The sequence below is a fragment of the Crinia signifera genome, chromosome 3 (genome assembly GCF_055691185.1).
Source record: "Crinia signifera chromosome 3, ASM5569118v1, whole genome shotgun sequence".
NCBI classification, from domain to species: domain Eukaryota; kingdom Metazoa; phylum Chordata; class Amphibia; order Anura; family Myobatrachidae; genus Crinia; species Crinia signifera.
In genome coordinates, this window is record NC_139219.1 from 169684849 (window position 1) to 169808530 (window position 123682).

The following is a 123682-nucleotide window of genomic DNA, read 5'->3' on the forward strand; positions in this document are numbered from 1 at the left end:
ACAGGAAGTAGGTGCCTGGGGTGGTAACTGGGGGGGGGGAGGTCTAAGAAAAATGCAGGCGTGCCAGAAAAAAATATGTCTGGGAAAATGCTTCATTTGTCTCAGTTTAAGTTGTAGGGGAGGATGTTTCATGTCAGTTGCAGGCCATCGCATCGCTGAGCAAGTCCAGGGCTACACAGCGCATGTGATGACTTGTGCGCAGTGCAAAAATCATTCAATGTTGAGCCTGGACATATTCGCTCGGCTGCAAATGGATGTCTAGCCATACACATACATCTCTAATATTGGAGTCTTCCTAAATGAGGTCTGGAGTTACTACACAGATCATTATCATTGACTAAGGAGATCTTTTTATGCAAAAAAAGTAATATAGTGAGTAAACAATGGTGAAAGAAAGAGCAATTAGGAAACTATTGGTTATTTAATGAATATTGCTGGAAGCATTTTCCAAAGAAGAAATACGCTACAGTATAACAATCTCAGAATCATTAGGAGCTTTCTCTCCAGATTAAAAGCAGATGGGACCTAGAATAACCTCTTGATACACTCTTGAAAATGACTGCAAATAAATGACTTTATTGTGCACGCCCCTTATCAGTGTTTGTGACATATTTAGTACAAACTCATAAATCACTATGATTTGGTTCTGATTACGCATCATAGTATCTTAGATAACAATCACTGAAGAGTATGTGAGTTCCATTTAGCCCAACTAATTAGATACTTTGTTTCCTGTATATATTATATGTTCCAGGCTATTAATGGTTGTAGTATATACCAATGGTTCCCAAACTTTCTCGAATCATGGCACCCTAGAAGTAAATGAAGAAAATTTCAAGAGCCTGTAGCGTCCATGGTAACTAGGCACACAGTTTAAAAACCACTGGTATATTGGATTTAGAAGTAAATCCCAGAGAAGATTGTAATTATTCTGCAGCAAATAACTGTTACCATTAAACAATACCTACAGTACTGTTGATAATATACTGTATCTCTGTACTTGTACACAATACAGCATAAGGAGATTAGGTTGTCCATACCTCCCAACTGTCCGCTTTCCGTGGAAACGTACCATTTTTTGGGGACGTTCCATTGTCCTTCCCGGGGCCAACAGTGTCCCACTGTGGGGGGAAGGGGGGGCAGTTGGGAGTCCCCGCTGTCATCAGTGAATAGACGTTGCATGTGCACAGCATCTTTACCTGCAGGCAGAGGGGCAGCAGCATCAAAACAGGGGCATGGTCTCACATAAGTGATGCAGTTTGAAGGGCACACCCCTCATCACAAGGCCAAACCCTTGGCACGTGGCTTTGGTGTGCACAAAGGTCCCACTGCAGCAACATACAAAGTTGAGATGTATGGGTGTCTGGGTAGCTAAAAGAACAGATATCTTTGTATAATTTTTGTCTGAATTAGAACACAGTTAAGATTAGCAACTAAAAATCATAGGTAGATCACAATAGAGGGAAAAGAGGCTTCAGATTACTCAAATTCTTATTCTGCACTTTTACTGTTCAAGTTGTAACTAGCTAACACGGACAACCCTATACTCTGCTCAGGGATTTGTGAAGACACATTTTGTTATTCAGCCTTAGAGTTCTTATTTTTGGGGGTGACACCACTACTTCTTTTCTTTAACATTGTTAAATATTGGATTTCAGGTTACAAGATATTTTGTTTTCAAGTTTAAGAAATATTTCCTTTCTTAAACTTTCTTCCCCTTGACCACCTTAAGTAGATGTTGTAGTACTATCTTGACTGGCAAAAGCCACAGCACTAGTACTGGGTTGCTGCTCCTGCTCTTCTATTGACTGATCCTTATTGACTTACAGCACTATTAGTAACCTTAACAGTGGCACTTACTGAACATTTTTTTTTCAAATTAATTTTATTTAGGATTGAGCGTCATAGTATTACAATCAACAAAATATATTTGTGTTTATTACAGCAAAAACATATAATATAAATTGGATTACAGTAAAATACATAATCATTTCTATTCTTTCTTTTATCATGCAAACAGATAATCTGAAAAACCCAATACAATAACAACGTTCCACACCAAAGGGGGAATAGAAACATTCCACCAATTGTGCTGTATTGCCTCTTGCAGCTGAAAAACAAAACGGTGCCCCTTATGTGTATTTTATGCTTTACTGCTGTGAGGAAAAAATGCCTACATGATCTACTGTACAAGAAGAACAACATCTGATGGTTCTGTGGTTGGAACAACCAATTTTACCCCGTGGCACCTGCGCATTATTATCCTTAAAGTAAACCTGGTTCCAGCACAACTTACACTCTGCAATCTTGTCAAAGATGTAGTGTGTCAAAGGATCAGGAGATGTCATTGAAATGTATACACTGTGAAATGCCTATGTGCATGGCTCATTGTGCTATATTGTGTTCCGACGGTCTGTGATTCTTTACTATTACCCCTCTAAATTACATTTTTTTTAAATGTGTTGGTTAGGAATGAAAGCACCACATGTTTAACAATATGTGGTGCACACATTCCTAACCATCACATTTTACAGATGTAAAGGTGGCCTGAATACAGGTACATGAGTTTTGGTAGATATTATGGACAGGATTGGCCAACCCTGGTCTAAATAGTTGGGCCTCTCAGACCTATGATTAGCAATTCATTTTTTTTTTAGGTTGGTATTCCAGGTTTCATAGTTCCGATAAACACATTAATAAATATATTTACTTATCTAGGTGACGTCAGTGCTGTCCTCGATCAGCCTGATTCTGACGCAGAGTTGTGGAGTGGTCAGAGTTACTAACTTTTGCACAGACTCGGAAAAGCATTAGATGTAGAGTGAATTGCATATTGATTTGTAGATAATAGCGGATAGCTATTCCCAATTCTCAGATTTGCACAGGGTGGGGTTTCTTTCTGTCCGGACAGCTGCTGTCTACTCGCAGTCACCTGCAACTCTGAATCAGGCCTAATACGTACTGGTTTGCATCATTGTAGCTCCACCCCCTGCTCTTTGCAATGCTGTTAATGTGTACATTGTGTAGCAGGGGATTGGTCTGTAATGACACAATTGCATCTTCACCCCCGGATTCTGAGCCTAAAACTTATAAGAGGGGCAATTTATCCATCATAGAATGGGACCTCTCTAAACATGTATCACCATATAGACTGTAAGGTCTCACAAGCCGGTACCCCTGAACATTATGTCTAGTGCTGTCACCCCATGAATACCCATTTGCACACTGTCTATCCTGTGAGTCATGTTTAAATGCATGATTGTTACATTATTGGTATAATTTTGCAGTACATGCTCTTAACTGTTCTATTATACTTGCACTGAGAAGTTACACACACACACACACACACACACATACTCTCCTGGTGCACAACTGTTATTACATGACCTTTACGTTTATGTCTCTTTTGTTTTATGTTCTTCATTTAGTTTAATTGTGTTTTTGCCTGATCAGCCTGCAGAACATATGGCGCCTATAAATATATTTCTATGATAATAAAGAAGAAATATAGGCTACCATATGTTCCCTTATGTATCCTTTAATCTGCTTTGCAAGATTGCTTGTAAAATTAATAGTGTATAATACATATTGGGGGCTCATCTGGATTTGGTAACAAAGCATAAAATAGCAAGTAACTTTTGGGGGTTATTCAGACCTAATTGCATGGCTGGGATTCCACAGGCCAGGCGATAAATGAAAGACTGCACGTGTGTATGGCTCCTGGTACACATATGTGCAAGCCATGTAAGCAATGAGCAGCCTTGCACAAGGTGGGATTTTACTCTGGCTGGGCAGTGTACATCTGATCGCAGGGCTCTGCAAGTTAGCAAGGTCTGAATAACCCCCTTTGTACTTTGGCAAAACCTTCCTGAACTGTAGGTGGGGCAGATTTATAATGTGCACAGAGTTTTAGAGGGCAATGTATAAAGCAAGCTTATACTCAACAGAAGTGTAGTGAGAAGCCATAGCAACCGGAGCAAGCTTGTGTCACGGCACCCCATCCCCTCTGGTGCCCTCTCCCATGTCAACTCAAGGTTGCTTATGCTTGTAAACCCCAAATTGTGCCACTTATGCTTATAATGCCCCCAGTGGTGCCACTCAGACATTATGCCCCCAGTAGTGCCACTTGCACATAATGCCCCCAGTAGTGCCAATGTTTGGAAATGTGAGGAATATGTTTCTGCTGCTCTCTCTCTCTGGATGGGGAGGGGGATAGAGGAGATGCTGCTTCCGCTCTGGCCTGGTGGAATATCGCTATAATATATAAAATAATTACGAGTGAAAGATTGAAACAGGTCTATGTGAAGTGTGTGTAAGGGCACGGTCCCTAAATTGTACACCAATCAAACACACTTTGACTTTGCATTGCATTATTTCAAACTTGGGAGGAATCCAACAGTGGGGTTCACTAAGGGCCTTATTTTGGTTCATTCTTTCTGACAAAATCCTTCTTAGATGGACAAAACCATGTGCACTGCAGGGGGGGGCAGATGTAACATGTGCAGAGAGAATTAGATTTGGGTGAGTAATTTTGTTTCTGTGCAGGGAAAATACTGACTGCTTTATTTTTACACTGCAATATAGATCTCACTTTGAAGTAAAACCCCACCCAAATCTAATTCTCTCTGCACATGTTACATCTGCCCCACCTGCAGTGCACATGGTTTTGCCCTTCTAAGAAGGATTTTGTCAGAAAGAATGAACCAAAATAAGGCCCTAAGTGAGGATATTTATCCTTTTTAAATTCATGTTGTTATATGTTGGTATGTTTGGTTTTTATTTCGCAACTATTTTAAAAATATCCCAATAAATTTTAAGTTTTATTAGTCAAGTTCTTTCTTCAGGTGCACCAGCCCCAGACACTCTCTTTCTATACCCTGATATCATGCTAACATGCATTTACCAGGCTGCTCCCTCCCAGAATAGGGGGCAGCAAAGTAGGTAACTATGTTAAGGTGCCCATACATTACTATGTATCGCAGCAGTGTATGGGCCACCCTGGACCCTCCGTAGCGGTAGGATCACATGCGATACATCCCATGCTATCCTTTCACGTGCAGTGTATTGCATGCGACCCTGTTCGACCTCCGGTTCAGGTCCGATGCGCACAGGACTGCGCATCGGACCTGAGGAGGACATCAAACACCTCCAATTTGTCCTGATTTTGTGCCGATTCCATCGAGATTGGGTGAAATTGACCCGAATCGGACAAGTGTATGGGCACCTTTACAGTGGCTCAGTAAGTGGGACCATACAATTGCGGGTCCAGAATGGATATTAAGAGACGCTCCTTTGGTTAAGTGATGGAGGTCTATTGTTAAGACCAGCTTTCTATTGGTCTTAACAATAGACCTCCAGTAAGCTGTCGAATGCTGCAGTGGTAAATACCGGTTCATGCTATGAAGCGGTCAGTGATCAGTTGGCGGCAGCAGGTGTTCAGGATATGTTTGGATATGTTTCCATGGAATGCACTATCAGGGTCACAATGTCCACAGGGTATGAAATGGGTCTGAGTAGTCTCTCGCTAATTTATTTATTTACAGTTTCTTATATAGCTCAGCAGATTCCGTTGCGCTTTACAATAGTAGACAGTGATAAAACAAACTGGGTAACAACAACCAGACTTGGAGGTAGGAGAGCCCTGCTGCAAGCTTACAATCTATAGAGTAAATAGCCATATTCTCAGGTCGTAATTTTGGACTGATCACAGCTGGTCCCAGTCCTACATGTTCATTCCGCGGATAGGCAGTGATTGGCATTCTTAGTAAATTACCCCAAGTACTGTAACTCAATTTCTTTTCCCTTTTGTCTGTCATTCCAGGGGGTGGTCACTGAAGACTTTGCTATGGGGCACACAAATTCTAGTTATGCCTCTGGCTGCATTGACATTTTATGTATGACACAAACTTTCTGTGTGACAGACTAATGACAAGTGAATAGCAATGATGCAGTCAGCATACAACAGTCCCGTCCTATAAGCTTAATGGGCCCCATACATCAGCAATCACAATTTATGGATTTTCAGATATTGGGATATTTTGGCCAGATAAATGGATTTTCAGATCTATCCGACTTTGCCCACACATTACAGATTTTTTCAGTGATCGGCAGATTTTTCCATCTAAATATTGCATCTTCATATCTGGAAATTGCCCCAATCGATTGTCATTTCAGCTGTTCATAATGTAAATAGATGAAGAAAACGAATTGGGAATGCCCACACATCTAAAAAAGATCTGCAGATAATACCAGATTATTAAACATGTTTAAAAACCTGATTAAGCAATCGATTGGCGATTGTGATTGGGATTGCCAAAAGGGGGAGCCCACACATCTAAAATTAATTGTGGCAATCATCTCCATATCTGAAAATTGTCACAATTAATTGCTGATGTATGGGGCCCTTAAGGCTCAGGAATTAGTACCCATCACCCCTTTCTTGGTGCCCCTGCCCTATGTACCTCATAATAATGCACTTGATGAAATCTATCAGTTAATGTATCATTGGAAATTTTTTTGGTATGGACTAATAGCGACTAGTATGCACGTATCAAGTACACATGGGACAGTATTTATAAATAAAAATGAACAATTTATTTAGCACAGAGAACAAAGGTAGGATAAAAAGCGGGGGGATTTTATACATAAAAATTATTAAATGACAATATATTGTGCGCAAAGTAAAAGGTGGAAGGATGGTGTTTGTCAGTACAGCAGACTGAACAAACTAAAAATATACAATAAGTGAACTAATATCTGTAGTCTAAAAGCAGGATCACCATAATAGTTCAATATAAGAATATACAAGTATTGCAGTTTAAAAAGAAGAAAAAATGAAAATCAGCTTAACTTCGAGCAGTGTGGTGAGGAGCAGGTGACCGAAGTTATCCCAACATGTTCCGTCCAACAGGACTTCGTCAGGGGTGAATGTATCATGTTAAACAAAACAAATCCAGGGAATTTATGTTTACATGTGTTGTTGGGCAAAATACAGCACCGAGTTTGAGCCGCCAGCTTTCAAGCCATATGCACATATTCAAATTATCTATGTCTCCAGATCAAACAGAATGTGTTTACTAAAATGCAAAATCCACCACAAAACAATAACAGCAATAATTCAGTATCTCCTCTGCTAAAAATGTTTCCAACCTTTAAAAATGTGTATTTTGACATGAACTTTCAGTAGCAGCAGTGGTGGAAGCTTATGTCATTGGGTTGTTCTTTTTTCCTTTTGAGCACTTCATGTGATATATCGTTACGGGTATGGGTCATAGGGTGGAAAATGGTCAAGGGTCAACAAAAGTCAATGTGGAAAAGGTCAGCATAAAAAAAGGTTGACATGAGAGTTTTACTTTTTTGGTGTCTAGGTCGACATGGGCACCGTATAGGGGTACCGCGTCTCCTTGCATGGTTCGCCATGCTTCGGGCATGCTGCCTGGCTGCGCTCGGTACACTATAATATTCCCCCTCCATGTGCACTGGGATGGTAAACCTTTTGAAAAAAAAAAAAAACATGAAAAACTCACCTTTTTGACTGGCATCCAAGCTTTTGACTGGTGACCTAATGGCCTCATTCCTTTGTGACTGTCTGTACCAGCTCAGAACATTGACTCCTTTAGAAGGCAGGGCTTATGAAAATTGCAGCACAGTATTTGAGGTTTTTCCTGAAGCGTTAGCAACATTTTCATTAGTTTAATCATGGGTCTTCAACCTGTGGCCCTCCAGATGTTGTGAAACTACATGTTCCAACATGCATTGCCACATTTTTTTCCTATAAGAGCATGCCAAAAAACCTCAGGGCATGCTGGGATATGTAGTTCCACAACATCTGGAGGGCCACAGGTTGAAGACCTGTGGTTTAAATGGTAACCCTATCTGTTTACTATAGAAAAAGACTAATCAGGTGCTTCATAAAAGAGTTTGCAAAATACACACAGGCTTTTGCCTAACATCGGCCGGTTCCCCATGAAACATATTTATATACCAGGGCAAAAAAAACATATTAAGGTTTATTAACACAATATATCGCCAATGAATGGGTTAAACAATCACACTACAGAAAATGAAAAATAACATATAAAGGATCACCAAGTTCATTATAATAGCAGTCTCTAGGAAGCCACCCGAGGGTAACCATCCAGGGATACTTCAATTCTGAAGAGGCTTCTCTTTCATTAGTCAGGATTCTTCCAATGAAAGTGCCATGACACAGACATGTCAAGGAAATACAGTGCTCCATTGCTCTCAGTAAAGCTGTGCGACAATGAACTGAATTGCTGTATCAGCTGGAGGATGAACTCTGCAGTGGATTATCAGCTACAATAACTTTGCAGTATCAGTGGAGTTTCATCATTGGGGTGATGTGATCTATTACACTGAGCAACTTTGACTGTAGGACATACTGTAACTATTCTATGTGCACCTAATATAGCTGCATTTATTTGCAATTTTAAAAAAATGTAAATTTTCAGTATTAAATTGAGATGTACAACATTCCAGTGTCCTCCCACAATCCCAAAATATACTGGTAGGTTAATTGGCTTCCAACAAAATTAACCCTAGAATGTCTGTGTCTGCATGTGTTAGAGAATATAGATTGTTAGCTCCACTGGGGCAGGGACTGATGTGTATGGCCAAATATTATCTGTAAAGTGCTGCGGGATATGTATGCGCTATACAGGTTGAGTATCCCGTATCCAAAATGCTCGGGACCAGGAGAATTTTGGATAACGGATTATTCCGTATTTCGGAATATTTTAATATTTCAATGATGTATTTTGAAGTATCTTGCATGTATGCTGTATAAACACATAAAATACACACAAATATATTTTATTACCACATAAAATACACACAAATATATTTTATTTGTTCAAAAAACAAGGTTTCAAAACATGAAACAAAATTTGTGTACTATCTCAGATATTGAATTTGAATGCCAAGCAATCATTTTCTTGCACATATATAGTGCCAGTTACATATCATGTCACCAGTAGTGCTGTTACAAATGTCCCCAGTGAGTTTTTAGCAAAAAAAATTTATTTTTTTCACTTTCTGGAATGTATGGTTTTCGGAATAATTCGGATAACGGATACTCGGATACGGGATACTCAACCTGTATAAATATCTGGTAATAAATAAATAAACATTCTGTTTCTTCTTTAGTTATCGCTCTTATTGCTCGGAAGCAGTGGAGACCTTCTTGATTTACTTGCACTTCTGTAGATTCTATCAGAGTTCTGAAAGCCTTACCTAGCTAGTGGCAGCTCGAGGTGTCGCAGAGCGCAGCTGGGTCACGCTTGGTTCCTCCTTGCAGGATTGGCTGACCCAGGCATGAGACAACAGCACTCATGAATTACAGTTAAAACTTCCTATATGCCCAGTTATATGTAAGCCAAATTATGAACAATAAACCACATACATTGGTTTACATATAACATACCTCCCAACATGGCCCACTCTAGGAGCTTTGCCCTGTTTCTGGCAGTTCCCTCTTAATGTATGATTGCCATCACCTGTTCTAAATGGGTAAGAAAGGTATTTCCACACAGGTGATAGCAATCATACATTAAGAGGAAGTCCAGAAACAGAGCATTCTGTCCCTCCAGGAGAGGGTCGTGTTGGGAGGTATGTATAACAGCATAGAGGAAGTCCCACATTATGCTAAACACATATTGTACTCTAGGTTGCATGTATAGTGCTTCACCTTTTCCTCATATTGTTATGTTACACCTTATTCCAAAATGGAATCCATTTTTTTCCCTCTCAAAATTCTACACACAATACCCTATAATGACAATGTGAAAAAGTTTTTTGAAGATCTTTACAAATGTATAAAAAACAAACAAAAAAAAAACAAATCTGCAGAAGGGTACAGACAAAGATCTGCTGCTTTGAAGGTCCCAATCGGCACAGTGGCCATCCATAAAGGGAAGAAGTTCGGACACTCTTCCTAAGCTGTCTGTCTGTCCATACTGAGCAATTGTTGGAGAAGAGCCCTGGTTAGGAAGGTGACCAAGAACCTGATGGTCACTTGGTCAGCTCTATAGCATTCCTCTGTGGAGAGAGAACCTTTCAGAAGGTCAACCATCTCTGCAGCAATCCTCCAATCAGGCCTGTATGGTAGAGTGACCAGACGAAAGCCACTCCTTAGTAAAAAGCACATGGCAGCCCATCTGGAGTTTGCCATAATGCACCTGAAGAGCTCTCAGCCCATGAGAAACAAAATTCTCGGGTCTGATGAGACAAAGATTAAACTCTTTGGTGTGAATGCCAGCTGTCATGTTTGGAGGAAACCAGGCACCGCTAATCTACAGACCAATACATCCCTACAATGAAGCATGGTGGTGGCAGCATCATGCTGTGTGAATGTTTTTTAGTGGCATGCATTGGGAAACTAGTCAGGATAGAGGAAAAGATGAATGTAGCAATGTACAGAGACATCCTGGATGAAAACCTGCTCCACAACGCACTTGACCTCAGACTGGGGCTACTGATCATCTTTCAACAGGACAAGGACCTTAAGCACACAGCCAAGATATAAAAGGAGTGTCTTCAGGACAACTCTGTGAATGACCTTGAGTGGTCCAGCCAGAGCACATCCTTAAATCTAATTGAACATCTCTGGAGAGATCTGAAACTGGTTGTGCCCCGTTGCTTCCCATCCAACCTGATGGAGCTTGAATTTTTGCAAAAATCTCTAAAAACTTTGGGGTATGGTGTCATAATTTTGAGGGAAAAAATTAATTGATTAATTTTGGAATAAGGCTTTAACATAAAATGTGGAAAAAGTGAAGGGCTGTAAATACCTTCTGGATGCACTGTAGCTCAAAGAATGCACTCATACTTTTTGGGGAATACAGCTGCTTGCATCATCCAGCAAATGAAATACATATGCATGCAAATTCCCCTGAGGAAGGGGACAAAAGGTCAATGCATCTCACTTACCGACATTACAAGGGATTCATACATGCATAAAATACGTGAGGATACATATGCAGTAGGTGCAGTACTAATTCGATTCATCCCAGGTCACTTTGTAAATTGTCCTCATCAGAGATTACAATATTGTCTATTAAACAAACAATATTTATACAGCAACAGCATATTACAGTGGGCTTTACAATGATAAGTGTGTATGGTGATTAGTTTGGCAGCTCAGAGAGAAAGAAGCATGCACTGGAAATATCTGCACTGGGGGTGGGGGTGTGTATGGGGGTGGTTAAGGTTTCTTCCACAGATCAACAATGTGAAAATGATATTTCTGTAAGACTGCAATGTCTGGTACTGTGCACCACAGTCAGGTCTGTGAATTACTACATTGCTAACTTATTTTAAGTGGGGTGGGACTTATTTTAAGCATATTCTCTGCATGAGGTGTGGAATCTCAGAAAAAGAATGACAGAATAAGAAGGAACACAGACAATGCTGAGCGTGATTGTAGAGTAGTAATGAAAGGCAGATGAGTTTTCAGAACACTGCTCAGCTCTTGCAAGCAATAAAGCGCCTCTTGTAAGGCCTGTCCGATTCAGATGTGGTTAGAGAGGCCATCGCTGCTGCTTCCTCATAGTGTCGTCTTGTGCCCACAGTCCAGCAAAAGTGCAGTCCAGGCAAACAACGCTTGTTTGGATTTATGGCACATTCTATGTAGGGATCTGTGACCTTCATGTCTCGTGTCATCCCAGCCTTTATTGAGATACACTTCAGCCTTCAGGATGCTACAAGCCTAAAATCTATGTAGAAATTGGCATTAAGGTGAACACTCTGTAATTGGTTTGAAACATACTAGATGTCAAAAGGTTTGTGTACACCTGCATTGAAAACTCATATATGCTTGCTGAACTGCTCATAGAAAAACTACTTATGGGATTCACCTATAGCCAGATAGGCTCTACCATGATCATATCCCATGTGATTCATATTCCTCTGGCCACTCTGCAGCGATATAGAGGTCTGTGATCACAGTATCACTGCCAAATGTGTGCTCCAGAATGCAGCGTAAATGGCATCATAAAATTCATGCACCAGTAACAGAAGAGCAAACTTTCCCTCAGTGCACAAAGGGGGACAGGACTATTGCACTGCACGAGGGGAAGGGGTAATGCCATTCAGTCGTAATCCATTAGCTCTTTGAAGAGGGGTAATGCTAGCATAAAATGTATTGGGAAAGGAAGGGGGTGGGGGAGTTATGATATACACAGGATGGCACAAGGTGTGTGTGGGAGGGTAACAGCAAGTATGGGAACCTATTGACAATGGTGTCATTGTATGCCGTACCAGTTTTTCCTTCGGTATAATGAAGGTGCTCAGGTCAAACAATGACAATCAGATGCAGACCACTTTTGTTCCTCCACCATACTTTGCATAGTGCAATTTATTGAACCAGAGAACAGATTTGCACTGCTTCAATCACATGGAGGTGTGCTGTACAACATTACACTTGGTACTGTAGATAATGATGAGACTTGCATGCAGCATATCATCCATGGAAACCCAATTCATAAACTCCTGATATTGATAAACATACCTTGTGCTGTTGTTTCTTCCAAAGGTCGTTTGGAAGTCAGTAGTGCGTACAACAGAGGACAGGCCTTCAGCACACGGTGCCCCCCCCCCCCCCCCTGTGAGCTTGTGCGGGCTACCACTACGCTCCTTTACCGTTCCTCTTCGCAATAATAGCATTTACTTTGGACTGCAGCTCTAGCAAGGAATAAACATGTCAAATTGACTTGTTGGGAATATATCATCCTGTGACAGTACAACACTTAAAGAAACAGAGCTCATCAGTATGCGAATGCTCGACTATGGAGGATAAATAAGGTATTTTCATGCTTGTATGCATTAGTTATGTCATAGCTGTATATTGCACTACCAAAGCATTTGTCCACAACATGATTCACTCACCTTAGTAATTTAACTCATCAATTAGACTTCTACAGGTGTCAGAGCATTGCCGCAGGTTGAAATGGATACCTAGCCCCGCATAGTGTTGAACCAATTTAACAAGTTACCACATAACCTGCTGGCGAGTGGAGTCTCCTCCCCTGTGCTCATAATGGGCTTCGGCAAGCATACCAAGCTTGGTGATAATTCTGTGCTCCTGCACCATGCAAACCATATGACCTTGCCTTTGAATGAATCTCACATCTATTCCCTGCTAAACAGAGCCGGCCCTAGGCATAGGCAAACTAGACAATTGCCTAGGGCATTTTGAATGCCATGGGGCACCAGCAGCTTCTGCTGATTAAAATGATATGCAGCATGCCTATATTCTGTGTGTGAGTGAGGCTGTATCTGCATATGAAATAGTGGGTGCCGGATGGCTCCCCAACAGTCGGGATTCCGACAGTCATTACTCCGACGTTGGAATCCCGACTGCTCAAGAGGGTTCATTGTTCTCCCCCCGCTGTGCAGTCGGGATTCCGGCGGCGGGCCAATGACTGTCGGAATCCCGACTGTCGGTGTGTTATACCACACCCAAAATAGTGTATTCATGGAAATCACTGTAACATAGCATTCCATATGCAGGTACAGCCACAGTCACACACAGAATATAGGCATGCCACATATCATCATATCATCGGAAGCTCCTTTTGTGTCCTGGTCACATAATGCAAATAAGACAACTTTTCAGCAAAAAAGGCACTCAACGTTAGCAGAACTGGCCCGGAGCTGCATGGCCTATTGAGGCAAGATGTATGAGGAAACATCTGTATCCAAGCAGAGGCAGAGGTCACAGTGTTAGCGGCTGTGCGAGTGCTATCTGCGGATGAGTTTGTTGTGCAATAGTGTTCGGCATATGTGTAAGGGGCATTATGTGTGTCATGTATAAATGCATTAATAATGTGTGACATATGTGTAACAGGCATTGTGTGTGTCATGTATATAAGGGCATTAATAATGTGCAACATATGTGTAAGGGGCATTATGTGTGTCATATGTATTAAGGGCATTAATAAAGGTTGGCATAATGTGTAAGGGACATTATGTTTTTAAGGACATTAATAATGTGTGTCATGTGTAAGGGGCATTACTGTGTAATTTTCTAAGGGTATAATGTGAAGAGTAATGTATATAAGGTAAAGTGGTACTACTGTGTGATCTCATGTGAATAAGGGACACCATCGCATGATATAATGTGAATAAAGTTGCACTACTGTGTGGCATAATTTGAATTGGGGGTACTATTGTGTGGCCATGCCCCTTCCCAGCAAGAGCACACCCCTGTTTGGGCTGTGCACAGAATGTGTGCACTATTTCTATTTAAAATATTGCGGGTAGGAGCACCAAAATGATGACTGCTATGATGAGGGTTTATGGTGCTGGGAAAGGGGAGCAGGGTCAGAGGCGGAACTAGTGGCAGTGCTAGGGAACACCAGCCAAAATCTTGCCTAGGGCGTCATTTAGGCTAGGGCCGGCTCTGCTGCTAAAGCATGTACGTACCCAGCTTGCTGTGAACTTGCTTTGCATCCCTCCTTGCCTTCCTGCTGACACTGTATACAGAATACTGGACTGGCTTTTCAGTCCATCATTTAATTTTCCATGCATTGCTGGGTTGTTCGGACTCCATCGGCTTGAATTCTTGACGAATGTCTCTTCCAAGCTGTGTAACAATTACGGGACAATATATTATAAACCTATAGAGACCTAAATGTACAAGGCAGGAGAGCAAAGGCCTCGGTCTGTAAGATGTGATCCCAATGATTGGCATTCTGTCGGTGGATCACGGAAATTATGCAAAAAATGCCTGATTTAGGTACTGATTAGGGGATTGTGATTTTTAAGTATGTTTAATCATATTGAGACCCAGATGGGACAGTCAGGGATCAGGCCATTGCACCAATCAAATCACTGATACCCTGATAATCAGCTACATTATTAATTGCTCAGCATTTATTTCCATAAGGAGTGCGCCAATACAATAAAAATTCTACATAGTAGTAAAGGCAACAAACCATTATGACTGAATTGGCAGAAAAAATGACAATGGGTGTCCATGTCATTTTATTTATGTAATTTGCCTATCAAAGACAATTTTTACTTATATATTCTTCACACCAAATGCTGCTTTCAGACAAGGTTCGCCAAGAATTTTCTGGGTCTAGGAAGCCAGTAATTTAGTCCTGGGCTGCTTCCTTTTACACTTTCAAAAAATTCAAAGTTGATGTGCAAAAACCCCTGATATCACTTCATGTCTGAAAGAGATCTGATATTTTGCTCAAGGGAATAGTTATAGCTAAATGTTAGAATAAGGATATGGAAAGACTTATGTTCAACTTATTTTGTAACTAAAAATAAATAATTCTTGTAAAAATAAAGGATTTTGCCAGTTCACCTTATGTAGTCAGGTATTCACATTCAGTTACCTTGTTGTAAACTCCTGTAAGCTTGATTGACAATTGTATATGGCAGGTGTTCTCAAGTACGCCCAACAGGCCATGTTTTGTGAAGCTTTGTAATCATGCACAGGTGAGTTAATCCCTAATTATCCCACCTGCTTCCACATTCGTACAATGAGAGGTGGATTCGTTTATGATATTTTCATGCTCTGGTAGTTGTACTAAACTTTTTGCATTGGTAGTTTGCATTATATTCCAGACACCTTAATTTCTAGCTCCTGAGATTTTAATATACCTTTATAAGTGTCTGTGTGTGACATCCCATGCTTTTTCAGAAATGCTGAGGATTACAAACCTTTGTAGACATTTAAATACCCCTTCATCTACATAACACTCATCTCAAATGCCTTCTATGCTTGCCTTTCCTTTAAACAAATATACCTACTAAGAGCTGAATAGAATTAACCCTTCGAGTGCAAAGTGAATTTGTCAAAATAGTGGTGAGGATCGCCAAGCAAACAATTTTATCAGTCGTAATGTCATGTAATGTTTACCTTATATAGGAAATACCATTTTTATTTGCATCTATATAACAAATGTGAGACACGCTGGAATTTTTGGGGATATTTTAAACATCTCCCAGATGTTGAAACTCAAAGGGTTAAGTAGATTTTAAAAAGTGAGCAACATCTTTTAGTGTGTACCAACTAGATCAGGCATATCCAACCTGCAGCCCTCCAGCTGTTGTGAAACTACACATCCCAGCATGCCTTGCCACAGTTTTGCTATTATGGAATGCTAAAGCTATGGTAAGGCATGCTGGATGTGTAGTTTCACATCCTACCATTCCTTGCCATAGACATGATTATTAACACCACATACTCCCGCTGGTCCTTAACGATCCCCCATCACCTAAACATGCAGTCGAAGATACAGTAGTTGTATTTTCAGCTTTATTGACACATTCTGATAGGTAACTGAAGTCCTCTTCCCGTTTGGGCACACATAACTGCTTTTTTCCAAAAAATGTTTTCTTCATATTTTGAACAAGTCAGAATTGTTTTATTAGGCATCTTTTGTACCTTGTAGTTGTGTGAAGAAATAAGTCATAGAAAAGTCAGAGATCCATTATGCTTTATTTACATGCATCACCGTCTGTTTTACAAACTAGATTACAATTTAAAATGGAATACACAAGGCAATACCTAATAACACCACGTGGAGTAAAGCACTGCTTATTCTATTGCAATTGATAAAGGAAAGGTGTCCAAATCGTGGGTGTGGGTAGAAGGTAGTATAGTTGTGGGCTGGTCATCTTCGCTTGACGATTAGTGTACAGGATTTCAAATAAATGCTCCAGGTATTTGCTACACAGGTCTTCTGATAACATGTAAACATCTGACATTCCTTCCATTAACAATGTGATAGTGTTCTGACAATAAACATTAGACATCGGTTTTCACATATCATACATAAATAAATTGGCTGGTGTAATGTATATGGTTATAGCTACATAGACACCAAGTGCTCCTCTGTTCCACAATGGCCGTCAGGACTATAGAAAGCACTGTTGTTGCTTGCGAGTTACTTCTTCATTTTGTATGACTTGAATCTGGTTACAGATTAACCCTATCCTTGCTGTAAATAAGTACTCAACAGGAGATATTTCATGAAGAGGAAAGCACAGCATAATCTTAAAATTGGATGTAATAGAAAAGAGATGACACATTCCACATAAATATTTAGGTCAAATATCACCTGATCTCTGACTTTATAGACAAAACAGGATACACAAGAAGAAAAGAAAAACAAACTATACTTATTTGCAGTAACGCTCTCTAAAACAAGGTGTCCATTTCTACGAAGCCTCCAGACAATGCAGCATTTCTCCCTAGGCACAGCTGCATTTACAATGTTACAGGTTGATTATGAGACGCCAGACTCTTTACATTTATCTTCCTTAAAAACTGTTACAAGGTTCACGCTGTATATCATTTTTTAAAAATCAAAGTCATAACATGGCAAAAAACATAACAGCTTTCCTATACTTAAGCAACTTAAACAAGTGTGGGGTTCTGAAACTGCTCGAGGAGGGGTTCTGAAACAGCTCGAGGAGAGGTTCGTAAGCAAAATACTAGTCTGACTTCAGACCCATACTACACTTCTTTATGGTCAATGTAGGTACGCACTATGCGATATCTTGGCTGACCAACAGATCACAATGACTATTGTAGAGTGTATCCTAAATCATCGCTTGGTGAACTGCACGGTTGCTTTGTTCTATCTGATGTGCTGAACATCAGATGGAACAATGCAACAGACGACGTTGTGTTGTACCAATCTTCGGGCATAATGCTTTATCAACACTGGAGAAATGAAGGTACCGATTGAGGCTTTATTTTCATGTGGTTGCCTGTTATCACTCGATCACAGGCAGGCAATCGTTAAATGGTGGTCTCTTAAGCAGAGAAAGTTCAAAGAGCAAACATGAGAGTTGATGCCAAAGTTATATTAATACACAATACAATTATTTTGCTATCTTCTCACTCTTACTGTATACAGTTGACCCAAACTATCCTCAAGGCACCCTAACAGTCCACATTTTGCATGGGCACAAGTGACCTAATTCGGACCTCAGTCTTTTTATATGACCATCTGTGCTAAGGCATGGATAGCCTTAAAACTTGGACCATTTAGGTGCCTTGAGGACAGTTTGGGAACCACTGTTGTAGACATCCTTGTTAAATAATAAGCTGTCTCTTAAATCATTCCACTCTGCAGATATAAAAACATATCTAAGATGGCCAACAAATGAATTAAATCTTTGGAATATAGACATTATTAGTCAAACTAATAAAAAGGATAGATAAGTGTTTTACACTTTGCATGCATTTGTTCAAATAGCAGGGCATTAGGTCTGGTTTGTAAAGTTAATAAGCTGATCTCCAGTGGTAAAAGAAATGTCACTTTTGACGGGGCTGCTGAGATTTCTAAGTAATAATCCACCTGTAAAACTTGAGGCCAGTGCGGGGCAGCCATTCCCTACGAAGCTAGATTATCTGGACCCTGTGTGGAATACTGCCTGTAGTATGTGTGAATTCCAGTAAAGGAGGAGATTTTAGCACCCCATTACAGCACCATGAAGAATCAAACTCCTTAAGCAGCAGAAATGACAAGCAGCTTCTCCATTCCTGAACACATCTGTTTGTATTCTGTGGCAGAGTATTAATTTACATTGCAGCTGCTCAGGCTTATGCTGCCCATATACTTATGCAACCTCGCAGAGTGATGTCCATCGCATCCAATCGCCTCTTATGGTACATAAAGTTCCCTTTTCAGCACCCGATGTTGCATGCCATCTTGCGACATCGGGTGCAGGAAGAGGCCTAGCAGAGGGCGGCAGAGTAGTGTAGGGCTATGAAGTAGCGCTAGTGGGCTGCGGGGATCAGCGCGGCAGCAGAATTAGAAAAAAAAAAAAGACAACACGGAGTGGCCCTCTGATAGGCTGCCCAGTGTTTTAAACAGTTTTTTCAAATTCTGCCGACACTGCTGACTCCTGCCGCCCATTAGCGCGATTTCATAGCACTAAAGTACCCAGATGGACAGAGGCCCTCTGGCCCCCTCTACCCACACCCAATGCCGCTGAATTGTTCCCTCCGCCTCCCCATCCACGGGTTGCATTTCAGCGATTGCATGTGGTTAAAAACCATGTGATCACTACTGCATTCGATAGATATTATATGCAGCACATATATCTATGGATGCGACATTCGACCAGCAGGCCCGCGAATCGCGTCGCATGGTCCATAATATGTGCATACAATCATTCAATTTACTGGATAGATGTGGTCGAAATCGAATGATTGAATGCCATATCTCACAAGTGTATGGGCAGCATTAGATAAAACCAATGACCTACATGTATGAATAATCAGTCTGCTTAGTACTATTATGGGGGTATTCAATGGCCAAGGACTCGCCTATGCAAATTTGGCTTTTTAAAAGTCGAATCAGCATTGTCAAAAATGTATTGCCAAATCTGTGTCCATTTTCACCAATCGGCCATTTTGGACAATCAACGGTCTTTCCAACTGTCGGAATCTTTAGGACAGTCAGAAAAATAGACATGACATTGAATAGGTCGGATGTAAATTTGACCAATTCCTGTTGAAAATGGCCAATATTTCCGCCTGCTGGAAATATCACCTGGATTGAATACCCCCGCCCCCCCCCCCCCATATATTCTTCTAAATTGCATTGATACAAAATAAGTACATTTCACATAATATAAATACTGACAAATACTACCATGTTCTCCTCCTTTGCCCTTTATCAACTGAATTACTAAAGCTAGCTACACACTGTACATTTATTGGGCAGATTTGCCAATAAATCAAGTGATGGGCCTATTTTAGTGTGTAGGCATGAGTGCTTTTGTCAAAACACCAATAAACTGGTTAAAAAAAAAAAGGACAGAAATGTTATGCTTCAATTACTGACTCAGTCGGTCATGACTTAAGATATTGTTCAGTGTGTATATTTTTGATAATCTGCCCATATTTCCTATGGTTTATCCTGATTACCTCATCCTCATTGTGGGCGGATATATGCAAATTCAGTGTGATGTGGCAGAAAATCAGTAACTTACATTACAATAAAAAAAACCTAAGTGTGTGTTGCCGATAACGGGCTCTTCCACTTGCTAAACAATTACCATGATTGTCTGGATGACCAAAACAAAAAATAAATCAAATAGTATATAGGTAAATTAAGAGAAGAGAACCTGTAATTGGATGAAAGTATTTTACAATTAAAAAAGACTGCAAGCTAAATGCTCTTGAAGCTAAATTTGCTGTTAGATGTTCAATCAAAGCAAAAACAGACCATTTTGGCTAAAGTAATCCTCCCTGTAAACATCACAACATTGCACTAACAAGTGGAAGGCAACACTGCTCGGTAATTGGGCAGACTCCGATTTCAGATTTATCCAATGCATTTATCACATTAGTGGTGATCCCTATGAATTGCTGTGTGAGCCTGAATGAGCAGGATGTGATTATTACACTAGTGATACATGATGTTGTAGCTATGGGTGGCCTAGCGAGAAGTAACATTGCTCTTGCTTGACACCAGCATTTGTCTTATAGGGTGCCATTCCAGGTGTGGTACCCTGCTTCATAGAGTAGCCCAGAGCATCCTTAGGACAGTGCTTGCCTTGGAATATTCTTAGCGTCTTCCTAGTCCCGGAGGAATACTACCCTGTTCCAGCCCTGGTGATGTAGTCAACTCAGGCAAAGCCATGGGAGTTTTTCAGGCACCAGAGTAATAAAGCCCTGTACACATGGTGAGATATTGGCCAATGTCCAATTTTGACTAAGCAATTTTGAGAGAGATTTTGTTTGATGCACTGGAGATTTTGACAAAGCAATTTTGTCTAAAGGCTCATACACACTTACCGATTTTCAGCTGAAAAACGCTCAAAACAGCCGTTTTGAGAGATTTTCATATGAAAATTGCCTAATGTGGGCAGCACGGATGGTGTAATGGTTAGCATTACTGCCTCAGCGCTGAGGTCATGGGTTCAATCCCCAACATGGCTCTAACTGTGCGGAGTTTGTATATTCTGCCCGTGCTTGCGTGGGTTTACTCCGGGTACTCCGGTTTCCTCCCACAATCCAAAAATATACAGATAGGTTAATTGGCTTCCAACAAAATTAACCCTAGGATGACTGTGTGTGTGTGTACATGTGGTAGGGAATATAGATTGTAAGCTCCACTGGGCAGGGACTGATGTGAATGTTCAAATATTCTCTGTAAAGCGCTGCGTAATATGTGTGCGCTATATAAGAAACTGTTAATAAATAATAAATAGTGTGTATGCCCCAGAGATTGGCGACTAGCGATGATGCGCGCTCCCGCATCATCGCTAGTAAGGCGGTTCATCTCCCCCCGTCGCTCACCCTCCTGGTCCGCACAGCGCCGCCCCGCGCATCTCTGGCTTCATCGGGCTGGATGCTGTGCTGCGGCTGGCTTTACACGGGGTCCTGCTCCCCCGCCCGGCAACACACCATACTCACCCCGCCCCTCTTAACACACCTCTGTCCAGCTACACACCCTGCTGCTTACTGGCACCACTCAGCACCAATGACTATTATTATTTAATTAGCCAGTAATATATGCATTGCTGGCATGTGACAGCAATGCATATATCACTGGCAACACTGGGCACCAATGACTATTATTAACCAGGTGCCCCCGCAGTGGAGCCAGGTGAGTGGTGCCCACATGCAACCCCCCATGGATCAGTTCGTCGGCTGCATCCAGCCCCTTCACTCCTCCCGTGCAGCCCCCCCCCCCCCCCCCCCGGCGGCCGCACCCCACCGTGGAGCGACACGGCACCACTGTGGATCCAGGTGAGCTGCAGCAGCACTCCCCTCCACCGTGCAGCGGGTTCAAACCCAGCCCATTATGTAAATAATCTTTTATATGAAAGATTTTCAGCAAAGTCTTTCACCTCCTCAAAATCTCTCACTCTTTGGGAAAATAGCTCAGTGTGTACGCACTACTTTGGTGAAAGATATATCTTTCAGAGTTTTTGGCAAAGTCTTTTGAAATGAAAATCTTCTAGTGTGTATGGGCCTTAAGTAATAATAGTCTATGATCTATATCACAGTGCTCTCTCTCTATGGTTCTGTATGCTGGAACATGTGCACTATATTCCATACTTGACAGCATTTTAATCATCAGCAATGCACAGCATTGTGTGGTGAATGATGATGCAATTTCCTTCTAATGGTCCCACCCACGTCAGGATGCAGGACGGTATGTTAGAGGACTGTGTTTAGCACCTAATAATCATACTAGTGGTTTCAATAGGATATCTAATAAGTCTTTGAGTTGGATTCATAATACTAGATACCTAGATTTGGATATACAGGAGCCCTGAGTCAATGTAAATATGTACTACCTAAGGGTACACATCCACTGGCATTCGAAAAGCAAGTTTTAACGCTACTAAATACATCTCAAAATGCAAGCATGTTTGATAAGCATTAGCGGTGTGTCACATATGCTTTCCAATGTATGGGAATATGGCGAAGGCACAAACATGGAAAAAGTAAAAAAATGCTACCACAACAAAGTGATCACAATTGGAAGTAAAAATGCACATGGTTATAGTAACACAAGGAACCGTGATTTTCAGTACATGTAAAAGATACAATGCAAATACCAAGGACATGTACCCTTAAGGCCCATACACACTTGCCGATTTTCAGCTGAAAATCGCTCAAAACAGCCGTTTTGAGCGATTTTCAACTGAAAATCGCCTAGTGTGTATGCCCCCCAGATTGCCGACTAGCGATGATGCGCGCTCCCGCATCATCGCTAGCAATGTGGTTCATCTGCTGGTTTTACCAGCAGATGCAGCGATGATGGATGGTTTACCATCCATCATCGCTGTGTGTGTACGCTGCGCCGGGCTGAAAGATTAACCACTTTCAGCCCGGCTCCCTCCCCCGGCTCCCGAGTCCCTCCCCCTGCTCGTCACACGGAGACGGAGCAGGGGGAAGAAAACACACTGCCAGCCACACCTCCACTCCACCTGTCAGTGGAGCTGCAGCCGCCCGCTCCGGAGTCCGTCCGTCCGTCCGCCCCCCTTCCTCACCCGCACGCAGCAGCAGCTCACCTGTCAGTGGAGCTGCAGCCGCCCGCTCCGGAGTCCGTCCGTCCGCCCCCCTTCCTCACCCGCACGCAGCAGCAGCTCACCTGTCAGTGGAGCTGCAGCCGCCCGCTCCGGAGTCCGTCCGTCCGTCCGCCCCCCTTCCTCACCCGCTTGCAGCAGCAGTCACCTCACCTGTCACCGGAGATGCATCCAGCCGCACGCTCCCAAGTGCTGCAAATAAAACAATAGCAGCAATTCTCTAAAGTGAGACCACTGCCACCAATGTAAGGCTGCCTAATCAGATTTTATATATATATATATATATATATATATATATATATATATATATATATATATATATATACCTATACAGTGTATGTATGTATGTATGTGTGTGTATATATGTATATATATATATATATATATGTATGTGTGTGTATATATATATATGTACACAGTATATGTGTGTATGTTTATATATATGTGTATACATACACACCTACAGATGGAGTCGGCTCCATCATTGCAGGGGCTGGCGGTGGATTCGCCACATGCCAGCCCCCGCCAGACTTTGCAAGGGGACGCGCGCGCGTATCCTTACAATGGAGCTCCCCTCGCCGCCGGTCCCCGCCACGTTCCCCTACCTCCCCATCTCCCTGAAGCGGAGACAGACAGGGCTCCCGTCCCCCGCTGACGGTAAACTGGGACGCGTGTGCGTGTGGGACGGTCACGCGTCCCAGTCAGATGTAGTGTCCGCTCGACAGCGGGGGCCGGTCTGGTGTGCGCTGGCGCTGGAGGAGCGGCACTACATCTGTGTTTATATGTATATCACCACTGCCCACCAATTTATATTATAGCAGGAATGGCCAGGGCGGCATTTACCTGATCGCTGGGCTCCGAATATACTCAGCCCAGCGATCAGTTCTGAATCAGGCCCCAAGAACAGAAATGCACTGAAATTAAAGGGCCTCTTCTCCCACCCTTGCAATACAAACCCCGCCCATTATGTAAATATCCTTTTATAATGAAAGATTTTCATCAAAGTCTTTGACCGCCTGAAAATCTCTTGCTCTTTGGGGAAAGTAGCTCAGTGTGTACGCACTACTTTGGTGAAAGATATATCTATCAGAGATTTTGGCAAAGTCTTTTGAAATGAAAATCTTCAAGTGTGTATGGGCCTTTAGTCTTTGTGCTCTACCTTGCCGATTATATGCCTCCCATGTAGACAAATAAAAGCAGGAAGGTTCAGTAATCAAAAAAAAGCACCAATCTTTGACCACCTAATAGACTTATGTGGCAGGTAATTTAAGTAATTTATTAAAGCACCTACAGTGTACAGCTCCTGCCTTCTATGAGATCTTCACAGGTATATTATTAATATGATGCTGCTTACACGAAGCTGGCAATGTGCTTCTTATTAAGAATTATCCTGCTACACACAGGGCCATGAGGGATGTGCTGTTCTTTACTTTCTTTTTAAAAGCCATTAATGATGGTAAATCCTTGTTATAGCTATTAACTCTGGATTCTTAATGAAAATATATTATTTGGATTTCTGAACAATTTATGTACGCTTCCCATATTTCTAAACATAAAACACAAATATGCTTCATTCATTTTTTTTCAGCTGAATTATGAAGCGCTCTTCATACAGAAGACTGTATTAGGACATATGTATCTGTCATATGACAGATGTAAAACAAGTGTATGTAAATGATTATTAAAAAATAAAATTATGAATGCTAAAAGATAAAAAAGATGTGTTACCACCTACCAAGAGGTGTTACCACAAAGCTCCTTCCACTAGACTGGGACCAGGGACTTGTCCGTTTCTCAGGATCTTGTTAATTCCTATTGCTGCCTTACAGGAAAACCAATCAAAAGCTTGTGTCTTGTGATTGGTTCTCCTACTCACCCCCCATCCATCCTGAATTTTTAAAGGCGACAAGCTCCAATTGTAGGGTTACATTCAGGGAAGGTGCATAACTTTCCCATAGGTAAAACTGCATTAAGAAAGTCCACTATGCTCAGCAAATACAGAAGAGATTATTAGAGGTCCTTCATTCCTAGTTAGTGACATTGCCATGCCATGCAAAGCATATGAAGAGGCGGAGGATTATGGTTTTAATTTGTAGACAGAGCAACTGGTCAAAGCTCTAGGCCTTTTGTTAAGGTGCAGGATGATAGTCGCCATTGCCTGAAAACATTGTGAGCTCTAGTCAACAAGTAAGGCTCAGCTACAGAGTTGTTATGACAGGGTATGATACTGTACACATATAGTACAATACATTCAGTATAGTAATGACTGACAAAGGACCACAAACATGTGAGGAATACAACACAGATTCCCAGAAGTCTCCCACAACATGGCTTAGGGCTTCTCCACATACTGTATATGCACTTGGGAAATTACATGAAAATTAACAAGCACTTTACATGTGTTTTAGTGATGCATTGTTATCGTGTTTTACATGCACTTTTCATTGTCGCTCTTCTACCAATACAATCTATTGTACGGATAGCATCTTTGTGCCGCATTCTAACATTTTAAACGCGGCAATAACATTTTTTAATGCAGTAAGGGAGATGGTCTTCTTAGAAACCATTAATTAGTTTATCAATGTAGTTTTCGGGTGTTAGCAGCTAAAAAGCGCATTAACAATGAGCAGGTGCCAAAGTCTCAGCAGGGTGGTAAAGGAACAATTACATATTTGTGGATGGCTAAGTGCGTAGTGGGGAAAGATTGATGTTTCCAATGGTATCGTTGCCATGTCACATGAACACATGCACCTAACCTTTCAGAAAATAAAAATGCTAGTTTGCTTCTGTTTCCGAACACCCATGCATAATGATCAATCTCTGTACATAACAAAATATATTTATATATTTATATTCATAATGCCATAATGCAAAGGAAAAAGAAATATCAAGAAGTACAGAGGGTATACCTCAGTAATACACTAGGGTCTGTACTTAATATATCAAGTTGTAATAATGTACCATTGATGTTTGTTCACAGATCATCCCCCCCCCCCCCCCCAAAAAAAAAAACACAAAAAAAAAAACACAATTAGTACAAGAAATAAAAATGAAAACAATATCAGACATGCTGAGGAGTATAATGGCAGGGCCCTTGCAGCACCACTGTGCTTTCTAGATAAGAGTGTAGCCTGAAATCCCTCCCTTAGGCCGCGTCATATTTAGCAAGCACAGGACAGTGTAAATGCCGAATACTTCGATCGTTCCGCTGTCCAGAGCTTCCACGTGCATGACCGATTGTTCCAAGTGAAGTAATGGAAGACCCAAATAGTGCAATGCTTAGTATAAACACCCCGTGTACAGTAATCTGTGTTGTTTTGGTACACATGCATACACAGCATTGCCAAAAGACTGCTATGTTTAACATTTTCATACAGCTTACGGTAATTTGGTGATAAGAGCTTGAAAATAAACCCTTAAAACGAAAATACAGACAATGGAAACATAGCATTAAAAACCAGCTGCACTGATCAGGATATTTACAGCAGTATACAGCGGATTAGGGTGACAGGAAGTAGTACCACGTCAGTAACATATTTATCCCTGAATTGCCTCATCTTAAAAAAAAAGACCCCTAAAAGTAGGTTTCAAAACGGAAACAAAAGTATTGGGTACAGTCACTCCTATGGAAAAATTGTGCCTTTTGGCATAACAGAAGAGGCAGTCACAATTTGTATGACATTGTTAGCTTACATGTATGCTTGAGGTCTAGCAGAGTATTTCTGTATCACACTGCTAACATGATAAAGAAGAAAAGAAAGTGTCACAAACTCAAGGTTGCAAAAAAGAAATGACCCCCAATCCCATAAAATAATTGAACACCTTGATTAAGCAGATCACAGCTGGTAGGGGAGGAAGTGATGCGTGACAGCTAGACCAACTATGACTTTGTTGACAAACACCTCTTCATAACGACACAGTGCTCACAAGGAGCATATTGTACTCTTCCATCTACGGTCTCATCCTGTGCAGAAAACTTTGCATACTGGATCATGAGGGAGGGGATATCCTGGAAGGACCTTTACTTGGGCTGAAGGATTTCTTCTCATAGCCTCCACAAGGTTAGTAAATTGATGCAGGTTTCAGGAAAAGGTCATAAGCTGTAAACAGTATCACTGTCCGCTTGCTGACAGCAGTTTTGGCAAAGGGTTTCTTGTAAAGGGTCTCTTGTCAGTCCCCTGGTCCTATAAAGAAGGGAACAGAGTTAGATGGCAGCAAATAAAACAGAAGATTATGTTGGGTATAGTGGTGTTTGGACAGGTTTAAGGCTACTTAGGTCCAGTCTTTCAGACCATATTAGACTAAACATCTACAGATCACATAAAATAAAGATCAATTAACACATTTTAAATTATCTGCTCCATGCTAATGAAAAGGTCCTGGTTAAGCGTTATGCTGGATACACACTAAAATACAAACTAAAATGATCTGGTAATACATGGGAGCAAAAGGACATTGTGGTTTCCAGTATTTGGGAGCAAATTTTCAATTGTTGTTTTGCTCTCCCATACAGTATCATTTTTACAAAGAATGTGTCAAGTCCTGCACTAAAAAGGACCATTTTAAACTGGATGAGTTTCAAAATAAATATTCTAAGATTTTTTTTTTTAAATATGCAAGGTGTGTCTGAAATATGTATTTTGTGCAGTATACTGAACCAGGTATAGGCATATACAGTAGTATATGCATCTGGTTTACATCGGGATATGTAGAATACACAGTGCGTCATTAGGTTCTGGTACAGAGATGATCCAACACTAATATCATACTTGTATATCCTGTTTTACAGGATTTTTTTCTTTGTACTTAGGTGATTGCTTTGCCATGTTCTGAAGAGATTTTATTGATTATGGACTAAATGCTATATAAAAAGTGTTAATTTTAAATATATTTGGCAGAAATGACAAAAATGCTATCAATAAGTTAAAAAACAAAAATAACTTATGATCTATACCAACTTTACAAAGCTGTTGCACTGCTTATAAAGTTAAGTCTACTGGACTAGTTAATAAACGGCTGACGATAGTTATAATTCCAAGATATTCGAGAATAGCAAATGTAGTTCCAATACACAAATATAATTACTACTTAGACTCAAACAAGGCAGCATATATTTGCTGCTGGGAAATCATGTCAAACAAATCAAATGGATTTTTTTGACTTTGTAAATACAAAGATAGATCAGGATGGATCAGAGATGTGGCTTATCTAAACTATATCAAGTCATTTCACACTATATTCCACAAGAAGTAATTCAGAAACTGTAAATCCTTGGATTTGACTGAAATATAGTACGATGTGTAAAGATTTGTCTGAAAGACAGCTGGTAACCAGTGTAGTGCCATGGGGATCACCCTAGGCCTGTATTCATTAGTGGTATTACTTGTGGTGTAGAGAACAGACAAATATCCTTGTAGATGATGCAACATTTTTAAAAGGGTTGATACCCCAGAATAAAGTTAAATATAGTGATTCAGAAAAAATACAGAGATGGACTAATGTGTAATATGAAATTTATGCTCAGTTAAAAAAACCAATAGATTGCAGCATAGATACAACAAATACAAAATGAATTGTAATTTAATGTGAACAGAAACCAAGAAAAATGATAGTGAATTCATAGTTTCAAATGATATGAAGTAAACAAGCAATGAGAAGAGCCCACCGAATACTTGGGCCAAATTTAATTAGCTGTGGTAAGTAATTACATGTTAATTAGTCTGTTGGGGCTATTCAATTACAGCCCGCAGAATGCACTCAAAGTAGATTTCTGTTTGAATCGGAGGGAGGCTCTGATAGAAATCCGTAGTAGGTGCCCTTATTGCAGGTGCCATGGATGTATTAACCAATAGCTCCGGGGATCTATCCAGGAACCTATGATTTAACACTCGAGCATAAAAGCTCAAGACAAAAAACCCTCTCTCCAAATGGCAAATAACTGCAGCTAACTGAATCCAGCATTTAGTTGTATAGGAACATTTTTTGAACAAACAAGAGTGAGGTACTACCACTTCACATTTTACTAGGAAGACCATTATCACCAAAGAATCTGTCAAAATAGACCCAATTCAAACATCGAAAGCCTTAAAAACAATGTAATAAGGCTGTAATGTTCCAATTGAAGGACTTACAAAGTAAAACTAAACAGACCGCTGGAGAAATAAAAACATCCAAAATCTATGCAAACTAATCCACAATTGAATCCTATATTAAAAAGACATAATTTGATACGGCTCAGACAGGTCTGCAGAATGGAGCCTAAATTAATAACCATACCCGTGCCTAAACACACCCAGATGGATCGGATATAGCAAATGATGTTTAAAAGAAAACATGTCTTAAGCAGATTTCCCAAGACCATCAACCATTGCACTTTCATATTGATGATGCCAAGCAAGCCACGCTAATAAGTCTAGGGGGCGGTCTTCAATCTGTGTGATATTTCCCACAGCGTTGAAGGCTGTCAGTTTTGTTTTTATTAAGACAAAACTGTTTCCATTTTTTGGCAATCCACGGCCATCCCTGATTGAATACACCCCTAAATCAGGTCTAAGTTACACCGGACATTGGCTACATGAAAATTTTTTGGAAAGAAGATGTGACCAGCGATGTAGAAGACAAAGGGACAAATTAAATTTAAATATAATAAAAAATATTAAAGCTGCAACCACGCAAAGGTCATTTTGTTTTTATTAGCTAAAAATTTAAACAAGCACTTATCTGAAAGTCCTCCAAACCCATTACAAAAATCACTCCGGTTGGAAAACAGTTATTGCTGCCAGACAACAAGGATGTCAGTCTAGCCAGTGATAGGCAGCATGATTCACTTGGTCTGCACTATGCCACTTCCTAACCTTCAAAATGGCAGCATGTTACCCGCTAAGCTTATTAGCAAGTTAAATGAATACATCTAATCAATGAAAGCTACACCATCTGTATATGCAAAACTGTTTAATGCATTTGTAAGTTTTAACAAATCTAACAAAGCAGGAAAGAGCTAGAGGCTGTCTGTTGTCGGTCACTGGTGTAAACAGAGCCAAGAGGGGTATACTAAAGTCGTTCTGCTCACATCATGATGCCATGTAACACTGCTTTCTACTGTAGACATTACAAGAACAAATTTGAAAAATTATCCATCATTAATAGAAGTCTAATAAAAACAAATCTAGGGCGACAATAAAAAATACAAAATTGCTTAACATTGAACAAAAACATTCCAATGACAAATATAATTACATTTTTAAGGTTGCAAAATAACTCCACACTCCCCAAAAAAACGTAAATAGCTGAAGAAAGATTAACCATTTAAGCATGAAAACTTTGTAAAGAAAAAGTCCTCTAGAATGAAAACAATGGGGCGAGCAAATTAATTAGTTGATGATGAAACCGACTATACATACACAACAATATAATGACAAACTGCAGTGTATACGGTTTCATATTGCATATTTTGACAAAGTATGTGCAATTTCCTTTTATTGAACTTAACTAACCTGGCAAGCTGGCTCTTCCATGTCTCTCATCAACCTGGTACCCAACTTTGTGATGATGTCTGCTTAGCACCTGTGAAGCTTCCCACAGTTAGGCTGACATTCTGAGCAGAGATGAGTGAATCAAAGTTAAAATCCAGCCCATCTGCATCCATAAGTTCATTGCGAATTATAGTTTCCATGTCGCATTCTAAGCTCCCATTGAAAATATCCAAGTCCAAATCTGTTGGGAACTTTTCATGCACTGGAAGGTTCATGCCTGTGGAGTACAAGGATCCTGAGAGCGTGTCGGAGAGGGCTTGCATAGAATGAGTGACTGAGGACTGTTGCTGGTGTTTGGATGAGTCCAAATTGTTGCTGTCATTTAAACCAATGTTGTTTATGCTGTTTGACAAGGCACGGCTGCCACCGAGAAATGAGTTATGGGACTGATGCTGGTGGTGGAGCAAGTTTTGATTTACCAGACCTCCCCCTTGGTTGGACGGGGCTGCAAAAGACATCATGGGATCATTCCTCAGAATTATATTTCTACGTGAATTCTGAGCAGTAACTGCAGTACTGGCTTGGGACATAAGTGGATCAGACTGAGTCATTAAAACATCACTGTGACTAAGTGTGTCCGTAGCGAGCAGGTCCTGCAGAGACTGGTTGCTGTAAAGATTTAAGGAAGAAAATGTTGCTTGCTTGTTCTCTTGGATGGTTTGCATTGGAGACTGACGTAAAGAGGTCAAAGGAAAATTGAAGCTACTAGTGTTGTTGAAGCTACTGGATGGAGAGGCCAGGCTTGTGCCCTTAGTGCCATAAGTAAAGCTGGAACTTCTCTGCATTCCAACACTAGGAGATGACTGCTGAGAAGGAGTGAGGGAAATGTCATCCAGCAAATCATCCATAAGATTCTCTGTGAGGCCATCATTCAAGTTCAGTGTTCCTGCCATATCCGTAATCCTTGGCAATTCCACTGTGGGTGGTTTACTTAAGGATGGAGACAAACTGCCAGGGCTATACAGCATAGGAGATATAGGAGAGTCATCATCTTGAACATCATCAAGCTCAGTGGTAGCCGGAATAGGAGATAAACGACCACTTATCGTGCTTGCATTAGAGTTAGTACGAGAGCGAAAATCTGTCCATGCATCTAACTCATCACTGCTGCGTGATGTGGGGCTTCCAGGCCACTTAAGCTGAGAAGGGCTGTCATCTGCAGCATCCTGGGCCACCTGTATTGATGCTTTTTTCTTTGCTGCTCTACCCCTGCTCTTGGTGTATTTGTTACTGTTGTCCATCGATACAGCACGTCTTCTGGGTGCCTTTCCACCTTTTCCACCATCTGGATTGATCATCCACCAAGAGCTTTTTCCAGTGCCCTCATTTTGAACTCGAATAAATCTGCTGTGCAGAGACAAATTATGTCGAATTGAATTCTGATGAAAGAAGAAAGAAAGAGCCAGTTATACAGCTAATAAGACAAGCGAATACATAAATAGCCTATAATATCTTTCACAAATTGCATAATCTATTTTCTCTATGCTTGTTATTCCCCTTGGGTGAATGTATTTGTCATAATCTACACTATCTTTGATGGGGGACTGTACTATGTAATCATTATCCCTTCATTCAATAATGACTGTCTTAATCAATCACCTTCAACGCATAAACGTAGAACATTTTCAAAGTCAAGATAAAAAAACACGGACAATGTTACTAGAACTTTTATCCTAGCCTGCTGTATAAATATGGATATGAATGACAACAGGTGTAGATCTAAATGACAACAGGTGTACTGTTTATACAACATTTATTTTAGAATGGTAATTGCGAAAGCATTAAGATTAGGTTATCTTTCTACTTGAGGAAAACGCATCCAAGCAATGAGAAAAGAAGGCAGATGCACAATGTTTCAATATTGATAAAGATTTTGGGACAGACATCAGCCCAGACAGAAACAGGTCACATTCAAACATATATTACGATAGCTTTATCCCTTTATAGCAGTGTTTCGCAACTGCAGTCCTCGGGAGCCCTAATGCTCGGTATACACCTAAAGCTATACCTGCAGATCGATTGCCGCCCAATCCGTTTTGGCTTGATGTCAAAATTAAGCAGATGCATTTATAGATCTATCCCTTGTGCCACCCCCGTCTGTCTGCCCCTTCCCTTTAGAATGTAAGCTCTCACAAGCAGGGCCCTCTCTCCTCATGTGCATTCTTAGAATATATCTCTGCCACCCTGATAATTACGTTGGTGTCCTGTCCCCTGCTGCAACCATCTTTATTTACCATGTACTTGTCCTAATCTGCCTTGTACTGTAATTTGTTACTTTGCTCAAGATAAGCAAAAATAATAATAATAATAATAATAATAATAATAATAATAATAATAATAATAATAAAAAGTGTTGTCAATCACTGCCGGCTTGTGTAGCGAGTGCACAGGCAGTCTGCACATTTAGATATATCAGTCATCGGCTGTGCAACACAGCAGAAGCGATATGTAAGTGAACTATGTCATTCACAGACATAATGCTGGCACTCACTGTCTGACAGACCAGCGATATCAGTCATTCAATTGGTAATACACCGGCAAGGAAATCTGGAAATCATTAGGGGTTCCTGTGGCCTAGATTTGGGAAACACTCCTTTATACAAGATATTAAATATTGAATACTTTGTATAAAAGGAGTCTTTTCCAACTCTAGGCCACAGGAACCCCTAGCAGGCCCTGCTACAGTTTTAGCAAGGCCAATAGTAAGAGTGTAGTTTAACAACAGCTGGAATGTCATGGTTAGCCATCACTCGTCTAGACAGTATACCACCTGCGTTTAACCCTTTGAGTGCCAAGTGAATTTCTAAAAATTGGTGTGAAAATTGCCAAGCAACATTTTTATTCATCATAATGACCTGTAACGTTTACCTTATAGGACACGTTTCATTTGAAGTTTATATAACAAATGTGAGCGACGTTGGCATTTTTAGGTGATATTTTGCATCTCTCTCAGAGCTGTTGGCACTCATTATGTGCATCTCACAGCTGTTGGCATTTTTAGCGGATTTTTTTGCACAGGTCTCAGATGTTGGCACTCAAAGGGTTAATATTGTGCAGCTCCTTTCAGGACAAACTTGTGGCTAGAGGTATTGCCATGTCTTGGCTAGGTGTTCAAATGGTAAGATGAGTCACAGAGGGCCATCAGGGGAGAATACTACTGGAATGGAGGCCACTAACTATATTGTTTTTAAAATCATTCATTGTGTATGCACTTTGTTGGGGAGTTCTAGGCAGTTCAAGTGAAATTGTTAACATTGCATCATTTGTAGTACAGGTTGAGTATCCCTTATCCAAAATGCTCAGGACCAGGAGAATTTTGGATAACGGATGATTCCGTATTTCGGAATATTTTAATATTTCAATGATGTATATGGAGGTATCGTGCATTTATGTTGTACAGTACATATACATCAAACACATGAAATAAACACAAATATATTTTATTTGTGCATAAAACAAGGTTTCAAAACATGAAACAAAGTTTGTGTACAATCTCAGGCACTGAATTTAAATGCCAATCATTGTCTTGCACATTCCCTCAGTAGTGCTGTTACAGATGTCCCCAGTAAGTTTTAGCACAAAAAAAAAATTTTTGTTCACTTTCTGGAATGTATGGTTAACGGATATTCGGATAAGGGATACTCAACCTGTATCATCTAATGTGTACGCAGCTTAAGAGGGATGTTCAACTGCTTTAAGAGGTGCCTTAATGAATGAGCGATTCCATGGTATTCCTTAGTTTGGTACCTAATAGCAGCATGTAGCCTTCTGAGTTGGCGCTCAGAAATATGTGAAGAGTTGGTGTTTAAATGGGTTTGTGTAAAACAGGCATGTCCAAACTGTGGCCCTCCAGCTGTTGTGAAACTACACATCCCAGCATGCCTTGTAATACTTTTGCATTTCCTAGTAGCAAAACTGTGGCAAAGCATGATGGGACTTGTAGTTTCACATCAGCTGGAGGGCCATAGTTTGGACATGCCTGGTGTAAAATAATGCAATAATTCATGAGTGCCCAGTATAAAAAAAAATAAAAAAAAAATGATGTTTTTCCAACCTAGCTTTTTTTGTCCTGGAGTCTCCTCTTCCTGTTAGATACAAGCACAATCATGAGAGTTTGTTTTCATGTCTACATAGTCTAAACCAGCGGTGGCCAAACCTGTCCTCAAGATCTACCAACGGTCCATGTTTTCCAGATCACCTAGCTGGTGCACAGCTGTAGTCAATACTAACGGTCACATTTTCAAACCTGCTGCATTCATTCCTACTATAGATCCACAGGTTGCCTGGAAAACATGCACCGTTGGTAGATCTTGAGGATAGGTTTGGCCACCCCTGGTCTAAACTGTATGTCCCTTTTTTAGGTTTATTCTGCTCTTCCCTATTGTCCAGCGATGCAGATTGTTGTAGTACCTTACAAAATATTATTAATACTACCGGTAATCTACACCATCTGCATTTGTCAGTGTCTCCAGTTATTCCCTGGCATACAGCCAGACATTTTATACAACAGGCCGATTCCATGGCCATGCTCAGAGAGAGATTGGCCACAAAAAATATTTCCCCGCCCCTCCTCCTCTATTAATTTATACTACTGTACCACATATTGACTAAACTGAGCCAATTATTATATTTGCCATATGCACATATACATTTCAAGTAAGCAAACTAGTGCACAAGGCAAGCTAATGCTACAATGTACAAGAATTTCCCACCGTTCCATGTTTATAGAGTACATTACTAAGGCCAACTTCTAGGATCCTGACCATTTGTATGGACACCAAATGTAAGTACATATATTGTTTAGTGTGTACGTACTATGTGGTTAATGATGTATGCTACTGCTGGTCATTACCAGCACCCCCTCACCTGACATGTGGCCACTGAACAATATCGTTTGATGTGTGTGTACACTGTATAGTTTGTCATGGAGAGGATTGTTTGCGGGGTCATCGAATGTGTACCCAGCTATACTTAACATTTACCGAGTGCAATCCCCAGTGATTTATACAAATATACATATATTATTTATTTTTATACTAGGAAAATTACAACTATAACCATAATCCCATATGTGGTAATTCAACTGGTGTTCTGCAAAATAAATAAAAAATGCAGTACATGCTGTGGTCTGGCATGAACGATTTTATTGACACAAAACAGTGTGTTGCAGGATGCACAGTCTATGGATATGCTTAAATTTATTAACACAATGGTCACCTGTCTTTGCCATCTGACTAGATGCACAAAGAACGGCAAATTAGTTCTGCAATCTAACTATACTAACAAGCTCAGTATTGTGGCCATTGTCAACAGTTGTAAAGGTGCCCATACACGTTACAATTATTGTATGCAATATGGACTAGATCGCATCACATACGTTTTGCAATGCAATGAGATGTAATCTAGAACAAGTATGTGCAGCACATACTTTTTTGAGCTGTGCAATGAGATGTGTGCGGCAGTTCGCATCTCATCGCACCCAACAATTGTACCGTGTATAGGCACCTTAAGGTTTTATGTTAAGTGACAAAAGCATCTGTGTAACCCTTATAAGAAAGCGATGGCAAAAGATCATAACTGACTGTTATAGTGTTCATTCTAGCACCCGCTATCTTTGAAAACCCATGCAGTTCCTCTTCCCTGCCTGGGGTGTCGCTGTCTGCTGTAGTGCTACTAGCACAGTGTGGTCTGTATGTCAGCACTGATATGCAAACCAGACCTGTGCTAGAAACACCACAGCAGACAGCGACACCCCAGGCAGGGAAGAGGTACTGCATGGGTTTTCAAATATGGCGGGTTCTAGAATGAAGATTATGTTACCTGTATAGTGTATTTATGTACATTGTTCTCCAAGGCTCACACACAATCTGAACAGCAGCACCAAATTCCTAAGTAGCATTCAGTGGTTATTAAATAAATACCCCAAAGTGCCCTCACTGACCCTCCACGATGGACTGCCTTGCACTAAGGTACAATGTGCCATGCAGCTGAACTTTACACTTTTGATGGAATCTGTACTGAATTAATTGATGTCCATAAACCCTACTAAATCAATTCATTCACTCAGCACAAACTGCTGCAATAGGAAAATACTACCCCTTTTACACAGTCCTTGCAATCCAGGTTAGATTTTGGTGTAAAAGGGCTCTTGTAATCGAGTCTGGATTGAGATTCCCTCCATTTCAACATGGGTAACGTGAAGAGTTTAACATGAGAGCTACCTGGGTTGCAAGGCAGAGTGAATATGTAAAGGGCACTACTACTGTGTGGGCATAAAATGTAAGGAGCATGACTAATGTGCAAACGTGTAAGGGGCACTACTACAGTATGGCTTATTGTGTAAGGGGCACTATTACTGTGTGGCATAGCATAGAAAAAAGGGACAGTACTGTTTAGTGTAACGTAAATAAACAGCACTATTTTGTGGTGTAACGCAACGAGAATAAGGGATACTACTGTGCTGTATAATGTGAATAAGGGGAACTACTATACGGTGTAATGTGATTTTGAAACATTACAGTGTGGCAAAATTTAAATGAGGGTATTATTGTGTGACCACACCCATTCCTCATGAAACCACAAGACCTTTTGGGCACAAACTGTCTAGTTCATGCAATCCATTCACTGATACCAAAGCTGTATTTTATAAGTACTAAAAAGAAAACAAAAATAGTAAAAATCCAGACCATTACTGGGTAAAAATGGAACCAGATGGTAAGTATGGTCAGCCAGACAATATAAAAAGCTTACTTATCCCCAAGTTACACTGCCCATTTTGAAGCATACGCCGTAATTTACAGTAGCAGCGATTACCTATTTTTCATGGCTGTTCCAATAAGCCACTACCCTTACATATGTGCTGGAAATAAATGGTTACAGTGCTGATCAAAAGTGTAAGCATGCCAAAAGCAATGATGGTAAAATGGAAGACTATACAGTATGTTTTTCCATTTAGAGGCCAAATCAATTAGATGCAAGTTCCATCAGAATGGCTTCCAAGAGCTTTGTGAGATTCGTCACAGAGACTGTTCTCTGCTCACAACCGATAAGGATGCAAGCAGGCATCAACCTACCGTAAATATTCGGGACTTGTTTCCTAGCACGGCGCCCATCGCATCGCAGACAATAAGGCATACGATGGTATGCGATGCGATGTTAGCCAATGTTATACAATTTTAAATTGTATACCATCGCATTGTATGCCATATACAATGGTATACGATTTAAAATTGTATAAGCACCCTAATGAGTGTTTTCAATGTTAAATGTGCCCCCTTATAAAGATAATTAACATTCATAGGTGCTTAGTATGTTAAAAGCACCCCCACTATCAACGCCAACCGGAAGCGTTGCGAACCCGCGAGGGGTCGCGGTACGCGTCCTCCGACCTTTTCATACCCTCACTATCCACGTCGTCGTGGAGTTGATTTTATATAGTGTGGCGAGCAAAGCGAGCCCAGGGACGCGGAATACATGTAAAGTAATACACGTGCGCTTGCCACGCTTCGGGCTCGGTGGCTCGCCACACTATATAAGATCAGCTCCACGCCAACGTGGATAGTGGGGGTATGAAAAGGTCGGAGGACGCGTACCGCTGCGCTCGCCATGCTTCGGGTTGGTGTTGATAGTGGGGGTGGCGTGGGGGTGCATTTAACATTGTAAGCACCCATTAGGGTGCTTATACAGTTAAAAATCGTATAGGGGCTTATACAATTTAAAATCGCATGGCATGCGATGCGATGTCGTACGACTTAATATCGTGGGCGCCGTGCTAGGAAACAAGTACCAAATATTCTTATAAGCGTAGAAGTAGCTACCAGCAGAAAGTGTCTAATTAAACCAGCTTTAAAAACCGGGCTGTGGGGGTCCCTGGAAAACAAACGGCGGTTCCCATTTTTGTTAATCCATTGCTTAGTTCTTTGAATGCAGCAATGAATCTTTGGTGCAATAATTATAAGAAAACACAAACAACAAATGTAATGGATTAACAAAAAGGGGAAGAAAATTAGAACTCTTAATACATTTGTCAAAATTAAAGGACAAATAAAATAAAAAAAATAGCTACATAATGGAAAATAGTATATAGTGCTGTTGATGAATAATCCACAATAACAGATATGTCTGGCACTACAGAGCTGAAAGCCCGCTTCACACACACTGCCGGCACCGCTGAGGAAGGAGTGGTGACTGAGTGTCGCCTCAAACTCAGCTCCTGGTGACTGTGAAATCCCACAAGAGGTTGACTGACTTCAGCAGCACCATGGCGGGCGGTGCTCACAGCGACTGTGTAGTGGGTGAAAAAAAAAAAAAAAAAATCAGACACAGCTGAAACATGCTGTACACCAATTTCAGTACCAGCAGCGTGTGTGATTTAGTGGGAGTGTTTGGGGGCTCCGGGACAACCACCTGTCACCCCTCCTCGGATCCGGCCATGCTTATAGATTTTAACAGTACAAATAAATTCTCAGAAATGTGGATTAATGTATACATTAAGGAGATTTTAGTAGTGATTAGTATACTGCATTGTCTAGGTAAAATACCATTCATGCAACAGTCATATTTGAACTAGCATCGCTGTGATTAGTATACTGCATTGTCTAGGTAAAAGTACAAATTTCTTTTTAAAATTAGATAGTGACTTAGAATTGACTAGTGACTTGAACATGGTCTGTAACATCTCACCATTTGCTTATCTCAGTTTTATTGCTCACTTTCTCTAGTGGGAGAGGGGCATTGGGTGCGGTCTTAATTACTGAAGTTAGAAACAGCTTTTACAGACCTACTTATTAGAGTATAGGAGGCTGACTAATGCTGTGTACACACGGGGGCGATAGGGGCTGAAATCACTGGGAATATGGTCACTGAGCGACCATATTGCCAGTGATTGGAGTGTGCACCACCGATAAATCGCCGGGTGCGCGCTCCCGTTTTCAGCCCCTGAATGGTTGCTGTTCGGAGGAACATGCTCCTCCGACCAGCGACATCCCCTGCCTCTTCACCCAGCAGTGTTTACATTTTCATCTGCGACCATCTCTGGTCGCAGATGAAAACGGGACATGGGGCAATATGATTGCTGAGCAATATATTGCCAGCGATCATATTGCCCGTGTGTACGCACCTTAAGCCTTGGCTGGCTATAGAAATCTGGCTTTAGAAATTTTGTCAGAATTCAAAGTAGGAAAATACAACCGCATACTGTCAGCCTAGACTTATGCTGGCCACACATCAGACCAACTTTCCTCCAACCATCCAACTAGTTGGTTGGTTGGACCGAAAATCTGGTACTGTATTAGGGCAAATGCCAATAAGCAATTTGCTCACAAACTCAGGAGAATGGACAAAAACATTCAGTGAAATAGTTTAAATAAGATCGGTCTAACTACAGTACCGTGTCTGAGTGACAGTTGTTTTCCATTTTCAGATTTGAGAAACAAATGACTTAATTACAAATTACATTTGCTCCTATCCAGTTCCAGGTTTTTATTCCATCCAACCAACTAGTTGGTTGGTTGGAGGAAAGTTGGTCTGATGTGTGGCCAGCATAAGCCTGGACTTAAACTGGACAGAAACTGAAGGAAACTACAATCAACATAAGTGCAACCCTTAACTGCTAAAACTTTGAATATTACTCTTCTTGCATATGCACTGTCTGTTTTGAAAATGCACAGCTGTACCTCTAATGACTTCACCTCTCCTGCTCTTCCATTGATAATATGTGTCCCCCAACATTTTATTCTTGGCCCTCTTCTTCTCTATCTCTATACGTCCTCTCTGAGTGAGCTTATTTGCTCACTTAACTTCCACTATCACCTCTATGCTGATAATACTAAAATCTACCGATCCTTTCCTGATCTCTCTCCCTATATCCTCACTCATATCTCCAACTGTCTCTCTGCTGTCTACTCTTGGATGACTTAGCACTTTTTAAGACTTAAAATATTAAAGACTAAGCTGACCTCTTCCCACCCTCCTGCATAAAACCTGACAATCTCTCAACCTAACCTGTTTAAGCTCACTTCTTTCCCTTCTGTGTCACCCCAGTCTGTCTAACCCTCCCCTTTAGAATGTAAGCTCTCACGAGCAGGGCCCTCTCTCCTTATGTGCCTTTCTTAGAATATATAAACCACTGCCACCCTGATGATTGTTTCAGTGTCCTGTCCCCTGGTGCAACTATCCAGATTAACCATGTACTTGTCCTAAACTGTCTTGTACTGTAATTTATGTGTTTTTGATTATAACTATGCTCTGTAAAGTGCCGTGGAATCTGTGTGCGCTATATAAGAAACTGTTAATAAATAAATAATTTACAGAACAGCTAAAAAGGTGTGTTTCCTGTGCACCACTGAACCCTGAAAACTAATGGTGTTTGAATTTAACACTGCTCCAGAGGTAAGCAGGGCCAGCAACAGAAATCTTGGGGCCCAATACACTAATATTTTTGGTGGGCCCCTATCCCTTCAAGCGCTAGTAGTGGTGTGGAGTAGGTAAGAAGGGAGGGTGGGAGTATTCGTGGCAAAGTGGCCCATATAATAGCTGCCCCAGCCCAGACAGCCTTACCTCTGAACTTACAGCTGCAGCCAATTATTATTTTCAATGGGAGTACAACCTTTTGTGAAAACTCGCCCACCACCGTGAGTGTACCTACCCCTTCATCATTACACCTTTCCTAGCGAATGAGAGTGCCCAATTCAACCCCACTCCAGTACGTGGAATAAGTGTACCACATCCCTCGCAAAAAATCTGTCAAAACTACCATCCACCTCGACACACATACTAAAAAATAGAAACATTTTGTGCAGAAAATGTACACTGTAATGCCTACTATACATTATGACACACACCGCAATACCTACAACAGATTATGCCACACACTGTATTGCCCACCACACACACCATAATGTCTATTACATATTTTGCCACGAAGGGCCGCTTACCTACATGCCTAGTGCTAGGGGGCCACACTCTCGTGGTCATGGGGGATTACATGCTCCTTGCCACAGGGGGGGGGGTTTATATGCTGGTTGACACGGGGGGGTTACATGCTTCTTCTATAGATGCTGCAATTTGCCAGGGCGTGGAGTAGGCGACAGAGCCAGTGGCAAGGGCGCATGCGCATTACAAGTGGTGGCCGCTCGGTGGTCTGAACTGCGGACCATCACATACTGTAGAAGGCTGAGCAGGCGGCGTTGTCGCGCAAACAAACCATATTGGTGGGCGGTCGTGGAAGGGCACAGATGGCATACATCACTGCCGCTACAGCCATGCTCTGCCTCTGTGGCCCCTCAGAATAGTCAGGCCCATCACAGAAGTCCGCGTAGGACCCCCGTCGCCGGGCCTGCAGGTTAGGAGCACAGGATGAAAAGGATGTAAGGTATTAAAGATCAGAAGTAGCAAATGGTGCAAAAGTTGGCAGTTGTTGGTGTGTTGGCATATGCAAGTCTGGAAGATTAGTTACACTCTACCTTCAACATGTAAAAAAAAAAAAAAAAAAAAGGTAAATATATTTTTTAGTAACACAGGACCCAAAAAACACAATTTACCATCTTCAGATATTGCTATCCATCGATAAATTTGTGAAACTATTCATCCTTATAATATTAAAAAATCCCAAATATATTTGAGTTAGTGAGGCATACACACTGTTTATTCTGGGGTACTAACAGAACTGGAAATGTCCATAACAACTTCAGCATATATTTACTTGAGATAAAAACACAGCTACATCGATTTTAAACTTCACATTGAAAACACGCTATTGAAAATGTAATGACTTATGATGAAGTTTGTGGGATTTGGCAAAATAAAGTGACTTCCAGTCAGAATCATGGTTTCCAGTTATACTACAGAGAATGTAAACTGACCACAACAGAGATTTTTTCCATGTTAATGTTATTCTTGCACTTCCCAGAGGTCTGTTCTATTCTAAAATTTTAAATACTGCAATACTACAAGTTTATATTTTCCTTTTTCCTCTTAATATTCAGCTAGTACATATACATAAGTATACCAACAGATATATACGATTTCCAGCTACCATTTACAGACTGATAATGATAAAGCATGGTTTGGGAAGGGGGGAGCATTAAAAAGGGTTGGGATCATTTGGTCTATAACATGATGGCCGACTAATTAGGTCGACATGGGTCTAGGTCAAAACGTCATTAGTTTGACAGGTCATTAGTTTGACAATGTCTAGGTCGACAGTTAAAAGGTCGACATGGGGGTTTTCACTTTTTTTAACCTGAATGTCAACACAGTCGACATGGACACAGTGTAAAGTGCACCGCATTTCTTCGCATCGCTCACCACACTATTTTATTCTCCCACCACGCCCTAGTGGATGGTAGGGCACGAAATACCGCTTGCCGGCACATGCCGGCTCAAAAAACAGTGAAAAACACCATGTCAACCTTTTGAATGTCGACCTAGACACTGTCGAACTAATGACCTTTCGACCTAGAACCATGTCGACCTTTTACCTTGTCGACCTAATGACTATAGACCATCATGCTGTAGACCAAATGACCGCATCGCCATTAAAAAGAAGCCTCAAGGAAAACAAATACTGCGTGTGTACCATGCTCTAGACAAGTGGTGTAAACATGAGAAGAGACTGGTAAGACGACTGCATTTCAGAGCCTTAACAGCTGTCTAAGGTCTGTGCCTGCTGGAGAGCTTTTGGGAACATTCCATTCCACACAGTCGCACATTCAATTCTGGCATATACTGCAATCCATTTATAGTTTGTGCATGAGACGTACACATTAAAAGGTCCTGTAGTGTCTGGTGGTATTTAAGGAGCATTCTGTTTTCTGATAAGTAGTCCTACAGTACAGATATATAGAAATATATCTATTACACTTACATATATTCTTATTTATTTTTCTGACAGACCATATGCACACGTCAGATAACATTACCAGGAGATAATAGGGTCAAGGTTGTGACTGAGGGGCAAAATATTTATCAGCACAAAAAAATTTCCATTCAGCAAACCTGTTAAAGTATACTACAGCCAGCCATATATAGGGTGGAATATACTATGCTAGAAATGCGGTAAAAATCTAGATTCCGAGCTTTGACTGCATTGTCTAACGCACTAAAGCCCCTCCATCAGGGCTGTATTGTGGAAGGTAACACCAGCTACAGCTGGCGTTGCCCCCATAGAAGCCTATATGTTTATTTTCGCAACGTTGTGTGAGGGATCCAACGTGCCTCCCTCCCAGCATATGGTTTGGCCGCCAGCGTCACTCTGCGCATGCACAGATGGACTCCCAGGTCACATTTTAGGAAGTCCCGGGGCTGGCGCTGATTGTTAGTACGTAGGTTAGTACAAATGTGATTAGCATCGGCATGATTGGTAGCGGGATGTAGCACAAGTGCTTGGTGCATTCCAGGTATCCTATTAGCAGTGTATTCCCTAGGATCCTATGGGTTTCTGCACAATAAAGGGTCATTCCCCCCCACCCCCACCGAAAAAGGTGGATCGCCCCCCCCCCCCCATTGCGGGCACACTAATTTATTCGGTACTTGTTTAGTTTCACGGCGGCAGCATGGCCGCGCGCTACTTCCGGGTCTGTGTCCCCTTGCGGGGCTCGGTGGCTCGCTACACTATCTAAAATCAACTCCATGCCAACGTGGATAGTTGGGGTATGAACTATCCACGTTGGCATGGAGTTTCTGTTAGAAAGTGTGGCGAGCACAACCTGGGATTAACGCGCGGCCATGCTGCCGCCATGAAACAACAACAAGTACCATTTATTCTCCCTCTACCCTTAGAGGGAGAAAGTGTTGGGATTTCGGCGGTCCGGATTCCGACGTTGGGATTTTGAACGCCGGGATTATAACTGCATCCCCAGAAGACACTATGCTGACATGTAAACAGCAATTGGAAATCCTCTTGGATATTGCATTGCTATTTAAGACACATGCAAAATTTATGCAGATCATTGGAGCATACTGTATGTACCAATGGTTCCACAACACCAAGGAGGAGCTAGTGATTTGATCATCAGAGTTTAATGCATGAAAGGCTCTTTGCCGGACATCATGGACAGCTTATGTGTCCTTCCACACAGTCTGGTCACGGCCCAGCCGCCGGATCTATCCAGCCTGTGGCCCGGACTAGGGATGCCAATCTCGGGGCATTTTTTCAATCCCGGGATTGAAAAATGCTCAATCCCGTGATTGGCTTCGCTAATAATAAAAAATACCCTGGCCGTCCACATATTTATTTACATTTGCAGAGTGGGTGGCTGAGTGGGCGGGTGGGAGGGCTGCTGGCTTGCCGGGTTGGTAGGCAGTCTCCTATGGCGGGGTGGCTGGGAGCCGGGTGGGCAGACGGCTGAGGCGGGATGTGCGGCTTTGCCCTGCGCAATGTGACCTCTGACCTCGTCACGCTGCGTAGTGCTGCACTGCCGGTTAAGGGAGAAGCCGGGCAGCGTCTGAGTTCACAGACGCTGCCCGGCATTAGACTGCGCATGCGCAGTCTAATCCCGGGATTGGAAACTCCAATCCCGGAATCGAAATCCCAGCGGTTTGGGGGCAAAATCCCAGGATTGGCCACCCTAGCCCGGCCTGTCCTAACAGGACTGTGTGCAGAGAGATGGGAGGCCTTTCACACACCCCAGTTTTTTGTGTGTTGTTTCAGCTATCTCCAGCCCCCAACCTGACATCATAGGTAATACCCACCCCTCAAATTCACTGCACCAGCTCACGGAGCACGAGCATGTAAAAGGCACAACTGTCAGGCAAAAACCCGGATAAAGTTTTTCCAACTTTTTGCTGTTCGATTAAAACCGGTGTGTGGGAAATGGCCCTATAGATATCCAAATGCTTTATTTCATTGCCATGATCAGTGAGCATGTGCACCAGACCTACTTCTGGCAGAATTGTGTTTGAAAACAGGCGTAATTACGCAGACACCCACAGTCTCACCAACTTGCTCTTTCTGACCTTCGCTTACAAACTAGATACATTTACAAAACTCTATCAACCTTTTTGCTAAACATTGTGGTGACAAATTTTATTAATAAAAGGAGGATAAACAGTCTACCAAACTTTCTTAGCACAGTTTAAGCCAGTTAGTTACACTAAACAATATATTTTAGTTTAACAAAGTCCTTAATGTGGCCATAAAAAGCAGCAACACATTCTGTATTTTATTAGGGCAAAAAGAAAGAACTCTACATTGGTACTGAATCATGACTAAATACACAGGATTATTCTAACCAACAACACAATACATTTCTATTTCTGGAAGTATGCAGCTTATATTTTTTACCACAACGTAAAATAGTATTAGGTTGTCCATGACTATACAGACCATAAGCAAAGATATTTTTGGATGTACAGCCTGGCACTATTATCCACATAAGGATATTCAGATTGCAGAAAAAGGAGATAAAGTGATCTAGGTTACACAAGATACAATAGGACTTTCACAGCTGCCATGTCTGTCTCTGCTACAAGGGTTTGTAGAGTCCTTGAACTGTGTGGCCAGGGCCGGCGCTACCCACTCAGCAGCTCCTGCAAAGCAGGGAGGCGCCATGCTGAAAAGGCGCTGTCTCCCTCCCTGCTCTGCTAAAGCTGCCTCAGCCCTCACTGTCACTGCCTCCTGCATGCCGCCTGCAGCGCCTGTCTGACAGCGGGGGGGCGGCAGTTTGGAGAGGCTGAGCAGCTCCCTCTTCCTCACGGACACTTGCGCTGAGGCATGTAGCGCTGTCTGTGAATTCCTGGATGACATGTCATGTCCGGATCCGCCCCCTACCCATTGCTCCCTGCGCCTGTCAGCTGTCAATCAAATGACGAACAGGCAGCAGCGCCGCCTCCCCTTCCTTCCCTCTTCTCGGTGTGCTCTGCCAGTGCCGCTGCCAGTCCTCAACACTCCGCCCCCTCTATCTCCTCCCCTCTTCTTCCATCTCCTTCTGCTCTCCCCTTCTTTCCCCCTCAGTCACGAGAGGGGTGTAATGTGCTGCACATACTTTTTGTACTGATTTCGGATCGCATCGCACACACATTGCATGCATGCCGTGTGATGCGATCTAGCCGATAACTATGTGATTCTCGCAGCGTGTATGGGCACCTTTAGTGCCTGCAACATTTTGTGGACACAGCACTGAGATTGTGTATGCATACATGTACATGCACCTGAGATCCTCCATAGGATCGCATGTTGCATACACTCCCACATTCGGGCTGCAGCTTGTTGCAATTGCAATGTGAAAGGGCGCAAAATGTATGGTTTGCAGGAGGGCGCCGGACACCCTAGCACCGGCCCTGTGTGTGGCGGCTAATGTTAATCTAAAGCAGGAACCTAATTTTAATTGGGGCAATCTGTTCAAATAGTATATATGGTAGAGGTGTGCAAGTGCAGGGGTATACTCCTACTTGATTATTCTCCCTTTGAGTGGCAAGTGAATTTGTCAAAATTGGTGTGAAAATTGGCAAGCAAACATTTTTATTTATCATAATGGGCGGGATGTACTAAGCCGAAAATGCGTTAAATCCTGTTTTACCGCATTTTCATATGTACTAAAACCCAGCCACCACATCACCACAGGGTAGTGTATCGCCATCTTTGTGTGGCAATACCCTATAGAAGCCTATGGGCTTCTATCGCCGCCCGCCGTAGCCTCCCTACCCGTCCACCGTGCTGCTGCTCCTCCTCCCGCATGTTACAGCCATCCGGGGGTTGTCCTTCCGGCTGCAGGGGGGGGGGGGGGGAAGCCGGGGACGCTGCATAGCCAAAGAGGTGACGGAGACCACATCACAGGTATCACGGGGGGCCTCAGTTACCGCACCGCGATGCTAGCCGCATAGGTTAGTACATATGTGCTAGCATCGTGGCAGGGGCATGGCAAGGAGCTGCGATGTATGTTAATACATCCCGCCCAATGACCTGTAATGTTTACCTTACATATAAAATATAACCTTTGGCACTTGTGTAGGTTCAGAGCGCCTCTTACGTAGTCAGCGCAGTGTCCCTGTCAGCATCAGCGTTGTGTTCCCATGGCCAGAGTAGTCAGCTTGTGTCTGCGACTGTGTGCACATTCCGCCTAACTGGAGCTTGCGCAGTTAGTGAAGTCAGTCAGTGTTGTGTCAGTGCTTATTACATTGTGTGGGAACCATTGACCATTTTTAACCTGCCTGACATGTGTGAATTTGTTCCTGAAACCTCCCCAATATCCACGTCAGCCCGCAGCGTGGCAAGCGCAGCAAGCCCTGTGAGGGGACACGGTATGCGTCCTTCCGACCTGTAAAAACTTTATAAAGTGAGCCCACAGTGTGGCGAGCGAAGCGAGCCCCGCAAGTGAATGCGTAAAAGGAGTCCGAAGCGTGGAGAGCGCAGCAAGCCCCGCGAGGGGCTGTGGATTACTTGAGGTGTATTCCGTGTGCGCTCGCCATGCTTCAAGCTGGCGTGGATAGTGGGGGTTTGAAATGGAGGCATTTGAAAATATGTAACATGGATCACTGGCAAATGCGTCCTTTATTGTGCATTAGACACACTTGCGCCGCACCCCCTCTTTGTGCACGAGTCGCACGCGCTACCGATCCCCTAACCGTCTCCCTGAAGCGGACACGGGCAGGGCTGCCATTCCCTGCCACATGAATTAATGAGACTTACGTATGAGACGCTTGTGCGTCTCTCAGGCAGATGGAGCGCCTCTCCGACGGGGTCCACCAGTGCAGGGGATCTGGCGGTTACCGGCGCTGTGTGAGGCGCTCATAGGCTTCCCAGCGACAGAGCTGCAGCTCACGGAAACAGTACGGTGATTACGCTGCCTGATGGGGACACTACGCTGACTACGCAGGGCTGCCGTAAGGTGGCGCCATGAAACTACACAAGTACCTAACCTTTATTACACAACATTCTTTCTTTGATTTAACAAATGTGAGCTACCCTGGCATTTTTAGCAGATATCTTGAATATATCTCACAAAGCCGTTTGCACTCATGCATCTCACAGAGATGTTGGCATTTTTAGCAGATATTTTTTGCGCATCTCTCAAAGAGATGTTGGCACTCAAAGGGTTAATGTCTTGGAAGTTCCTCACTTTCTGGTGGCTCTCCTGGACTACCAATCGAGTAAGACCAACTCCCCAAAGTAGAAAGTGGTATGGTGTGTTCATGCAATATCTAGTGTTCTATGCAGGGCTGTGGAGTCGGAGGAAATTTTGAGTACCTGGAGTCGGAGTCGGCAAACAATGCACCGACTCCGAAAATTATAATTAATGACTTCTCTACTGTAAGAATAAAGACCAATGCATGCAGTGCCTCACGTAACCGCAAAACGAACACGTTAAGTGACCGTGAAAAAGCATGCTTTTCATGTGCTTCACTATATGGCACGCAACGCACAATTCGGAGCACCAATACTTATAAATGTATTCTCCCTTGTAGTTTACAACGTTCAATAAGGTTTTCAATACCTCGTTGGTAGAAATCACCTGGTGTAGACTCAAAAAATAAATTCAACCAAGCTATTCCACCATACGCACAACATCTTTTTACGCGGATGAAGATCTTGTTTCATGCGCGGGGTTGTTTTTTACCTTGGCTAAGCCATTCCTTACGCTGGTTCATATTGATGTTCAGGCACCATTTTTCGTCGCCAGTAATGGTTCGGTTATAGATAAGCTTTGTTTTTGTTCCCAAAACAACCAAATAATGTGGTTTTTATTTTTTAACTGGTAAAGTTCTTGTTCCTGATGTTTATGCCTACTGCTATTATCCAGCCATTTAATTAATTAATAAAAAAATGAATAAAACTTTGTTTTCATTGTGTTTGTCCTTTGCTTAAACTGTTCAATACAGTAGCCTGTTGGCTTCCCAGCCTCTAGTTTCTGTAGTAATAATATGTATGTTGCCTTTCTTTCCTTCGAGGAATGTATCAAATACATTCGCATATTAATACAGAGGAGTTGGAGTCAGAAGTATGAGGAGTCCGCGTCGGAACATTTATCTACCGACTCCACAGCCCTTGTTCTATGAAGTCAAATTTTATAACTGTACTTAACTCCATACGAGAGGCACACTATTAATTGACAGATGAAGTGCAAATGATACTCCCGGGTGGTGGGTTGTTGGAACTTATTAGTTAGCCAGAGCTCCATGATGACAAAATAAACACAATTCACATTCACTATTGCTTTACCAAACAAGCTTTTAATTGCAGTGCATTTTGTGCAGTATAGAAAATGTGTGCATAATGCTCACTAGTGTGCCACAAGCCTTAGAAACTGTTTAAATTAAACATTACAAACGCTGCTCACTAAACTTGGGAATTTAATCATTTAGGATGTAGCTCCCAGGTTAAGTGCACAGAACTATGCAAGATGGTTTAGTCGTTGTAAATTGCACCTCCTGAATTAAGTGCCGGACACAATGCTGTTATGCCTGCAGTTTGGAAACCAGAAAGATAAGCTTGAGGCCAGACCTAAATATAGAAACTGAATTTTATTAAGGTGCCCATACACTGAGTGATGTTCTCCATACTTTTTGTACTAGAAAGCATCGCATCTAGGCCCTGATTTTGGTCGACTCGGTAAGCTGAGAAGCTTGCAGCCTACCGAGTCCCAGAGAGCAGAATGGGTAGTGTCATGGTTAGCATTGGTGGCTCACAGTACTAAGGTTACAGCCCACCATGGTGTGGAGTTTGTATATTCTGCCCATAATTGCATTTTCTGCAGGTACTTCCGTTTCCTTCCACATTCTAATAATATAAGGTACTTGTGAGTTATCCGGGCTGCCGATTTCTAAATCGGGTCGGATCGGGCGCATCGCATCGCATGCGACCATCGGATGCGATGCGATGACCCGATTTTTCCATAGGAATCAATGTTAAAATGGACTGAGTCCATTTTAACATGGAATTCAATGGGAAAAAGGGGTCCTTTTCATACCCCTACTATCCAAGTGGGCATGGAGTTGGATATAAACCTGTGGCGAGCGTAGCGAGCCACCGAGCCCGAAGCGTGGCGAGCGTAGCGAGCCCCGCGAGGGGACACAGAATACCGTTCGCTCGCCACGCTTCGGGCTCGCCACGCTTCGGGCTCGGTGGCTCGCTACGCTCGCCACAGGTTTATATCCAGCTCCATGCCCACTTGGATAGTAGGGGTATGAAAAGGACCCCTTTTTCCCATTGAATTCCATGTTAAAATGGACTCAGTCCATTTTAACATTGATTCCTATGGAAAAATCGGGTCATCGCATCCGATGATCGCATGCGATGCGATATCGCATCGCATCGCATCTGATTGTATGCCTTAACTTAAGGCATACAATCAAAAAATCGGCAGCCCAGATAACTCACAAGTACCTAATATAATTCTAGGTTAATTGACTTCCAGTAAAATATCACAAAGATGCAAAATGGAACAATATATTATCCACATTAATGTGTACATCTGATTTGCACACTCCGCCATCATCCGTGTGATAGTCTAGTCTGCCCTGTGGCATGGTCAAACCGAAGACAATAGTTAGCTATGCCATGCTGCCAAATGCAGCATGGCATCTCCCATTGCTTTGTCTTCTCCCTGCATTGGCAAGTGTGTATGCCCTTGGCAATGCAAGGTTCCATTGCCCGCGATGTCGGCGGGGTTCACATTTCTCTAATGTGTACCCAGCTAAAACCACAAACACTATTCTGAGTATGTGGACCTTAAGCATCAAAAAGCAGCAGAAATGCTTTTATTGGGTTTTCTTAGGAAATGGAACAATCCAGAAGCTGCATTCTGTAGGTGGTTATCGCCAGCACCATTTCTTGTCAGCCCTCTTGCAGGGCCAGCTGAGAAAGTCACTAGCAACCCAAGGAAGCACGCATATCATGGATACACACTAGAAACACCCAATCTCTAGCTTCAATCCACAGTATCAGGGGACAGATTGTCTAGTGTGTACTCAGCTTTAAGGCACATTGATGATGGATTCTGAGAACCTCTGAGTTTGGCTAAAGACAACTGAAGTGATAAAACCCAATTAATGTATTAGATTTCAGAAGTACATCTGTATACTACTAAAAGTTACACTCTAGAAAAAAGTACACACTCCCCAGTTATCAGGGGTTTTATTGCATTTTAGTATGCAGGAAAACCCGCATGCCGGGTTTCTGCTGCAGGTGGTATCGCCAGCAAAAGCTGCAGATACCCCATAGAAGCCTATCGGCTTCTTACCGCATCCCCCACTGCCCCCCCTCACCTGATGTCCGGGCCTGATATGGCAGTGCTATACACCAAAACAAATACAAAGGCTGATGTAGAGCTGCCAGCAAGTCAAATACACAGAAACTGTGAAAACTGTGCATTTCTTCACATACGCAGAGCCATCTTCACTGGCGTTTAATTATTCTTACCACTCCATCACCATGATGCTGGCTGCAAATATCAATGAGAAAACTGCCAATGCTGCCATTTTCTGGTGATTTGCGCATGGGTAAGATGACCCCGAGCCCTGCGTATGTGCAGCGGACTGGCACTATGCCAGCGTCTACCGTACTGCTGGAGGGGAGGTAGCCCTATCTGAGCCTGCACACAGGTCCTTTCCATTTAAGCACCTCTGGCCACGCTCATTACTACATGTACAGTACATGCAACAACCACAACATGTGCACCATCTTATATTTGCACCTTTCCCATATGAGGGGGGGGTTGGGATCATTTGGTCTATTGCATTATGGTAGAAAGTCATTAGGTCGAATCCATTAGGTCGACATGCTAAAAGGTCGACATGATTCTAGGTCGACATGGGAAAAGGTCGACATGATTCTAGGTCGAAAGGTCATTAGTTCGACAGGTCATTAGTTCGACAAGGTCATTAGTTCGACATTGTCTATGTCGACATTCACAAGGTCGACATGGGGTTTTTCACTGTTTTTTTACCTGAATGTCAACACAGTCGACATGGACACAGTTTAAAGTGCACTGCATCCCCTCGCATCGCTCGCTGCGCTCGCTATGCGTCGGGCACGGTGCCTCGCTACGCTCGGCACACTATTTTATTCTCCCACCACGCCCTAGTGGATGGTAGGGCATGAAATACCGCCTGTCAGCACATGTTGGCTCAAAAAACAGTGAAAAACTCCATGTCGACCTTGTGAATGTCGACATAGACAATGTCGAACTAATGACCTTGTCGAACTAATGACCTGTCGAACTAATGACCTTTCGAACTAGAATCATGTCGACCTTTTCACATGTCGACCTAGACTCATGTCGACCTTTTAGCATGTCGACCTAATGGATTCGACCTAATGACTTTCTACCATAATGCAGTAGACCAAATGACCGCATCCCATGAGGGGGAAAAAGGCAGTTATTGCCATACAACCCTTTGATGCAAACCTTCTCAATAGTTAAAGTATCTGGTCCATAAGTCAAAAGAACAGTCCCTATAAAAGCTGCTTCCACTTTTAGCTTCAATGTGTCAACAAGTACAGAACGTCTCATTACCATATTCATTTCACAGCCGTTCTCAATGCCATGTGTGCAGCCCTGACTGGGTTAATGTTCAACCTCTGCCCGACTTCTATTACACATTATTCTGTGAAGGATTAGGAACTTGTCAGATATTCACAAGCCAAAAAAAGGCAAAAATTACTTTAGCAGGAAACTCTTATTCTAACAAAGTCAGCAAAATGCTGGAAATCTGTCAGTTTTGGCAGGATGGAGAGATTAAATCACAGAAACATATTACAATCACAAAATAAAGTTTGGCCCAGTATGTAAAATTAACAGAAATGAGAATGTCCATTTTACACATAAAACAATAATAAAAGAAAAAACCCAGATCAATGCTAATCATTTATTTTATGAGCACACAATATTAGTTATTTTCATATAGCACACGTATTCTGAAGCGCTTTACAGAGCATATTTGAACAGACAGATCAGTCCCTGCCCCAGTGGAACTTACAATCCATGTTCCCTTCCACATGTACACGCACACACAGATATTCTAGGGTAAGAATTTGTTGGGAGCCAATTAACCTACCAGTATATTTTTGGAATGTGGGATGAAACCGGAGTACCCAGAGGAAACCCACACAGATAATATACAAACTCCACACAGTTTAAGACAGGGGTAGCCAAACCGGTCCTCAAGATCTACCAACGGTCCACGTTTTCCAGGTTACCTAGCTGGTGCACAGCTGTAGTCATTACCAACTGTCACATTTTAAAACCTGCTGCATTCATTCCTACTATATATCCACTGGTTGCCTGGAAAACATGCACCGTTGGTAGATCTTGAGGACAGGTTTGGCCACCCCTGGTTTAAGACCATGATGGGAACTGAACCCAGGACCTCAGTGCTGTGATGCAGTAATGCTAACCATTACACCATCCGTGCTGCCTAAAACACTTGGGGTCTCATGGAGGATAATGTATGCGGTTAGAATATTAGCAATCCCAAAATTGAAAGTACATTACACTGACCCATATACATTATATTTGCTGTACATTAAACTGCCATTGTATATATATATATATATATGTGTGTGTGTGTATGTATATATATATATATATATATATATATATATATATATATATATATATATATATATATATATATATATATATATATATATATATATTACACACACACACACATATACCTACAGGTAAGGTGGGTAGTGGCACTTGTGGGTCTCTCAAGGGATGAAGAACAACAGACACCTGCGTCTGGCAACGTTTCAGTTTATTACCGTTATCAAGCCTCTTTTGAGGCTTGATAACGGTAATAAACCGAAATGTTGCCAGACGCAGGTGTCTGTTGTTCTTCATCCCTTGAGAGACCAACGAGTGCCACTACCCACCTTACCTGTATTATTTGTGTGGGAGCACATGAGGAGGCACCAGGGCAATTCAACATTGGCTGATTGGCTGGTTAACCAGAGGAGTGCCCTTACGATCCAGACTACATATACCTACATACATACATACACACACACACACACACACACACACACACACACACACACTGTGTATGTTACGGTCCCTGGATGTGGTTATTGATACATGCTGGTGGTCCATATTCCTAAGAGTAAATTCAATGTTTTTTCTCTCGCAGCAACTAGGGGTTGCAAAACTGAACAATTCAATTGCTGCTCCTTTTAGATACCCATTAGCCACAGGGTTATATTTCTTCTCAGTCTCCTGATTTGCAAGAAAATAGGTGGGCAAAGTCCACAGTTTAGGTGCCCAAATTCCCCTGCCAGGACTTTAGACTGTATTAGCAGCTATTTGTGACTAAACAGCTGATTGAGCATGTATCCAAACAAGACTTTTTGCATTGCATCCAGAAATTTAGTCAGGTTTAGTCATATAAGCTGGGTGCAAACAGTGTGCTAAATTTTTTTTTTAGCATAGTCACTTTAGATGTGAAATCCCATGCTGTTGAACAATTGAATATTCATCAGGTCAAAAAACCTGGTAATTAATAACTGGGCGGGTGTGGTTATTCAATGGTGTTGGGCTACAATGGGTAATGGTGCCCAATGCAGCAGTTCCATTGTTTTGCTGATCAAGAAAAAAAAATGCAAAGTTAACGGCTCTGAAGATATGACAGTACTGTATGTACAGTAGTCACAGAAGGAGATGCAAAAGTGCACTGGCTACATATTTGGCAGAATTTTGGGGAGAGTGAGTATCTTATACAAGGAAGTAGCAAATGATGAAGCATTCATATCATGGACTGCACATAAGAGTTGGTTTTGCTCATAATAGCTTTATTGTTGTAGTTCTGTTATTCTTACGCACTGGTACTTTGGCGTCTTACCACAAAACACCTGGATTTTTCTCATCTGCACCCTTTGGCTCCAATTATATCCTTTGGCTGGATGTACCTAGTCCTGGAATCCTGCTAGTATGCACATGACAGTGTCTGCATTCTTACATTTCTCCTGTTAGACATTGAAGTCTCTTAACGACATGTGTTCTACAGTTATACGAGGTACCACACCACTTAGAAAACTTGAAGATTATACTCAAAATACAATAAACCCAAGGTCACACAGATGATTAAATATAGGATACCTGAAAATTATAAGTAGGAGGTGTACATTATATTTTACTTCATCCCAGTTTTATGCTACTGCTATTTTCTTTATCAAAGAGTGCCCCAAAGTGTAACATAACCTGTATTAAATATATTATGTTAGGTGAATTATACAATGTTTAAGAAAGTTGTATTTTAAAATGTATTAAAGTAAGAGCCTTTTGTCTATAGCAATATATTCCCAAGTAGACAGAACTTGTAGACTGTTCAGGCAGTGCAGAATTTTGCTCATGCTGATCAGCAGGGTTGACGACACACCAGCCATGGACTGAGCGTGTGCAAATTTTTAACAGTCAATGGTTTCAAATGGTGCCCATACACAGAGCGATGTTCTCCATACTTTTGCACTAGATCGCATTGCATTGGCTCTGAAACAAGTAAACTTGCACCTTATTGGATCAATCCCTATATTTATATGCATGTATGTCATTTTGAGTTGCAATTTACATTACAAATTCTTGTTGGACCCGGAACAGTTGCACTGTAAAACAAACGCAGGAACAAGGACCATGAAAACATTTTTTTGCAGCTTTGGTTGGTAACCATCATTACGGGGCCTATACATTAGGCAGCTATATTGGAACGATTCTACAGTCATCTGGTGCCTGGTCTGGGGCTTGGAGGAAATCTAATATGTTGGAAATTCTTGGTTTCACAATGACAATAAAAAATAATGGCTCAGAGTCTTTTTTTTTTATATTTTGCTTTTACAGATTCCCACACGGGCCATCGCAAATCGATGTTTGGCCTGCATGAGTACATGGGATCAGCTGAGGAATCAGCCAGAGCACAGATACGTGTACATGTTTGACAACTAGAGAATGTAAAACGGTCTATGAACCTATGAGCAGACCATTTGTTTTAGGTTAGGATTTGCAAACCTCATAGGTAGCAGTTACTCTCACAATAACCATGCTATGCTGTGATGGGTAAAGACTAAGTAATGCTCACTGTATGCACCAAACTTATACCCCTTTCACATCGCACTTTTTAAACGGTATATTGCCGTTTTTTTTCCATTTTAAAACGTTTAAGGCTGCAATGTGAAAGTGCCAGAGTTGATTTACCGGTTAAAGTTAACCGGTTTTCAACACGGTTAAAAAGCAGAGACCTACACGTTTTAAAGCCTTTTTTTGGCAGTTTGAACAGCTCTATTTCAATGGCTTGAAACGTGTCCCTTGGGGGTTAAACGGGTTGAATGTTTAAATGGTATTAAATGATTTTTAAAACTGTTTTCACCTGCAATGTGAAAGGTCTCAAGGCTCAGACCCATTTTAAAGTCCCATTTAAGAATACCGTGTCATTACCCATTTCTGCAATGTGAAAGCAGTATTATGTTCTGCAATGGAGTACCACAGAAAAGGTAAAAAAAATAAAGGCCTTGGTGTAAAATGTGTGTGCTTGCATCTCTTTATCAGGCTGCCCTTTTTGCTATCTGCAAGTATCAGATGCAGACCTGGAAGGAATCCCATCTGTTAATTTTACCAAAATGTACTCTCAGCCAAAGCAAATGTAATACACAGTTACTTTAGCTATGCTGCAACAGAGAATGTCACATTTCCAACACAAATAAAAAACAACTTTAAGTACAAAAAAAATGAGTCAAGTTTTAGTAAAAGATTTTTCTACCAACGTTACTGACTTGTGCATATAGTAAAACTTACTTAACAAATGTATGTAGCAAACATTACTGTAAGTAACCTAATGACAGCAATGTCTGTAGTATGTCACATACATATATACAGGTCTGCAAATCATCCTCATGCAGACTATAAAAAACATTATAATAATAGGAAGTGATCTTTTTTTTTTTTTAAAAGGTAGTTACCAAATGTAAAGAATAGACAGCGCTGTGGGACTATACTGTAAACATATAAAATATTTATTAATTAATAACAATCACACTATATAAAAAACTTTTGTTGTATATGACAAAATATCACCGGCCGGTGTTAAGTGCACATAAAAGATTTTCACTCTTCTTTTGACACACAATGGTTAATTGCTTTAAAGCCGCCGACTATCCAGCAAGGCGGGGAAACGCGTCATCCAGCTACGTCATTACGCACAAGCACTTCCGGCCGGAGACCGGAGCTGAGGACTCCCAGAGGCGGCTATAATATTGGGGAAGCGCCAGCAGCCAGGGACCTGCTCCAGGTAGCGAAAAGGGACTGTGCCATTTGACTGTGCAATACCCAGCAAAGAGCAAGTATACTACAAATTGTTTTCGCTCTACACCGCTTGCACCCCTACATAGGGGACTGCTACTCTATGCATAAGGGAACCACTAATCCATTAACAACTGCTTTTGCCTAAAACGGCTGTCCATTTGCTGCACCTGCAACTACAAAAATCTTATCATTAGTAACCATATAGGCTCTGAGGAGCTGAAAGCTGCTGCTCATGCTGAGCTCTAACAAAGTTACTAACCCAGCTTTATTGCGCAAAGGAACTGTGACTTTTAATCTAGTGTATGCATATTTGTGCAAAATGACCTTGATCTCTTTAAAGCAATTAACCATTGTGTGTCAAAAGAAGAGTGAAAATCTTTTATGTGCACTTAACACCGGCCGGTGATATTTTGTCATATACAACAAAAGTTTTTTATATAGTGTGATTGTTATTAATTAATAAATATTTTATATGTTTACAGTATAGTCCCACAGCGCTGTCTATTCTTTTCTATTTGGCTCTTCCACTTACCAAGGGTTGAGTATCCCTTGGAGATAGCAGCTTGGACTATATTTAAGGTTGTTGCGCTCAGTGCAATTCTATTTGTTTCAGTTACCAAATGTGCCACAGTTGTAACAGATTGAAGCAATTACAAAACAAATACATGCTATTGGATGTAGTAATATTGTCAATCAACATATAGACAGAGTGGCTAGGTCAGCAACCAACATGTAATTAAAGAATACATTGGTGCTAAACCCACTTTCCAGAAGCTCCAAGCTCTCTGCGACCATTTCACTAAGCCCCATCACGACCGCGATAAATGACAAGCAAAGCAGCCATTATACACCTGTCATATGATATGTTGACAATCCTTCATGCAATAAACATCTAAGTGCACTATTAAAAAGAAATTATATATTATATATATATATATATATATATATATATATATATATATATATATATATATATATATAGATATATAGATAGAGAGAGAGCATATATAAAAATATATAGACAAAACATATTCCAAATAATAGAATTTACAAGAAAATATTATAACGATACTCTGACAAGCTACACTACATATGCGCTGCCACTATGTATTAAAAAAAAAAAAAGTATATTAACATTACACAGTATATAACACTATTACAAAATACAGACAAACTTAAATAGCATGTCTGTATTTTGAAACATTGTGATTAAAGACCATTTCTTAATTCTATGAGTAGTGGAGTGATGTTAATTGTGCATAATGTATTTAAAAGTACTCAGACACCCACTCAAGTATTTGCTCAAGAGCCTGTGCCACCCCCCGCAAATATAATATATATATATATATATATATATATATATATATATATATATATATATATATATATATATATATATATATATATATATATATATATATATATATATATATATATATATATATAGTGAGAGAGATAAACTGCACACACAAAATAGTTCAGCCACTGAGTGCCCGGCTCAGGTAAACGGTAGTATATAAAGACAGGACTGAAAGCCAGCAACATCAGATTTTTTTAGGAATAAAGTTTTTATGGCATATTTATTTTAAAGTGCAAAGTGACAAAAAAAGTACAAAAAGAGGAGTCCAGCTGAGATAGCATTTAGATACTTAGCGATAGCAGCATGTTGTAGATAAAAGCCAGTCCTCCTCCACCAAAGACCTCAACACGACGGCCGTTTCGGTGCACACTGGCACCTTAGTCATGTGCTAAGTATCTAAATGCTATCTCAGCTGGACTCCTCTTTTTGTACTTTTTTTGTCACTTTGCACTTTAAAATAAATATGCCATAAAAACTTTATTCCTAAAAAAATCTGATGTTGCTGGCTTTCAGTCCTGTCTATATATATATATATATATATATATATATATATATATATATATATATATATATATATATATATATATATATATATATATATATATATATATACACATACATACATATACACACACACATATATACATATACATATATACACACACATTTATATATACACACACACACACACACACACACACTTATTGATTTCTAAATTAAAAGATAATTCAATATTGAACTACAGGGATCAGTAGACTCTCCATATATGCCTCTCAGAACAGCAATGCATAGAATGGTGGTTGCTCAATTTATTGGCCATCACAGATATAGGAGAGGGATTAACAAAGACAAGAAAGAACACACTCATCACATTGCAATGGACCAGCAAAGGAGTCTTGAACGGAGTACACCGTATACAATAAGCTCCACTGCAGATATTGGCGGTGCTCCTGGATGAATGTATTTGGGCATACGCACTCACTTGGGCCCCGAAGAACATGCAGTCGTTGACTATAATATAGGCAAAACTGTCCTGCAGGATCACACAAAGCCAATGACATAGTGCATATACACAAGACCAGTGGTCTCCAACTTGTACAGTAGCTCACAGAAATAATTTAGGTAGCTTGCCCTATTGCAATCACCTGACGGCATAGACATGAGTGTAAGGCTTTATGACAGAGACCAGACAGCAGCATCCCTGCTCCCCATGAGTCCGGTCTGAACCCAGAGAGAACCAGCACCCATTCAAGTACAGAATTCCTCCTGTCTGGACATCACAGGAGTTGACTTCTGCCCAGCCCAGCTATAGTTATAGATAGCTGCACAAAGGGCCTCTAATGAACATGCACAGTGTGAGCTGGCAGAGAGTATCCTGTTTTCTGGAAAGTTCTAACACTGCATTAAGGTTATCTACCCAAATTTTGAAAAATTTGGAGTGCCAGGCATCTCAATAAAATACCGGTTCTAAACTTTATTCACAAATTGTAACAATATCAATGTATTAATTAAATGCATTGCTTTCCCTTGAAACTTTTTTGGGATTTTCATTAAAAAGTCCTAACATTTTTCGGTTATTAGCCAGATTTCAAATTCAGTGGCTCTTCAGGTGGTTTCATTTTCCCAGAGTAGCTCATACCCCAATTAAGTTTGGAGACCACTAAACTTGACAATATGCTCAATTTATCATTAATAAAATAGTTATCGTGCATATCGTTAATGATTTACATCTTACATAAAAAGTTTATTTTGTTGGCCTATTTCAGTGTGCTGAGGTAATTTGTGTTTTTTACATTTAAACCTGGTAATATTGTATCCTTTTATTATATTCACATATGTATAAAAGAGATTAAATGGCTCTGTGAAGCCTGACAGTTAACAGGGCAGGGGGCAGGGGGAGGTGAGGTGGTACCTGGGCAGTGTGAAGTGCCCGGGGGCTGTGAGTGCACGGACTGGACACTATTGTCTCCCATGCAGCGCCTCTCCTCAGTCACCCGCAGCAACTCCCTAGTCACTGCGATGCACTATGCCCACCCCTGACTGCCCCGCTGCTCTCACTGTGCCCCCCGCCTCAGGATTCCAGACCCCATTATCCAGGGCTCCTGCATTCGCGCTCCGGAGGCTGTCGGTGCTGCTGCGGTCGGAGTGCCGCGGGCAGTCCGCAGTGTCCAAGAAGCGATGAGTAAGCGGACACTGCGGACAGCGGCGGGAGAATTGGAAAATTCAAAAGATAGGTCACGGATTGCCTGAGAGAGAAATCACTCTCAGCCAATCAGCGGCTGGCCTATCTTTTGAATTTTCAAATTCCCCCGCTACTGTCCCCCCACACAGTGCTTCCCGGACACTGCAGACTCCCTGCTCCGACTGCCGCTGCACCCACAGCTCCTGGAGCGCGGATGCAGGAGCCCTGGATGATGCGGGGAAGGAGAGGACAGGGCCTCCAATCAGCTGGGGCTGGTGCGTGAGACTCCGGCTAGCATTGGAGGGCAGGGCGCATCCAGCCCAGGCCCAGGGATGTGACGGGGAGCTGGAGATACAAGACCGGGATTGGGGACACCAAGGGGGTCTGGGATCCTGAGGCGGCAGGTGCAGTGAAAACAGCGGGGCAGTCAGGGGGGGGCATAGTGCATCACAGTGACTGGGGAGTAGCTGCAGGTGACTGAAGAGAGAGGCTCTGCATGGGAGAATATAGTGCCCAGTCCCTGCACCCACAGCCCCCGGGTGCTTCATGCTGCCCAGGTACCTCCATGACCCTGCAGGGGGGGGGGGGGGTCTGTTATATGCATTTTTTTTTATTTCTATATAAGTACATACATATCTATACTTGCCGACAGCTGGATTGATGATGCATTTTTATAGGTATATGTATTCACTATATTATAAATAACCAGTCATGAGAATTATCTTTTATACATACTGTATATGAATATAATAAAAGGCATACGAATTGGTTAATTTGGTGTTGTTTTGTTCATTCATATAAGCCTTGTTTCATTAAAAGTGCAGTGTTTATTAATTGGTTTCTATACCTGTGAACATCATAGGTTTATAAATGTATCCACAGGCATACAAAACACTTTGCTGCTATAAACTAATTATTAGTATAGTAATACATAATTAAGGAATTTAATTGCGCCTGAACACTTCAGTAATATTTTTTTTTCCGATTTTTTTAACATTAAGGGGGGTATTCATTCCTGGTCGACCTCCCGCAGCCATCTCCCGACGGGGGAGATGGCTGCGGGGCCCTATTCAATGCTGTCTTCCCCGACAGCATTGAACAGGGGTTCTCGACAGAACGAGCCCGACATCACAAGCTGTCGGGCTCGTTCTGCCGAGAAAGGCCGGAAAAAGGCGAGCTCCCGGCCAGAGCTCGTCTATTTCTGTCCTTAGCGCGTGGCCACGCCCCCTTCTCGCCGCTCCCAACTACCGAGCTCCGGGCGATCAAATCGAGAACGGGACAGGGGCACGGCTGTCACGCTAGCTTGACAGCCGTGCCCCTGACATTAAATACCCCCCTTAACCTGTCAATATATATTGCCTATATTATGTCCATGTAAACTTTTGAATGTCAACATATAGGGGGTATCCATTCCCCCACCGCTATTTCCGATGGGGGAAATATCGGCATGTGCCTATTCAATGCGGTCTTTCCTGACAGCATTGAAGAGGCATCTCGACAAAACTTTAAAAAGCAGTTGGCTCATTTTGCCAAGAACAGCCGTGGATTGTCACGCTCACGGCCGGATCTCGACTATCCACGGCCATTTCTCACATCCATGCCCCCTTTTCGGTGCTCAGCAGGCTCCATTAAATCCTGACTGCCAATTATCAGTTGAGCAGGCAGAGAACGAGACAGGGTCACGGTTGCCAGGATGTCCAGACAGTTGTGACCCAGGATTGAATATACCCCTATGACTGTTGACATTTAGGTTGTAGTACAGGTTGATATTATGTACAGTTTACACTTCAATACAGGTACCTAGGATTTAAAATTTCAACATGATTGTCTATATCCTCAATGTCGACCCAACTTCGCACACCCTATTGTACATTGATTGTTACTCATCCGCTTTCTTTTCCCAAAAACACAAAGTACAACTCATGCAGGACATTTACTCTATTTCAAGCCATCTATCAAGTTAACGCCCTGTTTGTCTCACAAAAATGTATTATTTTTCTCAAACAATTACAGACAAAGTACAATTCTCGTTTTTCTCTCTCATGGTCCTTCCAGGAATCCAGCCAAATCGTTTGCATCTTTCCAGAACTCTGTTATGCTCCTGTTACTAGATGTTTGTTAGGCAGAGAATGAGCCAGGCATGGTCCCAAGAGACACCACAGAGAAAAAGAACTGCCATGTGGTTTCATTAAAGTAAATAAATCTCTTCCAATAATGAAGACTGTTACACAGAAAGAACAGTTAGTATAAAACTTTAACCATATTTATTTTATTATTTTAATATACAGTTTGGCTCAATTAAAGCCATGATTCTATAAGGATGTGTATCAGAATATTTTTAAATAAATATTGTTCAATGTACTGTATATGGCAAACCGCAATGATTTGTCAGAAACCTTTCTAATGCTACTAAAACATTTTAAATGTTCCAGTTTAGTTTGTAACCAGCTACTAAAACATTTTAAATGTACCAGTTTAGTTTGTAACCAGTGTTTATCATAACTCACTGAACATAGGTGCCTCAAACTGGTATTTACCAGAAAAAGTTAATGCAGATTGTTTATGTGTATTAGCCTCTCATGACCAGACTGGCATATATATGGGAGGTCAATAATACACTGCATTGAACTTCTTCACTCAGCTGTTTGCAGAGCAATGTCTTCCGTGTAACACGTTGCTGAGTTTCAAATCGAATTATGGAAAAATAAAATAAAGTGTACTCCACTGCATGGCTATATACTATCACAAGATCCTGTTTTGTTTGGGTGCCCATGCATATCACGCCCAAAAAAAGATAGTGTTTAGCAGCACAAAATAGCTAAACTCATTTAAGTCCTGCTTTGGTCATCCAAACACAAGGCAGGACTCCAAAGGCCAAATGTAGCGGCTGTGTGGGATACTGTCTGAGGTCAGAGATTTTTTTTGAAGGGGCGGTCATTTACTAGGCATGGTTTTGCCTTGTAAGTGATTGCCCCTTTAAAAAAAACAACTCAGATTTTAGCCGGTGTCGCGCACGGCCACCGGACTCAGTGTCAACTAAGTGCACATGTCTCCTTGCACATCAGGAAGCTGTGATGAAAGTCACCCCCCGCCTAACTGGTGCCTAAATGGAGCAATAATTAAACTGGTGGCTACTGCAGGAGAAAACAATTGAACTGACACCCAAGGCTCTATTGGTTCTTTCATGGTTCAAGTGCCAAAAAAGAATCAGTTCATATAGGCATAGTCACAGACCATAGTTTAAAAAACGGATTCCTCACAGATTTCTGCATGCGACCTGACAAAGTGCTGTGTGAACATTACATCCTATATTTCTGCATGCGACCTGACAAAGTGCTGTGTGAATATTACATCCTATATTTCGCCTCCCCTGTTTTTTTTAGTGGCCTGTTCCCAGAATCTTCCATGAGAACTCAAGGAAACTCTAAAACAGAGCAGGTCTTCCTCCCAAGGATGTGTACCTGCCTGCAAGTAGATGCAAAGTTGGTAATCATTTGATTGGTGAATAGCGAGTTGCCAGGAGTGTGGGGCAGCTCTGCCCATCTCATAACGCAAGTGGATTCATCAAGCTGCGTCCACCTCTTTTCATGCCTCTCCCAGGATGGTTTTTGGTCTATTGTCCTTTGCTCCTATACATTCCAGATTTTTGTTACAACCAGCCAACTAGTTATATTGGCAGCTTACGCTTTAACCCCTTAACCGGCTACTCTTGCCTAAAGTGCCCCATATTATTCAAACACCAAGTAATAAAGCAAATAAGTTTGCAAGTGTCTTTAAAAAGGATGATCAAGTACTTCCCTAGTTTTAATAACCCAAAACAGTCAATGCCAAAGCTGCAACACATAAAAAAAATTCCCAAACACTAGATGGTGTATTCAATGCGTCCGGCGAGGGGTTTCAACGGCGGTGGCCGCCGAAAAAAAGCGATCTTTGCTTTTTAACCCTCGTGCCAGCCAGTCACCCTATTTAACGCGCCGGGGAAATCTGACAGTTAGCCCCAAGCATCGCTGTTTTAGTGGTCACATAGGCCATTTCCCCCTCTCTCCAAAAACCTAGCAAGGGGGAAACGGCATGTGCAGGGGGTCAGTTGAATACTGACCCTGCGAGCTGTAACAGCGAGCAGGCAGCACTGGTCACAGCTCACAGAAAGCATTAAATACACCCCTAGAAAAGAAGGCAACTTACTTGTGCATCGTTGAAGTATAAACTAGTTCATCAATAAAAAAAAAAAAAAAAAAAATGAAAACATGCTTAAAGTATCAAATTAAATACGGCTTATCTGGGGCAGTGTACAATTCAGACCATGGCCCTTATTCTCGTTGACTCGGACGGATGCGTATTTTCGGACGGCCACGAGTGTTCTTAGCCCCGCCTACCGTACTGATCGTTCACACCGTCCGAATGCGGTAAGACGCCGAGCGAGCGGACCGCAAATGGATGTTTCATGTGAACAACTTCCCAATCTGTGGGAACCTCCCCCATCCTCCGGTGGTTGCCGACCATCAAATGATGGACTGAGCAGTCAGACAGCTCCGAGTGTCCAGACCACTCGGAAATTTCTCCATGCAAAAGCAGGGATATGGGCGGGCAGCTGGCATCCGGCTAGGTCAGCTGTCCGAACCACACGTGCGGATTACCATACGTACGCCCAGCATTTTCATGGGAACGCCCATGAAATGCGGGGTGTACACATATGGTAATGAGTCCAAAAAGCCCTTCACGCCCCTCTCTACCCCCTTGTTCGGATTGGTCTGAACGATCATTTTCTGTACGGAATTCACGCCGTATTCGGACATGCGTGGAGTTCGCACATGCGCAGAAACGCCTCTGCACATGCGCAAACACAAAACATCGGCCGTCCCAACACGCAGCCGTCCGACTCAATCAGAATAAGAAGGGCCCATGTCCGAACATCTGTATAGTGAGGAGACAGAAGAGCAAATACAGCCAATATGGGTTATTTAAGCATGGCATATATGCTGGAAGATGAACTTCCAGCAAGCACTGGCAGGCTCCTCTGACATTGCTGTATCCCAAAAGGCCACCAGGTGCTATTGTTGCGTCTTTATAGAGCACTGTTTGCAAGCCCCGTCATCAAGGCACACTAGAGGTGCCCATACAATGGGGCCATTCACATGAGGTAAACTTTCATTTTATGAAGTCCAATGCGATGTGTGGCCCCATGATCATTACATTGGAGCCTGAGGATCGCACTGTCTGCAGATAAAATGTGTAGCATCGCCAGTCAAGCTTGGGATTGCATTTATTTCAAAATGACTGCATGCAGTGTATAGTAAGCGGTCCTGCTGCCTGGGAGGCTCACAAGCAGCTCAAGGGGGAAAATTTGAGAGAAACTGCTCATCCTGGAGAAGTCGCACAAGTATGTATGGCCAGCATAATGGTGGCCATACTTGAGAGCAGGTCACTTAACTAGTACTGCAGTTATTTTGATTTGACATCTGTCCTCAAGCATGAAGAGCCTTAAAACCTGGACTGTATCCCTTGAGGGTCGAGGCTGGAAAACCGTTATAGAACACTAGTTAAAGCCTGTCAAAACTATGGCTTCTAAAACGTACTTTCACTTTGAGCGGTCACAGTTTAACCCACAAGCACTTCACCCCACCCCCTATCTGCTCCTACCTCCAAATGACCCCTAACATTATGAAAAACTTGCAAAGCAGTCAGTCAATTATTTTACATTAACAGGTGTTACTAGACATTTATAGAACAAGGAGATAAATATGAGCTTTTATTAAAACTGTTTTTAAATGTTTTTTTTTCCAAACAAGGTTGTCAAACCGCAATGCTGAACGCCAAAGCTGTAAGAGCTTTAGTGATAAATCTGGTTTATCCAGATGCCCTTTTTGTCTCTTACACTAACACTTTGTCACACAATATTAGGCTGTATATATATTTAAGTTTCAGTCTCACATGACAATTGCTCTTTTACAGGTACCATGATAACTTTTCCCACACCAAACAAGAATCAGTTTTGTTTGCTCAATAGAACAATCTAATGTTAGCATAAAAATAAGGAATTTGGTACTCACCGATAATTCCCTTTCTCCAAGGCAGCAGGGGACACTGCAGAGTCATGACGTATGGGAATAGAGTTGGTGCTGTGGAGTCGGCACTTTAAGATGCTTTTGAAGTGGCTGGCTCCTCCCCCCTCTATCCCCACCAAGCCCCAGTCTTAGTAAAACTGTGACCGAGAGAGGAAGAGAAACAAGTCAAGAAGAACTAGAAGGAGGAGGATATACAACATACAACATGTAATATTTAATCAGATGAACGATCTGAGTTAGTAAGTAAGGTATAGATAACAGAATCATCCAACATAATAACAACATGAATGATATACTCATAGTAACTGAGTCCCCCTGAGGAAGGACCAACCTGTAGGAACATGTAGTAACCTATATAACCTGGTCAGAACACAGCGCTGGGAGGGCGTGCAGTGTCCCCTGCTGCCTTGGAGAAAGGGAATTATCGGTGAGTACCAAATTCCTTATTTCTCCCTCGGCCAGCAGGGGACACTGCAGAGTCATGACGTATGGGAAGAATACCAAAGCACTACTCCCGGGTGGGAGAGCGCTGAGATTCCCCCAGAACAGCCCTGCCAAAGGATGTTTCAGCCTTGGCAAAGGCGTCGAATTTATAGAACCGGGCAAAGGTGTTCGCACTTGCCCAAGTCGCAGCTTTGCACACCTGAGAGAGGGAAACCCCTCTTGCCAGGGCCCATGATGTGCTAACCGATCTTGTTGAATGAGCCGTAATTGTTGAAGGGACATTCCTGTCTGCATGTCTGTAGGCCTCTTTAATGGTGATGCACATCCAACGAGCCAACGTTCTTTTGGACGCAGGCCATCCCCTGCGTTCATGACAATAGAGAATAAAAAGACTATCAGTCTTCCGCAATGCTGACGTTTTCTCCAAGTATATTCGCAATGCCCTTACAGCATCTAGGGAAGCAGAGTCTTCAGTGAAAGCTGGAATGATGATCGGCTGGTTAAGGTGAAAAGAAGAAACCACCTTAGGGAGAAAGGAACTATTAGTCCTTAATTCTGCCCTGTCAGTAAAGAACTGTAGGAAAGGAGCCCGACATGATAAGGCCCCTAGTTCCGAAACACGACGCGCTGAAGCTAATGCAACTAGCATAACAGTCTTCCAGGTGACATATTTTAGATGTACCGAGTCTAACGGTTCAAAAAGGTCTGATTGCAAGTATCGCAAAACCACTGATAAGTCCCAGGGCTCAGTGGGTGATCTGAAGGGAGGTTGAAGCCTCAACACCCCCTTTAAGAACGTTTGTATCTCTGGAATGACCGCTACCCTGCGGTGAAAGAAAACAGATAGCGCCGCTAGTTGCACTTTCAGAGAGGCTAAACGAAGACCTTTGTCCAGTCCTTCCTGGAGAAATTCTAGTAACCTGGGTAGGCTAAACACCGCCTTAGGATAGCCAAGCCTTTCGCACCAGGAAATGTAGGACTTCCAAATCCTGTGGTAATGTGCCGAAGTCACACTCTTCCTAGCATGGAGCATTGTTGGAATAACCCTGGATGGGATACCTCTGCGTTTCAGCAATTCGGCCTCAACAACCATGCCGTTAAATGCAGAAGCCGTAAGTTTTGGAAGGTGAACGGTCCTTGGAGAAGTAAGTCTTCTCTTTGAGGCAGGAACCACGGGTTGTCTATTGACATTAGTCTTAGATCCGAGTACCATGCCCTCCTCGGCCAGTTCGGGGCAATTAAGATGGCTGTTGTTGTTTCCCTTTTCAGTTTCTTCAGAACTCTTGGAAGTAACGGGAAGGGTGGAAAAATGTATACCAGTTGGTAGTGCCAAGGTATTGATAAGGCGTCGACTGCCACCGCTCCTGGATCCAGGGACCTGGCACAGTAGAGAGGGACCCGATGATTCAATCTGGAGGCCATCAGGTCTATGTCGGGGGTCCCCCACCGAAGCGTCAGTTGATGGAAGACCTCCGGGTGAAGGGACCACTCCCCTGGGAGGAACGTTTGGCGGCTTAGATAGTCCGCCTGCCAATTCTCTACTCCCGGAATAAATATTGCTGAAAAGGCCCTGGAGTGGGCTTCTGCCCATTCTAATATGGGACGAACCTCTCGCATGGCTGCCCTGCTCCTGGTGCCCCCTTGTCGGTTTATATATGCGACTGCGGTCACGTTGTCTGATTGTATCCTGATCTGTAGACCTTGAAGCAGGCTGTGAGCCTGTAGTAGAGTTAGTCTAATTGCTCGTAGTTCTAAGATATTGATTGGAAGCTTTGCCTCCTGCAGCGACCAGCGTCCTTGGAACCTGTGGCCTAGGGCGACTGCTCCCCAGCCCTTGAGACTGGCGTCTGTTGTGACCACTGTCCATGTGCAAGGGCTGAAACTGCGTCCTTGAAGCAGGTTTGGGGTGTGAAGCCACCAAAGCAGGGAAGAGCGGACCTTCTGAAACAAGATGATGCGCTTGTGAATTTGAAGGTGTGAGCCCGACCATTGTGATAGTAGATTCTCTTGGAAAGTTCGAGAATGGAAGCGACCGTAAGGGACCGCCTCGAACGCAGCTACCATCAAACCCAAGAGTTGAGTGCACAGATGTGCTGAGAGTCTTTTCTGATGCAGTACCTGTCTGACCTTTGCTTGTAGGGCTATGATCTTGTCTGGTGGAAGAAAGATCCTTTCCTCTACTGTGTCCAATATGAGGCCCAGAAATTGTAGGCGTTGTGATGGGTTGAGTTGTGATTTTTTGAAGTTCACAACCCACCCATTTTTCACTAAAAACTTGCAAGTTGTCATGGCATCTGCCATCAGCTTTTCCCGAGTTGGAGCTTTGAGGAGGAGGTCGTCTAAGTAGGGGATAATAGTTATCCCCTGCAGACGAAGAGCCTTGGTCATACATGCCATTATTTTTGTAAAAACCCGAGGAGCGGAAGAAAGTCCGAAGGGTAGTCCTCGGAACTGGAAATGGCGATCCTGTAGTGCGAATCTCAAGAATCGCTGATGAGGTTCCCAGATTGGGACGTGCAGGTACGCCTCCTTTATATCTAGAGAGAGGAGAAATTCTCCCTTCTCCAGGGATGCAATAACTGACCGAATTGATTCCATCTTGAATCTGTGGTAAATAACAAATTCGTTCAGGGGTTTCAGATTTAAAATGGGTCGGACAGATCCGTCTGGCTTTGGGACCACGAAAATGCTTGAATAGTATCCCGTGCACTGCTGATGGGCAGGCACCGGGATAACTACTCCCGCCTCGAGCAGGGTTTGTATGGCCCCAACTAGGCTCAAACCTGCCTCTACCGATGGAGGTAGGCCTATTGGGAAGAACCTGTTTGGAGGTTGTGTGGCAAATTCCAGTTTGTACCCCTGAGAGATAATCTGGAGAACCCACGCGTCGGTGCAATGAGACCTCCATTCCTCCGCGAACAGTAACAATCTGGCGCCCACCTTGGGATCCCCCAAGTGAGCCGGTAGTCCGTCATGCCACTGGCTTGTCTGTGGTCTTTGGATTGAGAGAGAGATTTGCAGTGGTCTGGGGGGCTCTGGCCCCTCTGCCTCGGCGGCCTCTGAAGGAAGAGAAACCTCCTCTGGCTCTCCCCCTGAAGCCAGCATTACCCCGAAAGGACCGAAAGGAAGGACTTACAAATTGCCTCTTGGGTGCAGGAGCTGAAGAGGGCAAAAATGTCGACTTCCCCCCCGTGGCCTGGGAAATGAGCTTGTCCAATTCTGGTCCGAAAAGCATATCTCCTGAGAAGGGGAGGGCTTCCACCGCTTTTTTAATTTCCGGTTCGGCCTGCCAAGAGCGTAGCCACACAGTGCGTCTAGCCAGGACGGCAGAAGCTGAAACTTTTGCTGCTAATGTGGAAACATCAGAGGCTGCTTCCCCAACATAGGTAGAAGCGTCCCTGATACATTCTGCCAAGGATAGTAATTCCTCCTTTGGAGTATCCTGTTCCAGGCCCCTAATCAAATCAGCGGCCCATGTCTCCATTGCTCTGGCTACCCATGAGGAGGCGAGAGCTGGACGTAATATAACACCTGCGGTAGTGTAAATATTTTTGAGAGCACTATCAAGACGTTTGTCTGGTGCTTCTTTAAGCGATACCGCTCCCGGAATGGGGAGGGTGGTTTTCTTTGATAAACGTGACAATGAGGCGTCTGGAGTGGGGGGAGTCTCCCATTTAGCTCTCGACTCAGCCGAAAATGGGTATAAGGAATGAAATCTTTTCGACATCTGAAACTTCTTATCAGGTGTCTTCCAGACTTTTACTAAGGGGTTATCTAATTCCTCAGAGTCTGGAAAAGTTATTGGCTGTTTCTGAACCCTGCCAAAAATAGATACCTGAGGCGGTATAGGCGAGTCAGCAATATTAAGAGTAGATCTGATCTCTCTTATGAGACCCTCAATGCCCTGAGCATCCTGATCATCTATATCATCAGTAGGTACATACTGGTAAGGTTCGTCTATGTAGTCAGGGTCCGGTTGGTTATCATCATCTGTGACAAAAACCACTGAAGTAGCCTTCCTTTTCCCAGTTCCTGGAGAGGATGGCCTAACCTGTACTGAGGCAGTCACAGACTGCTGCAGGGAATCCACTGTGGAGGAGATTTGAGTCAATTGGGACTGAAAAACCTCCCTGTCCCTTTTTGATGCCGCTAGCTCGGCTGTGAGGTTAGCCAGAATAGCCTGCAAAGCCTCTGGGGACTGTAAGGGGGACTGAGGTAAAGGTGACTGGCTTACACTGTTTCCCTGCTTAGAGGCATAGCATGACTCACAGAGGGATACTCCCTTAACATGCTGAGTGTATTGACCTTTTCAAGTCTTACAGGTGTAAACCTTTTGGGCTGCTTTAGAAGAAGTGGTCCTGTCAGCCATGACAAACAGTGTATAACAAGTAACACACACTCACACAGAAATAGCAAATACAGGACAGCTGAAGGATAGCTGAGGCTTGTGCTTCGATAGGAAGAGAGGAGCCACAACCCTCCCAATAAAGGCTGCCAATATATATATAATGGCGCCCCAAATTCACCCCCTAAGACTCACAGTGTCCCTGTGATCGTCAGGGAGAGCGCTGACAGTCGCAGATGCTGGAAAGCCAGGTGCTGCCGGTCACAATGCACAGCGTGCAGGAGACTTGCTGCTGGTAACAATGGCGCCGCTGGAGAGAAGGAGAGTAAACTCCTCCTCCCTTCTGGCGTGTCCTTCCCGCGCTGAATCAATGGCGCCAATTTTAAAGTTAGCAGTAATGGAGACCGCCGCGAGCACTGTACGCTGCGGCTGTCTCCGTCTCCGTCGCGGCTGACGCGCTCACTACAGCCGGCCCCCTGCTAATGGCGCTCAGCGCCGCTTACCCGTAGGCAGCTCCTGGAGTACGGGGGATAAGCCTTGGACCCGTCCTGCTAAGCTGCGTGCAGCCGCTACGGATCCCCAGAGCGGTGGCTCTGGTGGCCTGGGTACCGGAGGAAACACTGCGTGCAGTGTCGACCGGACCCCTCCAGGTCCCACGTAGCAGGCAGATGCCTGTCCTCAGTAAAAATTAAAAGTTTAAAAGAAAAATTATAAGAAAAAAATTGAGTCTCCCTAAGGAGACTCACACGCAGTGACCGACTCCATCGGGCACTTTTACTAAGACTGGGGCTTGGTGGGGATAGAGGGGGGAGGAGCCAGCCACTTCAAAAGCATCTTAAAGTGCCGACTCCACAGCACCAACTCTATTCCCATACGTCATGACTCTGCAGTGTCCCCTGCTGGCCGAGGGAGAAATATATTCTCTATTTTATAAATAGCAACAAAAGCTAATGCAAGAAAAAAAAAAGCAACTCTGCTTAACTTTCAACTGTCCATAGTAATATATAGAGAACATAGTAATATGTAGAGAATAAGAAATATATGGACTATTTCAGGTAGCCTGACACATAGCAGATTTTTGCACACACCATCAGATGACAATAGTATACTGCACAAGTTCTCCTGGACACACTCCAACTTCCACACAAGTGCTGGCATCCAAACAACAAAGATTATTTATTGAAACAAGCAGACTTCATCTTAATTCTGGCACAGCTGAATAAAGAGTACATACTGGCTGGTAAACAATGAACCAAGTAAAAAAAAAAAAAGTCACAAATTTCCAATGACAACTGCATGCAAAGAAAGCAAGTCTTGAATTTGTGTATACTTCTTTCTCCCTGTACATTAGATGCAGACAAAAGATGTTCTTTATTGCATCCATGCACAAATCTTTCCTCTATGTGGCCATGCATACAACTGTGCTCTAGTTACCCTCTTCCTTGTTGAAACTTGACCTAAAATGCACAAGGGAAGCCAATCAAGCACAAATGCTTAATACAAAAATGAAGAGTTTCAGGGCATCCCATAGGGTGCGGTGCTGAACATTTCTATTCTTTAATAGAAAGCACTAAATCAGTCATTTATACAGGCATCTTCCTCCAACCCACCCCCATCTGTTACCTTTGCTCTACATAAGTAGAATGAAAGTCCACTGAGAAAGCTTTTATTATATGGCAGATATAAAAACACTCATACAGCACACTGTGAACAGCAGCTTTAAGCTATAAAAACAGGACAAAAAGTCCGCTGACTTTTGTTGCAGCCAAGATGTAGCCTGTTAATCCAACTGGAAATGTCCTTTTGCCCATACAGTATAAAACGGCCCAGAGGACACCAATCTGTTGTCACTGTAACAGAGTCATAGTGGTACAGAACAATACTCTAAAATAGCAAAATGTCCGATGTACTTTCAATGTACAGTCAACTTTAAATGCATCGATTATTCCTTCCTTGAAGTTGAATGCACTTTTGAGGCTCAGTAACTACGTTAGTAGTCACTGAGCCACCGAGTCTCACTATAGGTCAGCTAATTATGGTCTGTGCCCGATCCAATCTAGTATATTATTACCTACACTATATACAGTAGGTATCACTTTACACTGGTGTGTGGTCCTGATGAACTGAATATGGAGATTGTGGTCTTTTATTTTATTTATTTTTCAATATATTTTTTATTGTATCGAGGCAATAAAATACAGCTTTACAATAAAAACTAACGTATTACATCAGCATTTCCATCGAGAGTGTATATAACTGTACAATTCTTGAAAGCAATATAGAGATTATTATGCAATCTCATTTACATCTTATAATCAAATATAACAATAAAATATAGAATAAATGGAGCTTCCTACTTCTACCATTGTGGGGTCTGAGTTTCTTAATACATAGGATTATTGTCTTTTTACTGGAATAGTATGAAAGTAGTCTGGAAAGAGGTTTCTTGTCCATGGAAGTGTGTATATGATGTTTGATGTGATTGGAAGGAACAATCAAAAGCCAGTTTGTTTCTTCGGATGATATTAATGTGAAAACCACAAAATCATTTAAACATGGTACCTTACTTGGAAAGGAAAAAATAAGCACAAATAAACCAGTAGGTTCTCTATGTGCAGAAGAAGCTAAACCCATTATGCACATGTAGTTTGCTTACAACCATTGCATAAAAATTATTTTAGTTTCTGTGGCACAATCTTGTAGGGCACAGACATAGGTTGTAAGTATATTTGCGTTACAACTGTTAAGGTGGGCATACATCAAGCCGATTTGGACCGATTTCGGACGATTGCGATCAATCGGCCCGATAAATCGGACCAAATCGGTTCTTCGTGACATGTGGTCGGGTCCGATGCGCGGTCCTGTGCGTATCGGACCCGGCCCCAGGGGTCGGACTGGCGGGACATACGATGTAGGTCAGTCGGACTCGGGCGGTGAGGAGCAGTGGGGGCTGGCGGCTGGGAAGGAAGCAGTAGGACAGCTGAGCAGCACGTTACCAGATCAGTGCTGGGGGCGGGCGGGCGGCGGTGACCATCAGTCTCACTCTCCACTTTCCGTGTCCATCGCTGTAGCGGGCGGGCAGCGGCGGCGGCTACTACATCTTTAAAATAATGTGTCAAATGACTCTCCGGCTTTTGATTGGCTGAGATAGAGCACTCTCAGCCAATCAGCGGCCGCGGAGGAAGGCCACTGATTGGCTGAGAGTGCTCTCTCTCAGCCAATGATTAGTCGGGCAGTCATTTGACACATTATTTTAAAGATGTAATAGCCACGCCCGCCACAGCGCTGGACAGTGGCGAGTGAGACTGATGGTCACCGCCGCCCGCCCCAGCACTGATCTGGTAACACGCTGCTCAGCGGTCCCACTGCTTCCTCCCCAGCCGCCCGCCCCCACTGCTCCTCACCGCCCTGCAGCTCCCTGTTATTTTTTTTACATGTGATAAATCGCATGCGATTTATCACATGTAAAAAATGGCACATCTAGTCCTAAATTGTATGTGAGCCTCCCGGGGAGCTGCCGGGCGGCTCGGAGGAGAATAGGGTCCGACTTGTCCTTAGGACAAGTCGGCTCTATGTATGGGGGACTTCAGGATCAGAGTTTACATATATACACACACACACCCATATGTGAAATTAATTTATAACAGATGGTTGATACACTTCTTATCTGGAAATAAAATCATATGGACTTCCATTTAGAGGACTAAAAATACAACAACGTGTGTACCATGTTTAACAAAGTATACAAGAACATATCCTCAAAATAAAAAATTTAAAAATCATGTGGTGCCCAAACATTTCCTTGAGAGACATAACTAACCAAGAAAACCTGTCTCGACAGGGGGTGTGGATCATTAGGTTGACCACTGAAGGTCAACAGGCCTCAGATCGACACTCAAAATGTCAACATGGCTTTAGGTGGACAGGGTCATTGGGTTGACGCAAGCATTAGGTAGACAATCAAAAGGTTGACATATGGTTTTCACTATTTTGTCCTGAATGTCAACACAGCTGACATGGGCACCATGTCTGCTCCTTGTGATACAGTGTCTTGCTATGCTCGGCACACTTCTATTCTCCCTCCACACCCTAGGGAACAGGAGGGCATGAAATACCCACTGTCGGCACGTCTGCTCAAAAAGTAAAAAAGAAAAAAAATCAGTGAAAGGTACTCTTTACCTAGCACGGCGCCCATCGCAGGCATCACGGCCATCAAATGCACTTAAAAACGGGTGCGACGCGATGCCCGCGATTTCCCATAGGGAACAATGTTAAAAGTGTGATTGGACGCGATTTTACTGTTCAATGCCTCAATTTTTCCATAGGAAACAATGTTAAATGGGCCACAGAGCCCTAATAGTCCCCCTGAAGTGTGAAATGGCCCCCACAATTGTTAACGCCACCCCACTATCAACGTGAACCCGAAGCGTGGCGAGCGCAGCGAGCCCGCGAGGGGCGGCGGTACGCGTCCTCGGACCTTTTCATACCCCCACTATCCACGTCGGCGTGGAGTTGAGAATAGAATAGTGTGGCGAGCGCAGCGAGCCACCGAGCCCGAAGCGTGGCGAGCCCCATGAGGGGACGCGGATACCTTCACAGGTAAACGCGTCCCTTCGCGGGCTTCACAGGTATCCGCTGCGCTCGCCACGCTTCGGGCTCGGTGGCTCGCCAAACTATTCTATTCAGTGGTTTCATACAAACCAAAGCCTTAAACATTCTCCAAGGTGAGCCATAATGCATCTGCTTACCGCAGTATGGAAAAAACTGGAGTTGGAACGAAAAAAAGAAAATGACCCCCAGCACACTGCATTGGACCAGCAAGAGACACACATCCTACATAATAGAAGGATCTCCAACACACATTTAAAAACATATGGTAAGCCAAAGCGTCCCTGCTCTGGTTCTAATGCACTAGAGTAGCACCACTCCAGGTCATACATTCATCGATTCCTTACTTAAGAGCCACCTCACCTGGCTTCACCCCAGGATTCTCCAATATGGTTAGCAATAAGTACCCAGAGCGAGGTTATCATTGGAGGTTGGATGGATGTCTCAGGTTTAAAATACACAAGCAAGTAGTCCTAACCGGTTTTGCCCCTATGGGAGACAGCCATCAAACATGCACCTGTTGCTGAATTTGTAGAAGTCACTCCCCCAAGATCTCTGCTGCTCTATTCTATAGTGTGAAATTCTTCATTGCCGGTTCATAGCAATGTGCTAGGGGAATTTTTTTTAAAACCTAGTCTAAATCAATTTATGGAGCAACCACCATTCTGTGATTCACGTTCTGAGAAGAATGTATGAGTTAATACAATAGTTTATTGTTTTGCAAAGGAACCGAGTTTGCTAAAGTTCCATTCTGAATGCAACTTGCTCTTTTGCACACAGGATTTAGACCCTGCTGTTATCCACAATAAAACCGATAGAAAAGGTCATTGTACTCCATTTCTTTTACTTCACCTGTTTCAGTTTTAGAGCATTTAATGCAGTAAGAATTTTGTTTCAAAGTATCAGGTAATCTTGGCTTTGTGGATCAGGATTGTGATAACTCTATTATGCATTTAGGGGCAGAAGTGACTGGAGACTGAAGGCTTCATCTACCAAGCCTTAGAGGCCAAGTATAAACCATCATTGCTTTCTTCATGCTAGTAATACAACAACACTAGTGAAAACACAAACATCTCAAACGCTTTTTTTTTGGGGGGGGGGGGGGGGGGGGGATGTATGCTTCCACAGCAGATTCCCCAAAAAAACTTGAATACCATTAGCTAGTGCCAGAAGCAGTGGCTGACACAGGGAAGCATGGTTTATAGCTAGGGTAGCCAACCCTAGTCCTCGAGAGCTACCAACAGTGTATGTTTTGCAGGTCTCCTCACAGAATCACAAGTGAGCTAATTAGCTCCATCTGTGGATCTTTTGAAATGTGTCAGTGATTAATGATTGCAGCTGTGCAGCAGCTAGGTTGTCTGGAAAATGTGCACTGTTGGTAGCTCTCGAGGGCTAGGGTTGGCTACCACTGGTTTATAGCATCAGACTAGTATGTGTTTTACTAGCATTATGAGAAAAACCACAAGCAATAAAAAGCAAACTAGCGATGAGAGGTTTTTTTGGGAATTCTGGATTTTCATACATCTTGTATCTGGGGGTACCTTTATTAGTTCCATCTTTTTAAATCTTGTCAGATTTGCTCTAGTCACAAATTAATACAGGTCCATTCATATGGAAACTATTGCATGCCACACCAATAAAACATTTCTCTTTACAATTTGAATCCTTGCAATCAAGTTTTTAACAATGTTGCAATTATCAAGTAATTCAAATGTATGCTGGCACTTTATGTACTAAATTGCATTAATAAAGTTCCGAATAAGGGGTTTTTTTAGCAAAAAGGAAGAAAAATGTTTGAGTTCTCAAAAAAGGAGATGGTAAATGAAAGAAAAAACAACTTTGGAAAGTCTACACAATTTTACCAGTGACTAAAAGAAATAAAATAAATACATTTACAGATAAAGGCCAGGATTTCCAAGCGGTTACTCAGTAGCCTTGCGTTTTATGGGTTCATTGCTCCACTCAGAACTGTAATCTGAGCTCAACTCGGTGGCCAAGTGTATCAATATGTCCAAAGTGAAGTAACCGAAAGACGGCAGAAATTTTCCTACCAAATGTTGGCAAGAGGCATCCCATCCCTATCATATAAAGTCTAGCTTAATATTCTCTCGCATTCTAGGATTCTGCTATTAGACGTAACATACAACCTGCCAAGTTATGGATATCAAAGTATTGTAAATATTTGTGCACCAATTTAATAAATAAACAAAAATGTCTAGTACCACCGACTAATCTAACGACATCTGTGATGTATGTATGGTTTGAAATGGTTTACCTTTGTTGCATGAGTCTCAAACTTATTTCAAACGTACAGAAGGTTGTACAGTGCTCTATAGAGCAGCAATTCCATTCTCGGCCATGACATCACTGTGCTGTCCAGCTGCTCACAACAACTCTTATGGGATGCAAGGAAAACTGAGAGAAGAGTCACAGCCACAGACTGCCATTATAAATGGTCCAGAGGCACTTAAAAGTGGCAAGAATTTAAAAAGGCAAAACCATGTTGTTCTTGCTTTTTAAATAATTTGAATCTTTTAGTTTCCTCTAAAGATGGCAAACAGTGGAACAATGAATCTTGGCTTCTAGTCTGAATTCCAGGAGTACTGGAATGATTAGTGCATTCCAGTGGAACCATAATGTCATGCTTACCTCCGATGTAGCTCTTGGTTAAACTAAAACATGGGACCACCACTATCATAGTAAAGTAGTCCTTGGTGATTGGAAGAGTTTCCAATATTTAAACCAACATAGGACATCCTCAGTTTGCATTCCCTTTTAAACCTGGAAGTGCCACTTGCATTCCCCTCTCAGCCAAGTGAACAATTATGAGAAAGTACATAAAAATGCAAAATAATTAAATATCTATGGATAGACATAGATGAATACAGATCAGGGATGGGGAACCTCCAGCCCGCGGGCCGTAAACAGCCCCTTAGCCAGTCTGAGTGGCCTGCCCACCCTCCCAGCGGAGTCAAGTAAGGGGGAGTTCTCGCGAGATGCCTCTTATTCAGCAACCGCCGGAGACTGGGCCTCCTATTTAGCGGCAGCTGCCAGAGCGTGGGACGGCTGCAGCAGGGAAATTTGTAAGTGACATTTTTCTATATGGCCCCCCCAAAGGATTTTTTCCCCTTTACAAATGGCCCTTGGCACAAAAAAGGTTCCCCATACATACATACATATAGATAGATACACACACACACACACACACACACACACACACTTGTGTGTGTATAAGATTATTACTAATATGTGATACACACCTATATAGATATTTAATATAAAGAGGAGTATATATACTTGTACACAAACTGTACGTTTCAACAATAATATCCAAACACAAGACTGGATTGAGGTCTTTGTGTACTACTGACCTAGTGTCACCTATTATCATAAAAAAAAAAATGTTTAATGAAGGTAAGCTACTTCTGGTATGCATGCACTATGTTTTTAACAGTATGGATATGATTACATGCAATTTACCCACTGAGGGACATTGAGTTTTCACTCTAAACCAGGCATGTCCAAACTCTGGCCCTCCAGCTGTTGGTAAACTACACATTACAGCATGCCTTGCCATAGTTTTAGTTATGCCTAATAGCTAAACTGTGGCAAGGCATGATGGGTCTTGTAGTTTCAGAACAGCTGGAGGGCCATAGTTTGGACATGCCTGCGCTAAACAGTTGGATACTATATTTTACGTGTGCGCCAATCTAGTCTTCAGTTAAAAAAAAAAAAGAATTATTATAGATCTATAAAATGGACTAGTCTAAATGCAGAGAGGTATACTTGTTTAGTTAGTAAAAAAGTCAGCTCAGTGGAACGGTTGTGATGCACATTTTTTTTGTAGTGAACGCAATGCGCCCACCCTCTTTCAGGCATGCCAGACATGTAGACCCTTCGCACTGAAATGTAGTCTGATTTCACTTTCAACCCAGAGTGGCGGACAGAAATAAATGCTTACTATTTAAAGTGAAGTCAATCAATGCTAATAATAGATCATGTTTTCTACATACAGAGATATGCATGGCCCGGGAATTGGGGCTTGACTTGGCAAATGTGTCAAACTTGATAGCCAAAAGTCAAGGTCTATTTTTATGAAGAAATAAATATAAATATCCTGCTGATGATACTGATCACTACATATCCAGTCTGTCACCACAGTGTGGGTGGTATGTATGTTCTAGTCACACTAATGGTAAAAGGTCTGGATGAAGAAATGTATGGCTGCCATATTCTAGTCCAGACACTGTAGCGTTGATGCCACGATAAACCGTTTTATATCTTTGCGACGTCCTCGATCTGTACATGCAGTTCATTCTGGGGATATTATCAAACCCAGACCGGTACCAACCGCAAAAAAACTTCCTGTCAAACACTGGGGTCAATGCGAATAGATACATTATGGTTTTAGGTCACTTTTATGTCGTTGTGCATGCGCGCTGCAATTTAGAAGCATGAGCAGTCATTCCAACAAACGATCAGCTTGTGAATTCAGGCAAGATCGATCAGGACTGAATAACCCCCAATACTGTTTGTCTGGGAGTTCCTTGGGAATAAGTGAGCGACATTGTATCCTTTCCATGTCATCTAGCATTTAAACACTCTCCCCCTACACCAAAAAAATCTGGTGTAGGAGGAGAGTGTACAGCTAGTGGATGCCCCCCAAACCCATTCATGAACCCACAACAAGCATTTAAAAGAAGTAAATTAATTTACTGGTTCTGTGGTCAGAGACCTGGGGAAAAAAATAAAATAAAAACTCTGCATATGCAGCAACTCCCAAAACTCCAGTTAGAGGTTGTTCTGGCACTTGAAAGCAGCATACACTCAGCAAAAAAAGTCACAGCAAACGGACACGTTTCTAGCATGAACCTGGTCAAATGAGGCCATCTAAGGGGTTGTACAGCTTCCTCTGTCCTAATTACAGACTGTTATTACAAAGTACACTAACACTAAAACGGTACATTTCACACTTAACATGTATGGTTGTAGAGTTATGTTGCTAGCAGAGTGTTAGGTATACTAAAAGACAAAATAACCGTGGTAAACTCTGCCCTGATTTGGCCTATTTCTGTCACGTTGCATGCTGTAAACGTAGGGTAGTATTTAGAAACCGTTGGCCCTATTCCAGATTAAACAAAGCTTGGTTCGTGAAGAAGGACAGCCAGTCAATTCCACATTGCTATGTTGACCTATATTAACTTCTAGTCAGCTGAGGCGAGCTAACAACTGGTGGCCAATCAGAGCAAGGGGAGGGATGGCAGGGCAGCCTATAGAAAATCAGCTACTGCAGCAGAGAGAGATTTGTTTAACTCATGAGATACTGGTGGGGATTCTCTCACAGCAAGAGTGCTCCATTATCTTGAATGTATTTATTCTATTGCAGGAAGCCAAATATACTCAATATGCTAATAGTTATTAAAGTAACAGTTTCTGAATATAACATGAGTGTAATATATGGTTTGTTATTACTTCAGTCAGTTCTGTGGCCATACTACAGATATAACTATCAGAATTTTTTTTATGGAAATAGCGGTTAACAAATTTACATTTTGTGAAAGGATGTGAAAAGACCAAATAGAAAAATACACATACCCCACCAGTTAAGACATAGTCTACTTGCCCGGGTGCCTTCAAAGGTGCAATGAAGACCAATCAATAGAAGACGCAATGCAGTGGCACTCATACACTATGTATGCCCAAGTTCTTAATAAAAGTCTAGCCGACTGAAACGTCAAAGTGGTCTGACTTTTTTGTTGAAGTCCTGTTCGAGTGCCGTTGCATTGCGTGTGTGCGTGTGTGTGTGTATATATATATATATATATATATATATATATATATATATATATATATATATATATATATATATATATATATATATATATATATATATATATATATACACATATGTATATATATATATATATATATATATATATCTGCTCGATACCACCGGATATGTTGTATACTAAATTTATTCCTATTTGATACGTTGTCTCTATGAATAACTAAGATTTTTTTTCTATGTTAGACTCATCATATTTCTTGTTTTGTATAGTGACTTGATGGGTTCACTTCTAACAATATTCTGATGGTATCTATTACAGCAGGTCCCCGGCGTTATCCAGAATACCCAGTCACCAGCTAAAGTTTAATACACATTTAGTCCAAGCACGCATGCGCCGCCAGCCTAACACACAAGGTTGCGATATTGATTGCTTTCCCGGACTCATTGTAAAGTCCCGGCTGCGTGCCACCAACATGCGGGTCATTGGCCGATACTTCCTACTTCCGGCTGATGGTTAACAGCAATGTGCGTTCCAAATACCGGATATCCGGTATCGCGGTAACACATCGCGGCTCCTTTGCATTGTTTTGATGAACACTTCCGGCAACACGCTTCCGGAAGCGCGGCGTTGCCCGCGAAATGGCGGGAAACCCGCTCTACATGTGACTTCCGGTATCTGGGTATATAAGTCTGGGCCTGGGCAGTCACAGATATGGTTGGTGTACCTGAACCATGCTGATCTGCCTGATTTGTGCTGTTGCATAATCTGAACTACTGTGCCTTTGTAAGTACATGGCTTAGACCTTTTTTGTTATGATTTATGAAATTTTATGTTACATTGTAATTTTGAAAGTACATTTTGCATTTCACTTGTAGTGGTGATTGGCCTTATGTGATTTTCAGGCTCCTTGATAAAGGTCCAGATGTGGGACCGAAACGTCGGGGCTTTTGCAATTATGGCATGTGAATAATGGATATCTCTATGTGAAAATAAAGCAAACATTGGATTTTATCAGAGCAAGTGCTCTTTGATATTGTGGAGAGTGTACATCCCCTGTTGGGAGAATCTTCTATATTTGGAGGAACGGATCTTGATCTGTACCCCCTATGCGCACCCCACCGATACTACATTTACCACAAGTGAGAGTGCGGTCAAAACTACTGGAATATATATATATATATATTTTTTTTTTTCACACACATACGCACAGCTATCTATCTCTGTACACACACACACACACACACACACACACACCCATCTATCTATCTATCTACACACATGATGCTGGAGGGGTGGCAATCTTAGCCTTAGTTTGCGTACCATTATACCGGGCACGAACATTTGTCTAAAAAGCTTACATAGGGCGGGATGTACTAAGCAAATTTTCAAATGTACTAGTACCCGGCTGCCCCATTTTTGCCGGGCAGGGTGTCGCCACCCGAAGGCCTATGGGCTTCTATCGCCTCCTCCACCGCAGATACTGACCCCCTCCCTTTGGCTTACCTTCCTCCAGGAAGGTAATCTGCTTCGGCTTCCCGATGTGAGGGGAGGAGGAGGCACCCAGGGAGGTGACTGAGACCCCCGCACCCCACATCACAGGTATCGCGGGGGCCTCAGTCATCGCACTGTGATGCTAGCCCCATTTGTTAATACATACGCGCTAGCATCGCTACGGTCCAGAAACGAGGGGCGGCAATGTATTTGAATACATTCCGCCCTAAGTCCCTTTACCAGTTTTGTGAATATTTACATCAGCCAATTGTTCACATATCCTTACTACTAGGGAGCCATTGTAGAGTTGAACACAAGTTCATTTTGCAGATAAATCTTATGCGTTTTCACCTGCCTAGAAAAAACACGGGCAAATTGGTCATACACTTTGCTAAATGAACAGGTTAGCTGGTGCTGCTGCCAAGGGGTTTCCACAAATACCTATATTACCAGTTTGGGGGTAATGTGGCAAAACAAAAATGGAAAATTATGTGGTGCAAGATGTGAGCTGCAGCACAATGTGTTATATCCATTTGCAGTACTGGGTGTATTTACACATTGTACTCTTTAATAACATTTCCAGTATATAAAATTGGGCAACACAAGTTTGTTATCCTACGGCCCCCACAGACCATAACCTAGCCATAGTCATACATAACATTACAAATTTGTAAATAGACGTTAACATGGGGTTCGCATCTAGGAACGGTCTGGCAAAGGTGTGTCAATGCAATTACAGCACGTTACGCGCAAAAAAAAAAAACATGTTCTCTGAAAAATCCAGATAGGACTGGTGTCTGTTGCATAGCCATTATAATAACTGGGCAGTAAGCAAAGAAATGGGTGACTGCCTAGATAGCTACAGACACAACTAATAAAAAAATTCAACTCTACACAAGCGCCAAGATCTGTGGGTATGCAAAAAAAAAACAAAAAACAATGGATTAGGTGGGGTTACCAGTTACCTACATAAAATTAAGAATTGTCTACTCAACAAATTAAAAGAATGCAAACAAATTCACTAAGCAGAGTTTACTAAAAACAAGTCAGACCTTACAATTACTAGAGTTAGGGGCCCCATACACTACGCGATATGGGGCCTGATTTTGACGGCTCGGGCCAAGAAATAGGCTCAAATCCGAAGTGTATGACATCCAATCAGAGAAGATGTGCAGTCCCAGGCGCATCGGATTGCAGCCGGAGGTCCGACGGGCTGAACATAACAAATCTTATGTGCAGCCATCAGCAGCACATTGCGGGTGTTAAGCACCCACGATGTAGCTCATCAGATAATGTGCAGCAGAGGCTGGGAGGAGGTGAATGATGCCTGTGTGCGGCATGTCGGTCAGTGTTGCGGGGGTCCCGGCTGGCGGGTTTCCCAGCGCTTGGAGATGTCATCTCCAAGTGCCTGCTTAGGGGCCGACTTCACCGGCGTCGTCCACCCGGCATAATGCCGGGGGACGTCGATGTAAAAGGGAACAACTGCCGGGGCGCATCCGAGTCCAATAACCCGGTTGCGACCCACCAGTTTTGGTGTAAAAGTGGAGAGAAATGATCTTTTGCTTACAGATGACTCAATCACTGTTACTCATGACTTTATTTAATTAACAATGTAAAGCAATTTACTTTTCAGCACTCAAACTTTTGTAGAAGTAATTATTATATTCAAATGCACACAGTAATTTACATTTATTAGGACAGATTATCTCAAATCACAAAGAGCTTAATAATCAAATTTGACATACCAGGTGTATATATGGTTGACGCCTTTCTATAATATTAAAGACAGAGGCTTTTTTTTTTTAGCTTTTGGACAGCTGCCACTAAAGGTTTGCCTGAAGCTGGCACAATAATCTCATTCAATGCGATGGCTCATAGTTGCTAAGAGACAATGATCTTGATCCTAGCAGATTGGTCTCTATCAGAATACGGCAACCAATTGGGATATCCAGAATTATACAATACAAAGCCTAATACCCGACTACGAAGCACGAGGAATTATAACTAGCATAAGCTGCATGAGAGTTGTATGTGATTGGATCACAGGTTAAAAAGGGGCAAAGCTAAAACCTCTACTTTAGTTATTTTGTACAGAGATCAGGAATAAGGTATTACTTAAAGCGTTAACATTTTCATATGAAACTATTTTCTAATTATACCTATATATTTTGTTTTGTAATCAAATGGTTATTATACAATCAATACAGAAAAAAAAGGGAAATGAAAATGACAGCAGAAAGAGTTGGGGTCCCAGGATCATTTTCCTTAATACAAAAACACCCCCCCCCCCCCCAAAAAAAAAAAATTACACAGCCGCCCTGCACACATGGCGTATGCAGCCAGACGCTGCACAGAGTTACATCCTGCGTTGAGCGCAGCCGGGCAGTGTCTGAGCGGGTGTTCAGACGCTGCCTGGCATTAGACTCCAATGATCCTGGAATTAACTGCCCTGATAAGTAACAGGATAAAAAACGTATACCCCTTTCACATCGCAAAACCATGCCAGACCTAAGGACCTTGATCCCAGGTCTGGCACTTTCAGATTAAACCCAGGTTGCCCATTATATAAAGGGCAAGCCGGGTTTAACCCCTCTTATAACCCATGTTGAGTTGCTGACATCACCAACCTAGCAATAACCCAAATCCGAGGCACAGTGTGAAAAAGGTATAAAAGGCTTTTGTTAAGAAAAGAAAATACTTCTTTAGCCCACATAATCCAGACAGTCAGGCCTCTTGCTGATTTCCAATTTATTCCAAAACAAAGTGTACAAAATGGGAAACTTCAGGGTCACTGAGTATCATTCACAGTTTACAGCACACAGGACCGGATCAATGTTTGTGGGGGCTCCAGAGCAACTAACTTGTGGGGTACCTACTAATAAAACTGCAGCACAGAAACCCCAGTTCCCATATGCCACACCCTCTCAATGGTGATAAACAGTAGCTATGTGTGTGGGGCTCTGGACGATCGCCCCAATTGCCCCATTAATTCAGTTCTGAACAAACGCAAAGATCAAAACACTGATCACTAGCTGACTGAATTTTCCAGCATGGTAAATACATCCACTGAAGAGGTCATGTGACTAAAGAGAACCAATTGCCTAAACAGACATCTTCAGCAACTACCTGTCTAACAGCTCGTAACTCTAAATCAACCAATATCCTCAACTAGACAGATGACTCAGCACTCCACATGGCCCATCCATCAAAGCATGAAATCCATATGCGGCTTTGATGCAGTTGTAATGCATTCAACAGGAATCAGATTTAAATGAATGGGAGATTTACAGCTAAACCCATTGATTCAAAAGAAAGCACACACATTTTGATGCAGCATTGATAGGTGCATTGATGACTGAATTAAGATTATATGCACTTTTCATATCTGCATCGTTATTCAATCTTACATGTCATTATGCCGGTTTATAGAGTTTTTTTTTTTTTTTAAAGGTACAGTTTGTATAGCAAATGCCCAGCGCTGCAGACTTTGCTGATGCCTTACAAATAAACTATGATGATCATGACAGCAACTGCAGTGAGTGAAGGGGGTGATCGTTCATTGTATGTAATATATGTGACCGTTAATCCTACCAATAATATAAAATTCATCAAATCCAATATATTGGATGGATGTTGTGACCCACGATTAATTACAACCACCATTGTATGATGCGTACCCTCTATTCCACCCAACTCCCCCCTTTGACAAATTGGTTGGTGGTGGCGTCGTCCTACTGGATGTTCTGCACATACAATGGGCCAATTTCGCAGACAAAGCAGTATTGTTAAAGGAGACCAAGTAATGATCTATAACAGCGGTTCTCAAACTGTGGGTCCTGACCCCAGAGTGGGTCCCAACCTTCTCAGCATGGGGTCGCGACCCCATGTTACTGACCATCAGGCTGATGACTTTTCTAATCTCAGTCAGTGATTCAAGGAGTCTGAAAAACCTGTTGAATTGTCTGTTATTTTAGACTCCTCCCATCACTATGTGCCTCCACAATGCTGCCATGTATGTGCTGTCTGCTGACTACACATGTGATGTGATGGGTTATGGTATATCAGACTCCTCCCATCACTCTGTGCCTCCACAATGCTGCCATGTATGTGCTGTCTGCTGACTACACGTGATGTAATGGGTTATGGTGTTATCAGACTCCTCCCATCACCCTGCGCCTCCACAATGCTGCCATGTATGTGCTGTCTGCTGACTACGTGTGATGTGATGGGTTATGGTATATCAGACTCCTCCCATCACTCTGTGCCTCCACAATGCTGCCATGTATGTGCTGTCTGCTGACTACACGTGATGTAATGGGTTATGGTGTTATCAGACTCCTCCCATCACCCTGCGCCTCCACAATGCTGCCATGTATGTGCAGTTTGCTGACTACGTGTGATGTGATGGGTTATGGTATATTAGACTCCTCCCATCACTCTGTGCCTCCACAATGCTGCAATGTATGTGCTGTCTGCTAACTACACATGTGATGCGATGACCTTGTGCAATAACTTGCTGGGGTCCTGTAATAAATTTTATTGTCTGACGGGGTCCCATAGCAAAATAGTTTGAGGACCCCTGATCTATAATGTTGTGTGACCCATCATGTAGTGTTTATGGCGAGGCAATATATTATTACATTGCATTTCCATGTGGCAGTTGTTTAGATGTGTACTCGGTTTTAGAGTCAAAACAAACAAGACATAAATTTAACATTTATCATAATCAAATGAATTCCAGTCCAAATAGAGAAAAGGTTAGATTGCCAATGCTTGCCAATGCTTCCAGCAACTCTAATCAAAAGGGACGATTTAAGTACATCTCAGACTCCACCATATAGGACACCTGGTGTCAGATTTTCCCCCAAGTTGCAGGGTCCTTTGTAATTAGCACCTCTCCCATGAGCCCTCCAGTCCCAATACATTAATAGCAATGGAGTTCTTTTGGAGTCACACATCAGACAGGCAATTACAGGGAGAGGCGTTTTCTCCCGTGACTGAAATTAGCAGAGACACTTTTAATGGGAAACCACTTCTGCTATTAGAACATTCTTATTGGGATACTCAGGGTACAAATTTGAGAAAAAAACTTTTTTTTCCCTGCACCTGTCTGACTTCTGATTGTGTTTTTTTTTTGCTCCCAAAATCTTTATTTTGCACATGTGCAATGGATAGATGTGCAACAGTGTGACAGACTGAGATATTGGACCGCAGGACTTATGCCCAAAGAATACTGGTTTCTTTTAGACAGGGCCCAGGTCATGCTCTTTGCACACAAGCCAGGACAGGGACCCGGGATGGCAGTCAGTGGCATAACCCCTTGTCAGTTGCAGGGCCGCGGAACCCCGACTGTCAAACCCTTTCAGACATAAGCCGGACCCGGGTTCGTTAACTATGCACCGGGAAAAACACAGGGATTTTGTATGAAAGTGGTATTAGGAGCGAGTATTTTAGACAAAGGCCCCACAACTGGATTTAGTCTGATTCCTACAATACCCACAGCTGTACCATCAGTGAGTATAGCAAACTGTTTGAGAATGCTCTGCTGGCATGCCTCACAAATCGGAGAATTCACAAAATCGATGACCAAAAAACTGCGCATGCGCATGCTCAAATATAAAAAAAATCCACACACATAGATGGTGCAGAGTAGCCACAGTTTGACTGACAGGAAACCGGGGTTTTGAGGGCATAAACATGGCGTAATTCTGAGTAGGTTTGAAAACGCAGGCTGGCTTGCTACACAGCAGTTTTGAGCTCTTAAATTATAGCTCCTGGTGATGACTTAATATCTGGAGATTTAAACAAGTCATAGTTTACAGTCACAAGGTGCATATGTATTAAGCATGGTGAATCGATACCGGACCAGCCAATCAGCAACGAACTGTCAGTTTTCAAACCCAGCCTGCAACTTGACAGTTAGGAGATGCCTGGCTGCCGCATTACCACCTTCCACTTTATTGCTTCATCAGGCTTAATTCATCTGCCCCCAAGTTCTATAGGAATTGGGTGGCTTGGACATAACCAATACAAGAGTACTGTATGCAAGTTTGTACTTCAGCTGCCATGATATTCATTTATTTATTTGTTTTAATGCAGTAATTCTTGTTACTCAATGTCAACTGAGACAATCCCATTGCCGTTTTTCTATTTTGATGTTTAGTAAACAACTGCTGTGTATACCGATTCATTTATTTAAAAAATTAGACTAAAAAGGTGTGTACACAGGTTTCGATTTGGCTAACAATTTTGACTATATAATAACAGTCAAAAATTGCACCGAGATCCCATATCGGCTGATATTGATGAGCAGCCGTAGGGGGAAAATGTTCTAGAAATGGCTTAAAACAATTAAGAATAACACAACTTTGCACTAGTTAAGGGCTGCATGATTACCACCACTGCTTAAGTTTACTATGCATAAAGCAACGAGAGAATGTTTGCAGATTGACTTGTAACAAAATTGCATTAAAATTCGGATAAAAAATAAAATAAAATAAAAAACAACAGATACCGAATTTCAAGGCATTGCGCAAATGAAAAGCAGTGTCCCGACAGTTGGAATATAAGCCGTTTTTGCCGGCTTCCGGCACTAACCCTTCAGTTGGAATTCAATGTTCTGACTGTGGAGAGTGGGAAAGTCCGCGGATTCGACAATCCATGTCTATTTCCAACAAAACAGATTCGACTTAAAAAAAAAAAAAAAAGAGAAAAGCAAAAACTAACAGCCTTCAATGATGTTGGAAACAGCAGCATTGAATAGGCGAGTGCCAATACTTCCACCTGTAGGAAATATACCACACCATCTATCGGCAAACACAGTAACTCACTGCGATTATATACACTGCCACTACAGCAAAAGTCTCCTTTTCATTTGGGCACATCTTATTACTAACATGTCTGTTGAAAGACATAATGCACTGTAGACAAGGGGTTAACATTTGTTTATTTATTAACAATTTCTTATATAGCGCAGCATATCCGTTGCGCTTTACAAAAGGAGACAGTGATACAACAAACAGGGTATTTACAGACAGTCAAAAGGTAACATAAATGGTAAATGGATGCGAGAGAGAAACACACATTTACAGTTGCATCTCAGCAACTTGGTTGTCTAGCGGATGTTCATCTTGGCTTTCTGTTTATGTAAGCCTGAAATTTTCAGGAATCCTCACAGAGAACCCAACTGTTAATTATACGCTGTCCCACAAAGGCTGTATCCTCTAGGCATTTGAGCCTGAGAATCTTATTGTGGACAGGAATGAATTCATTAAAAAATAAATAAAGCAATGGTTTTGGTGCCATTCTTACAGCAAATCCACACCACTTTACAGAAAACAATCCACAAACACTAACATTTTAGGGGACAGAAAAACCCAAATACAAAACTTATTACCCATTTACCCAAACACAGTGGGTGAGCTTTGGTGAAAATGTTTTTGCGGATTAGCCACAGTTCTAGTTTTAGAACAAACTGACTGCAGAAAAGCTGAATCAGAGGGAAAAATGAAACCTACAAAATTAATGTATCTTAGAAAGTTATAGTAGCACTTTTGTACCATGAGCAGCTGCTATTTTAGTGTGGTCATAAATAAATGTGGCAATAGTGAACACACCTACAGCAAAAGAGACATCTTGTACTACATAAATAGGATCTATAAAAAGAACATTTTAAACTTAACTTTAATTGCCATTCTACAACTATTGTTTGAACTATTAGGAGCGGGTTTCTTTTAATAACCATTCTTGCAGAACAGTGTTGCGCAAAGAACTTAGACCTACTATAGGGGCTTGGGTGAAAATGACTTGTTCCTTTGCACATTATGCATTAGCTGGCTGCCAGTGGGATTGGCTACATATCGGATTCCGACAATGCAACATAGTTTTTTTTGCCAGTCATACTGTAGTTCACTTTGGGACTGACTCAATGTCAGATGCAGGAATGGCCATGTCTACTGGCAGTCACCACCTGCAACTTTACACAAACAGCACTAAAAGTATATTCATGGTGTTTATCCATGCATATAGATGTGCAAGAACTAAAACCCTCACTTGAAACACCTTTAAATTAAATGGCTGCTGCAGTATCTTAATGTACCACCATCAGTCATACCATGGAAACTTGTGTAATAATCACAACTAAAGGCTCATTGAATACAAAGTAATATAACGGGTCATGAAAGCTTAATTTCTTATAAACTCTAATTCAGAATCAACTCATGGTAAATAATACCAAACTGAGGGCCTTATTCTAGTTCACTCTGACAAAATCCTTCTTAGATGGACAAAACCATGTGCACTGCAGGTGGGGCAGTTATAAAATGTGCAGAGAGAATTAGATTTGGGTGAGTATTTTGTTTCTGTGCAGGGTAAATACTGGCTGTTTTATTTTTACAATGAAATATAGATCTCTCTTTGAAGTAAAACCCCACCCAAATCTAATTCTCTCTGCACACGTAACATCTGCCCCACCTGCAGTGCACATGGTTTTGTCCATCTAAGAAGGATTTTGTCAGAAAAAGTGAACTAGAATAAGGCCCTATGTTTGCCCTTATCACTGTAGGCCTAAGTGACTAATTGACTCAGCTGCGATCATGTGTGTAGACAAACATGGCGCCTGCATTGCGCCACTGCCTGGCAGCGTCTTCTGCCTGGCTCCCTGTGCCACCCCCCCCGCTCTCCGGGAACTGCATGCAATTTGTCACATGCACAACTTGGCACATCAAGTGCCAAATTGAGTGTGCACGCTCCTGCAACCAGCGACCACTACAGGGCTGGTCACGGGAGCGCGCTCCCTGCGACCTGTACACACTCAGCAACCATATCCTCGGCGATTAAGGCTTAAGAAACCTCTCTAGAATGCACATGTAAAAAATCACACACATCAAACGTTCATTTATGCACTCATTGTGACGATCCAGAGCTACACACAATAAAATTTTATAGATGATACTATGATTTTTAGCACTCTATGGCCAATCATACCAACCTGCAGGCGATTCAATCTCTACTTGTGGTTCAATGGGTGTAATCAGGTTGCAATGGGGAGTTTACGCATAGACTAAAGACCCATACACACTGGACGATTTTGAGCTGAAAGCCACTAAAACTTGGTGTTTTGAGTGGCTTTCAGCTCAAAGCCGACCAGTGTGTACGGCCTGGCGATGAGCGGTGATGCACGCTATGCAAAGCCCACCGCTAACAGCAATGCACTGAGCAGTGTGTATGCACTGAGTGGCTTTCCCCCCAGCGATGACAGTGGTCACCGCTGTCCATACACACTGGGCAAAAGCGCCCAGCGTGTATGGACCTTAAGGTTAGCGGAACAGCATGCCATGCTGAATTGTCTGCCGAGATCTTCTGATTTTCTGAGGAATCTCTTACATAAACTATAGAGCTGGTGCAAGTACAGTATGCACGGATACCAATGACTGTTGATCAGAAAAAGTATTCAGATACCTGACCATTAGGCCTGAAGGAGCATGCAGGTTATTTATATTTCTTATGATACTAAAAATATGCAGAGAGACCACAGCAAAATCCTATTGTACACAGCTAGATGGACTATTGCTTAAAAATATAGTCATGAGTTATAGAATGAACTGTATCCCAAGGTGGGTCTGTAATAGTCAGAATCCCCAAGGTAGATACATTGTAACTAAGCTGGATACACGGTGACCAAATGCTGGCACAGTGATAGTGAGCCCAAGTAACATTATGTACAGGAGCTCACATGCATAATAAGCCTTGGAATTACAGGGACCCGTTTTTGATATTAACATCCAAACTATTTTTCAATCTTTCGATATATCGATTCTCAGGGTATCTAATGAGCAGTTCAGATTTTATCTTAGTTTATTTCATGTTTTGTACATGTTCACATCAGTGCTAAAAAAAAATTGTGTAAACATTTCAGTGCTTGTTTTAAATGCATAATAATATGCTCTTATAGTTATTCACTGTCACATTGTTCACGTGTAATATTTTCATGCGATGATTGTTTATAATAGTGATAATTCACTAACAAATTTTTTCATGTTTTACAGAAATGTGTTTTTAATAAAAAAAAATTTTTTTTTAAATGATGGCTTGTATGCGAAGCTACTCTATGTGTCTGTGAGAACAGATCAATGTTTTGATTTCACTTATTTCAGTGTTGAAAAACATGACTCACGACTGTTGGGACGTCATCGGACACCCGTCAGTACACAATAGACCAATTTCAACTTAAAAGTTGCATCTTTATGGTATTTTAGAGGATTTTTGTTAGTGCAGCATTTGAATTAAATACCCAGAATGGGATCCGGAGGATAGGTCTACAGTGTATAGGTCAAAAGTAGGCAACCTTTTGTAAATGTCAACATTTTGACCTAGACACTGTAGAACTGGGGTAGCCAACTCTAGTCCTCGAGAGCTGCCAACAGTTAAAGTTTTTCAGATCTCCTCACAGAATCACAAGTGAAGTAATTAGCTCCACCTGTGGATCTTTTAAAATGTGTTAGTGAGTAATGAGTGCACCTTTGCAGCAGCTAGGTTGTCTGGAAAATGTGAACTGTTGGTAGCTCTCGAGGACTGGAGTTGGCTAACACTGCTGTAGACCTAACCAGTGGCGCCGGAACGGGGGGGGCGAGGGGGCAGCTTGCCCCCCCCAAAATTTCTGTGGCGGCGGCGCTAAGGCAGATGCGGAAGCCAGGGGAAGGAGACGTGACGTCTCCTTCCCCTGACTAGTGAGCGGCTCATGTGGGCGGGGGCTGAAGATGCGGCCAGCGCGCGCCAAGCCCAGCCGCCCTCCCTCCCGCCCGGCGCTGCCCGGCCGTCCTCCCTGCTGCCCGGCCGCCCTCCCTCCCGCCCGGCGCTGCCCGGCCGCCCGCCCTCCCTCCCGACCGGCGCTGCCCGGCCGCCCGGCGCTGAACGCCCGCCCTCCCTCCCGCCCGGCGCTGCCCACCCGCCCGCAGAATCAAGGACCAAAGAGGTGAGCAAAATTGCCAGCAGTGTCCCCATATTGCAAGCATTGTGCCCTTATTGCCAGCAGTGTGCCCTTATTGCCAGCAGTGTCCCCATATTGCCAGCAGTGTGCCCTTATTGCCAGCATTGTGCCCTTATTGCCAGCATTGTGCCCTTATTGCCAGCAGTGTCCCCGTATTGCCAGCAGTGTGCCCTTATTGCCAGCAGTGTCCCCGTATTGCCAGCAGTGTCCCCGTATTGCCAGCAGTGTCCCCGTATTGCCAGCAGTGTCCCCGTATTGCCAGCATTGTGCCCGTATTGCCAGCATTGTCCCCATATTGCCAGCATTGTGCCTGTATTGCCTGTATTGCCAGCAGTGTCCCCGTATTGCCAGCATTGTGCCTGTATTGTGCCCGTATTGCCAGCATTGTGCCTGTATTGTGCCCGTATTGCCAGCATTGAGCCCTTATTGCCAGCATTGTGCCCTTATTGCCAGCATTGTGCCCTTATTGCCAGCAGTGTCCCCGTATTGCCAGCAGTGTCCCCGTATTGCCAGCAGTGTCCTCGTATTGCCAGCAGTGTGCCCTTATTGCCAGCAGTGTGCCCTTATTGCCAGCATTGTGCCTGTATTGCCAGCATTGTGCCCTTATTGCCAGCATTGTGCCCGTATTGCCAGCAGTGTGCCCTTATTGCCAGCAGTGTCCCCGTATTGCCAGCAGTGTCCCCGTATTGCCAGCAGTGTCCCCGTATTGCCAGCAGTGTGCCCGTATTGCCAGCAGTGTCCCCGTATTGCCAGCAGTGTGCCCGTATTGCCAGCAGTGTCCCCGTATTGCCAGCAGTGTCCCCGTATTGCCAGCAGTGTCCCCGTATTGCCAGCAGTGTGCCCGTATTGCCAGCAGTGTCCCCGTATTGCCATCATTGTGCCTGTATTGTGCCCGTATTGCCAGCATTGTGCCCGTATTGCCAGCATTGTGCCTGTATTGCCCGTATTGCCAGCAGTGTCCCCGTATTGCCAACATTGTGCCTGTATTGGCAGCATTGTCCCCGTATTGGCAGCATTTTTTGGACATCGACCAAAATCATTTCAAAATTCCGGACTCCATCAAAAATTACTTGCCTACCCCTGGCCTATATTACTGATTAATCGCAGCCGCCCGCACAGCTGCTTTAGCGCCTCAGCAAGAATCCGATTCCTATTCGCAGCCGTCCGCCCACATGGATGACTGCTGCGGGGAGCCGAAGAGGAAGGAGGGACACGCGGGCGTAGAGACCCTCCCCACTTGAAGCAGCCCAGAGCAGAACGCCCCTGCACAGGAGAGGAAGCCAGCGCCAGCCTGACCGATGGCCGGAGGACCAGTCGAGACGGGCAGGAGCCTGCACCTTGTTCCAGGATACAGGTACTCTCCCTTACAAGGGCCCCTGACTGGTGTCCCACGCTCCACTCCCTGCCACCAACGTCTCGCTGTGCTAAAGCTAGGAGCCCACGTTGAATTCCCTGTCCCTACCCTGATGTGTGGCTGGAGCCTCAGGGACTCCCGGAAAAGACCCTCTTTGCCCCATTCATCATTTGCCCGTCTGCCGCTCCGTAGAAGTACAAAGTGTACTTTCCCTGCTAGAACTGAATGCATGTGTCAGCAGGCTCTCAGCATTGCAGCACTCCTGCTCTAGCTCCAGCAGTGACAGTCCCCTCAATCCCCCCGGTGTATAATGCCCACGTGTATATGCCGCTGCCCTGTGCATAATGCCCATGCGTAAATGCAGCTGCCTTGTGTATAATGCCCACGCATATATGCCGCTGCCCTGTGTATAATGCCCATGCATATATGCCGCTGCCCTGTGTATAATGCCCACGTGTATATGCCGCTGCCAGTGTGTATAGTGCACGGGGGTAACATATAGCAATTTAGGGGGCGCCAAAATGAGATTATATCTTGCCCCCCCCAACCTAAAAACGTTCCAGCGCCCCTGGACCTAACCCATGTCAACCTTCAGTCATGTCAGCCCTGCATTAGATTTAGAATGGTCAAATACTAAAACTCTAGCAGGGCATGCTGGGATGTGTAGTTCAAGTTCAATAACAGCTGGAGTGTCAAGGTTAGCCATCACTGACCTTAACCTTTCTTTTCAGTATTGTACTATTGCTGTTTTCTATTTAAAAATAAGACACAAATATAACCTATTCCATAAAGATGACTGCACAAGAAGGGCTGTGTCTCTTACTACAGCACTCCATGTGCACAAGGACAGATTAGGGGCAGTTGCATCAGCTTCCAGCCTGTTGCTTTAAAGCCAGTAAGTCACACAGTGAAACCCTACACCACTCCTCCCACCCTCATTCCTCATCACTCTGAGTCATAAGGACAGCAGCTAAGACTCTATTCCTCCTATATAATACATCATAATACAGTAAGACAACCTTCCTCTTATTCAACTAGTAAAAAAGAAGAACTGAAATAATCACACTAGTATCAAAAAGGTAATCACAAAGGTATTCTGGATTTATATACAGGACTAACTTCAAGAACCAGTTTTAGAGTTACTGCTCCAAATAAGCCCAGAACAGAAGCTTAAGGATGCGGTGGGGTGGCATTATATAAAAATATATATATATAAAAAGGGTTTTTCTGTATGTACTGAAAACAGGCCATTAATGTTACAAGCTCATTTTTTATTATGTTTGTAAATTCACTACTGCATGTTCTGAGGTCACAAATGTACAGATAACCACTCGTTCCAGTGACCACAGCACTCTCAAGACTAGACAGTGATGCCCACTTTTGTGTTGAAGAACAAAGCGCCATGTCACCATGCTGGTGTGCAAAGACCACACAGCGTACACACTGGCCAGTGCGCAAAACTCTGACAGTGGACACATTAGTCGGTGGGATATGTCAAGTGGAAGTGTTGGCCAAAGCAACCAGCTTCTGTCATTTCAAGAACTTGGGTGCTGCGGATCCCAAAAAGTCACAAAAAAATGAATTGCACTCTAAGAAGATGTTGCACATTAATAGCTCATCTAGGCTTTAAAGGGAAAGGTGGGATTAGCAGATAAGTCTGGCACTAGTGTTTATGCTAACGACTCATATTTCTTGGTACTCAGTGTACCAGGACTTACAAGGGAAGTAAACAATGATCTGTACATGTTAGCTTGATGTGTTTGAGCGTGTATGCAATCTTAATTTTGCTAGGCTGTGAATTCTTTACTTGGAGTTATGAAAAGGAGCATGTCAAAAGGTCTCCAGTTGCTGGATGCAGCTGACTGCCAGCCAAAGAAAACTGGAACAAAGACCTAGTTCAGCAAACCGTCTGCACTTTTCCTTGGCTGTCCAAGTTACACTCTGGATCACAAAGCAGACCAAAAAAAAAAAAATTTGTAAATTAACATTCAAAACATCACAATAGCCAAAAGAAGAAAAACAAATAGTTACAAGAAGCAAAATCGAGAAAGAAAAAGCCATAAGAACAATGTATACCAAAACAGTGTAGTAGACATTCCCAGATGTCCTAATGCCAGTAGTAAATGTATGCCCTTTACTAGTCCGCAAACCATGCAAGTGGATACAACGCTGCATTCGGACAAGTATAGCTTGGCTTGCAGATTTCACTTGCATAACATAACTAACCTGTTGCAGGCATTCCAAAACACTAACCCAACACTTTAAAGTTTAATAAACTTTTAATGACAATGCGAAGATCATAAAAATAAATAGGAAACATGTTACACTTAACCATGACAGCTCTGGCATTCAATGTAAATACACAAAAGGGAACAGGGGATTCAATTGTTCTTTCAGTGCTTATCATAGCTATTCAACTGTTTCTCTGAGTGGGCAAAAAGTCAGACTTTTGGTGCCACACATTTTCCTCGTCACACCCAGTACTTCAGATGGATTTAGCCATTTTCTGCAACTAAAACTGGTGCTTTTGGGCCAAAAAAAGCTAAAAACAAATTAACATCACCACTTTGATTTATACGGGTGATTGAGCAAGCAAAATAATTAAATTGCCCTTAAAGTGCAACAACTTTATGTAAAGAGATTACATATATTATACAAAACAAGTATGTTTGTATATCGCACTGCCACACAAAGAAACTTCTTAAATATATGAAAAATAGTTAAACTATTGTAGAGGAAAATATGACGTGCACATGGATGCTCTAGGACAGGCATGTCCAAAGTCTGGCCCGGGGGCCAATTGTGGCCTGTGCTGTCATTTCAATCGGTCCGCAGCTCCAGCCAGTAGCGGGTGGAGCATCAGATGTGGGACACACAGCACTAAAGGTGGGGCCCCTGCGTGCGTGCGTGCCTTTACCTTGCTGTCTGCAGCAGTGAGGAGGTGCCGGCCGCCACAGTGAGATGGCGTCTTTCAAGTGAGTATGCATCCAACCCCTGCAGCTGCAATTGTATATCACCCTCCTCCACAATCACAGTGACAGCAGTGTGTGGGGAGGGGGTGCAGCAAGGTGGAAGCTTGCTCCCGTAATATGCAGAGTGGCGCAGGGCGGCAGTGGGAGCCCAAGCATCTCCTGTCTTTGCAGTTCCTGCTTTGCCGCTCAGTCCTCTGGCTTACACAAGGGGCTGGGAAACATACAGAGAAGGGAGGGGGCAGAGTGGGGGACATACAGTGAAGGAGGGTCAGGCTGGGGGACATACAGTGAATGGAGGCAGTGATGGACATTCAGAGAAGGGGCAACAGGCTGGGGGACAGAGTGAATGGGTGCAGAGAGGGGAACATACAGTGAATGGTGGACATACAGTGAAGGAGGAGCAGGCTGGGGGACATTAAGAAAAGGATGGTCAGGCAGGGGAATATACAGTGAATTGGGGCTGGCTGGAGGAAATACAGTGAAGGGGGGGCAGTCTAGAGAATATACAGTGAAGGGACAGGCTGGGGGACATAAAGTGAATGGGCCAGAGTGGGGGACCATTCTGATGTGATTAATGATTCAAAGAATGGTCAGCCCCCCACATTTTCACCTCACCAAAACTGGCCCTTGTCGCAAAAAGTTTGGACACCCCTGTTCTAAGACTTTTCTATACTCTAACTGTACTCGCTGATCTATACGCAAAAGACAGACAACAGCTCTGGTTCTTTCTGATACGCTTACCAATTTATTGTATACAGCATGTTATTGTAATTGATGAATGGCATCACCTTACTACCAAAGAAAACCCTATAGTTGACAGAATATGTGCACAGAAGAGCATATACTGTACTTGTTAACCACAATACTACATTTCCTTTTTGCCAAATATGTGCTCACTGAAATGCAAGTATAACATGTTCAATAATAATAATAATAATAATAATAATAACCACAACAACAATAATCCATGGACCTATGTGCAGGTCTGGGCAGGCAGCAGTATGAAAAAAAAAAAAAAACACCTTTCGAAAGACTGGCCAGCCGCTAAATGGCTGAGAGTTCTCTTAGCCAATCAACGGCCGGCCAGTCTTTTGTCAGTGTTTTTTTTTTTTTTTCTTTATTCTGCTGCTTGCCCCGCTCACTGCATGCAAAAATGGCATATCAAGTGCCAAATCGTAAGCAAACCCTCCTGGGGAGCTGCCGAAGAGGCTCAAGGGGAATTTGGTCTGACTTGTAGTATATGGGGTCCATTCAATAAGCTGCAAGCTGCCAGTGACGTTACATGAGCAAGAACGGTAGGCTCAAATCTGCTCCACCTCCATAGGTTGCAAGCAGAACTCCTCCTCAGATATATCCTGTAAAACTGCTCTGTACTCAATAGCAAATTGACCTCTATATTTTGGTTCAAATGTGTTCTTGTACAATATGGAACATTTAAACTCAAGGGGGGGGGGGGGGGGGGGGGGGGGCACGACACTATAGTAACATCTTTTGAGAACTGCAGTCCTTAAAAGATAAAGATTAGAAACAGATGTGTTCACATCTGGCACCACACTCCCTCCTCCAAAAATCTTACAAGTACTGGATACTTCTATAAAGATGTAGCGCTGCTTCAGAGATTGAAGAAATCTTACACACTGGGTAAGAGGGGGGATGGAGGATGAGAAATTAGAGCTTTTCCTGGAGACTCTGCCTCGGATTGTAAAAATAGTCAAATACACACACACACACACACACACTACTTGCTATTAGCAACCTCAAATGACTGTTCCTTAGCTTGCCAAGCCTAGTCGAGTGAAAAACATCCTTGAATTTAATGCGGGGTACACACTAGTTCTAGTAGATAAAGCCACCAGATGCAATTCACGATCTGATCTGACCTGACAGGTGTGCCTTTATACATAATGCACTTTTTAGCTCAGTGTGTACAGTTTTCAGAGATCTTTAATTGTGTGGAATCAGCATGTGCAGCAGACAAATCATTGTAAACAATATGTTCTTGGCTTCAGCCAGGCCTTGAAAAAGTTTCTCCAGAAGGTAGTAGCCTGTAAGTTTGCACGATTCCGATGTGGCAAATTGCACCGATACTGCTCTAGTAGTGTGTACCTGGTTACACTAAATGGTAACAATTATGCTTTTCTGAGAAGATGTATTAATTTAAAAAAAATTGTTGGCTACAGAAGGTTAAATTTGCCAGTTGCTGACATTGTATACAGTTGCTCATCCCGTGAGCAAGGACCTTTTAAGTTTTCACAATATTGAAAAGTTGGGGACAACCCTTAGGGTTTCAATAAGACATTTTGGGTTAGTGCTCCTTCCCCACAAATGGAGATATATATATATATTTTTTTTTTTTTTTTACATATGCAAATTAGTATACATAAAATAGAAGGCCAGGTAACTTCTTAAGCATTCAAAAAGTATAACAGGTTTCTATTCTTTGGCAAAAAAAAAAAAAACTTTGTTATATGGATACTGAGGCGATTTAATAATTTTTCTTGCTGGCACTAATTAATGGGCAGAACACTACTAAAAAGTGTTGCTCCTATTGGGCCTGTGGGGTGCGGACTACAACATGTCTGCACGCCATCTCTGGAGGTGGCAAGCAGAACTGTGTGAAAACCCTGGTTTAGGCCCCATAACCAGTACTTTAGATGGGATTAGTGGTTAAGGGTTAAGACCAATGCATTTGAGTGCAACAAGTGCAAAAAATTCCCAAGCTCCCAAATCTCTTGACAAATTAATTGTTCTATTGGGTGCCCAATAATTATTTCCACACACACAAACCAACAGTAACAAATCAATAACCTCCTTTGGAATTAATTGTGCACTATTGAGAAAGCAATCCGCCTCATGTTCTCCTTCGGGGGTCTAAAAGTCCATGCTTGTATGTTTTGGTCACCCAAACTATGGACTTCTCACAGATTTGTTTCCACGCGCCTCCATAGGCTGCAAGTTAAAAAAGTGTGTCACGGCAAATAGGAGTCTGATCATAGCAACAACTGAATAAAGCGGCTAGATGCCAGTTGGTATTTATGCCTAGCAGGGGGCACACATGCAGAATTGAATCACCCCTTAATAGCCCTCCCACATCCACCAGTTGAACTGTTTTTTCTGTAGTACAGGCTTATATTTGTACACCACTAGGGACCACATCATTTGAAAGTCAGGACTCTACTCTTAAATAAGAGGCTCTGCAGTTTACTGAAGACAGTATGGAAATATTACCTCATCACTGGATATGATACTGGTTTCTGCAGTGTTCTCTGTTAAGTCCAACTTGTCCCTTGCAGGGGGAAGGTTAAAGACCTTCTGTTTACCACATGTGATACTGGGAGGAGCTGGAGATGGAAGGCCCTGCTCGCGGTCATCCCTGTACTAGACACATAATATTCAGACACTGTTCTCGATCTGACGTATCTATGCAAACTATCTTAAGCCGTCTCCTATAAAACAAGTCCTACCTGATTCCAGTTTTGTTTACATTTTATGTTCAGCTTTTATAAAAGAAACAATTGAGACCATTAACCCTTAACATGCCAGAGGTTCATGTTCCAGAGACTACAAGGCTCATTACAAGAGATGGCGATATAATGCTCATATAACCAGTATCTGTTGTATCTTTTACATGAGAAGAACAAGATAAGCTAGAACAGTTCTTACAAAAAGATATAGAAGACAATAGCCAAAACGATTAATTCCACAATGAGTGCAATGGCTTGATCTATAAAATGAAAAAATAAAGGGACCCAATCAACCAATAGTTGCACCGGTTTTAGGGGGTTAGTCACAAATATTTAGGGCGAAATGTATTAATATACATTGTCGCCCTTCGCCACGCCCCCGACGCTATGCCAGCACATATCTACTAACTTATGCGGCTGGCATCGCGGTGCGCTGACAGAGGCCCCCCACGACACCTGTACTGTGGTGTGGCCGGGTTTTAATACATAGGAAAATGCGGTTTTACCGCAATTTCAGCTTAATACATCTCACCCAAAGTATCCCTGCAATGTATGTAGGAGGGACAGCAGCAGGCATGTGATATCCCCCCCATTACTGACGGCAGGCACACCCCATATGTTTTTATGGGGGATGCTGCCAGATCAGTATCAATATCCTGAATACGAAGCACTCCCAATATTGGACCCTGCAGCTAACATTACGAGGTGACAGAAACCCATGGTAACTTATGGCCAACACATTCCATCTCTAGCGGTCTTAGTACTCTCCCTGAACCTTCCCTTGAGGTGGTTGCTGTTCTTGTGCAGTCACAGAGGACCACCCACGAGAAGCAGCCCCAGCATATTACATTGGCAGGTTCATAGTCTGAGCACCTGCTCAGACGCTGACCGGCTTCTCCCATCCCTGGATCTGTGCAGTGTGATTTGTTCAGAGCTATGCCCGTCCCGCAGCCACACCGCCAGCCTAGCTCTCAGCTGCAATGTCCAGCTCCAGGTGAGGTAGTCGTCTTGGGCATACTACATAGGATTACCCCAAGTGGAATCGATTGTACCTAGAAAACGGCACAAAATGGGTGGCTGCAGTATCCATACTTCTACCCCTCAGATTTTTGTTTTCCTACACATAGCCAGTCTGACCCTGCAATTGACAAAAACCATGTGCCTAGCAGAAACTGTTCCTGGATAGGGCTGCTGTCACTGTTTTGCATGCAGCACATGGTTCTCAAGTTCCCCCAGCACCCCATCAGCATCACATGGCACATAATATCCAGGACACTGATGAGTGGACTTAGGAGCCACTCTGCACTGTGTGCACTATACAGTACTTGTAAAACACAGGAAGAACTCATTAGGGGCCGGCCACAGGAGGCGAGTACTCAGGGGCTCCGTTGAGTATATTGAAGGTCCCTAATATTTTAGGTGCGTCACTGGTCTTAAGTGAAAAATGATTAAGAGTCCCATCTTGACCATTACAACAAACACTATTATTGAAACCATGTTGAATTCATGCAAATGGACGACAGAAATAAAATGCTTGCTAAATAAAATAACATTCTTATATATACACAGGTTGAGTATCCCGTATCCGAGTATCCGTTATCCGAATTATTCCGAAAACCATACATTCCAGAAAGTGGTGACATGATATGTAACTGGCACCATATATGTGCAAGAAAATGATTGCTTGGCATTCAAATTCAATATCTGAGATAGTACACAAATTTTGTTTCATGTTTTGAAACCTTGTATTTTGAACAAATAAAATATATTTGTGTGTATTTTATGTGGTAATAAAATATATTTGTGTGTATTTTATGTGTTTATACAGCATACATGCAAGATACTTCAAAATACATAATTGAAATATTAAAATATTCCGAAATACAGAATAATCCGTTATCCAAAATTCTCTTGGTCCCGAGCATTTTGGATACGGGATACTCAACCTGTAGTCACAATATAAGTAAATATGGGGTTTAAGAGAAAAAACTGTGGTCATATCCTGGAGCCCACCACAAACAGGTGTATGCCAGTCACACAATGGGCACGGTGAGCAGTTAAGCTTAAACTAAAGCACAAGTACTGCTAATTGCACAATCAAACCCAAGCAATGCTGGGTACCTCAGCCATCTGTAAAAAGAGGAACACTGAATAATTTAATCTGTAATAGGAAAATGACTTGTTAACCATTTCACGGCTATCTTAGCTGACTTTGTAACAGCAGGTTATAGAGATTAACACTGTCAAATGGCTTGATAAATATTTCCAAAGTCTACTGAAAAGCAGTGAAAAGGTTAATAAGGCCTCAGTCACAGTCTAGTGCAGTCCCCATACATTGTATGTGTGGTTTGTAAGGGCTTGACTGACAGCCAATGCCAGTTGAAGATCATGATTCGGATACCTTCCCCCAATGAAAGCAGCACAGGAGAGAAGGTTCTTCTGATACCTTCCCATGTGGGCTAGAGCAGTTTGCAATCACAGGCATTTCGCTTTGCACAAGTGTAGCAATAGCCATCGCTTTTTGCTTATCTTGATGTTCTTTTATCAGATCCTATGTTCCCACAGATGTCCCTTAAACACAATTGATCAGACATATTGCAATAGATGCAATATGCACTGATAAGGTATGTTAGATTTCAATGCATTTACACGATCGTTGTTAAATAGGGCAGCCATTATTTTCCAATAATACCATTGGCTTCTTTTAAGACAAAGCATCAAATACATTTTGTAAAATAAGTCGATTGGATGCTACTGGTGACTTCACGTCTGGACACCACTGGGACCCCTGGCTGCAACTAGATGGTGCAATAAGTTGGTACTATGGGGGTGCCTCAAGTTTTGCGCTGCAAAACCTGGTACTTCTGACCACACACACACACACACACACACACACACACAAGTGGCATGTAAGCCCTAGAAGGCAGAAACCCACAAAACGATCGAATCTCCCATAAAATCATCTCCGGAATTCCAGTGAAATTGTGTTGAAAAGTTAGGCATAAAAAATAAAAAGGAATTTGCGTAAAGTAATGTATTTGAATAATTAGGGCAATAAGGTGGAGATGTATCAAAACTTTGAAAGAGAAAACATGGAGAAGATGCTAGGTAAGTGACATAGGTTAATTGATTACTTAAGGCCCATACACACTGGGCAACTTTGAGCTGAAAGCCACTCCAAACAGCCTGTTTGAGCGGCTTTCAGCTCAAAGCCGCCCAGTGTGTATGCCCCAGCGATGAGCGCTGCTGCGCGCTCCCACATCATCGCCGGGAGAGCCGCTCATCTGCTGGTAATACCAGCAGATGAGCGGCGTGGAGGACGGCTTTGCATTGCTCTGCCACGCCACCCTTGCCCCTCAGTCGGAGCCGGGCAGGGGGAAAGCCACTCAGTGTGTATGCACTGAGCGGCTTTCCCTGCAGCGGAGATTGACATCATCGCTGTCCATACACGCTGAGCATAGTCGCCCAGTGTGTATGGACCTTAAGGACATTTTCTCCACTTAATTATTCTCAAAAGTTTGACACAAACAGATAGCTAGATTCAGTATTTGAAATGCATAGGATAATGTTTTGTATTTTTGGAGTCTTGTATAAGTACATAGAAAGTGTACTTATTATATGGGTAGACCAGTATGGTATGCACGTTCCATACAACAGTACACATCAAAGTAACAGTATTTTCGGTACTTCTTTACTTTCACGGCGCCACTAGAAATCGCGGTCATCGCGGGCATTGAATGCACTAAAAAATCGGGTGCGACGCGATGCCCGCGATTTCCCATAGGGACCAATGTTAAATTTCTCAATGGACACGATTTTCTGTTCAATGCCTCAATTGACACGATTTTTCCATAGGAAACAATGTTAAATGGCCCACAGAGGCCAAATAGGCACCCTCAAGTGTGAAATGGCCCCCACAATTGTTAACGCCACCCCACGATCAACGTCAACCCGAAGCGTGGCGAGCGCAGCGAGCCCGCGAGGGGCGGCGGTACGCGTCCTCCGACCTTTTCATGCCCTACTATCCACTAGGGCGTGGAGTGAGAATAGAATAGTGTGGCGAGCGCAGCGAGGCGAGCGCAGCGAGCCCCGCGAGGGGACGCGGATACCTTCACAGGTAAAGCGTCCCTTCGCGGGCTTCACAGGTATCCGCGTCCGCTCGCCACGCTTCGGGCTCGGTGGCTCGCTGCGCTCGCCACACTATTCTATTCTCACTCCACGCCCTAGTGGATAGTAGGGCATGAAAAGGTCGGAGGACGCGTACCGCCGCCCCTCGCGGGCTCGCTGCGCTCGCCACGCTTCGGGTTGACGTTGATCGTGGGGTGGCGTTAACAACTTGAGGGTGCCTATTTGGCCTCTGTGGGCCATTTAACATTGTTTCCTATGGAAAAATCGTGTCAATTGAGGCATTGAACAGAAAATCGTGTCCATTGAGAAATTTAACATTGGTCCCTATGGGAAATCGCGGGCATCGCGTCGCACCCGATTATTTAGTGCATTCAATGCCCGCGATGACCGCGATTTTCTATCTGTCCTAATCTAGTGGCGCCGTGAAAGTAAAGAAGTACCGTATTTTCTGTAGCGACAACTAACTACACACAATACATCTAGAATGAGGCACTGCTGTTTGATAAAAACATACCCTCCAGCTCACAGTCAGTTAGGCGCTACAACACTGAACACATCTTCTTTCAAATTAATATCAATTATCATAGGCTGTGACCAGTATAAAACCCTTTAAAGACTAAGGGGGATATTCAATGCAGGGTTACGACTGTCCCGGTCTCAGCCAGCTTGACACTGATTTGTGTCCTGCCTGCAGAGCGCAGAGAAGGGGGTGTGGCCACAAGTAGCGGCCGGGGGCTCGACTGCTTGTAAAGTCGGGCATGTTCTGCCGAGATCCCTGTTCAATACTGTCGGGTAAGATAGCATTGAATAGGGCCCAGCCACTATTTCCCCCATTGTAAATAGTGGCAGGAGATACCCCCCTAATTATTGGATACAGACACTGCCCACCTATAATAGATGCTAGCAGGGATGCAGTTCACAACTGGCCATGTAGTTCAAACTTATAAAAATAAGACATGACAGCTAACATTTCAGTCTACAAAGTATTATATTTCTTGGTCAGTTTCAAAGACCTAGGGCTTATACCTAACATATTTCAGGCAATGAACTAAAATAAGCAACTGACCAAAGGAAGAATCCAGACAGCTAGCCAGTAACAGACAAAAAATGGTAAAATGGATTTTGAACCTTTTTTATATACAAGGAAATGTGTTTTAAGAGCTTGTGTGCATTTCATTTATAGCCAATAAAGTAAAGTATTATTAACTTTTCACTTCAACCGGAACAAAATGTATTTTTCCAAGATACATGTATTATATTGACAGTCCAAACCTTTGATGTCACAGTTTGAAGCCAGATGTAATTTATTAACTTAACTCCAATTCAATATTTTGGGAGGAAAATCCAATTAGCCACAGGGTTACCCCACACGTTATTTATAAAAGGAAGGATTTGTCCTCGAAGCAAGAACCCTCCTCACAAGGAAACCCATTACATTCCAGAATCAAATGGGGTAAATTTACTAAGATGGGAGTTCTATTGAATATGTGATGTTGCCCATAGCAACAAATAGGACTATTTATTATCTTCTAGAACAGTGTTTTTCAACCACTGTGCTGTGGCAGACTAGTGTGCCTTGAGTTGTTCTCAAGTGTGCCCCCAGATCTAGAGATGCCCAAACCAGTTTACAGCAACCGCCAGTTCAACTGTTATTTACTGGTCTCTTTTTTTCATGTAAAGGGACAATGTGTTTTATTTTTGTTACCGGTGGGGACCAATAGGTTTTTTTTTTTCCCTGTGGGGGCCAATGTGTTTTGCCCTGTGTTGATCTCATGGTGTGCCTTGGCAATTAAAAACTCTTATTTAGTGTGCCTCAAGGTAAAAAGGTTGAAAATCACTGTTCTAGAAGGTGCTAAATAAATGACAAGTAGAATCTGATAAGTTGATACATCCCATCTTCAATAGAACTCACATGTAGTAAATATACCCCAATGTGTTTCCACAAATTAAACTATAGCCTTTTCTCTACATGGCAAACTAATCTATTCAATAGCATTTCCCAATGTGACTAGCTGAACTCCCCACTCAGGATTAGATATGGGATGTATTTGGATCCCAGCACTTGGAATGCCGGCAGTCAGAAAACCACAGTGGCACCCTATGGTCAGGATCCCAATACCTTTTAGGTACATATGCTAAACTTATCCCGCCTATAGCTCCCTACCTGCAACCTAACCCTTCTCCCACAGCCTAAACCGAACTCTCCCCAGCATACTTGTAATCAATGAAGACAGTCGGGAATCTGGGGCTGGCACTGTGACAGGCACTGTGACAAGATCACTTTAGATTTAATTAGCTGCAGGTTGTATTGGGTGATCTCCTATAGTGGGTTTATATCCAAGCAACAGCTATGTTTGTGGGTTTATTGTGGAATAGGTACACTTGTTGCAAAGCTCCCAATCTTTTACCCTGCCAGGTCTCACTCAAGTTCACTCTTGTATACTGTCAAAGGGCAAGTAGGGGTCAGCCCGGCTCCCTTTCACAACCCAGACCATCTTTGCATAGGAAGGAGTAGTGCTCTGGAAACACATGCCATAGAAAGATGTATGGTCCTGCTGTCAAACTTTGAAGACTTTCAGTTTCTGGAGTTTGATCCATACCACAGTATGTGAATGGCAGCCAGGATCAGAGAGATCTGCTACACATCGCATAAGCTGGCCGGGCAGAGGGTTTCCACGGGACACCCTCTCGGGAGTGGCCGATGAGCAGTGTGGTCTGGCTGACCATGCATGTTGTGACGCCCTGGCAGCTCACTGAACATCACACAGACTAGTTCCTTCTGGGGCGCCTGTCCTCGTGTGTGATCATTAATACATTCACTTTGCAATAGCTTTAAATCAGGTCAACAGTCAGTATCTAACTCCCAAATGTTTGCAGTACTGCTTTTAATGAGGATATATTCCTGTTCCGGTTAACAAAACACATACATACGAACATACATAGGGGTCGATCCTATTAACCCTGAAGGGTGCAAGTTGCCATTTGGGAGCAGTTTTAACGCTGAAAATGGGACCCGAATGAACCCTAATTCGCAGCCTTCGCAGTGCCGAATTCCCTGATAATTCATCGCACCCCTATGGAGGTGCAAGCACTTTCCAGCGAATTCAGACCAGCGTAAAGGGCGCACGGTGTGATGATTCGCAACTCACAAATCATCCGCACCCTTTGGGATTAATAGGATCAACCCCATAGCCTCCATGCACAACAAATATTGGCAAATCATACATCTGCCATTTAAGGTGAGAACGGAGCAACATTTGTAATATTTTGCCTATATAGACTGGTTGGAACAACAAAATCAAAATATTATCAAACGTGTACGCAGGAGAAGTGAGCCAGACCAGAAGTGGCCCATGGCATCCAACCAGCTGCTCTGTATTATGCAAATTCCACATGTTACTTCAATGCTGATTGGTTGCCATTGGTTCCTCTTCCTCTGGCTCACTTCTCCTCCCCTATCACTGCTTCATACATCTACTACTATGTTCATGACAATCCACGCTCTGGTATGCCATTAGCAACAGCCTCCTTCAAACCAACCCCCCCCCCCCCCCAGTAAAGCGACCAGTAACTTCAATATACACAGACAATTTCATAATAAACCCGCAAACCAGGGTTGGCTGGTTTAAACCAAATGTAAAAAAAAAAAAAAAATAATAATATGCTGTGACATCTTAAAAAAAAAAAAAATTATTTAACGTTCCTGACCAGCCACAGAAGTAATGCTATAGCCGCGGGACCTTATACAATAAGTGTCCCCGGCTGTGTGTAGCACTGGCTCTTATTCAGATCTGATCGCAGAACAAATTTGTTCTCAAAATGGGCAAAACCATGTGCACTGCAGGTGGGGCAGATGTAACATGTGCAGCGCAGCGAGCCCCGTGAAGGGTCGCGTTACGCGTCCCCCGTCCTTTTCATACCCCCACTATCCACGTCGGCATGGAGTTGATTTTGTAAATTTTGCACTCGCCACGCTATATAAAATCAACTCTATGCCCACTTGGATAGTGGGGAAATGAACAGGACCTTGTTTACATTGAATCCTATGCAAAAACGCATTGAATCACATCACATGCGATGTGATTTTGCCAAAAGTCGCATCGCATCTGATTGTATACCTTAAAGTAAGGCATACAATCACAAAATCGGGCGCCCAGATACTACACAAGTACCTGTAAGTAAATGTTAATATCAATTAAAAAGGTCATTAGAGTGAGTTGCTGCTAACCAATTGAATATCATTATTTGATCCGTAATTGCTATGACCACTATATAAAAAGCAGAACTTTTGTCAATTTGGTCTTGGGCATTCAAGTTTATGTTAACATATGCAGCCAAATGCAATAGCCTCCAAGTTATACCGCTTTCAGACCGCACTTTAGACCCGGGTTATTGCCGTGTTCTTGCGGCCCCAACATGGGTCAAGGTGCGGTCTGCAAAGGCCACCACGGGTCGAGCAACACGGGTGTTCAACCCTGGTATTGACCAGGTTTGAACACAGCTATGACCCCTGTTAAGTGCAGTGTGATTGGGTGCCTGGGTCGAACGACCCGTGTCCCGTTCACAGTATGGAGGAGGCAGCACTGTCAGCTCCAAGTACTGCCTCCTCCCGAGCCCCCCGATGACGCGCCGCCACCCAGCTCCGCCCCATGTGACGCCACCGACTCGGCAATATGCCGTGTCTGTGTCGGAACTTTCAGACCGCATATGCCGTGTTGCTCTGGGGATGGGACCTGTGTCCTAATCCCGTGTGCGACACGGCATTTGCGGTCTGAAAGTAGTATTAGTGATAACTTAAAATATTATCTAGTGTGTACAGTTAATATCAACTGTTAAATCGTTAATGGCTCCTCCCTTCTAATGAACATGTGGGTCAATTTTAGCTAATTAGCCAAGGATCCACATGTTTAGTGGGTCTTGTGAGATCACTGATTGAGATTGTTCAGTGTGTACACTCAATTGGCCATCCGTGGACGATATCTTCCACAGCCAGAATAGTCTAGTGTGTTTGGGGCTTAACTTTGGGAAAATGTTAGTTCAAAATATGTGATCGTAGCAAAACTATGGTCCTCAACATGGGTGGGTGTAGCGGTTAGTCAGGATTGGAACAAATGTGTAAAACGGTGGGGAAAGTCTTGACGGTTAGGGCTCCCATCCGTTAGTGTTATGTATCGCATGCGGTACCTCACATTCAAAACCCTGCCATCTCACCCAGCAGCTGCGTTGTATGTCTTCTCAACGCGTTTCAACTCTGAGTCTTTTTCAAGGTCCAAATCGATACGGCATTTGGACTATGAAAAAGACTTGTGAGTTGAAATGCGTCAGCAGCTGCTGAGAGCCCCATGATTTGCCCCAAGACAAAACACACATGCATATTGAACTGCAAGGCCAGTTCCACCTAATCCGGTAATACTAAAACATAACCACAAAAGGAGCACTCTGATGAACTTTAACACATGTAAAATATGTATGTACATACAATACATATATGTTCTGCAGGTTTCTGTTTTATAATTAAGAAGCTGGGGATCGGATTGTGATCAGCACCATTGTATATTTTATGTTGATGTCCATATTAAAAATTGTACTGTATTTCACTATATGTGATCTTTTTTCCCCCCATACGTGGTACAATTACCACGCCACCGGTGGGAGGAGTTATATGTTTGAACTGATCAGCACCTTACAGTTACGTATTAATATTTGTACACAATAGTCACTCACATCTATCTTAAATGAAAGCACTATTTATGCATATTACTGGGAGTGTTAAATGCCAAATGTATCACATTTAAATGTGCAGTTTTCAACTTGTCCAATATGCCAAGGTAAAATCTGCCCATCTGGAAGCATTTTCCAAGTAACCTTATTACTAAACACAATGATAATTTCACGAACATGGATAAACAATAGCAAAATATATGTGTACACGAGATCCCCTTGCTATTCTGCACTATATAGTCATTGCTGCCCTGTCTATCTGAGTTTCAATTTGTGCTGTCATGGGAGCGCGCATCGGGATCGCAAGGTAAAAAACCTGTGCGATCGGCATGCCATTTTGACTATATAGTCAAAATCTCATGATGGATTGTACTGTGTGTACACAGCAGTAGTTTAAAAAACCACCTGGGAAAACACCAAGAGATAAATTTAGACTTGGTTTTCATTGTTGCGACTACTCAAATTACTTTTCATGTGGTGCATATCAAAATCATGCTTGAATTAGTCCTTTGAAAAAGTAGCTGCTCAAATAGCCTTGAAATATATTTCAAGTTACATGTGGGACAAAAGTGGATGGACAGCAAAGTGTGGCTAACTTGTGTCTGCATTCTCCTCAAGCACTACACACCCAAGAAAACACCCGCTATCAACCTCTGCAAGTACAAAGGGGGCACATGTATTTGATAGGCCTCAAATTACAGATAATGTAGGGTAGACACCAGAACAACCATGATCGTGAAACGATTTCCTGAAATCATATTATGGTCGCACAATTGGATTGGAGAACACAATCTGCACATGATCAGTACCCAATCCACTGTAGATGATGAGTCTTTAGTGCAGCAGGTAAAATCTCCAAAGCGACCTAACGACCGGCGGGAACGTGCATTGGACCGGAATCGCATTGAAAACATGTACAATTCTGCTCCTTTTACATACAATCGGTCGTTAGATGCGTCCAAATTGGGGGAATTGAGGTTCTGGTGTGTACCCAGCATAAGATTTGGTACTTGTGTAGTTTCACGGGGCCAGCATGGTGCCGTGCATCTGAGTCCCCTTGCGGGGCTCGCTTCGCTCGCCCACGCTGCGGGCTCGCCACGCTATCTAAATTCAACTCCATGCCAACATGGATAGTGGGGGTATGAACTATCCATGTTGGCATGGAGTTAAGTTAGTTTATTTTCGATAGTTTGCTGAGCGTAAAAACCGGAAGTAGCACGGCGCCATGAAACTACACAAGTACCTAAGATTTCTTCTCAAGACAGTGAGGCACATTTTAAGAGGTGCAGTGTAAAGTGGTGAAAAGAGATTTGGTACTTGTTTCCTAGCACGGCGCCCACAATCTAGATTGTATGTGTCGGGCCGATATCGCAAGCATTGCATGCATCTTATGTGCTTGTGCGGCATAAGATGCATGCGATGGATGCGATCGACGAGATTTTTACATTGGAATCAATGTGAAATAGTCCCTGAGACCCAATTTTACATTGATTCCAATGTAAAAAGCCCCCAAAACCCCAATTTTATTTGCTAACCCCCCCTCATGGGTGAAATGCCCCCCCCCCCCATTGTTAACGCCACCCACTATTAACGCCAACCCAAAGTGTGGCGAGCGCACCGAGCCCGCGAGGGGCGGCGGTACGCGTCCTCCGACCTTTTCATACCTCCACTATCCACGTCAGCGTGGAGTTGATTTTATATAGTGTGGCGAGTGCAGCGAGCCACCGAGCCCAATACATGTGAAGTAGTCCGCGTCCGCTCGCCACGCTTCGGGCTCGGTGGCTCGCCACACTATATAAAATCAACTCCACACCGACGTGGATAGTTGGGGTATGAAAAGGTAGGAGGACGCGTACTGCTGCGCTCGCCAAGCTTCGGGATGGTGTTGATGGATCTTTTATCTTATGGCATCTTATGGATGCATAAGATCCATAAGATGCGATATTGTACATACAATTTAAAATCTTTTCAATTGTATGTGATCGCATAAGATTGTATGCCTTAATTAAGGCATACAATCTTATGCGATGGGCGCCGTGCTAGAAAACAAGTATCAGAGATTTATAGCTAAAGGTCCATACACACTGGGCGATTATGCCCAGCGATGACAGCTGTCATCACTGGGGGAAAACCGCTCAGTCCATACACACAGATCGGCTTTCCTCAAGCGCGGTCAGTGGGGGAGGGGGTTACTGGGCAGACGGTTTTGCATAGGCAGTGCTCAAAGCTGCTCATCTGCTGGTAATACCAGCAGATGAGCGACTTTCCCGGCGATGATGCAGGAGCACGCATCAGCGCTCATCGCCGGACCATACACACTGGGCGGTGTTGAGCTGAAAACTGCGGTTTTGAGCGGCTTTCAGCTCAAAGTCGCCCAATGTGTATTGGCCTTTACTCTTACACCAGGTGACAACAGTCATGGCATGAGAATGTTTGCAAACTAGCTGTTCACTATAAAACCAGATGTAATCGCTTGCTTCAAAACTATAACAAATACAATTGTACATAAGTAAAACCAACAAAATATGCACTGTGTTGTAAAACTGTATCTGATGAAGATAAATTCACACAGCCTTTGATACATCAGATTCATTACCTTTAAAAGGTGCGTACACACGGGGGAGATATATTGCTGGGACTAAGTAAAAACCGGACCCGGATAAGACACCGGAACGCCGGACCAGACATCAAACTCTGCATTCCGGAGCTTATAGTGTCTGGTCCGAGGGGTGTCCCATGCGGGGGGTGTCTTGTCCGGGGGTATGCCTGTGATTGCTCACACCAGGGACATGGGGAAGGGGAGATTACAGCCTCCCCGTGTGGTCTGGACCGTTCCAGTTTTTATTACACCCCCAGACCATGCGGTGAGGCTGTATTCTCCCCCCTCTCCTCTCCCAGGTGACAGGTGCGAGAGCAGCCTCATCAGATGGAGCACCCCGGACAGGACACCCCCGGACCGGATACTACAAGCTCCGGAAAGCAGAGTTTGATGTCCAGTCCGGCATTCCGGTGTCTTATCCGATTCCGGATTTTACCCATACCCTATATTGCTCAGTGTCTCCTTTTCATCAGTGACCAGAGATGGTCGCTGATGAAAGGGAACCTCTGCCGGCGGTGCCTGCGACCAGCGATTATAATGGGGCTGAAAATGGGAGCGCGCAACCAGCGAATTATCGCCGGGGCACACTCCCATCACTGGCAAAATGGTCGCCAGCGACCATATTCCCAGTGATTTCAGCCCCTATCGCAGCCGTGAGTACACTTCTTTAGAATGCAATTCAACTGACAATGGTTGGGATGTACTAACTTTAAAAATGCAGGTTTATGAGTTTTGACAGTATTATCATATCTACCAAGCCCCAGAAAGTGATTCATTCCAGAGCTTGTAACCGGTGGTTAACACCATAACTTCTCTTCACATTCCCCACTGTTTGTAAATAGTACCAGGAACCTTTCCCCGGACAGATGAGCAGTGCTCATTGCTTTCCTGAGACCACTGCAGATTATTCCTCCTTGACGTGGTGCCAACACATTTTCTATAGAGGTAGCAGCCCTTCCTGATGATCAAATAATGAAGTGCACTTTATTAGCAGCATCTGCCTCATATTAGCCCCCTAACTGATAGGGAAGCAGCAGTATGGCTGCGGGTTATTGTGGACAGACTACTCACTTTTAGGACTCTGAGGACTAGATGATCACAGTGTCTTGAAATGTAAACAAACCAATTCTAGAGGCTGCGCTTTTCTTTTGGGCACATACTACGCGTGTGTACACACACACACACACAGGGTTAGTGGTGCAGGCACAGCAGTACCAGCGGCGCTCACCTTCCACCCTGCAGAGCTGTTGCTGTCTCCCTTGTCCTTGAAGTAGGGCACGGAGCGGACCATCCAGTCGTATATCTGGGAGAGGGTGAGCCGCTTGTCCGGGGAGCTGTCGATGGCCCTGGTGATCAGGTCGGCATAGGACATGTTCCCCCAGGCATTCCTACGGGACGAGCACTTCCTCTGCTGCCCAGCCGCCCCACTGCCAGTGCCCGCACTCCCCGCGGCACCTATTGGCGTCAGTGCCGACTCCACTCCGCCGACCGGGGCCGCCAGGACGGTCATGGACGCCACATCTCCGCCGCCGCTCACCAGCAGCAGGGTCCCCCGCTCTAGCGAGTCGCCTACCCCGGCGCCAGGAGCGGCTGCTACTTCCTCGTCGTCGTCCTCTTCCTCCGGGATCATGGAGGACGCGTCCCCGGCCTCGCAGCCAGGCTTCGAGGGACTGGACTGGGAGTCCGGGCGCTGCAGGGGCCATGTACAGGATCGTGGCCGGCTCTGCGGCTCAAAGTCCGGGTCTATGTCCACGTCCCTCTCCGGGGAGGAGGGGGGCGCCGCCGCGGCTGCCATGCTGTGTGAGTTGCCCCACGGTAGGGAGGGAGGTGAGCGCTGGGGAGACTGGGGAGAGCTGTTGCAGCGGGTAGGAGGCTCCTCAGTGAGCGGCGCAGCGCAGCATCGCCGGGCCGGCAGCAGCTATGTGGGCGCACGGGGACTCCCCCTCCTCATGACAGGTACAGGGCTCGGGCTCCCTGGATGGGCTCCATGTCCCTGGGGCTGCAGAGAGAAGGGCGGTCAGGCTTTGTCCCGCACGCACTGGGTGTAGCATCAATCCCCCCCGCCCCGTCCCGCACTCACACAGCTTGCCAGCAGCTATTGCGCCGCACACCCCAGCCGCTACCGCTCACTGCCAGGACGTCTGCAGCACAGGTCTGTAACTTGAGCCGTGTACCGGCCTCCAGGTTGCCCGCATCTGTGGCTGTCACCACGCACTAAGCACACAGCCTCACTCCTGCTGCTGCTGCCATCTTGACAATTTCCCACCCCTCATTCAGGTTCCTTCGTGTTGCAATGGTGGAGTGCAGGAGACAGGTCTGCTGCCAGTGACTCCCGGGCTCTGCGTGCCCGCAGCAACGCCTAGAGCTCTGCTCGGCTGTCCGAAGCCACTGCGCAGTCGTGCGGGATTGGGGCAGATATCCTGCTATGTGTTGGGTGCGAGCTGACAGCGCACGGGTGAATGCTGCAGTCAGTGGATTCCTGTCACCCTGCACGCGACTGCTCACTTCCACGTTCCCCCTCTTGACAAGCACAGCCTGCTACAGTAACACTAGTGCAGCTTGAGCATGAGAGAGGCACACGCAGGGTGCACACAACCTAACAGCACCCAGATCTGCCCACTGGGAGGAGGCTGTGGTGCGGGGAGGAGGGTGCACACACCCCTTCACTGCTGCATGTTTTTTCTTTGCTCTAATGTTTACATGGGAGCAACTCAGAACTTCAACTCAATGACCAACGTGGGTGTGCAGGGCTGCTTTCTGTGGTGTGATGGCATATACTGTTTTATAACCCTTTCAAACATACGTAAAAATCCCGGGATTTTTCATGTGTATGCGCATAATCCCAGAATTAGTGCACATCTGAATCGCTCTACCCGGTATTTTAGTCGAATAAAATCCCGGGTGGTCCTGCACATCTGTAATGGACCAGGGATTTTTAAAAACCTGGGATTGTACAGGGTTTAAAATCCTGGGTGGTATGTCTGAAAAGGGTATTATTGTGTAGGTAGTAGCGTACAGCATAAGTAAGATTCCTCTGTTTACTTGCAATGCAAACATCAGAAGTGAGCGTGCATTGTGAAATGCACTTGGTGGTCACATCGGAACACTTGCCCAAAGCAAAAGTAATGCAGATAAACATACGCATCTGCAATGTACTTTCACTTTGAGCTGTAACCATTTTTACATAAACTGGACGCAGTTCCTCACCCTGCGGCCTGCGTTATATCACACAGACACACTCCCTCACCCTATGGCTTGCGCTCTATCACACCAACTCACTCCCCCACCCCATGGCCTGCGCTCCCTCACCCTGTGTCCTAGGCTCTATCATGCTGAAGCATTCCCTCACCCCGCGTCCTGGGCTCTATCACACTGACACATTCCCTCACCCCATTGCCTGAGCTCTATCTCTCTCACCCCATGTCCTGCGTTCACACTGACACACTCTCTCACCCTGGGGCCTGCATCCTATCACACTGATGCACTCCCTCACCATGGGGCCTGCATTCTATCACACTGACGCACTCCCTCATCCTGGGGCCAAATTTCTATCACACTGATGCACTACCTCACACCACGGCCTGCGCTCTATCACACTGATGCGCACCCTTACCTTGCGGCCTGCGCTCCCTCACCCTGCAGCCTGCGTTCTAACACTGTCATGCTTCCTAACCCTCCATCCAGGCCCCCCACAGTCTAGTTCCCTTCCGGACCGGATCGATTCCGGACCGGATAGATTTAACCTTCAGCAGGTTCAATCTGTAGGGTCCGACTTGATGTGCACAGGACTGCGCATCGGGTCAGATGAGATGTCAAACATTCGATTTGGGACGATTTCTCGGGCCAATCCGTCAGAATTGGGCAAAATCGTCCCAAATTGGATAAGTGTATGGGGGCCGTAAGTCTTCTCAGCACCCTAGGCAAAACTTCAACCTACTGTCACTAATACCTATTTTTCAAGTGAAAGTGTCAAGGTGACAACTTATGTTCCACAGCTGCCACCTGCCCACTAAGTACTACTAGGATGTCTTCCTCATAGACAACCTTAAGAAGTTTGTGATAAGTAGACTCTGTGGCACTGGTTCCCATATACCCCCCCCCCCCCCCATCTTCATCTTGCACTACTCCTTCAAGGGGAATAAGTTCATACCAGGTGCCCGGAGGCAACATATATGGTAGTGCCTCCCCTACACACAAATAGCATCGGTTACCCCCCCCCCCCCATACCTCACAGAATTAGTAGTGGGCCTGGTGGGACCCATGTTTTGGGGCTTGGCCTAATGACCAGGGGCATGGCCTACAAATGACATCACTCCCATGAGGCCACACGCGACTGAGTGGGCATGGCTAGAACTATTCGCACCAGCCCCTGGTGAGACATGGGACCATCCCCAAAAACTTATCATCCCGCAAAAATCAGGACAGTTGGGAGGTATGCACTACAGACAGTAGCCGGAACTAGGATATCTGTCCCCCAAAACCACACACCGTCCTCCAGTTCCAGTCCGCCTGTCTGCATGTGTGCTACTGTGTGTACAATATACATACATAAAATCCTGCATACATACACTTATACACACATAACTACACACATATATTTACACAGTCACATCCATACACACAATAGTTACACAGATACTGTAAATATACATAGTGTACGGAGGGCCTGTGCAGTGCTGTGTAGCCACGCCCCCTTTTCGGGCTTATCCTCCAGAGACTGCTAGGCTGTAGGCTGGCTCATGAAAACACTCGGGTGCTAATGACTAGTGAGGGGGCTAAGCTGAGCTTACTATCTCTCTCTTGATCTGCTTTCAAAAGCTCCCTGCAGCCCTGAGCTTCCGGCTTCAAGGGATGCCAGGAACTGTAGTTTACTTTCAGTTTCTTCACTACAGAGCACCATAACCAGGCTGCTGTAGCAGTGTTAGTGGCTCCCGCTGTAATCCAGCTCCCGGGTCGCGTCATGACCCCCTAGGCTCTTCTCAACTCCAGTAGTGACAGGTGCGCTGCTCACCGCAGAAGATACATAGGACATGGTTATAGATGTATTTATCTATAACCACAGGGGCCTGGTGCCGGCTCCTCTGTGCCCCAGTAATGGCTAATGCCCGGTGGCCAATGTCTCCATTGCTTTTGGGAGTTACGCCACTGACTCCTTCTTTCACCCCTTGAAGGGTTCACCATGCCGGTTATAAAGTTGTGCACTTGCCCATAAAATTAAGTGCAATACTTTTTCTGTTTTTTAAACAACGCTTTATTTTATTCATTTAAATATTAAATGTAATGCTGTTCCTGTTGTCCATAGTCCAATAAGCAGAGTTCAGATAAGAGAAGAACATTTCAACGAGAGTTACAGACTGTATCAGTGGTTGTGTGATAGGAACTTGCAGCCTATTATTTTCAGGCAAATTGTGTATCAATGCCAAGTTCCTAAGGTTGAATTAAATGTGCACACAGTGTTCCATGTGGCACTAGCGTAAAAGGGTGGAATTGAAACATAACCAGATAAAGCCATTACCTCGTCAGACTGGTAAACAATATAATGCCATTTTACAAATAGTATAGTTTTAGAAACTATGCAAATTTGCCATCTTATCTCTTTTATTTTATTCGGCTAACCTGAAACTTACCTAGTACCTTTTATATAACAAACGTACCACTGGGCTTGATTCAGAGTTTATTATTGACGTGCAAATTCGCAATATTTTCAATTAACATGCGCATGCTCTCTATGATCCGTATGCATCTGCCAGCTCAAATAGTGACAGTAATTGTTCAAATAATGTAACAAATGCGCGCTACGATCCGTACGCATCTGCAAGCTGAAATAGTGACAGTAATTGTAAAAATTTCTAATCCCAATCCCCTCCCAATTTGGCAGTAAGGAGGCTGGTGATTGGGGGTGGTCACCGGCTGTTTCAGAAAAACAAAGGTGTGCCCACCAGCTCAAGGAGACTTGCCTGACTTTCCGGAGAGATTGGAGCGCCGCCTGATTTTTAGGAAGTAGGCATGTGTGGGCTATTTTGGTATATATATATATATATATATATATATATATATATATATATATATATATATATATATATATATATATTGTGGTTAAAAGTGCTATTTGTAATTTTAAGAACCCAAACAACCATCTATATAAATATATGTCTCTGAAACACTGCCATCTGCTGACAGAGGGTGAAACTACACCGCTTTCTCACACATGCACAAACACCGAAGGTAGCAGTCCATACTTGCCTACCTGACCCTCTCCATGCGGGAGAAAATGCTCTGTTCCTGGACTTCCCTGGTAATGTAGGATTGCCAACACCTGTGGGGAGCTAGGTAAAGGTGTTTCAGCCCGGTTGCTGGCAATCCTACATTACCAGGGAAGTCCAGGAACAGAGCATTTTCTCCCGCATGGAAAGGGTCAGGTAGGCAAGTATGTAGCAGTCTAGCTTTTGAAGCTTTTGCTTTGAGTGGGCTTACTAGTAGTAAATAAACCCCTAGAAATCTGAACCTTATCTAGCACCTTTAGCTCAGAAGATCCTGTGATACTTTTGTAACTGCTGCTCTATCAGTAACCACCTCATGACAGTTCTCATGGGAAGGGTATATTATTACATGATTAGGCAATGCAAAACTATTACCATCCAATATGTATTTAGGAAATAAATGAAGTCTGTAGTTATGTGGACAAGACAGGACATATCTCATTTGTCTGCACAGACATGTGCTGACATGCCCAAGGCACACAATCTTGTTATAACACCTTTACATATGCAAAGCAAACCACTACTTGTTATGCAATGTGTCCCTAAATCAGAGATACAGTCACCTAAATGTTTCATAGTAGACGACACAAAACATAATTAACAATATTTTAAAATATATATATAAAATTTTGGAAACATTTTCTTTCAATATATTTTTTTCAATATCACATTTCACCAATGTGAAATCTAGGCAATTGTCTTGCATCATGTTTGACTATTGTTTACTTTGGTTAAAGCAAGTCATATAGGTTAATTTATCAATGTTTTTTTAGGCACAGATAGTACATTATGCAGCACTTATCTGCACTCTGTACACCTGTTACCTATCAGTGTGTACACATATGATGCAACGCAGAAAAAAAAATGTGAATACAAAACCTTTAAAGTATAGCAATAGCCATACTGCACAAAACAAGCACAGTGCAATAAAATAATCACATAAAAGTCAGGAAATTTGTGTATTCACAATGATAATGTACGAAAAATGTACCTAAATGTCCAAATGTCATCATTTCTTTACAGTAAAATACCCTAAAAATCTTCTCATGGCTGTGCAGGTCGACCCATATTAGGTTGACATGCATTGGGTTGACCCTGTCGACATGGCTAAGGTCAACAGGGTTGGAAGATCAACGCAAGCATTAGGTCAACAATGGCAAGGTTGAAAATCAAAGGGTCAGCAACATTTTTTTGTCAGAATGTCGACTTAGTCGACTTGTACACCATAAAAGTGTACCATGTCACCTTGCATGGCTCGTTGCGCTCGGCACACTATTCTAATCTCCCTCTACACCCTAGAGCAGGGGTGTCCAAACTTTTTGCGACGAGGGCCAGATTTGGTGAAGTGTAAATGTGTGGAGGCTGACCATTCAGCCTGACATTCTTTGAATCATTAATCACATCAGAATGGTCCCCCATTCACTCTATGTCCCCCAGCCTGCCCCTCCTTCACTGTATGTCCCCCATTCACTGTATGTTCCCCACTCTACACCCATTCACTCTGTCCCCCAGCCTGCCCCTCTTCTCTTAATGTCGATCAGTGCCTCCATTCATTGTATGTCCCCAAGCCTGACCCTCCTTCACTGTATGACCCCCATTCACTATGTACCCCACTCTGCCCCCATTCACTGTATGTCCCCCAGCCTGCCCCTGCTCCCCCTTCTCTGAATGGCCATCACTGCCTCCATTTACTGTATGTCCCCCAGCCTGACCCTCCTTCACTGTATGTCCCCCACTCTGCCCCCTACCTTCTCTGTATTACTACTTTCAGACCGCAAACCCGTGTCAAACCCTGCATTTTGAACACGGGTTTGTCCTTGTGAAGAGCCGTGTCAGACTCTTAAAACACCCCTTTCACACTGCACTTCAACCCGGGTTATGTTAGGATTGGTGCTTACACACTGAACCCGTGTCCGGCCTGCAAAACCTATGTGTGTCATTAAAAATTGACTTTTTTTCTGGCTCACAATGATGATGTCACAAAGGAAATAAAAGTGAGGGGCGGAGATTGTTCACAGCATTGCAACAGCAGCAGCAGAAGCAGCAGCAGCATGGCAGACTTCTCTTATGATTATGCCTGATGTTGTCGCAGCTTGTTGTGTACTGCACAACAT

At 43.2% G+C, this 123682-nt stretch overlaps 1 protein-coding gene across 1 annotated transcript; it reads right to left on the reverse strand.

Annotated features, from left to right (window-relative positions):
* Nucleotides 1-26040: 26040 nt before the first annotated feature.
* Nucleotides 26041-117901, reverse strand: FOXO3 (forkhead box O3). Its single transcript, XM_083176928.1, has 3 exons — nucleotides 116537-117901; nucleotides 30534-31951; nucleotides 26041-27224 (listed from the first exon to the last, which is right to left on the reverse strand). The coding sequence occupies exons 1-2, from the start codon at nucleotides 117101-117103 to the stop codon at nucleotides 30563-30565; spliced, it is 1956 nt and encodes a 651-aa protein (XP_083033054.1). The 5' UTR covers nucleotides 117104-117901; the 3' UTR covers nucleotides 26041-27224; nucleotides 30534-30562.
* Between the last annotated feature and the right edge of the window lie 5781 nt (nucleotides 117902-123682).

Excerpts from the sequence above, each read along its gene's own strand:
- FOXO3 (XM_083176928.1), bottom strand. The coding sequence starts at position 117,103 with ATGGCAGCCGCGGCGGCGCCCCCCTCCTCCCCGGAGAGGGACGTGGAC. Across the intron at positions 31,952-116,536 it reads ACAGCTCTGCAGGGTGGAAG|AATTCAATTCGACATAATTT; the intron begins GTGAGCGCCGCT and ends TTCTTTCATCAG.